Raw genomic sequence first — 143833 nt, forward strand, 5'->3', positions numbered from 1 at the left:
CTCTTTCTAGGATTTTAGCAGTGGGAAGAGTAGTGAGATAGGCTAACAGCATGAGTGAGTGCCAGGGTCAAGAACAATTTCTTTTATAGGAGAGAAGAGGCCTTAGCATGTTCTTAGGCAAATGGAAAGGAACCAGAGGAGAGGGAAAAACTGAAGAGGTTCAAGAGAGGGAGGGTAATTGATGGGGTAAGCTCTGGGAGGAGACAGGCAAGTGCCTATGTAGAGAGATTAGTTTTGGGAAGGAGGGACGTTTGGAAGAGAAAAAGATCTGTGAAGCTGAGGACATTTTGAAGTGTGGAGAGTATAAATGCAAGGAGCGTTTATTCAATGGCCTAGACCTTCTGAGAAAAACCAGAGGAAGGGCAATGTTGTCTGCTGAGATTGAGGGTTGGCGATGAGGCTAGATATTCAAGGAGTAAGGAGATTTGGAATGGAAGCTATGGGGCATGTGATAAATAATGGATGTTAGATAAATAGATTGTGGCGAGCTGGTAAAGGCTTAATAGCATGAATTAGGTTCAGCAACATGAATTTGTAGTTTTAACCTGACACACTCAGGGCTCAGCAGAAAGGAGAAAAGATAGTAGAGGTAGCTCAAGGATGAGGATTACATAAGGGGCCAGGATATTAGAAGATAAAGGGGGCAGCTGGGTGGTTCAGTGGATAGAGAGCCAGGGCTAGAGATGGGAGGTCCTAGATTCAAATCTGATCTCAGATACTTCCTAGCTGAGTGATGCTGGGCAAGTCATTTAACCCCCATTGTTTAGCCCTTACTGTTCTTCTGCCTTGGAATTGAGACTTAGTGTTGATTCAAAGAGAGAGGTAAGAGTTAAAATTTTATTTAAAAAAAGAAGAAGAAAATAAAGGGCAAGAAGGCAGTCTGGTATAGTAGAAATCTAATGCTATCTTAGCTAGCAAAATGACATGTAAAATGCTTTGCAAACCTTAAAGCACAATATAAATACTAGTTTATAGCATCATGATTATTACTGGAAAGAGTCCTAGATTTGGAGTCAGTGTTTGCATTCAAATTCCAGCTTTGCTATTTCCTACTTGCTTGACCTGCTTAAGTCACTCTTGGTACCCCGCTTTCCTCATCTTTAAAATGATGGGAACGAATGCTAAGGTCCTTTCTACCTCTAAATCTGTGATCCTATTTCCCAAGATTAAGGGTGCCCCTTTAGGTAGTTTATAGGAGTAGTAAAACAATGAAATGATTCACCTTGGAATTTAGGCTGGGTATGGAAGTATATGAAACCAGAGTAGATGTGATAGACCAAAAGAAAATGGAAGGATTGGGGCAGGAAGCTGCTGGGGTGGAGCACTGATTGGTGCTTGAGAGAGGACAAAGGTACTGAGACCTGATTCCTTAGACAGTTTTTTAAAGCATCTATTGGAGAAGAAAGAGTTTGGAGGCTGAAAAACTGGTTAGGAGGTTGTCACCATAGTCTGATGAGGGCTACCACTAGGGTGGTATTTGTATCCCTAGCACCTACCAGTGTCTGGTACATAGTAGGAAATTGTTGAATGACTGTCCAAGGTCACAGGTCCAGTAGATGACACAGCAGGAATTCAAATCCAGATCTTGCTTCAAATTCAGTGTTTGTTTTACTATACTATGCCTCTTTAGCACCCACCATCTATGCTGTTCATTTAGAACTGAGCATGAGCACCCAGCCTAGTGTACCAAATTCTCTTCCCATCATGGGATTCTTATCATTTAAGGGAGCCAGAGTCCATGTGTGTTCCCTTTCCTTCTGTCTCTCCTCCCCTTTCCTGTGGGGGGAGCACAAGCCTAGGCACACAGAGACAGCTACTTCTACTCTGTTTTCCTTCCGTTTCTAAGACCCTCAAAAGATAGAACCAGGTCCACTGGGAAGAATCAGACAGGAAACACATTGGTTGGGTCTATGGGATCTTAGTATGGCCATCACTCTCAGTGTCAGTGTTACAAGTCACTGAACTTAAGCTTGGAGCTTTGGGCTGTCAGACCCATATGGTCTTAGACAGGTAACCCCTAGAAAACTGGGAGCTAAAAGAGAGCAACATTTCCCCTCAGGTGTGAACTCCATCCTTTTCTGTCTCCACCCACCATCATTCAACAGATGCCTATACCTGTCAGACCTCATTTCCCCTAAAGAAGGGCTAATATCTCTGCTGGTGCTGCCCAGACTTATACTTAGTCCAGTGGCCTCAAGATTTGCTTCCTCTTCTCCTTTTTTTCAAATCTAGATGAAAGTTACTAGTTTAAACCCACCTTTAACACAAAGGCTGGCTTATTGGTTCCCCTTTCAGAGACAGAAGTAATTTTTTCCCATCTAAATACTTAAATTCCAGGAGGGGAGGAGGGAGGAATTGGAAGCCCTTCTCAATCTGACTGCTGACTGGTCGTTTGACTGCTCCAAAATGGAAACCCCAAGTCTTTGGAGAGTGGGGTCAGGCTATCACCTCTACTTTTGACCCATGGGCACATTCAGAACTGGATCTAGATTTGGATCTGAATGAGGGAGATGGGGTGGTAGGTGTCTGAGAATGTCAGTGGATGGGGGAGTTGGAAGGGGGCAGTTTGGGAGAAGTTAGGGGAAGATCTAAGTGGAAGGGGCCAGGGACAGGTAGGAATCAAGGAGGAAGTGATAAGTGGGATGAGTGGAAGAGGTCAGTATTGTGGTGGGGCCAGTGAAAGGCTAGTGGGGAGGTGGTTCAGTATAGGCTGTCAGTGAAGGGAGGCCCTCTGAGTTTGGGAGAAAGAAGCCAGGAGTCCTTGGGAGTGACATACAAAATTTTATTTATTATTATTATTATTTATTTATTTATTTATTATTTATTTATTTCTCATGTGCACAAAAGGAATCAAACAGAACCGGCGCTGAGGGAGGCTGAAGGAAGGTGGGGAAGATTTGTGGGAGGCTAAGGGTCAGTCCTAGGCTGAGGGTGACTTTCAGAGTCTCCCAGGCTCAGGTCCCTGCCCTGTCAGTCAGTTGTTCCCGCATGGGTCAGGGCAGGGGTCGCCCCGGGGCGCCCACAGTTCAGTAAAACCATTGTGTTTTCTCACTTTTCTCAGCAAATTTCTGGGAGGAAGTTCTGAGACCGGCCTGGTGAGTTAGGCAGGAGGAAGCCTCCCTGGGGCTCGGGTTCCAGACTCTTCCAGTTTAAAAAAAACTTTTTTTCACTTTTTATTGACTTTGTTTCTGTTATTTGGAGTCGTCACTATCCACAGGTGAGGAAACATGCAGGCACAGCCGCTCTTGGGAAGGGACCAGAGGAGAGGAGAGGGGAGAAGTGGAAAGGGGGATGGAGAGAAGAGCAGGGAGGAAAAAAGGGAAAGAATAGAGAGGGAGAAAAGAGACCAGGAGACAATTACTGGCAGGAGGGGCTGCTCAAACCATCGGTTTCCCAGGACAGGAGGGTGCAGATCTGGGGGCGCAGATCTGGGGGCCAGGCAGGACTGAGAGCTCAAGGATGATAAATCAGGCCTGGTAGGAGGAGATGGTGAGGGGGAAGCCAGTATTAGAGGAAAGAGACACAGAGAGAAACAGGGCAGAAGGACTGGACAGAGAGAGATGGCATAGAAGGGAACAACCACAGGAGAGGAGTCCACAGGAGTCATTTTGCATAGTGATTTCTTTTCTTTCAAACCTTTTTTTTTTGCAACATAAAAAAAAATCCCCCCTGCCCCGCGCCCCTCCCCCACGTGCTGTGCTTTATTGGGTATGTATCTTGTGTACCCCTCCCCCCTTCTCCTCCCTCCTCCCCCCTCCCCCCCAAAGTGAGCGGCGACTCTCACAGCACAGACAGCAGGGCTTATCTACAGGCGGGCAGCGGGTGGCTTTAGTCACTACGATACAGGATGGCCCAGGCCGAGAGGGGCATTAGAAGGGTTTATATACACGAGGATTCGCCTTCACACAACACACACCGTCTTTCTATAAAGCAGCAGCCATAGGCTTTTTTTCCTTTTTGCAAATATCATAATATTAAATAATTGTGGAATTTGAGCCCAGTCCTCGCTGATAAGACTAGTGGCGGTCCTGCTGACCTGTCTCAGGCAGCGAGAGCTCAAGACACTGTCCTATGCTGACTCAACTTGGACCCCAAACCCCTTGGTTTGGCTCCCTGGGGGGAGGAGAAGCGGACCGTGCTGGTCCGGGGCTGTTTCACCTGACCAGCCCCAGTCTGAGGGGCTATGTCCAGAATGAGGGCTGGGACCAGCTCTGGGACGGGAGGGCCGGGACCCACTGCTCTAGGGTGACCCAGCCCAACTGAGATCAAACACGGCTGTAAAGGCTGAGATGGATTGGGGAGGCGTCTCAGATGCAGGGTTAGGTGTGTCATAGGGTCCCGGGAAGCCCGTGGGGGCGGGGCGGGAGATAGCTCCAAACAGCCACAGGGGCAGTAGTGATGGTGTGTAGGGTGTGGCGGTTTCGGTGGGAAGAGGAAAGAACTAGACCGAGTCCGGCCAGCTGGAAGGGCCCATCAGCAGAGATGCTGTCTCGCAGGACTCAGGCCCCACAGAGTGCACCGCACTCTCCCTATGTTCTGGGCTGAGGGAGAGAGCCCAGTGCACTAGGGGGTCGGGGGTCGGGTGGCGTGTTCTTTCCTTTAGTTTATAACTTTTTTTGTTCAGGATTTTCTTCCCCGAGCCTTCCCCGCAAAGCGGTTTAACATCGTGTCACTCTTTCTCCTTCTGGTTTCAGGCTGCGGGCCGGGGAGGGGAGGACCAGGGCAGGCTTGCCCAGGTCGGGTTGATGGGGGCCGTGAGTGCTGCCCCCGCGCTTATCGTGTCCAGCCTGCCCGACTTGGCTCGGGCCCAGGCAAGCAGAGCCGTTCGAGGCCAAAAGACCCTATCCCAGCCCGAGGAGGCGCCCCGGGAGGAAAGGGGAGGACGCCAGACCAGGCTAGGGCCCATCCCCGCGCCTCCCTCCCGGCGGACCTGGAGGAGACTGCGGAGGAGGCAGAGGTCGGAGAGGGGCAAAGGGCAGGGTCTGCGGGCTCCTCCAAAGACTCAGCCCGTCCCGTTTCCACGGGTCCCGGATTTAGAGAAAGACTGCGGGGCTTGGGAAGAGGGGAACGGTGAGGACAGGGGCCAACTGGGAGGTGTAGCATCCCGTCCCGTCGCGTGACGTGGCATGGCGTGGATCCTCCCTCCCTCCGTGCGTGGCGGCGGGAGAGAGGCCAGCGGCGGGGGAGAGGCCAGTGGCGAGCAAGCGGGCGGGCAGACGGGTGGCTTCAGACGGGGACAATATGCAGGCCAAAGCTGTCGGCCTGAAGCTTGATGTGGTCTCCGCGGTAACTAGTGGCGGTCATAGGCAGCGGCAGCAGCGGCAGGGGCGGAGCCCCGGGGGGTGGCACTATAATAATAAGGGGAACCTGGAAGTTAACACAGGAGAAGAATGGGCTGGGTGAGAGGACAAACAGGAGAACAAAAAGGAAAAGTAACTCAAACCGAAAACTCCCGGGGCTGTGACCTGGGGGCTAGGAGGACCCAAGTGTCAGGCTTGGGGTGCCTCCGCATGCCGATTCTGGAGCCTCTCTAAGCCTGGGCCCGATTACCCGCCCGGAGCCAAACGGCGGCACCTTGGAAGGAGCGCCTCCTTTGGGACCACCAGACAGACGAGGATCAGCAAGGCCATCACCCATTTGCTGAAACCTCCAGAGCCACCAAGTTACTACTGGTCCCAAGTGCACTTACTTGGGTTTGTCTGCCCTGCCCAGCCCATCTGGGCCTGGAGCAAAAAGAAGGGGGCTGGTCTGGAGGAAGGAGGTGGCTGGTCTGAGCTGGCGTCCTCCCCTCACTCCTCCCCCCAGTTGCTGACCAGAGTGGGGCTACAAATCAGGATGGGGCAGGCGAGCAGACACACAAGACATTCTGGTGGCCGTACTCACTTAGTAAGGCCGGGTTGCTGAATCTCCAGGCCTCATTGTAGGTTGTGTACTGAGGGTGGCTGTAGGGATTGCCTGAAAACTCACTTCCTGCAGGGGAGGGATAGGAGACAGGAAGGGAGTGAGTCCAGGAGATGCAGACACTTTGAAGGACAGCATCATTATCATCACAAGAATGGGCAGTGGAGGCTCCCAAAATCCCACAGCCTCTTCCAGTGATACCCAGCACAGCCCCAGCACAGGATGACTCAGAGACTGGACAAGAGGAGCTTGTTGAAGGGGGTGAGGAAACTGGTTTGGTGTCAGGATGTCAAGAGACTCTAAAAGGATGATGAGGGCATGTCTACTCAGTGAAGCTCTGTTTTGCACCCATCCTTTTGTGAGGGTGATTCCCTCTAGAGAGTGGGAAGCCTGGCACTATCTGCTGTTCTTATTAAAGGGGAGATGGTATTGCCCAGTGGGAATCAGTAGGGGAGGACCAGAGATCCTTGCTGGGCCAACCAAGCCATCCATCGAACCTAGACCAAGAATGGACCACAGGACAAGAGACTTATTTTTTCCAGAGTTGGCACTACTATGAATGGCCTGGCGTCAAGGGGCAGGTAGCAGTGTCCATGCCCATGGGCACAGAAAAAGCCCAGTAACTGCTTCTTATCCATTGTCATGCCCAGAGGAAATCATCACAATGTAAGCAGAGCCTTAGCTCCAGTGGAGCTAAAGTTGGTTCTCAGGGATGACATGGGGCTGGAGTAGAGAGATATCCTAGAGCACTAAGACAGAAAGAAGAGGGCACTGCTTTGGGCTAAGGAGGGAAAGAGGACCAATGTTGGGGCCTCTGGGAGCCCTGAAGAGAGGGGCAAAGGTTAGGGGTGGGCCGATGACAGGAGCTGGCACTGGCTGTCCTCCATGCCGCCTCCCTTCTTCTCTCCTCTCAGAAAGGCCAGGCCTCGGAGTTTTTCTCTCACCCTTTCTCCTGTGTGATGACCCCAGACTGTTTACACTGATCCCGCAGCGCGGGTTAAGTAGAGGAGAAGGAGCCCCTCTCAGAGAGAGAGCTGGGGGGGGGGATGGTGGGGGTGGAGGGGGATGCAGCCACTGGAAAGCCTGTTTATTGACGAGGAGGGAAAGCATGCGTGCAGCGGGATAATGAGCTTCTGAGCTCAACTGTGACCAAGAGGAACTGAGCTATCTCCTTCCCCGATCGCTAATGAAACAAGTGTAATTTCCTCATCAGCACTGGATTCTGTTTAACGACTCCCCTCTTGCCACTGCGGCTCCCCTGCCTCCCACCCCCACCTCCCTTCACCCTCCCTCACTTCCCTCTGGCCCCCCCACCGTGGGCTCCTTTACTCCCTCCCCCTGACTGCCTTCTTTATCCACCCCCTCACCCCTTATCTGCCCATACTCTCTTACTCCTCCTAGGGGGTCCCTTCCCTTCCCACCTTCTACCAGGCTTCTCCTGCTATCCTCGGCCTCATCTCACCTCTCTTCCCCAGAGATTCTCCATCTCCCACTAGTGTCCTATCTTCCTCCACATCCTTCCTTCCCGTGTCTATAGGGCCTGACACTATGGATGTGCCCCCTTAGAATCAGATTACAAATCTCGGGGTTTGTAGGAGAAAGGGAGTCACCGAAGGGCAAAGGTGTGGAAGAGGGCTTAATCCCAGCCTCTTCATTTTGATAAAAAAAGATTTCCATCGAATAGATGGGTTTCACTAACTGGGAAAGCCAACTCATTTCCCAGTCCCCCATCCTGGAGTCATGGGAGAGTGGGAGCAAGGCACTAACCAAGGAAGTCACCTTGCACAGTCCCCTAGTCCCCTGGGAGATGCTACAAGCAAGCCTTGCCTCTCAGACAAAGGGGAGTTAACTGCTGGTTGTAGGGACATAAACATCAGGCGCTACCTCCCATACAGGGCATCTCTAGGATGAAGGAGCTGGTTTTCTTCCTGGCCCCTCTGGCCCAGGCCACATCCTGAATCCTGGCTCTGCCTCTTTGGAGGTTGTCCCTCACCAGATTGAGGGAAAGAAGTGTTTTTCTGCATTGCTTTTCCCAGCCTCCCCACTGGGGGCTGGTGTTAGCCAGGGTGGCTTTGTCTAGGTGACTGACATTTGTCTAGAAATGGTGCTTGACTCCAGGTTTCCATGGAAACCAGGGTAGGCTTTTCAAAGCTACCTCAGCTTGGCCTGTGCTCTTGGTATATAGTCAGGCTTGGGTGGGTGGGGGGCTTTAGGGCACAGATGATGTGACAAGAAGAGAGGTGGTGTGAGGGGTCAGCAACCAGATTTCAGGGATTTTCCTAAGCCTGGACTCTATCCAACCTACTCTGAAGAGAGGAAGAGAAGGAAAACACAGAGAGAGACCACCCCCTAGGGATATGGAGGAAAGAAGTCATATGGTGACTGGGGGAGGTGGAGATTAGGGAAGAGAATCTGTGACTTAGTTTCCCCAGGCATGACTCCCTCCCCTTCTCCCCAGCCCTTAACTGTTGTTTTTATCACCTACCAGGCACCATTCCTGCCAGGGTAGAGGTGGGGTAGCTTCCCTGGCCAGTGGGGGGAACATGGGGGGGATAACCGGGCAGGGTGGTACTCGCCATGTCACGACCTGAAAAGAGACAAGGCATGGGGGTCAGGGGCTGGTGCACAAACCAGTTCACATGGTCATGTATGAATAGCAGGACATTCATATACATGTGTATCCTTGTGTGTTTGGCTACTATGTTTTCTCAGGGGATAGCAGAGATCTCAGGCTACAACTGGCAGTGCGAGGACTTTGATGTCCATATATATATATATATATACATATATATATATACATACACATACATATAATTTAAAATATATACTTATTACCAACTCCTCTATACATACATCCACACATAGATGTATGTGTATATGTGTATGTTGCCTCCCCCATTACAATGTGAGCTTCTTGGGGACAGAGAATGAGTTTGACTTTTTTCTATCCCCATAGTAAGCCCTTAATAGGAAATACCTCGATGTGATTTCCTGGCTCCTCCTCCTGCTTCCCAGTAAAGTAGGCTCTCTGCTAGCTAAAGTCACAACCTTCTCACCACCCTCTTCCCTTGGACCTCCCAATTTCAGCCCCTCATACACCTCCTGGAGTTCTAGTGAACAGAAGCCCCTTTGCCAACCCCATCCTGGTACTGAGCCCTCCCCCATGTCCCTTCCAGAGTCCTGAAGGACGTAACCTCGCTATGGAAATTGCCTGGTTTTTCTATGGCAAGTGCCAAGGGCTGTCAGGTGGGGGCAGACTAGGGAGCTGTTTTGCTTTTAGTTAGTGTCACATTTAAATGAATGAGAGTCATTTCTGATGCTCCTAGGAGCTTTCTCTGCTCCTGATCCCTTGTTACAGGCTTTTAAAACCAGGCAAGCCTAGTTCATACTAGATATATGCTGGCCATCCTTCAGCTCAGACTTTTGGAGCTGCTTCCCCATCTTCTATTATTATTCTATTATTTGTTCCTTTGCACAGGGAACCCTCAAGGTATATCATGCTCACAGTTCCCCAAGGTCTATTCTGCCTGCATCCAAGGGGTATGTTTCTTTGAAAAATTATGTAATCAAATTAGTTACACAAATTGAATGAAGATGAATTATAAACTTAAACATGAAATATGAGTAGGCGACACAGTCCTAACACATCCCCTACATTGGTGACTCTTTGAAGTGGATAACTCCATCTCCCTACTTCATTAAGAAGATGGAAGCCTTCATCTACCCTCATCCTCATCTCCTTTCTCGCTCCTCCAAACCTCAAGGAAAGTTGCATTCCTGCTCTTCTCTAAATCAAATCCTTCTACTTGTGTCCTGGGAAAGACCTGGTCTTTCTGGATCCCATGGTCTTCTAATTTCACCAAGATTTTCTGGATTACTCCTTCTTTGGTATCTTTAACTTGTCCCTTTCTATTGGCATCTTCTCTTTCTCAGTCTACCCTTTCCCTCTGACTCCTGTAATGAGTCTTCTAGGTTTACCACTCCACTGAAAATTTTCCTGAACACCATTAATGATCAAACAATGCTCCCCCCCCCCAATTCCTCATATTCCTCAATCCCTTTGAAGCATTTGGCATTGTTGACTGGGTCAGCAATGTCAAAGGAAGGAACCTTGGAAAAAGCAAGGCCACCTTTCACTTTACAGATGAAGAAATTAAGGCTCAGAGTCAAATGGTTCACCAATGCATATTGATGTTTAAGATGTGATTTGAGCACAGATCTTCCTGCCTTCAATTACAGCACCCTATCCATTATACCACACTGCCTCTCCTCAGAAGATCTGGGTTTAAGTACTACTCCAAACATAGTGATTGTGTGATCCTGAACAAGTCACTTAACCTTTAAACTCAAGTGCCTCCTGACAACTAAGACTAAATTGCAGAGCTGGTAACAAAGCTTCTCCATAGGAAGTAGGAGCTCCTTATACTGAAGAAATCACAGGTCTAGTAAGAAAAAAAGTTAAAAACGTTTTGCTGGTACCTTTAATTCAACATATTTAAAAAGTTAAAACATCTTTCTCTACAAACCAGTTCACCTCCACCCCAACTTTCCTCTGTCAGTGATAACATGTTCCTCCCTTTTTTCTGATTTGAGAGTCTGGGGTTGTCTCTGTCTGTCTACTCATTCTGTTTTCTATCCTGCCTCCCACTTCTAATCACTAAGCTCTGTCAATTCTTCCTTTGATGCTTCTTAAATTAATGCCTTCCTTTTCACTTCCACTGCTCCCATCCAAGTTGACCTTTAGACCACCTGATATTTAGATTATTTCAACAACCTCCCAAATGAACTCTGGAACTCCAAAGACGGCCTCTTCTAAATTATCCTATGTACCCCTACCAGATAAAAAGTCCTTAAGTGCTATTTTCATCAGGTCACCATCCTTCTCAGGACTGGTTCCCTATTTCCCACTATATCAAATCTAAACTCTCACAGTTTGGTCTTGTATTCTATCTCCATGAGTATCCTTCTGTTATTCTCTAGCATACTCCTAGTCTAATCAGGCTGATATCCTCATTGTCCCTAAACATAAATCATGGTTTTTGACACCCCTATACCTTTGTGTTTTTTCCTGTGCCTGGTATAAGTGCTTCCCTCTTTCCCTGACTTCCAAAATCCTATCCATCCTTCAAATCACCGCTCAAGGTTTTGACACTTTCTTGAAGCTTTCCTAGACCTCTCCAGCTGTGATTGATCTCTGTCTCTCTTTTCTGAGCATTGAAAGTCTGCACTACACAATTTCACACTTAATAATTTGGCCTCTTCAAGTAAATTTCAAGATCCCTGAAGGCAGGGACCATGTCTCCTTTTTTCATGTATTCTCCATAGTGATAAGCACATAGCAGGTGCTCAATAAATACCTGTTGATTAATTGCAATGGTAATCAGTACCACACAATTTAACATTTAATTATTCTCTCATTGTTATGCCTGTGTTAGATTTGTAAAGGCCAAAAAAAAGTGGGTAGGAATTTGAGAGGAAAACATTCTCCTTTCCTCCCAAAATTAAATTGTGAATCATGCTTATTTTAGAATAAGGGATAATAGATTTAAGAAAGTATGAATAGTGTTGCACAAAAATCTATAGTTCTTAGAAATACTTTTCTTATTTTAGCTATAATTTAGTTCTTAGAAATAATTTTTTAACTTGGCATAATTTATAAATTATATTTCTAATTTCTAAAATTGGAATTTCTAAAAATACATTTATTACTTCATGGTCTTCAGAAAATTGTTTTGAAAAATATGAAGTAGAAAGATTTGGGGGCAAAGTTGTTTCAGTGTTCAGGCAAATTCCTATAAAAGGAAAAGCAGCAGCCTGGAAAAATGCTATGGATACTCAGTTCCTATCTTTGACTGAAACAGCTCTCTCTGAGGACATCAGAAACTTCATCACTCCATTGGCCTTTTTTAGTCCTCAATCTTCTTGATCTCTTTGACAACCTTTGAAGCTCTTTTTTACAATCCCTTGTTCTAAATGCTCACTCTTCCTTTGATTTCAGGGACATCACTTTCCTTCCCCTTCTCCCACTTCTCTAACTACCACTCCATCTCTATGGAAATATTCTCTAGGCAGCTGAAGATGCAAAAGAGAAGTCAGGGCTGGAGATGTTCATTTGGGAGTCACCTGAACAGACGTGATGATTGAAGCTGTAGAAATGAGATGACCAAGAGAGACAGTGTAGGGAAAGCAAGATTCAGGGGAAAGAGACAGAGAAGAGGTGGTTAGAGAAGTAGGAGAAGAAGGTGAAAGTGATGTCCCTGAAACCAAGGGAAGAGTGAGCTGTTCTTTATTTGCTGCCCACCTGGATTACTGCAATAACCTCCAGACTCATCCTCTTTATGCTTTTTTCTGGTTATGTCACTCTTTTATCCCAAACTATCCATTGGCTACTGTATAAAGTTCTAATTTCTTTTCCCGGGATCCTGGACTTTCCAGTTTCTAGCTTTATTTCTTTTGCCCCTATTCTATGTACTCTACATTTCAGACACCCCAGATTATTTGCTGTCTCGCAAACATAAATGAACGAATGAATGAATGAATGGCCATTTATTAAACATTTACTATAAGCCAGGCACTGGGCTAAGTTATACCAATATGAAAAGCAAGACAGTTCCTGTCCTCAAGGAGCTTATATTCTATTAACCAATAATTAAATATTAAATGCTTTTCAATTTGCCAGGACTTTTGTACATTCTGTACATTTGTTCATATTTTTCCCTTTTGCCCTTTCAGCCTCTCCCTCTATTGAGATGCTGTTTATTTCAGTTCTAACTTTTAAAGCCTCTGATCCTTCCTTCCTCAGATCTCACAAAATATTTTGTTTGCACCTCTCTTATTATTTTGCCTCATATTTACATGTTTTTTTTACACCCTTACCTTCTGTCTTTGAATCAATACCAAATATAGATTCCAAGGCAGAAGAGTGGTAAGAAGCAATTGGGTTAAGTGATTTTCCCAGGTCAAATCTGAACTCAGATTCTCCCATTTCCAGGCCTGGCTCTCTATCCATTGAGTCACCTAGCTGCCCCTAGTTATATGTTTATGTGTCTAAGGCTGTAAGTAATACAAGGGCAGAGACTGTCTTATCTAATTCTGTATCTATCACTTAGATGATTAATATATGTTTATTGCATTAAATTAATTGAATGTATAGTTAACCTACAGAGGACACTAAAATTTTCTCTTAAAAATATAGAAGTATTCAGAACTATTTTTCTAGTAGTTTTCCTTATTCTGAATTTTGACCTAGAGATTAAAGGACTTCCAGTGGTAAGGACAAAATGTTAGGTAGTAGAAAGAGCAACAGCTTTCTCAGTGATGAATCATTTGGCCTCACACAAGTTACAATGCCTCTGAGCCTCCATTTCCTTATTTGTAAAATGAGAAAGCTCCATAGGGTTTCTGTGAGGAAAATGCTTTGTAAACTATAAAGTATGTATACATTTGAACTAGGTATATACAATAGAGTAGTGGATCTGGAGTCAGGTAGATCAGAGTTCCAATCCCAATTTGGACACTGCAAATCACTTAATCTCTCTCAGCCTCAATTTCCTCATATGTAAAATTAAGGAGTTGAATTTGCTCAGGAAATACCTATTGACCAATTAAGAAGTCTTATGCTATGACAGAAGAATACTGGATTTGGCAGCATAGAACCTGGGTTTAAATTCAAACCACCTTAAGGATTGCTCATCAGCCCATTGTATGATAAGTATGACCAAAGTAAGAGAGGGAATGTTGGTTCCTTGACCCCTACCCACACTACTAAAAGTGTCATTTGAAACTAGAGATATTTAGGGGGGGGAAGACACTTAGAAGGTGCCATGTTGGTCTTCAAGTATATGTAAAGCTATCATGTAGAAGAAGGACTAGACATTCCATTTGGCTCCAGAGAGAGAACACTTGAAACAATGAATGGGGAAAAGTTGGAAAGGGGTGGGGTAGGAGTTTGTTTTGTCATATGGGAAAACTTCCTTACAATTAGAGCTATTCAAAAGTAGAGGGAGTGGGCATTCCCTAATTGATGGTTTAAGATCAAAGGTTGGATGGTTGGATTGGAAGATTGGTAGACCTTTCCTTTTTGGGCTCTTCCAGTTTCTGGATTCTATGTCTGTGATTCTATGACTAGACGATCTCTAAAGTCTTTTCCAGCTCTAAATTCTATGATCTTGAACATAGCATCCACTTATTCCATTGGATTCGAGAAACAAGAAGCATATTGTTCTACTTGACTAAAAGGCTCAGGACAGAGGAGTGTAAGGATTGGTTTAAAGATTTCTGAAGTTACATAGAAATTACCCCTCCCAGCCCTGTGATCTTTAGATCTGCAAAGGGGCTGAGAAAAGGCATTCTCTATGATGAAAACAGGTTGTAAGAGTTTAAATTTCTCTGAAGTCCTGTGAAATGATATTTTAACTGCATTAGTGTATTTCTCCAACCTACATAAATTGTAGTGCAATTCTTAGTATCTGTTGTTTTGTGCAACATCATCTACCCAACCTTAGCCATGCTCAGGGCTGGAAAGCTGCTTATAGTTAATACTTGAGGGAAACCATTAATCAACATGTACATGCTGAATGTAGGAAGCCTATTATTTATATTCAAGTTAGTCATAACTACTGTTTTCTCTCTTTTTCCTCTGCAAAATTTCAAGACCAACTTCTAGAATACAGAATCTCTTCCATACTGCAAGTTACTCTGATAGGGACCCCCCCCCCAATCATGACTTGCAAATATTATGCAGTGAAGCAGAAATATCCCTAACTGAGAATCAGGAGAGCTACACTTTGCTCCTGACTATTTCATGAGTTTGCTGTGTGACTTGAAGCAATTTGCTATCCCTCTCTGTGATTCAGCTTCCCATCTGTTAAATGAGAGTTTGGACTAGTTGATTTCTGACTTCTCTTTCCATTTGGAAACTGATTAAATTATAAAATGCATTATCATCAAATGAAAAATGAGTTTCTAAAAGCTTTTAGAAAGGGTAAACATAATCTTATATGCAGATATGTCCTGTGAACCATTAAGCCACTTAAAAAAAAAAAGCCTTGCCTTCCATCATAGAATCTATGCATTGGTTCCAAGGGAGAATAGCAGTAAGAGCTTGGTAATGGAGGTTAAGTGACTTGCCCAGGGTCACAGAGGTAGGAAGTATCTCAGATCATATTTGAATCCAGGACCATCCATTTCTAGGCCTGTCTCTCAATCCACAGAGCCACCTAGCTGCCTTCAAGCTACTCTTTTTTTTAAAACCCTCACCTTCCCTCTTGAAACAAATACTGTGAATTGGTTCCAGGGCAGAAGAGTGGTAAGGGCTAGGCAATGGAGGTTAAGTGACTTGCCCAGAGTCACACAGCTGGAAAGTGTCTGAGACCAGATTTGAATTTAGGACCTCTCATCTCTAGGCCTGGCTCTCAATCCACTGAACCACCCAGCTTCCCCCCAAGATACTCTTCATGGGTGTATGTGAGAAAGACCATGGTACAAAAAGTATAAATCACTTTACTGAGGACTCAGTCTGTTGTGCTGCTCTCTCTAATATTCCAGGACTTTGCACACAGTAACTACACTATAAATATTTGAATACAGGAATAAGTTAATGAATGGGTCTAATCACAAAGGATTGCCCATTCAGTATCTTCAAAACACCATAGACTGCAGGCAGCTGTGTGTCACTGTCAGTGGTCTCATTTCTAGATGATACCAAAAGATCAGAAATACATTGACCCAACTCTTGTCAAAGGAGTCTATTTTCCTGGAACTGTCACTGACAGTAACAGAAAGAGCATCCTGGGAAAAAGTTTGTAAATTACAGGGAATCATCATAGGAATGAGTAATGGACTTTGCCTGGAAGAATAAACACAGTCCTGCTCTTGACAATGCTTATGGCCAGAAGGACAAATGTGATGGGAAAAGGAATCATAAACTCAGTGGTACTCACACCTCAATAGTCAGCGTGTGTGTGTGTGTGTGTGTGTGTGTGTGTGTGTGTGTTAATGAAAGCACTAAAATAAGAACAAAACACTGTATTATAAGGCATGTTAGCAGTAAAATCTATGAAGTCCTTCTAGAGGAAGGAAATGGTGATATGGTACTCTTGCCAATGAAAATTCAGGTAATAACTGGAAAGCCTCATGGGAGTGCATAACAGAGCAATATCCACTTGTTACTTGCAGGACAACAGAGTATGCTTTTAATAAATGTTTGTCGGGTTGAATTTTCAAGCAAGTGAATGTTACTCATAATGGGATTTCAGTCTTCAAGAAAAAGCAAGTAGAATGCAAAGAATAAATTAGTGGCATGGAAACTGGTGTAAAACTCAATGGGGTAGAGTGGTAATGTCCTTTGAGAGTTCTACTGAAAAATAAAGACGGTCTTCAAGAAATACAAACAGTTGAGGATCTTAAAGTACCCAGAAGTGTAAGGAGTGCTGTGCTGGATGAGGATGTCTTCTGAGTTCAAATACAGAACTCCCTGAAGATTTTAAAGACAATTCCTTCAGCAATCACTGCATCCAAATCAGACAGTGCACTTATGTCAGGCACTCCTTACCAAATGGTCCAGATCAAATCAACTGCTGCATATCTCCTGGATCCAAGATTTGAAGGCAAACATGTAAGTGATGAGAGCCCTGATTCTTTATTTGACTGGATTACAAAACAAATCAACATGAAGGCACTGGCTTTAGGGATATCTGTTAGGTCTGTTTAAATATCATAGAAAAGAGGCCACATTTGGATGTTTGGTCCAAGAAAGCTATCTAGGATTCTGCTAAACAAATATCTTCTGCAACATGAATAGAACAGAATAATTCAGGACTAACCAAGTCGGTGAACACTTGGTGGGAATAGTCTCTATTCAGGTTTCAGTTTTCAGAAGCCCCCAAATATGTTATACTTGTAAATTACAGTTATCCATTTATATATCTTATCCCTGGTTTCCCTCTTCCCCAAACACACTGCACTGCAAATTCTATGAAGTCAAGAGGGCAAGAGGGCAGGGTCTGTGTTTTTTCTAAAATTTGTCTCTTCCCGAGCACCTAGAACAAGGTTATAGAATTGAATTGAATATGGAGAAATAAAAGATCAAAAGATGTTATGATAGCATAGAAAAATGTTATATTTAGATAAAGTGCCAGGGGATAAAGTTATATTCAAATAGATTTAAAGGATTTTAATAGTCCTTTTTAATTCAGTTATTTTCTGACAATGAGTAGGTTCTTTATCAGCTTGGCATGATATTATATTGGAAGACCCAAGTCAGAAAAACATCATAATTTTGTTTTACTATAATGTTAATGTTTTCATTTAACTTTTAGCATGTTTCTTATAAACTTCTATCATTGCTTTTTTAAAAACCTCTGGTCTTGTCCTCTAAAGTTCAACAGTTTATAGAGGATTCATTTGTAAATAAACAAATAAATAAGATTATTTCAAAGGCAAATTCAATTAGTAAATGTATACTTAACTGGATAAACCATACTTTAAAATATTACAAACTAAACACATAGTCCTAAAATATTAAAGCTGGCACAGACCTCAAAGCCCATCACTATAGTCAAAGCCCCTCATTATATAAATGAGGAAACTTGAGTGACAATTTTATGACCAGACTAAAATTATCTATATATAATACACGTTTATGTTCTTGGACTAACCAAGTTGATTTACATTTATAAAAGACTCATAAAAAAGTATTGTATATCCTTCCATTTCTCCCCTAAATTCCTATCTCCCTTCTCTCCTTGCTCCCTTCAAATTTTCTAGAAATTCTATACCTCTGGTCTCCTCTCTAATTACATTATAAGCTCCTTGAAGGCTATATATATTTCTACACTATGTCTTATACTACTTCTGTATCTCATCCTCAGTGTCTGGTTCTGTGGTAGACATAACTCTGGGGCTCAATAAAGGCAACACTAGTAGAAAGACCACAGGACTTAGGAGACCTGGCTAGAGTTCCACTTCCTCTTTTAACTCATTGTGAGGCTTTGGAAAAGTCATTAATATCTCTGAGCCTCTGTTTTTGTTTCCTCGTATGTGAAACTCAAATGATCACAGCATTTAGGGCTAGAAAAGACCATGAAGATCATCTAGGCTAAATTCTTATAAACTATCTGCCTCAAGTAGCTGTTGTGAAGATGTCTGTAAAATTTTAAGTTGATAGCGTTATTTATTAGTTGCGAGCTATTATGAAATAGCTGGAGACAGCTTTTTGTGGCCCAATTCTCAGTGAGATGTAGATTAATTGTAGCTGATTCTGTCAGAAGTTGTCACACTATGTGACTTAATTTCTGTGCGTTATATGGGAATGACTCCCTCTGGGTTACATATGGTAAGTTTTTCATGGATTATATGCAGTGGATTTTCTGTGGGTTTCATGTAGCCCATTCCCTGTGGAATTAATAGAGTTGATTCTTGGTAGCACAAATTCCTTCCAAGGCTAATTCTCTTTAGGTTCAGTGGGGCTGGTTCTTTACCAGCATGCAGAGCTGGGAAGAGTTTCCACTAGTCTGAGAAAAGAACTCAGAGACCAGGAAGCTTGGTTTTGGTCTTGAGTAAGCCCAATGGGTGATAAAAGGTTGCTACTCTTCTGATTTTAGAGATGAAGAATTCTAAAAAATCGTTTACCTCTGGATTTACTAGCTTTGCAACCCTGGGCAAATCACAAGCATTTTGGCCTTAGTTTCCTCATCTGAAAAATGAGCTGGAGAAGGAAATGGCAAACCACGCTAGTATCTTTGCCAAGAAAACTCCAAATGTGGTCATGACTGAAACCACTGAAAAATAGCCGCCACCAGCACTGTGAGCCCTGAATTCGACCTTAGTGGCAGGGTTTCTTTAGGCCCAAGTGCTGGGAGGCCCTAGCAAATATTCCTTCTGCTGTAAGCCCTGCCAGGACTAAGACTGAGGCTGGGAAGCAAAGACTAAATGGCTCCCCATCAGGAGGCCCAGCCAGCTCTGGCACTGCTGAAGGTGCCTGCAGCCTGGAGCTGGGCTCAGGGCAGGGGTGGGCACTGGACTATTCCTAAACAGTCTGGAGACCCTCATGCTGGGTGGGCACAGGCTAATCCTGTTTACACAGTCTCCTGATACTCCAGGTTTTCCAGTTCCTCTCGGGCTTTATTTTGTTTTCTGAGAGCACTGAATTGTCAGCTCTAATCCTTCCTAAAGCGGAGTGTTTTTCAGCAGCTCCGTGTAAGTGAAACCCTAATCCCAAGGAAAACGGCCACTTAAGCCGCTGTCGCATTAGGTCCGTCTCTGACCAGCCCCAGGATTTCCTCCCACCCTGCCTGGCGGCCCAGCTGCCAGCCCAGAGGAGAGGAGAGGATTCCAGTTTGAAGGCCCCCAAAGCCCTCTCCCCAGTGACAAAAGCAAAGGGTTTGCCTCCCAAAGCTCAGGCCCAGAGAGTGTTCTCGTTGTCTGGCTGCTCTAATGGACAGAAGCAGCTAGCCTCGGAGGGGGCCGAAAGGCTGGAGCCAAGAACGGTTGTTCCTCTGTTCCCATTGGGGGGGGGGCAGGAAGGACACTTTCCTGTCATCTTAGGAGAGGAGGAGGGGAGGAAGGGGGCTCCTCCTCTCCATCAGGATGGTAGCTATGGAGTCTGGGTGCCTACACTTGTGGAAGCGTTGGCTTCTCCATCTCCCTGAGTAATGGATGGGAGACCCTGCCAAGATGTCTCAGAGCTTCGGAGAGCAGAGCTCCAAAAGATCCATGAAGCATTCATTTGGACCCCACTAATTAGGAAGTTGTGATCATTCAGAAGGCCCAGGCTGACTGGCTTTCCCTTTGCTCAGCAAACCCTTTCTTTATGGAGAGGCCAAATTAATGAGATAAACAAGATCTCAGGGACGACAAGGAGGTCTAAAACGTTTAAAGGAACAAACTTTTCCAGCTGCAGCACTTTAGAAGCCTGTGTTTATATGCAAACAGCTAATATGCTAAGTACAAACCTAGCTATTCATTAAAACATGCTCCCAGAGGCCCTCGACTAGAAAACATGTTGTTAGCCTAGTTTGATGATGAAATCGATTTCTTTCTTTAAAAATACTCTGTGCCTCAGATTTGTCACTAAAGTCACATGCGCCTCACTCCTTTAGACCAGGAGTTCTTAACCTGGTATCCTTTGGACTCCTGTGTATTTGAAAAACATTCTTTTGATAAGGGGACCATAGGTTTCACCATTCTACCAAAGGAGTCTGACACACACAAAAAAATAGGATAAGAACCTCTCCTCTAGGCTGAATCAGTGAAGCTGTGCTGAATGACAAGAGCAGTCTATTTGTAACCTTTTAGAAGGAAGGAGGAGGAAGATTATGAAATAAGTAAAGTAATATGGTCTCCCTTGGTCCCAGAAACAACTTTCACACCTGCCTCTACCTCTACCACTCATTAGGGAGGCCAGCCTGCTGTCAGGTGAAAGGTGTTGGGGTTGACACTGGAGATGAGTTTGAGAGTGTGGGAGGTGGAATTTGAGAAGGAAATGCAAGATAGAAAGAGAAATAAGGCTAGGGATGGGGATGCGGTTGGAAATGAGGTTAGGGAGATCTATCGGGTTGGAGGTCAGGCGGAGGACATAGGCTCAGTCCAGGTCAAACTTGGGCAGACTCTAGGCTTTCCACTGAATTAGCTGCCTCTGTGTCTGACTCCCCTACTCTTTCATCAACAGGTCACTCTCTTGCCTCCTTGGGGAAGTAGAAGATCAGAAAGAGGAAGAGAAGGAGAAATCAAGAGAGGGAGGGAGGCCCAGGGCACAGGTACCATTTGTCAATGTCTCACTGCTATGGAAATGCTCTTTTATTAAATCTGAAGCCTGGGGGCTAGACTCCTCGGGGATGCCCTGAGTCTCCAGTTCTGGACTCCTTAGCCTGACTAAAGAGGACACCATGTTTTGGCTGGGACAGTCCCCTCAGCACAGGAGACATTGACAGGCTAGGCTGAGGAGCTCTAATCTGGTTCAATCTCAATAGAAATGGACTCCTTTCCAAGTTCCTGCAACAATCAGGCTGTCCTTCTCTTCTCAAAGCAGGAGGGGGAACTGGTGATCTCTGTGAAGAAATTCCTTTTCCCTATCAGTGGTTTTAAGGTCGGAGACCCTTCCACTCCTTAGGATCTTTATTGCCCTCTCCTCCCAAAGAAGGGTTTAGGTTGTTTGTTTTATTGGGGGTGGAGGAGAGGGGCACCAGAGAGGAATAGGTAGCAACACTGGAAAGAGAGGAGGTGTTAACAACAGGAAACAAAGCATCTTTGGGATTGAGGCTTTCAGGATTCATTGGGAGGGACTGGAGGTGGGGCATAGAGAATGGGAAAGATTAAGATTGTAGTGGTTGAGTTAGGGGAGAGAGGTCTAGAGTCTGAGGACTTCTAGTCTTCCTGGGTTTGGGGTGAGGGGAAGAATGGGCATTAAAGACACTAAAGTTATTGGCCAGAAGGTGGGAGTGTGGGTAGAAAGAGCCATTGATGGGAGCAGAATGCCCTTACTTTAGCTTGCCCCTGACCTGCCACCGAGCTGTGCTTTTAACTGTCTCAGGAGTATAGGAAGTTCTGTATCTAGGCTTGACTTCCATTGCCTCAGAGGTGGGGAGGAGGTTGCTGAAGTGCCAGTAGATGATTGTCTTTAGGCAGGGCACCTTCACCCTTAACCCTTTGGTCTTAGAACTCAGGTCCCAGAACCTACTGCACAGATGAGGGCCTAAGTGGGGCAGGAAAGGATCTTCCACTGCAAGACAATTGCTGGATCTTTAGTATCTACTGCCTTGGTTCCTTTTACTAACTAGTTCTCTACCTAGGCTTTATGGCTTCCTGGTCACAGGCAGACCATGAGCAAATCACTTTTCCAATCTGAATCTCAGTTTCCATCCTTTGTAAAAAATGAGACACATGGACTAGATGATCTCTGACATTCCTTTGGGCTCTGATATCCATTGAATCTCTGAGTCTTTTCCTTTCCTTTCCTTATTCTTCCTTGGTGCCTTCTGTGCACCTACCTGCCTCCCCCCCACACACACACACACACACATACCCCAGGGACTGAGATGTCCCTGGATAAGTTTCCTTCTTTGTGGGGCTGGTGCAGAAGCTCTCTGGACATCCCACTTTGTGGGAATTCGCTGGGTCCTGAGGGTCCTATTTTGCCTGCTTGCTGGCCTTTCTCTCAACTGTAGGAAGCCTGGTTTAGGGGTGGGGGGCTGGCTTCCCCTCCCAGTCAAGTTTCTCCTCTTACTGGTCCCCTTCTCCTTATCACTTCTTAGACTGGGCTCAGTTCCAGACCAGCAGCCTCAAGCAGTGGGCTGGAGAGAAGAGCCACGGCTGAGCTAGAGCAGCCCAGCGGCGGAAGGGAAAGTGGGTGATAAATTTAAATAACCAGCTCGACTGGGCAGCTTGCTGAGTTGTGATGCAGGGAAATTAAAATCTCGGCAGAACTTTCAAATACCACCCTGAAAAATTGGTCTCTTGGTGCCAGGGGAAAGAGGGAAGTGGAAGGAAGGAAGGCAGCAGGGTGGGGGTGATGGCATGGTCTCTCCTAGTCACTATTAATGGAGACTCTTAATCCAGTATGCCCTAGGCCACCATCCCTCTCCTTCCCCAACACACTCTCACACACTCTCTCTCTCTCTCACATACACACACAACCCAAAGACTTCCCTGTTCTTAACACTGCCCATCAAGTGGCTGGTTAAGTTTGAAATCAATCTCCTCCTTACCAGAATGCAGCAGGAATACCCCACATACCAAGCCCTCTTTACTGGCCTGAGCTTCCTGCTGGGCCATTTTCCTTAAAGCTGGTCCCCAAAGTGTCCCGAGGAACGAAAAGCTTCTGAATGCCCTTATAATGCGTCTAGGCCATGCCCAGGTGGCAGCCCATACCCAGGCTTCCCCATTGCCTTGCTGGCTGGTTCCCTGGGAGGGCCTGCCTGCCCTTTGCCTCCTTCCCTCTCTACTTCCCTCCCCCAAAGCCTTTAACTCACTGCAACAAAGCAAGACTCTCAAGATTCTTTGAGTGGACACTGAGAGCCTCTCCCAGACCTCCTCCTCCTCCTCCTCCCACCTTGGCTGGTGCCCCCTCGGCCCCTTAACCCTAACCTTATTTAACCCTAGAAATACTCAGAGCCCACCTTTCACATCTCCCAACACACTTAAGGAAAAATGGGGCCAGAGAGCAGGGAGGCAGCCTAAGACCACACTCCCAATCTCTAGCACCGCTCTGTAACAACAGACTTCCAAGGAGGCAAAGAATGGTGGGGGAGCAGGCAGGTCAGAGACCCTCGGGCTCGGATGGAGCCCTGAGGTGGCCCACGAAGACCTGAACAGAACCCAGGTTCTCACCTTGACAGCACCTCCAGCAGACTCTGCTTGTCCCCATAATAAACACATCATGAATCATTCATCTTTAATAGATTATGCAAATCAGGAGGACATAAAATCAACAAAGATCAATAACTGCAGCCGTTTAATTGCCAGCAAAAACATTTTAAGAATGAGCGTAATCTGCAGCCCTTTCTCGGGTAATGGCGCCATTAATCCAAACATTGGATCTTGGCCTAAGTGTAGAAAAATCATCCCCCTTCTCGGGGCCCCCTCCTCGTGCCCTCCCCTCCCCCACCCCCCCACTTCTCTCTTTTTGGTAATTTCCAGTTTCGGAGCGAGTTTCCCCGTCATTACCACTGGTGAACAGCTCCGAATGTTAATGGTTCTGCTTTTGTTACTTCTCGCTTGATTGAAATGTCGCATACAGATTGAGATGTTAGTGCTAACTTGCCACCTGGGAATGTCAAGCTGGGTCTGAAATGAACTTTTCTCACACTTGGATCCAGATGGATCAGCCGGAGATGTTCCCAGGCTGAGCTGGGACTGTTCCAGGGCCATTGGGGGGGTGGGGGTGGAGAAGCACTGAAGGTGGGGGCACTTTCTGGAGCAGCCGAGTGCTCCTCCTGCAGGGGTAGCCCCCTGCACCCAGGGCCACATCTCCCACTCAGGCAGTCCCATGGTGGCCGGGTGGCCCAGGCTGGAAAGGGAAGGCCTTCCCGACTTCCCCTCTGCCGTCTCCCCGGGGAATTCTACTTTGGGGGTAGTTTCATGGGCACCTCTCAGTCTGTGCCCAGGCCTGGAGAAAGGCAACCTGGAGTCTGCCAGCTGCTTCCGGCCCATCAGCTCAGATTGGCCACAGGAAGCTCTACTGCCAGGCTCCTAAGTGCTTGACTTGAATAGCTGTTCTCCAAGAGGCTATATTCTATCCTAGGTGACACTGGCATCCCCTCATCCCCCCAAAGCTTGGCCTTTGAAAAGCCGGGTTCTATGAGCCACCCTTGGGTCTAGCGGCTTCTGAGGCTCTGGCCCCCAAACCTCCAGCTCTAGGACTGCCTCTGTGCCCAACAAAATCCTAATCACTCCCTCAAGGAGGACATGGAAAAGCTACGGTTTAGGCTCCCAAGAGAGAAGGCTAAGGGCCAGTCCTGTCCCTCTTATGCTGTGGGGTAAGGACATCCCTCTGTCCCAGGATCACACCATCAGACCACACACACACACACACACACACACACACACACACTCCCCTGTTCCAATATTCTTGGCCAGGATTGGGGGCCTACTCTACCCAGCAGGGGCTCCGATGCCTGCTCCCTGCCGATGCTGCTGGCTGTGACGCAGAGCGCCTGCAGCCCCTCTGCCAGGTCCCCATGCCGCCTCCATTCCTCGCTTGGCGGGTAACGCCTCAGTGTCTCCCAATCCCCACCGCGGCCGTTCTCAATCATCCTGTCTCCCAATGAACGGCACATTGGGTTTAGTGTCTCCAGAATAATTAGGTGAATTTTAATAACACCTCAATGTGTCTCTCTCACACTTGGGCACTTTCCTGGCCCGGAAAGTGTTCTGCAGTGCCAGGCACCTTCTGTGGGGCAACCAGGAGCTTCTGCAGAACTGAGCCTTTCCTTTCAGTGTGCCACACCCCACCCTGCCATGCCCCCAGCTCAGGCCACCCCATCACTGTCCTGTCTAGTTTCTTCTTTGTTAGCTCTCCCACCCCTTCCCAAGAAGGCTTCCCAAGGGTCTGTCCTTGGCTCTCTTCTCTCTGCATGCTGTCCCTTGGCGATTTCATCTACTCCCACAGCTTCAATTCTCACCTCTATGTAAGTGACTTTTATGGCTAGATCTTCACCCTGAATTTTTCCCCAGAGTTCCAGTCTTGTATTTTCAACTGCCTGCTACCTACCTCTAGTGGGACACTTGGACACTCCTGGCCTCAGACTCAACCTGTCCAAAATGGAAGTCCTCAGCTTCCTCTCAAAAATTTGCCCCTTTGGTTTTGGTTTTATAAGATTACTCACTTCCAAAAATGAACAATATGGAAATAGGTTTTGCATGATAATACACGAACAAACTAGCTCGAATTGCCTGCCAACACTGGGAGGGAGAAGGGAAGGGAGGGAGGGAGGGAGATAAGTTTGATCATATAACTTAGGAAAACTTGTATGGAAATTTGTTATTACATGTCAGTTAAAAAAAAGACCAGGAAAAAAAATTTGCCCCTCTCCTTAACCTTTTTCCTAATCCTTTTTTCCCATGAATGACTCTACCACAAAGTTTCAAGACCTGACTCATCTTTGATTTCTTCATATCAAATCATTGACCAATTCTGGTTGATTTTATTTCTGCCATTCTGCCATTCACTTCCACTAGAACTAACCTAGTCTTCTTGCTCAGACCATTTTAATAGCCTTAGGCTGGTCTTCCGGCCCCTGGCCCAAGCACTCTTCCATATATTCAATATTTCCTTCTCATTTCTGCCCAAGGCCTCTTCCTATGCAACATTATGATCATACTACTCTTCTACTCAAAGCCTTTATTTGATTCTTTATTGTCTGCTAAATGTGGCAGCTGAGTGGCACACTAGATAGACCTGGGCCTAAGGTCATATTTCGCTTCAGGGATACTTATGAGCCTCATGACCCTGGGCAAGTCACTTAATTTCTGTTTGCTTCAGTTTCTTCAACTGTAAAATGGGATAATTAAACACACACACACACACACACACACACACACACACATACCCTACTTTCCAGGATTGTTGTGAGGATCAAATGAGATAACATTTGTTAAGCACAGCACAGCACCTGGCTCATAGTAGGCACTATATAAATGCTAGTTATTAAAGTATTAACTCCTCTAATTTGGATACTCCAGGATTTTTTCTATCTGATTCCAACCTATAATTCTAGGTTTTTCTCATATGATCTCTTCCTATACTCTATGCTTTGCCCCAAATTCTCTGCAATGCTTCCTTCCCACCTCCATTTTTGTTCCACCTTCACTCATATCCATCCCATTATTCAAGCCATCTCCTAGGCTTAGAATAGACTTCCCTGCATCACTTTCTGTTGAAGCCCTTCCCTTCTATATTTCATAAAGCTTTCCCTGATGGCACCCTCAGCTAAAAATGAAATGTCTCTTCATACAGTTTTTCCTAGCCCTTTGTCAGAATCTTTTCTTTGCACTCATCTCACACTCTCGTGTATTAGATATTTTTCCCTATCCTCAGAAAACACATTCTGTGTCTTGTCTGTTTTTACATCCCTAATGCCAAGCCTAGTGTCTCATACGTGCAAATAATTAACAAATGTTTGTAGCATTGAATTGATTGCCTACAGGGTAGCAAAGGAACCCATTTGCCCATGCCGATGTCTGGATTGTTTTGTCTACTGCCTGAATGTGATTCAGTCTGACCAATAGCAATGTATTGTATTGTATAGTAATGTATAGTATATGGCTCCAATGTATAGTAATGGCTCCAGGAGAGGAAATGATGACCATCTGACTGCCCTTCTGGGCAGAAGATGGACTGAAAGACTGGTACCTTGCCCTCCCTGTGGAACTTGCCTCCCTAATCAAGCCTCTAAAGTCATAGTCACTCAGATTCCTCTGCCCTGGCTAGGCATCACAATGAGAAGGAGAAAGAGGGAAATTGATTCAACAAAATGTATTAAATACCTAATATTAAGTGTTTGGGAAGCTAATTGGTGCAGGGGGCTTAGAGTCAAGACCTGCGTTCAAATCCAACTTCAGACACTAGCTGTCTGACCTGTTTGCCTCAGTTTACCCATTTGTAAAATGGAGATAATAACAGAACACCTACCTCCCAAGACAATTATAGGATCACATGAAATAATAATTGTAAAGCACTTAGCAATACCTGGCACATAGTAAGCACTATAAAAATGCTAATGTTTATTATTATTACTTACAGAGTACTCTCCTAACACCTAAAACCTGACAGGATGGGTACCAAAGGTCTTTCCATGCCACTCTCCCCAAGCTGAATATACTCACTCATTCCACCCCCACCCACCCCCAAGATCTGCTCTAGACTCAGCCTATGCTCAATTATTACATAAAATGGTAAATGTGAAGGGGAAGCAGAGAGTGAGATGGGTGAACTGGTAATGACAGTGAGCAGCATTGGCTCCCAGTACCAGGCTTAGTTTCAGAATCACAGATCAAAGGAATATTAAAGATCATCTAATCCATTCTCCTCATTTTACTGATGAAGGATTAAAGGCTAAAGAAAGCAAGTGACTTATCCAATGTCACAAAAATAGCAAGTATTTTGAGATACTTCCCTTCCCTTCCCCCCTTTCAGAAGCATTTAGAGACTCCAGAACACAGAAAGGAAATATGTTTCTCTTACTCCTTTTCCTAGCCTCCATCTATTCATCTTGTAACAGCCGTTCCCTCCCCCCTTCAATGGTCACTCGCTGAAGAATTTCTTGGTCTATCCAGAGCCAGACGCTACAGAATAAGAGAACAGGACCCTTGAACCGGACCCAGCCCTCCCTTACTGAGGCAGGTGGCTTACCGGTGACCACTGGGTACGTCTGGGTTCCCGACACGTTGCTCCCCAGGTCGGGGTTTGCAGAGGCAGATAGACTGGATTTGACTTCATCAAGCCCAGGGGTCAGAGCTGGGAGGGAGTACTCATTCCCCTGGGAGGAGAGAGAAAAGAGACAGCTCTCTATTGATGCTGAGGGAGAGAGAGGGAGAGAGAAAGGGACCATTCTGGTGCAGATGGGGAGGAGGAACACGGGAGTCCTCCCAGATGGGGAAGAAGGAGGAGGCCTGGAAAGGGGAAGGTCTCAGAGGAAGATGAAGTGTCCCTACTGTGGAGGAGGGGGAAGACTGCTTCCCCAGGGAGAGGGATGTGCACTGACTGAGTTATTGCTGGAGGAGGAGTGGAGGGGGGGGGGGGTTGCAACTCTGAGTTTTCTCCAAGGAAGTGGTACAAAAGAGCAGGACTAGGAAGGCCCAGGTCATCCCTTACCCATCCCCAACCCGGAGTGTGAGGCAAAGGGTGTCCTTTTGGCTTCCTGGGGTGGAGAGCATCAGGAGCAGACAGAGGAAAGGCACTGGCAGTGTTAGATGTTGGGGGGTGAGGAAGGAGGTTCCTGAGGCCTGCCTGTCTGGCACAGCTTGACTTTCTGAGTGGGTATGGGTTCCCCTTCTTTAAAAACAAACAAAGAGGCCTCAGCGGGCCCCCTTGCTCTCTGCCTGTGCACTGGGGTATGAAATTGGGGAGGGGGAGAGTCCACATGGCTAACAGAAGGGTGGGAGGGGGCCAGTCATTGACTCTGAAAGGGTGTCCTGCCCGAAACACGCGGCTAATTGCCTTTTTATTGCGGCAGCCGCCAAGCCAGACCCCAGAGCTGGGCAAAGGGGGAGCCTGCACAAAGCAGGAAAAGTTGGTCTGATTAATATTACGTTAAATTAAAACTGATTTTCTGCTCTTTCGGGTCCGTTTTTTTCCCTTCCGCTTCCTGGCCCCCCCAGTGGGCCCCCTCCCCTCCCTGGCTGGACGGGATTGCCTCGTCATTTCCAATTCCTCCTCGTATTGATCTTCCTGTAGAAATCAGTTTTGTAATTAGCTGCAAATTAGGCCTTCTACTGGGGGTGAAGCTGCCCCCTGATTTATCACCAGAGTAATTCGCTGTGATCGGAGAGAAATTAAAATGAACTCAATTAGGCTTCGGATTTGCTTTATGGGCCCTGCTCCGAGTTTCAGGGGGAAAAATGACTGTGCTAGTGTTTAATAGTGTAATGAAAGTAAATAAAGGTTATTCATTGTAATACAGCCGGGGACGGGGCGAGCTCACAGAGCCGGCCCAGAGCAGCCTGAGCCTCCTTTGTTGGTTTATGGCTCGGGGCACCTTAAAAAGACTTTTGATTTTTGTTTTATGAAGACAAACAGCTTATGGGATAAAAGGACAGGCTGGGAGGAAGGCGAGTAGCTAGCTGGGAGCTGAAGGAACCTCTCAGCAAAGCAGACTGGGCTCTCCTGTGTGTGGCATGTGTTCTAAATGCGTGCTCTTTCTCTGTATGTATGTGTACATGTCTATAATAGATGCCATCTACACCTGAATTCTATGTACTAGGTGGGTGCGTTTTGTGCTCCGTGTATCTAAGCCCTGCCAAATGACTCTAGCATAGGTGTGTGGGTGGGCTCTGCCTGTGCTGGGTTGGTGTGATTTTCCAGGTGTGTGTGTGTGTACTATACTGGTGAGGGTGAAGCAGCTCCTGGCCTGGCCCTTTGATATGATGGGGAACAACCAAAGGCTTCCTGGCTTCTACTCCAGACAGAGCTCGAGGTCACCTTGGGAAGTCTAGCCCATGGAGCAGGTGACAGTTTAGATGCTGAAGAAACTCTGGGTGAGTTCTCTTTCCAAGTGCTAAGGTCCTCCCCACTGTGGGTCAGGGAGAAAGGGTTTTAGAGCCTGAACAGGTTTCCTGAAGGGCCCCCGGGGGAGAAGGAATCAAAGCCAAGGGAAGGAGAGGTGACCTAGAGAACCCAGAAAGAGGTGGGCTGCTTCCTGCCAGAGCCTATGCACGCACCAAACACACGAGGCCATATGCCACCACATGGCACGCTGGGTATGTCCATGGATGCTCTGGGTCTATATTCTGGTGTGCTTCAGCTTAGGGCTGTCCCCCTTGAAGTCTGGATGCTAGAATGCCCTCACCTGCTCCGATTTGATGTGCTCTGACGTCTGGAAAACATCTGGATAGGAAGGACGCTCAAAGACCCGATCTAAAGCTTCCAGCTGTTGTTGAGTGAAGGTGTCCGCTCTCAAGTGCTTCCGCAAACTGTCCACACCACTCTGGGAGTCTCCATTCGGGACGGAGCCCTCAGACACATCTGGAGGACATAGAGGACACAGGCGTCAGTGCTACACCAAGAATCCAGAGGGGGACAAGTGTGGACAAAGGGAATGCTTGGGTTTGCCCCAGGACTCCAACCACATTGTTGCCATCCCTTGACTCCATTCAGCTCTCAGCTTCTGTGATGGAACGGAGCCAGGAATGACAGAGCCAGGACTTCAATGAGGGTCAAGGAAACCTGAGGGAAGTCTTTGGCCAAATACTTAGAAAGAGTAAGGTGGAAAGAGGAAACAAAACTGGTGGAAGCTTAGGAATGGGAGAAGGATGCTGAGAACAGACCAAAGGAGCTCTCTAGGAATGAGTTCCCCCAGCCCCCTGATTGCCACTCCTGGGGCCTGGGCCTTTTCATTTCCAGAGGCTAGGCCTTCTTGAAGGGAGGGACTGGATTTACAACTCAGGCTGGCAACGTGAGGCCTGTGGAGAATCAAGGTCAGCTCAGAGATGAGTCTAGGTTTCACCAATTCCCAGGGTTGAAAATCACCAAATCTCTGTGACTGAGTGTAATATGATAACTGAGTAAAAAATTAACTCCACTAGGAAGGGAGGAGGAGCTCTGAGAGCAAAGGCTCAGGGAGTCAGGGTGGGGGACGAGGAGAGCGGGTGATCTATGAGCAGGGGATGGGAGCAAAGAGAAGAAGAGACTAGAAACAGGCTTCCCTTGTCAGTCACCCTTCTCTGGAGGGTCAGAGCCCAGCCCATGGCTAGGTACTCCCCAGCTGCCAGGCTCTGCTCGGGCTTAGGTCTTTCTTCAAGACCAACCTCTCAGCTCCCATTTTGGGGAACAGATGAGTGTTTGGCTCTTCAGCCACCTCACTCCCTGTTGGGGCAGCTCAGGTCAGGCCTGCAAAAAAACAAAACAAAACCCTACTCGAAGTAGCCTTGCTCTGATGTTTCTTTCTGATTCCTTATCATGTATCTCTTCTGTCCTGAGTCCCAACCCAACCCCAGGGGTCTCTGACTTTGCTAAACCTAACCCCTTTGGAAGAGCCCTGGGACTAGGACTGGGCCCACAGCCAGGACCACGCCAAAAGCACAGGGGATGTTATATATATCAGTTTATAGGTGATTATATGATATGATATAATCAATATTGCATTATATACAGTAACACCGTACAGTATCATTCGTGAGACCATAGAAAATATTACATATTGATTAACCTCAACCTGCAGTCATTGTGTGTACGAGAGAGAGAGAGAGAGAGAGAGAGAGAGAGAGAGAGAGAGAGAGAGAGAGAGAGAGAGAGAGAGAAGGGGGGAGAGAAGGGGAGAAAGAAAGAAGGAAAGAGAAAGAAAGAGAGGGAGGAAGGGACAGAGGGTGGGAGGGAGGGAAGGAAGGAAGGAAGGAAGGAAGGAAGGAAGGAAGGAAGGAAGGAAGGAAGGAAGGAAGGAAGGAAGGAAGGAAGGAAGGAAGGAAAGAAAAGAAAAAAGAATAAGGGAGAGAGACCAAGTGAGGAGCAAGGAGGTGAGAGAGAGGCAAAAGGAGTCTATAGCATATGTATGCATATAATGAGGAAAAAACAAGAATATATATATGTTTGTGAGAGACAAACAGATATACACATGCATAGGACAGAAATAAATGTATGAAAGAGAAAGGGAAAGAGATAGGAAAGGTAGCTCTAGGACATGGCTGTCCACAATTGAGAGTCTTGACAGTTTGCCTGTCTTGAGCCTTGGAAGCCTTAGAAATATAAAATTGGCCCAGAGACATTCCATCTGCATTGCCGAATGAGTTAGGAACAGGATCCAGAGTATAGTAAACTTGACTGATACAGTATCTCCCTTTTTCCTCTCTCCATGATACATTTGTATATGTTTCCATATGGGTGTTTGTGTATCACTCTGCATCCAGAGTATGTCCAGAGGCATCTGGGTAAGTGTATTTCAGGGTAAGGCCTGGCTGTAAGTGTGTCTGTATGTATGAGAGTGTGCAGACACCCTGGGGTGTGTGTGTGTGTCTGCGTGTGCACACAAGCACACACGCACATGCTTGGGGTTAGGGTTAAGCCCCTACAAGAGAGGGCATCACTGTTTTCTCAATCTGGGCAGCTCTTTTCCTGTCTCATGATGCCCCCACCCTTCACAGAGTCCTTCTGCCTCTCCATGCACCCCCCTGAAAGACCACATGGAGCTGTTGCAGGCTGTGCTGGCAAGGCTGAGGTAATGCCTCTGTGTGTCTGTGTGTGAGTGTGTGGGGCTGCTGAAGGGCCATCAGGGGATTTCCAGGGAATTGGACATGTGCAAGCCTTGGAGGGTGGGTGCAGGTAGCTGTGCATGCCTCTGTGTGTGCATTCTATTGCTTACATGCATGTATGTATGTGGGGGGATGTGCATGGCTGTGGCATGCTCTGTGTGTATGTGCATGTGCTTGTGTAGGGGCTGAACTGCAGCTTTGTCCTCAGGTCACTGGCTGGAGGAGTCTCTCTTCCTTCATTTATTCAGGGGCCCTTCAGATCTTGACAAATCTGTCACTCTAAATTTGCGAGAGATTATGGTGCTCTCTCCCCAGCCCGCAGAGAGGTGATATATGATATCTGCTGCCCCTATTGATTGCCTGATCTGGTGGCAGAGGCCGGCGAAATGAACTTGAAATGAACATCATGCCTCAACTCATTGTGCGTATAATACACTACTTAATCCCACATTTTTCAGCCGCTATGGAATTCAATTGATCAATCATGTTCCACTGATAGTACTGTTTTAGGGGTTATTGCTGCTCCCTTCACGCACTGACCTTTTTATTTATTTATTTTTTTTGTAAACTCAGGCCCTGGTGATGAGACAGGTTACAGAGCCAGCAAAAGGGGGGGGGGGGGAATGAAAGAAAAACAGGAGCAGAAACTGGCTGCAGAGAGGAGGGGGAATGGATGGAGGAAGAAGGGAAGAGGAAGATGAGGAAAAGAATAGGAGAAGAAAGAGGAGGATGAAGGATGGAATTAAGGGTGATGGAGGAAGGAGTCAAAGCAGATAGAAGAAAATTGAACGGAATAAGAATGGGGAAGGAAAGGATGGAGAGAAAGAGGAGAGTGGGACTGTGTCAATATAGGCCATCTGTGGGGAGGGGATTTGCCCAGTCAAGCTGGGCCTGTTGTGTCTGCTTCAGGAGGGCTCAAATTTTTTCTGCTTTCCAGAGGTGGGAAGCAGTATCCATGGGTGCTACAAGGGATGGGGGCAGGGGGGCAGGCTGTAGTTGAGTAGAGAGGCAATTATTGGGCCAGAGAAATGAAAAGGCTACCAGAAAAAGTAGAGGTGATGTTATGGTGGAAGAGTCTAAGAGGGAGGAGGGAGATATGGAGAAAGCAAGCCTGGGAAGGAAGGAGTATGAGCTGGGGAGGGAGGGGGGACATGGAGGAAGGGAGGGAGGAGGGAAGGAAGAGAAGGAGAGAGGGGGAGACAGAAAGGGAAGAAGGAAAGAGAGAAGAAGATGGGAAAGGAAGAGAGGGAGAGAGAAAGAAAGAGAGGAAGAAGAAGAGGGAGAGACAGAAAGAGAATGAGAGAGGGAGGTAGAAGTAAAGGAAGCAGGTTTGAGCTGGGCCTTAATGAAGAAGGAGGGGAGATGGGGGGAGGGGGAGACAAGGAAAGAGAGAGATAGACACAGACAGAAAGACAGAGACAGAGAGACAGAATTATTAGACTAATGAACAGATAACATCAAATTCTACAACCTTTCCCCTTTTGCTGAGGAACTTTCCTAGGGTCTTGGATTTAGGCTGGTACCCAGAGGACCAGCAAGGTTCCAGCTCAATGGGTGAAGAAACTCCAGCTTAGCTCATCATGCTCCTTCTTTCCTGTCTTTCCAAATATCCATTAACTATTCAACTTCTGGCTCTTTTTTCTTTTCTGCCCCAGGGGTTGGCACCAAAGTCCCCCTCAAGATCTTCCCCCAAAGAACTTAGTCTGCCCTGTTAAGGACAGGGAAACATTTCTAGGAGAGAGACAGAACAACAAAAGCCTAGGGTGCCTAGCTCCCAGCCCATTCAATTTCATGCAGAGTCCATCATAGCTAGACACCAGAACCCCACCCCAGTAAGACCCTGGTCACCAGAGAGCAGGTCCAAAGTAAGATGGTTTGTCTGCCTGATTATGGGAAAAACCATGCCAGCATGGTTCCATTACTGAACAAGAAGTCTTTGTATTGGGTGTTCTAACATAGACTTGAGGTCAGGAAAGGGGAGTAAGTGATTTATATGTATGATAGATATCAATAGATAGATATAAATATAGATATATATGGAACAGATTGAAAGACTCCATTCAACAACCAGAGTATATCTGTTCTGAATAACTCAATTGTGGGCACCTCCCTTGCCTTAAGAGAAGGGTAACCAGACAAGGTGCCAAACTCAAAGATTCCAATGCTGCAGTATTGATAACCAACTCTAAAATGATCCCTTCATGGGCATATGGCTGCCAGAAAGAGGTCAAAACATGATACAGGGGATGGTGTCTCAGTTCCATTCCCAAGTCTAGGCCAGCTACTTCTATTCTGTAAAAAGTAGCGCACATGCTGGTAGGAAAAGTGTCATGCCAAACTAAAGTGTCCTGTGGCTAGTAGGAGAGTAACACTACCTTTGAAGACCAGGAAGTCAAGTGACCACTATGGGGACCTAATCCAAATTAAAATCAACATTGGGAAACCAAAGTGGAGAGAGTCACTAATCATATGCCTGTCTCTATTTGAGTCAATAAAATGTATTAAGCACCTACTGTGTATTCTGTGGCATGGTTCTGTAAGTCATAAAAGGGAGATACAATCCTTAAGTAAGACATGATCCCTCCCCTCATGGAGTTTACAGATAATGGCAAATACACAGGCAGTAACTGTAATGCAAAATAAAGCTAGGTAAATGTATTACTAATGGGCAAACACAGTGCTACTCCTCACTCCCCACATACACACACATGAAAGATCAAGAAAGGTTAATGAAGAAGGTGGCATTTAAATTGGATTCTAAAGGAATTCCATAAGTAAAGAGGATGAGGGAGGACCTTGAATGGAAGACAAAAGAATTTAAACTTTACTCAGTAAGCAATAGGGAGCTACTGAAGACTTTTGAGCAGAGACTTGACATGATAGTTCTATGCATAGCAAAGATGTATCTGATAGCAGTACAAAAAATAAATTAGAGGAAGGAGAGAAGGGATATATAAGGACCTTTTAGGTGTCAGGAATCAAGAGGAAGAAATACAATGAAAGAAAAAGATCTGAGGTAGATCAGCAGGACTTGTCAATCAGTTGAATAAGAAAGGTGAGGGGAAGGGAAGAGGTAAAGATAACCAAGATTTCAAACATAGATGACTGTGTTTAATGGTGGCTTTACTGATGAGGGAAGGTAAAGAAAAATGTTTAAACATTTAGATAGTACCTTCTGGGTGCTAGGCCCTGTGCTAATCACTTAACACATATCTCATTTAATCCTCAAAATGATCCTGAAATGTAGGTAATATTGTCTACATTTTACAGACAAGGAAACTGAGTCAAATAGATCAGGTGACTGGCTCAGAGTCACACAACTAAACTAGTGAGTGTTGGAGGCAGAATTTGAACCCAGAATTCCATCCTCTGTACCACCTAATTGTCCCCCCATACTGATTGAAATAATAAAATCTGAAGGAAGACAGGTTTAAGGGAAAAGATAATAGATTCAGTTTGAGAAAGGGTGAATTTGAGGCACTACTGGAACATCACAGTAGAGATGTCCTGAAAGCAACTGGAGATTTAAGTCTGGAACTCAGAAGAGAGGTCAAGGTTGGACATATAAGTATGAGTCATCTGCATAGATTTGACAATACAAGTTATAAGAATGAATGATATTGTCATGGAAGGGGAGTGGAAAGAGAGAAGTACAAGAGCAGAAGGAATCTATCTGAAGGAATTGAGAAGAGAAAGAGAAACCAGGGAAGAAGAATGAAAGGGAGCAGTTAGAGAGGTGGTAGGAGAATCAGGAGATGAGAGGGTTGTAAAAAAGCATCAACTGCTTTAGACAGGTAAAGGAGACTGGAGTCCACTGGATTTGGTATGGTAACCTCTGAGAAGGCAGCTCAATAGCATGGAGGGGACAAGAGCTAGTTTAGTTTAAATGGTTGAGAAGAGAATGGCTGGCAAATAATTGTAGGTAGAGATAGGTATCAATTTTTTCAAGAATTTTGGCAGATAAGGGGAGGAGAGAGAGAGGAGGGAAGCAAAATTGTATAGTAGGGTAAAGGGAAGCTTTTTAACAATTGGGAAGATGCAAATATACTTGTAAGCAGGTGGGAAAGAGGCACAGGAAAAAGGGACATCAAAGATGTATGGAGAAGGGGGTAATAACTGATGGAACAAGGGCAAGTGGGAATGGGGTCAAGGGTGCTGGATGAGAGATTGACCTTGACTCACAGAGGAGGAGGAATTTCTCTTCTTTGGTAATGAGAGGGAAGGAAGAAGAAATAGATGGTGCTATGAAGTCTTGAGGGGTAGAGGGAGTAATTGAGAAAGCTTACATAATATGACTTCAATTTTCTCAGTAAAGCAAGAGGTTGAACCATCTACTATAACTATAGATAGGAAACAGAGATTCAGTTGGAGAGAAGAAAAGGTTTGGGACAGTTAATGTGGGAAATGAGATAGGAAGTCAGAAAGGGCAAAGCAGAAAGATTGTCTTGAGCAACACTGAGGGGCCCAGATGAGATTATAGATGATAAAGTAGAAGCAGGTGAAGTCAACTTAGTTTTGGGACTTCTCCCACTGATGTTCAGGGTTAGAGCTGGTGAATGAATGAATGAACAGATTGAATGAATGAACACAGAATGAAAATGAACAGATTAGTTAAAAAAGCTCTAATTCCCTTTGTCTTCTTGAGTATAAAAAGTACTCATCCTAAATGCTGGGACCCCTGAGATCCAGACTGTGGTTTCATACTGGGATCTTTTCTCTAGAACATCCAGGTATCCTTCCCAAAGATCAGACTCAGAGGAGATTTGGGTGATCTGGCAAGTTTGCTTAGCATATACAGCCTTGTATTCTTTTAGTATATGTGTAAACCTAGTGGTTTATTTATTACCAATACACATCATAGTTTTTTAGCATTTAGGGTGAGGAAAAACTAATAAGTCTGAAAGGGAGGAAGTTTAGAGGTGAGGGGCAGGGAAGAAATCCTAAAATGATTACTGAGTTATAAAATTGGCACTCTGCAAGGAGAGAAAGTATGGTATGGTTGAAAGAGCCTTGCCTATGCTACCCACTATTTTGATGATCTTAATGATGTTACTGAGTTTCCTCAACTATAATATAAGGGGTTTTGACTGGACCTCTAAAGTCCCTTCTAGCATTAAATCTATGATCCTATGATCTTGGGGGATCAGGAAAGGATGAATATGGGTATGTTATCCAACCTTACATACAAGGAGTAGGGACATTTGTGAAAGCTTGAAAGAGGTATTTTCTGGGGAAAATAATAAAAAGAAAGCATATTGCACTCATAGACTAGAAACTCAGTGGAAGAGGAGATATATGCTAAAAATAAAAGAGCCCTCCCAAAACATTTGGCTCTTTCCTAAAGGCTGAGGGAAACTGGGATTGTTGGAGATGGGCCCTGGCTGGGAGGATGGTGTGTGTGTGTGTGGGGGGGGGTGGATATCAGAGTGGGTCCATGGTCTTGATGCCCTTGGTACTAGGGAGAGAGAGCAGTCCATTTCTCAGGCCCGATCTGGCTTCTCCTCCGAGCCTCGTTCTCACCTTTCTATTTCTGCCATGACCCCTTTCCCCCTCTTCTGTGCTCCCCCTTAGGCATCGTCCCTGGATATCCCCAGCCCTCCCCAGCTGCCAGTTGTTGCGGTTTCAAACTCAATTGTTCTCCTCAGTCCTGAGGCAAATGGAGTCATTAATTACCTTCTATCGGCTGGGCCGAGTTCAGAATGCGATCAATATCCCCGCTTGTCATTCAGGGCTGCCTAGCCCCCCACCCCCCAGCATAGGCTCAGCTCCTAGCTCTCAGGGGGGCTGGGTAGCTGGAGTTGAGCTGCCACCCCACCTTCTCGCCCAGCAAAGCTGAGGGTCAGGTTCGGAGGGCGGAGCCTTTCTCGGGCTAATCTAAAAGCGAAAGGAGATTGGGGAGGGGAGAGAAAATGAAACTACCTGGATGATAACAGCCTAGGTCTGTGTTGCTGGGATGGGGTGGGAAGGGCATCCAAAAATGGAAGCCAGAGGAAATGCTGGCTTCCTCGCTTCCAGCAGCCTTGCGTTTGTGTCAGGAAAATGAATCCCCTTCCTATAGCCGAGAGGTGTAGCAGACACAGTCAAATGCCTGCTTCCCAGTCTTCCCACAAGCCAGTCGGCAGCAAATACTATTGAAATCACTGGATCGCCAAGATATCCTAGCAAGGGGACTCAGGAGCTCCCAAAGTGTTCTCAGGAGGAAGGCACTAGAACCATTCTGGAAATCTGGCTCCAAAGAGCAGTTTTATGCAACATCAGGTTCTATTCTGTTGTCTAAACTAGAATCTCAACCTCTGTTCTTGGCAAACACGTCTTATGATCCTATGAATGAATTATCCACACTTCAGTCGGAATAGAGAGGGGAAGGGGCAAAGGGCTCGAAGCCTGCTAAAACTAGGTACCCATGGGGGAGGAGGAGCAAGCCAAGAGGAATCTGAGGAAAATACACCGGGAGGGGTGGAATGCTATATTTGGATGCAGTTAGGACATCCAAGTTCTGGTTACCAGCAGAATTAACAAGTTTCACTAACTCATTTATGGGAACTTCACCAAGGTACTTTCCCCCCAACTTATTCACATGTAAAATGGGAGAGCTATGAGTAAAGTTCAGATTTCTGCTAAAAGAAGTTCTAAGCCTGCTTTTCTGACCATTAGAAGATAAGAAAGAAGTGATGAAGGGACTTAATTCTTAATGCTGGACTTAATGCCAACCAAGAAGAAATTGATTGGTGAAGGAGAAAGGATGTTGAGGGAAAGTAACCGTGTCATTTTGCAGTTCATAATATACAAGGAAAGGAATTCTGGTCACCATGGGCCATGTATCCTAGACATTTGGGGATTTCAGAGAAATCATAAAGAAGATGGCTCTAGAGGAATGGGAAGTGTTCAAAGAAGAAATTATGATAATTGTGAGACATCTCAATGAAATTGCTAAAAGTATTAAAAGGGAGGTCATATAATAAAAAAAGGAAAGCTGTACAACCCAATGTGGCTACATAGGAAGCTCTCAGATTTTTAACTGTCCCATATAATCATATTTGTACAGGGAAAAAAGCATCTAACCAAAGTGATAAGAATTGGGAACCATCAAGTTTGGCTTTAATTCCTCTATCCTTTCTGTTTCCTAACCTGACAATATGTAATTTGTTCATAGTATAATAGTATTATAAAATTTAGAATCAGAAGAACCTGAAGAGATTGTCCAGTCTGAGACTTTCATTTCACCAATTAAGAAATTGAGGCCCAGAGAAATGGAGGAACTTGCCCCAAGTCACCCAGGTATTAAGTAGCAGAGCTGGGATTCAACAGAGAAAAGGCTAGGCTTTTTCTAATGGGAATTTAATAGAAAATTAAGGGGAAAAAAAAACAAAATGGGAAAGCATAAAAATGGCAAGCTTACAGAGTCCTCATCCTATGGTAATTAGAGCCTTACCATGGATTAGATTGGCCGACACTGCTTTCAGGGCACTCTTGCTCTGATTATTCCCTATATCTCTATTTTCAGTGAATGTTAGACCAAGCTGTTCAGGCCCCTCAGGTTCAACATGGTAACATTAACAGATCTATTGGGATCCTCATTTCTATCCAGAACCTACTTCTAAGTCTTCTTTTATAATTTAAAAGGTCATAGGATCATAGCATAAGAGTGGGAAGGGACTTTTAACAATTAAATGCCTACTATGTGTTAGGCACTGGAAATACAAAACCAAAGAGAAAACCATCCTTGTCTTAAATGTGCTTATAGTCTGTTAGAATGTGGAGGTGGGCAACAACTTGTATACATATAAATTCATGCAAAATATGCACACAAAATAAGTGCAAACTAATTTGTGGGTTGGGAGGAAGGGAGTGAAGAGATAGAGCTTAATGAGCTTTCTTTATCTGAAGGATTTTGCAGAATATAAATCTGCTGTATTACCTATATCAGTGATAGTGAACTTATGACATGGGTGCCAAAGATGGCATGCAGAGCACTCTCTGTGGGCATGTGCCCCTCCCTACCAAGTTCATTACTAGAAAGGCAAAGGGACTTGGGAAGAGCTATTTCCTTCCCCCTCTCCACTGTGTCTGACTGCATTTTTTCACATCTCCTGCCCCTCTGCCCAACAGCTCAATGGGAGTGCTTCCTCCCTCCTCTGTCTGGGGTAAGGGTGGAGCAGGGCATGGCACTCAGTCTCTGGTTGGGGGCAGGCAATCTGTCTCTAAAAGATTCACCATCACTGATCTATATCATCATTCTACAGATGAGGGTAGGTTAAAGAAGGGAATATGACTGACTAAAGGTCATGCAGAGAAACTTGAATATAGGTCCTATAGGTCCTATGACTACAAATCCAGCACTTTCTCCATAATACTTTGCTATCTCCCAGGACTCAGAGGTCATCCCTGCTGTTCCTAGGTTAATATGCTTAGACTGTGAGTCCCACCCTGTTTCCTATTCCCCTGGCTGAGGAAGGCATTTCTCTATTTATTCCCAGAGATTCCTCTCCTCTGTATTTTAGGCTATTCTATACAGACCGGGCAGGTCAATTATTAATCACCGACTACATACAAAGCATTGTGTGAGGGTCTGAGCATATAACAATTAAAAACAATATTTTAAAAATATACACAGAGAAGCTTAATTAGAGCCAAAAATGTTGCAGAGATGATAGAAATGTTTAGATAAAATTTCATATTGTCTCGGGGAAGGATACCACCATCCTAGAAGTCTTCTCAATTCTTACTCCTTACATTAGGTCCTTCCAGTGATTCCAACCAAAGACTGCCTTCCTCTTTCTGTTTCCATATCTGATACCTCAGTTTCTTTCTCTTTCCTTCCAAACTGATGGAAAGTTCTAGCTTCCAGGTCACTCATAGAATACATATGCTTAACAGGACTTGGGTTCAAAGACAGAAAGCAAGTTCAGGTCACCAGCCCTACTCATTTCCCTACATTCCCCATGGGGAATGGTTTCCCAGAATTGCATTACTTACTACAGGTTTAAAATGTCAAAATTACTTCAAACATACAGTGAAAAAAATAGCTTGATATTCTTCACTGGGTTAAAATGGCAAGAAGACACATAAAAAACAAACATGTTCAGAGCAAGAAGATCACAAGGCTAAGTCCACTGCTGGGAAAGATGATGAAGAAAGACTGAACTACTCAGCTCTTGTACTCTTTACTTACCATGATTGAACTTCAACCTGAAAAAGGTGGAATAAAAATTATAAGAAGGAAGTTGGAGTCCATGGTGCATTCAAGCCTCTAGGCCAGATGAATTATGTACTGGGGTACTAAAAACAATGCAAATGTGACTGTGAAACTACTGTTATTTTTTTAAGGAATCTAGGAGAAGAATGAGAGAAGTACCACAGGCCTGAGAGATGGGGAATTCTACTGATTTTCAAAGGGGAAACCAGTGAATTCCAGAAAGTATAGACTGGTAAACTTGAAATTGATTTCTAGCAAAACTCCAGGACAAATTTCTAAACATGTGGTTTATAAACATTTAGAAAAGAATGTGGCGATCACTAGGAGCCAGCACAGTTTCACTAAGAAAAAAAGAACCATATCTCAGCTCTGGCACAAACTAGGAGACTTTGACCAAGCCCCTTCTCTGTGTTTTGTCTATAAAATGAAGAGAATTATATCACATAATCTCACATGGTCTCTTCTAGTTAAAAAATTCTATCATTATAGTTTTCTAGTCAAGGATGGTTACAGTCTGTGAATGAATCTGCCCTGGTCAGACCACATCTTCTATAGGTATTTGTTTCTGAGCACCACATTGAAGAAGACTACTCTCTACAATGCATTCATAGGCAAGTAACTAGATTAAAATAGAATGTGCCTTGAGAGGAGGCACAACTTTGTACTCTACAAAGTGACTATAACCAACAGAGTCTCAATAAATAATTTTGAAATGAACAGATGGAACCATGCAATATAAATTAATCTGTCTTCAAATATGTGAAGTTTCATCATATGGAAGAAGGATTAGGCAATCACTTGGGTTTGAACCCTTGAAATCTTTGGCTCTTCCTTCTCTTTTACCCACTTCCATGCTCTCATTCAATCAGTTGCCAAATTCTGTCAATTCTCTCTTTTCAGTGTCTTTTGAATTGGTCTCCACCTTTCCATTCCCACTGCCATCAGTTACCCTAGTTTAAACCCTCATGATCTCTCACCTGGACTATTAAAACAGCTTCCTAATTGTCCTTCCTGTCTTCAGTCTCTCCCTAACTCCAAATCATCCTGCATAGGCTGCCAGATTAATCTTCCTTATGCCCCTTTTCTGATGTCACTCCACACCTCAAAAACCTTCAGTGGCTCCCCAGAGCCTACCAAAAGAAATGAAATGCCTGTCGAATTAAATGGAAAGTCCAAACTCCTTAGCCTGGCATCCAAGGCCCTCTACAGACTGATTCCAGCCTATTTTTACAACCTTATTCTCCTTCATGAACTTTATAGCCTCATCAGATAAGACTACTTACCATTCTTTGATCTTGTCCCTGTCCTCTCTTGTCTCTTAGCCTCTGCTCACAAAATCTTTATCATTCAAATATGCTTTTTCACTGAATCTCATCTCTGCCTGTTAAAATCCATTCCTTTTTTAGGAATGCTCAGAAGCCAATTCATTGATGAAGTCTCCAACTTAGAAGGGATCTCTCCTCTCTCAGATATCTTGTAACACTCAATTTGGACTTCTCCATTGCATTGATCATATTTTATTTCCTATCATAGCTATTTGCATGTATGTGTTACCTCCCTTACTATTAGAGACAGATGGTGTAGCATAAAGAACATTGTGCTTGGAGTCACAATGGGGTTTGTGTTCCAGAGCCACACTTGCTAGCCAGAGATCTGTGGGCAAATCCCTTCAACTTTATGACCCTCAGTTTTCTTATCTGTAAAATGAAGATAATAGCATTTATAGGGATCACCCAAGTATTATGCCTTATTTCATCTTCATTTTCCTACTTCCTAGCACAATATCTTTATTGGCCTTGCCCCATGTAACTTCAGGGGGAAAGAACTAGCATTTGGGAGTAAGAAGTTACCAAATTCATATTAGCAAAAACTCTTAACAATTATAACTATCCAAAAAAGGATATAGGAAGTGAGTTCTCTGTCCCCAAAACTATTTAAGTAGAAGCTATATGCCCACATACGAAGGTAGAGGAAATCCCTATTGTTGAGAGAGAGGGGGGGGGAAGAGGGGAGAGAGAGAGAGAGAGAGAGAGAGAGAGAGAGAGAGAGAGAGAGAGAGAGAGAGAGAGAGAGAGAGAGAGAAGAGAGAGACAGAGACAGAGAGAGCTTGGACTAGATAACTTTGATACTCCCAACTTGGAGTGATTTCATTTCTGTCCAACATACCTCTTCTTCTTAAAAAAGAACCCTTACCTCCGGTCTTAGTAAAAACAGAAAAGACAGAAAGGCAAGGGCTAGGCAATCAGGGTTAAGTACTTTACCCAGGGTTACGAAGCTATGAAGTTCCTGAGGCCAGATTTGATCATAAGGTTTATTGACTCTAAGGCCTGGCACTCTATCCACTGTGCTACCTAGCTATCCCATGTACCCTTTCCTCTTTCTTTTTAAAATTAAAACTTTCACCTTCTATCTTGGAATCAACACTATGTGTTGGTTCCAAGGCAAAAGAGCATTGAGGGCTAGGCAATGGGAATTAATATGACTTGCCCAACAGCTAGAAAGTGTCCGAGGCCAGATTTGGACCCAAGACTTCCCATCTCTAGGCCTGGCACTCAATCCACTGAGCCACCCAGCTGTTCCCTATCTACCCCTTCTTCTTGTTGTCCCCTGTTCATGCCAGACTCAGTTCTACTTTCTTGCTATTGTTCACACTCTTCTCCTCTCCTAGAGTGCCTTTCCCTTCTCTCTGACCAAATCCAACCTAGCTTTCAAGTCCAAATGGATCTCCACATCCTCAAGAGTCTTTCTTGATTCCTCTAACCCAATCCATCCTCCCTCTCCTGAGAGAGCCTATTGTTGTTGCAAGTACAACAGAGTTCAACATTTAATTGTTCCCTGTTTCATGTGTCACATCTCCATGACCAGACCACGAACCCACTGAGGCTAGAACCATATTGTATACTCTGCATCTCTTGTTCCCCTCTGGGAAGCCTTTGTAGGATGATGATAGGAACATAGACGGGTCTGTGTCTACACAGGGACAAAGTTGAACAGATTAGGAGAGGGCTTTCACAGCATCCCACCTGTTCTTCCCTGTCAAAAGCCAGAGATGTTTAACTACTAGAGGGGATTTAAGGGCAGCCTTGTCTGACATCAGAGCCATGGCTGGATGACTCCTCAGGGTCCTTTCATTCGGGAATTCTAAATATACAGGCAGCTGTACTCTCATTTGTGGGCTTCCCAGAAAAGACCTGGGCTTCTAAGGGCTATGTGGTCATCTAGGATTTTTCTAGTCTAGGATGGGGCAAGTGGGCAAAAGTATCCCCAACTATTTGCAGGGCACAAAACAGGAATAGTCAAGGACATTTCCCAGAAAAAAAAGAAAAAAGATTCAAGGCTGGTTTGCATGTGCCTCTGTGAGACTTGGGGTACGAAAAGAAGGAAATGGGAGTACCTAGATGAGAGGGAAGGAAAGAGCCACAGATATGGGGAGGGGAGGTATAAGGGCTAACTAAGGAGCATACAGATGGGGGAGAAGAAGACCCAGGTGAGGAGGAAAGTTCTCTGAGTATAGATGGAATCTACTTGGCCTCATCTCTCTCCCTCCCTGAGCCTAGCAGTGTTCCCTCTTATTGTCATGAAGACAGAAGCTGGCTGGGCCTAACCACCCCCTGGCTGCAGAGGCGAAGGCTGGTCCTCTGTTGCTTAACAGGGAAGAAGATGGGGAGCCCCCTGGCTGGGCCCCAGGGTTTCTCCCTCTTCCCTCCTCAGGCTGTGGTGGGGTTCTTGGCCAGCATGGACCACCAGGCGAGTAGGAGCTAGAGGTGAGATCTGTTAGAAACCCCTCCTGAGCCTGAAAGGAAGGGGGCTTTGTTAGCTCAAAGGACATAGGCAAGGCGAAAAATTACATACCATGCCGCCCTAAGTATGCTTGTTTAGAGAAACTGCTTGCATTTATGAAGTCTTTGGTGCGGAAAGCAGGGTTGCAAATGACTGCATCAGAGCGACAGTAAAGGCCATTAATTTCCTGTTATGTTTTCCTGTGTTGGGGGCTTTATTAATTTAATTTTACACTGTCGAACAACAGCGAGAGCTGACACTGCCACACAGCCAGGGCTGGGGTTTTCTTTCCTTTTGTGTGTGTAGCAAGGCTTTGCTTGACATGCAAATCAGCACCATTACCCGAACCAATAAAGATGTGGGAAGGGAAGGGGAGAGGGAGGAGGGAGGAGGGAAAGGGAGGAGAGAGAGGGAGGAGGGGGCAGAGGAAGAGGGAGGAGGGAGGAAGGGGGGGAGAGAAGGGAAAGAAGAGGGAAAGCCATGCCCCGTCCTTCCCTCTCCTCCCTAGGCCCATCTGTGCCTGGCTGCCCAGACTCCATCTTGTGGAATCAGCAGGTTCTCCTCCAGCATTCGCTCTACTCATCTTGGCCTTTCCTCCTTTAACTTCTCCCTTTCTAGGGACAGGTCCTGTCCTTGGTTTTTGTCCTTCTGTCTAGAGTTCCTGGGCTTGGTGACCACATCTCAATGCAGAGCACTGTTCTTACAGGGACCACTGGAGTCTCTACCACCTGGGGAAGGGAGGGAATGGACGATGGGAACAAAAAGGACTGGCCTCCCCAAATCACTTAATGAGCATGATAGCTGAGGATGATGAAGATAATATTTACATTCGATTTGAAAGTTTGCAAAATGCTTTTCTTACATGATCTTAAGTCTTATAACAGCCCTCTGAGGAAGTTAGTGGGAGTGTTATCATCTCCATCTTATAGATAAAGAAGCTACGGGCTCCAAGAGATCATCTGACTTATCCAAGGTCACCTAGTCAGTAAGAGGCCGATGAGATAGGACTCTTAAGACCCTCATGTTGACTCCACACTCAAGCCATAGCAGAAGTCCTCTGCCAGGAGTCCAATCTTTCCCGTAGATTTTCTTCTCTTTCTAGGTTATTTCCCTATTTTATATGCAAACCTTGGTCTGATATAAAGCCCTACTCCATCTTCACAGCATCTGTGTCTGCGTATACACACATATATACAAAATAGGTACACACACATATATATTCTGTCAGAGAAGGGGCTTCAGAGTCAAATACCCAAAACTCATCCAAGAGTTCTCCAGGAGCTCCTGGTACTCTATATAGAGTTCTATGCCAAGATAAATATTTTGGTACAACAATTACCTCCTAAGAGGTAATAGCATGGCATACTGAATAGAGAGAGTTGGCCTTGAAGCCAGAAGACCCAAGTTCCAACCCCACCTCTGGCATGTACTGGCCATAGGGCCCTAGGCAAGTCACTTAATTTTCAATGCTCTAAGCAACTCTTTAAGCTTATAAAGTTGAGGTGAAGGTGCTGACCTTCATTGGCAGAAATTTTCTCTCCTGGGCATTCTCTATGCCAGTAAAATCACAGGTCCAGTCTCTTATTCCTAGTTACCTCCTAAAAGATTACATTTACTGAGCCCCCAACCTGTTGCCTTCTGCTTCCCAAGTGACCAGAGCAAAGACGATTTCCATCATCTGAAGACAAAACAACTTTCTAGGAAAGAAAGGATCACCACGTGGACCCTCTGCCCTAGCTGAGGGCTGTCCACAATGATCTCACTGAAGTTATTCATACCACTTGGCCACCAAGATTTACATGGCCTGCCTGAATCAGCCCATTCAGAAGGGAAGGAGAGAGGGATTGGGGTTCCTGTAGTCAACCTTTCTAAACACTATCATAACACCTTTGCTGGTGTCCCTTGCCTGCCAGAATCTGCAGATTTGCATAAGAGCCAGAGAAAAAAAAGAGCCAGGGGCACAGCCAGAGAGCCAGAGAGAGCCAGAGACAGAGGAAGAGTCAGAGAGAGGGGTGGAGAAGGGAGAGAGGGATAGAGACAGAGAGACAGAAAGGGAGACAGAGACAGAGAGGAAAGGAAGGAGCCAGGAGAGAGACAGAGACAGAGGTGGGAGGAAGAGATAGAGAGAGGAAGGAAGAGAGACAGAGACAGAGATGGGGGTACAGAGGGAGATGGGAAAGAAGAAGAAAGAGACAGACAGAGAGAGAAGGAGAGGGAGAGTCAAGGAGGAAGGGAAGGAGGATGGGAGGGAGGGAGGGAAGGAGGAGGGAGAGAGAGAGAGTGTATGTATATGCATTTCTCCCTCCCTCCCTGGCTGGCTGGCTTGCTGGCTTGCATGCCCACACTTTCTGCTTCAGGAGCTGTTTGGCAGGCACCGAGAGGCCTGTTGGATGAGATCCAGTGCTCCCTGAGAGAAGCATAAACTTCATAAACTGCATTGACTTTAATGCAGGTTCCTGGGGCTGCCATCCTTCAAGCCCGCCAGCCATCCCCTTGTCCTCTGTCTCCCTCACATTTTCTCCCTCCTTGCCCTTCCACAGCCCTGTCCTTCTCCCCCAAAGCTCCCATTGCCCTTAAGTCTGCAAGGCCCACACCCACACCACCCAGGCCAGCCAGGTGGGAGAGAAGGCCTGTCTGCAGCTGGAGCTCCCTGCCCTTCTGCACAGAGAGACAATTGGTGCTTAGAGGGCACTGAGGGAGGATGCAAGTGCAGCCTCCAGCCGGGGACCACAAGGAGACCCTCAAAACACCTCTGTGCATTGCCCAGAGACAACAATGGGTGCTTTGAGGGAGGCCCCTTCCCTGGGTGAGCAGTTGCTGACATTCCAGGGGAAGCCTCAGCGGAGGCTCAGGGACAGCTGAATAAGGAGGCACCTGGAGGCCTGGGGCTATGGGCTGGGGAGAAGGGAGGGTAGGAAGTGGAGCCGGGAGCTGGAAGTGGGCTCTGCGGAGGTCTCCTCACAGGTTGGGGTTTCTGAGGCCTCCCTTGTCTAGTGCTGTCAAGGTCAGCAGGTTCGGGTTCACCGAAGGGTCAGGATGGTTTGAATTACTGGCTCGGCAGCGGCTCTGCTGCTTGCGATCCATCTCCCGGCCGTTGAGCTGGGCCGGTCCCTCCCCTCCCCTCTCCTCCCTTCTCTTCTCCTCCCTTCAGCATCCCGGACTTGGCTAGCCTGGGGGCTCTCCCCAAACCTCTGGAACCCGGGAGGCTCCTCGGAGGGACTCCCCCTCCTCTCTACGAGAGGTGCCGAGACCCTCGACGCGCCCCTCCCCGTGGGGGCGGTCCTTTCCCCTTCTCGTGCCCACCTTCTCCCAAAAGCCCGGGCATGGCTAAAGAGCGTGCTGGCCAGTCAGCCTGCCCGCACGCTGGCCCTGGCCGACCGGTCTGAGGGTGAGGGGTTAGACAAAGGGGAGATCTCGCCTCTCCCCGCAGCGCAGCGCAGCGCAGCAATGCCTAGGGGACAGCCTCGGCTCCCTGGGCTCCTCCCTCCTCCAGTCCAGAGACGCATGGGGGAGAAAGGGCAGAGCTGAGGCAGCAGATTTCCAGATCGTGCCCTTGCAGGGTGGGGGAAGGGGATCAGATGCCTATCTGCAAGGCTGGAAGGGAGCTTCTAGGTAAGGGGAGCCAGGATGAGGTATGTGTGCGGAGGCGTGAGTGTGCAAGACGGTGTGTCAGGCAGGAACCCATACCTGACAGCCTCTGCCGAGAAAGTTGAAACCTGCCTCCTCCCAGGCACGCATCCGTGTGGATGGGAGCTTTGAGTATGTCCTTGTCATGCAAATGGCACACCTATTAGGCCTGGGAATTTTTCACATTTCATGCTCTTTGTTCGAGATCTCAAAATCTCAAAATGCTTCTTTCTCAAGTCAGTCTCACGTTTTTCTTTACCCTTTCCAAACAGACCAGCTGAGGCATAGAGGTGCTTAGTACTTTGTAGGAGGTCCTTGAAAGAGGAAGGCTGGCCTCCCAGAATACTACCTACATTCCATGGATCAAGGCATAGCCCTAGTTGTCATATGTGTATGGGTAATGAAAAGAAGGGGGGGGGGGGGAGAAAGAGACAGACAGACAGACAGACAGACAGAGACAGAGAAACAGAGAGACAGAGACAGAGAGAGAGAGAGAGAGACAGAGACAGAGAGAGAGAGAGAGAGACAGAGAGACAGAGAGAGAGAGAGAGAGAGAGAGAGAGAGAGAGAGAGAGAGAGAGGAGAGACAGAGAGAGGGACAGAGAGGGACAGAGAGAGAGAGACAGAGAGAAAGAGGAGAGAGAGAGGGACAGAGAGAGGGACAGAGAGGGACAGAGAGGGACAGAGAGAGAGAGACAGAGGAAAAGAAGAAGAGAGGAAAGAAAAAGAAAAGGAAGGGAGGAACAAAGGAAGGAAGGAAAGAAACAAGCATTTCTTAAACACTTACTATATGCCAGATACTGGATTAAGTACTTTATAACTATTACTTCACTTACTCCTCACAACTCTGGAAGATAGATGCTATTATTAGCCCCATTTTACAGTTGAAGAATCGAAGGCAAACAAGTTAAGTGACTTTCCCAGGGTCACACAGTTAGTAAATATCTGAATAGGTAGCACAGTAGACAGAGAGATAGGCCTGGAGTCTGTAGAATTTGGGTTCAAATTCAGCCTCATGCATTTTCTGTCACTTAACCCTGTTTGCCTAGTGCTGCCATTCTATCTTACTAAGAAGATAGGGGTTTAAGAAAAGAAAAGAAAGGGGGCAGCTGGGTGGCTCAGTGGATTGAGAGCCAGGCCTAGAGATGGGAGGTCCCAGGATCAAATCTGGCCTCAGACACTTCCCAGCTGTGTGACCCTGGGCAAGTCACTTGACCCCCATTGCCTAGCCCTTACCACTCTTCTGCCTTGGAGCCAATACATAGTATTGACTCCAAGACAGAAGGTAAGGGTTTTAAGGAAAAGATTGAACAGTAGTCAGTTAAAAGGCTAGATTTGAACTCAGGTCTTCCTCACTTCAGATTTTATCCACTGTGCCACTTAAATGTCATGGCTATTGGTGTCCAAATAAATTGATGTCCACTTGTGCTCTTTGTCCACTGAGGCCTCTATAAATGTCCCTTGTTAGGATGATAAAGTACAAGCATACATTCATTACAACTTATTTATATGTGTGCGTATATAGCATTGTATAGTAAAAAGAAGCTTGGATTTTTAATTGAAGTGTCCAAGTTGGAATTCCAACCTTTGCTACTTATTACCTATGTATTCTGAGACAAGTCATATCCCTTTCTCTGGGCCTCAATTTCTTCAGCTATAAGATGAAAGAACTCATAGGATGACAGTAATAGTGTTACAAGGGCTCTAAAACATCAACTCTCTATTTTACAGATTAAGAAACTGAGGCATAGTGACTCATCAAAAAACACACAGGTACTAGCAGAGCTGATATTTCAAACCCAGGCCCTCTAACTCCAAATTCAACACTCTTTCCACAATACCACTATGATTCTATTGTGGTTAATGTTTAACAGTAGGCTAATGTTGAACCATTCGCAAAGAAGTCAACTAATATACAATATGTAATTTAAGTTAAGGCACGGGAAAATTCTCCATCCTACCTCCTTTGAGTATGAACAGTTTAATGTAATGCATCACATAGGAAATGTGGAATTAGGAAATTGAGGTTTGGTTCATACCTTGAGGGAGTATGGATAGAATGCTGTACTTGGAAGTCAGGTAGACCTAGATTCAAATCCTGCCCTTATACTTCCTAGCTGTAGAATTCACTTCAATCCTTTTTGGGGGCCTCAGTTTCCTTATCTGTAAAATGAAGGCACAAGCTCCCTTCCATTTCCAAATCTGTGATTCTAGAGAAGTTTTCCTTTTTCTTAACTGGCACTATCTAATAAACATTAACTCAATCCTCAGGTCCAAGTTGGATATTAGCCAAGTATTGAGCCTGAGTGGTCCAAAGACATAATTCCGTGAGCTATGCCTGTGTACTTAGGGGTAAAGACTCATTCCTATCATTTTAGTTTCTGGATGATCTTCTGAAGAACATTACATATTCTACATACTAGGTAGTTCAAGAGGTTAGAGAGGATGGAATTCCAATAGTGATCAGCAGAACTTTTTCTTAGAAATGTTCCAAACAAGAAAGTCCTACTCCCATATTCCAGATGTGGATTATATTTCTCTGGGCCAGATCCACAAAAGCAACCTTCATACAGTGCTTATGAATAGTTGGGAGGAAGCTTCATGCAATGGGAGGTTTTCAGGTCCTGGAATATAAAGGACACAAATCCTCAGCTTTACTTCCCTGAAGAGGTCAGAGAACTACTCCCCCCAGGACAGTTCTGCATTTCTCTTCAGATTTGCTGGAAAAGAGAAGCAGACCCCTGGATATGTAGGCATGTAAAGATTGGACAATAGGGGCAGCTAGATAGAACAATGGATAGTTGGGAGGACCTGGGTTCAAATTTGACCTCAGATACTTTCTAGCTGTGTCCCTGAGCAAATCATTTCACCCCTTTTGTTTAGTGCTTGCCCTTTTGCCTTGGAGTTGTTATTAAAACAGAAGGTAAGGATTTAAAAAATAAATAAATGACTCTGGCAGTAGCCAGCCTGACTTTAGTCAATCCTATATGCTGGCTGGATAACCAGTGCAAGCTTGTTTTGCTTATCCAATGTAGTGCTTTATATACAATGTCCAAGGCATTGGCATCCTGGTACTTCTCCATCCTTGCTCCTCAAGGGAACTGACCCATGAGGAAACCTTGCATAGTATAGTGGAGAAAGAGTTGGAATTGAAGTCCCAAGATGGAACCCCTGCTTCCCTAATTACTAACTCTGACTTGGAGCAAAGGATTTCACCTCTGTGGGCATTAACTTCCTTATCTGTAAAATGAGGAAACTGGACCAGGTGATTTCTGAAGCCCCTGCCAGCTTGAAATCCTGTGAGTTTAGCAGGATTTTCCAATATGGGGAAAGATTCTGAAATGCCTCTGAATTATCTGGGCTTGTCAGAATGGGGCTAGTGTAGAACACAGGGGCTGTCTATAGGGAGCAGTAGATTTATGTAATTCCAGTTCACTCACATGGGTTGATGTATTAAATTTGATCCACCATCACAATGACTCCTGTCTACCCTCAAAAACACATACTAATTAACCTAACCTAGTCATGGACACTGACAAGCCAAGTGGTCCCAGGTCACTGGGTCTGGTCAAGCCTTTCCTCATCCCTCCTACTCAACAAGCTGTTGTGCCTCACCCTCCAAAGGAAGATGCTTCTAAGATCTCAACTTCTACCCAGAGTCCCCAAATAGATTTCCCTCAGCAGTCCAACTTCAAGATGGCAGACCATTCATTGTTCTTGGTCCCAGGACCCAAGAGGGTTTCACCTGGGACCTTTCCCCATCCCTCTAGGTTATGGAGGTCCCCTCTTTTTTTCTTCTGACTTCTCCCTCCCTCCATTAGCAAGAGAGGAGAGGTGGGGGCAGGTCAATGGCCAGGGCTGGCTTCCTTTAATGAGCTACATGGAGTCTAGTCCAGCCACAGAGTCAGCCTACAAAAGGAGGTGTGAGCTGGCGAGCAGAGCCTAGCGGAGCCTCTCAGGTAATTGGTTTATCTATCTGGAAGCAGGGGGAGCAATCTCAGCACAGACAGACTAGCAGTAAAGTCTCTTCCTTAAGGCTATTTCCTTTGTCTTTTCAATTGCTTGCACATCCATGTGAGAGAGAGAGAGAGGAGAAAGAGAGAGAGAGAGTGGAGAGAGAGGGAGAGAGTGTTAAAGAGAGAGGGAGAGGGAGAAATGTTAATTTGTGAATTAATGGCTTTTCTCAGCGGAATTGTAAATTCAAATGTCACCTCACACGGTGACACCACCACCACCACGCCGCCGGTCTGCTGAAGAAGCAATGATAAGATCCCCCACCTCCCCCAGCGCCCCTCCCTCCCCAAAGATAGCTGTGGAGTGGAACATGCTACTTTTAATTTGCAATAACAACACAACAGAGGTATGCAGTAATGACTGCCTTTTCCCAACCCTCCTCCCGGCTTCCCGGCTCCCCCCTCCCAGGTCAGTTGGCTCTCCCATTCCCCCCCCCAGCTCCCCTCATCGCAGTTCCCAAACATATAGCCCATGGTTTAGGCCAGAACAGTACTAGGCTGTCCCCCACCCCCACTCCAGCAGGGCTTGACCACATTTGGGGTGAGGGGAAGCTCTTCGGAACTGAAGATGCTCCAACCCTCTCTTCTCCTTCAATAATCAGGGAATTAATGACCCTGAAGTTAAAGTGAGGCTGATAGTCAGGCCCTGCCCAGCTTTGGGGAAAAGGCTTCATTGTTTTCAAGCAGGAGGCGGGCAGCAGTGAGGGAGATTCATGGATGGAGATTGAATATGCAATTTTCTTTCACCTTGCCAAGAGCTGCCCCTGGGCTGTGCCTGGCCTAAATTTTTCCTTTTACCATCTCTGCCTTATCCGGCCCTCCCACCTCCCTTCCATTCTTTCCAGAAAATTACCTTCAAAATTGATTTCCACTTTTACAAACAAATATAATGGGAACACGGGAAAAAACTTGGGCCGTGATGAATTAGAGCTGTCAGGGGCTTCCAAGTCTCCTTTGCTTTTGTTTTACGGCCCGATCTGCTCTTTGTTTTTCCAAAGGCTGGCAGAAGTGCCCCCGCCACCACCTTCACTGGCAGACCTGATAGTGGGCAGCACCCTGTTCTCTTCGACCAGCCCACTACAGCGCTTCGAGATCACCCCTTCCCCTCCCCACCTCACCTCACCAACGATGACCCGTGGGCTCCAGACCCTGCCAAGTTCCTGCTAGTCTGAGGGAGGCCTGGTTCTCCTCCTCCCTGGCCACTCGGATGGTCTCCTAACTGCCCAAAGGATGTTCCCCTGTTCCCCAAGACCGTGTTGCGCCAACCCCCATACCTCTTAAAGTCCAGACCAGATGCAAACCTCCACCTCCTCTAATGTGGGCAGGATCAGTGTATACTTTGACTAGAGCAAATGAGAGACAGACAGACAGACAGACACTGAGAGATCCTGAAAGGCAGGCAGGCAGGCAGACAGACAAATCTAGTAAGATAGGCTGAGATCCAGAAAGCACAAACTTGGGGCTTGAATTTGGGAACTGAAGGGGAGGCAGGGAATCCCAATGGTGGTTTCCACAGTTCTGTCCCATTGCACATAGCAAGTGCTTAATAAATGCTCTTCCATTCATTCGTTCAATCTCAGAACACACTCATGCCCCCATGATACGTCTTCAACTAATCCACACCCCTATATCCAGGACCAAGTCTTCTCCTGATCCTCGTTTCCCCTACTAAACTCAGACACACTTTGAAAAGACCCTGTCTCATTGACAGGGCCCTGGGTTGACCTGGTCACAGCAGCTGGTCTTGCCAGGGCTCACAAATTAAGATACCAAGTTGTGTCCAGAGCCTCCTTTGAGCCCTAGCTTTCCTGCCACCTCAAAGCTGATATATTTTGCTCCGTCTCTTCAGCTCTCTGACCCTTGGTCCTACATCTTTCCCCAACAACTACTGCTACTGTTCTGATACTTTCTGGCCCTAAACTGATCTCTTTTCTCTTACTAGATAGATTGAGATTTAAACAAGGACTTACTTATTTACAGGGACAAGAATAAATTAGTAGATAATACAGAGGGTAGAAGAAGTGATCATGAAAAAAAAAGCTGACTAGCGAATAACTGGATGGTTCTAATAACTTGAAAGTAATTATAAGCTAGCCTCATCAGAGATTCCAGCTTAGCTAGCTAGTCCCTTGGCTTTCCGCCTCTGCCATAGCCTTCTAACTTGAAGCTGGAGTTATTGCTTCTCTATTCTTCCTCTCTTCATCTCTGACCATTCCTTCTTCCTGGTACCCTCCATCTTAGACTGGGGCTCTGCCCAGCTTCTACAGGGCTCATCATCCGATTAGCAAGTGAAAAATCCATGCCCCTCTCCCTGCCAATCAGCAAGTCAGAGCTACCTACCTGGTCCCTGATGCTCCACCTACACATTCCCACGTGATCATTAACTGTGTTAGTAACTATGCCACTGCCCCCTCCCTCAGCTAAAGAGTTTTCCTGAGCCATGTATACAATGATATACACAGAACAAATCCCCACATTCACAAGACCATCTCCTTTCTTCACGATCTCACAACTCAAAAATATTTCCAGACACATACTATTCAGAGAAATGAATTTCTGCCCAATCTAGAGCTGATGTTTCTGCAGTCTTCTTATTCCAAAGATTTAAACACACACATATTCTCTGTCTCTTTCAAAATTATATATAGACCTCTAGATATAAACACACATTCCCCCAGTTAATATAGACCTCAATATGTGTGAGCTTTCGTGCATATGGAGGAAGGCAAGGAGAGGCAAAGACATCTTCAATCCAAAAGCATTTATTAAGTGCTTACTATGTGCAAAGTACCAGGCTAAATTCTGGGGTTACAAAGATAAAACAAAGGCCAGTCCTTGCCCTCGAGGAGTTTATAGTCTAGTGGTGGATGATATGGATATAACCAACCCTAATACAAGGCAGAAGGTGCCAGGTGCAGCAGAGAGTTGAGAATATTGAGATCAGAGTAATCTCTACCAGCCAGAGGAGGCTTCATGGAGGAGATTGCAGCAGATTTGCTCTAATGGAAAGGAGAAGATTTAAAGAAGGAGATGGGATGGGGAGGGGAGCCTATTCCAAGCATGAGAAATGGTTTGAACAAAGATGCAGAGACAAGAGGGGACAGGATATGAACGGGGTTGGGTAAAAACAATGGAGAATCTATTTTGGCTGGGACATAAAGTATGTGAAGAAGGAAAATGTGGGAATTGAAAGGTTGGTTGAAATCAGATCATAGAGGGTTTTGAATATCAGTGTAAGAAGCTAATAGGTAGGGAGCCTGGAGTCAGGAAGACTTGAGTTCTGAATCTTGCCTGGAATGTATTATTAGCTGTGTGACCCTGAGCAAGTCACTGAGCCTTGTTGTGCCTTGGTTTCCCCATCTGTAAAGTGGGGATCATAATAGCACCTATCTCCCAGGGTTGTGAGGATCCGATGAGTTAAAATATGCAACACACTTTATAAACATTCACTCTTACTGCTGTTGTTATTGTTTATATCTCATTTGTAGGCCACTGGGAACTGCTAAAGATCTTTGACTGGATAAATAATAGGAGGAATGGGCACATTAAGATTATTTGGGAAGATTAAAGATTGGAAAGGGCAGAGCTTGGAACAAAAAAAAGTTGGGAAAAAAACAGTTAGAAGGCTATATAATGGGGATGGGGAAAGAAGGGAACAAACATTTATATATTGCCTACTGTGTGCCAGGCACTGCTAACATAATAATTACTATAAACTTACAATACACAATTGCAATAGTTAAAATAATTTCTAAAAATGAGGTGATGAGGCTTTGAGTTAGGTAGTTGCCATGGGAAAGGAACAGAAAGAAAACAGAGACTTGATAAGAGTTGGCAACTCATTAGAAATGTAGGGATGTGGAGAGCTAAGGGGCTCAGTGGTTTGAGAGATGGGAAGTCCTAGGTTCAAATCTGACCTCAGATACCTCCTAGCTATGTGATCTGGGCAAATCACTTGACCCCCATTACTTAGCTCTTATCACTCTTCTGCCTGGGAATCAAAATGCAGTATTGATTCTAAGATGGAAGATAAGGTTTTTTAAAAGGAAAAGAAAAGCAATGTAGTAAAGAGGAGGGCAGGAAACAAACATTTATTTAGCACTTAAGTGGCAGGCACTGAGCTAAACACTTTTTGAACATTATATGTAGCATAAATTTACAAATCAATGTAGAGAGACCACTAAAAGATGACTTGGAGATTTTGAGCCTGGGCCAACAGAACAACAATGGTCCCTCAACAGAAGTGGGGAAGTCAGAAGTTGGAGAAGGCTTCGGGAAGGAAGATAATCAGTTTTGTTCTATATGTGTTAAATTTGGAATGCCAGCAGAGCAGCTGGAAACATGGGCTGGATCTTAGAGGAGAGGCTGCAGCTAGCAATAGAGATTTGGGAGTCATCCACATCCCATAGATGTGTTAATTAACTCCACAGGAGTGGCTGAGAACACTAAAGAGAAGATTGTAAAGAGAGGAAAAAGAGGACTGAGGACAGACTTTGTGGGACACCTGAGTTTAAAGGATAAAAGAAATGGAGGAGGCAGTAAAGGAGACAAGAGCAGAAAGGGTCAGAAAGACAGGAAGACTACCTGGAGAATATAGTGTCATGGAAGCCACAAGGATAGAGGGTATCAAGAAGAAGGGGCAAAAAAAAAAAAAAAGAAGGAGCAGATGTGGGGGTGAATTCTTATATGTAATCTTTGCTACTGGGACATTGTAAGCTGAGATAGGGCCAAAGGCTGTGGCTTTCTACACAAGTTGGGCATCAGTGGCCCTGGGCTTCATTTGCCATCAGGCTGCCAAAAGAGGGGAGAACCGACCCAAGTCAGAAACAGACTTAAATAGGTTAATTAAAAAAAAAAAAGTTTAACTTCTGTCTTAGAATCGTACTATGTATTGCTTCCAAAGCAGAAGAGCAGTAAAGTCTGGGCAATAGGGGTTAAATGAATTGTCCAGGGTCACACAGCTAGGCAGTATCTGAAGCCAAATTTGAACCCAGGACTTCCCATATCTAGGCCTGGCTCTCAATCCACTGAGCTACCTATGTTAAATTTTCTCTGATCATCATTCATTCTGTGAGTGGCTACTGTGCTTCTAGCCTGAGTGAGATAGGGTGAGATCCATTCTCAAAGAGAGGATGAAAGAGAACTACTTAGACAGAGAGAGACAGAAAGAGGTAGAGTCAAAGAGAGACAGGGAGAAACAGAAACAGAGACAGAGACAGAGAAAGAGAGAGGAGAATCATCAAACACTGAAGAGAGATTAGGGATGATGAGGACTGAAAAAAGTCCTTTTGATTTGTTGATAGGCAAGAGGTCATCAATGACTGGAGAAGCCATTTTGGTAGAGTAATGGAATGGAAGCCAGTCTGCCAGGAGCTGAGGAGTGAAAGAATGGAAAGGAAATGGGTATAGCAAATATGATCTTCTCTTTCTAGAAGTTTAAAGGTAAAGAGGAGAAGAATGATAGAGAGGTAGTTTGAGGAGGATTTCAGGGTCCAGGGAATGTTTTCTTCATAGGATAAGGGAAGTATGAGCATGTTTGTAGGTCAAAGGGAAAGAACCAGTAGAAGAGATCTTGATAGATCAAGATCAAAGAAACATAGGAACATAGAATTTGTAAAAATGGAGATTTGAACCCCAGACTTCAATCCCCAGAAGTCCTTGGCAGTTCCCAGAATTCCCTAAAATCTCACCTGAGTGCTCACCTGGGCAGAGAACACAATTTGTATTTAAACTGACCTTCTTATTTTGTATTTCTTTATCCTTGGTTTCTAATAATCTTTAATAAACTTCTAAAAATATAATACTTTTAGTAGAGAAACTCAAATTAATTTTTACAAATTTGAGGGAGAAGGATGAGATTCAGAGAAATCACTTTGCTCCAACCCTTCCATTTTATGCATGAGGAAATGGAAGTCCAGTGAAATGAAGTGATTGGATGCATAGAGGAGGATGCCTAGAGAGTAAATAGCAGAGTTGGAATCTGAACTCAGATCATTTAGTGCCAAATTCATCCGTCTTTCTACAACACCATACTCTACTAGTTCTGGAGAAGATGAGAGGGGTGTCAGATCAAGAATAAGGTGTAAGGTTTGGCCTTGGCATGGCTGAAACTCTCCTGAGACTATAAGAATGGTAAAGACAGATGAGTGGGAAGGAAGATTTAGAAAATGGAACTGGGAAGTTTGAATCGGATGGCTTTGGTCGTGCCAGGAATGGGTTTTGTTTATCTGTTGGAGATCATAGATTGTAAATAGAAGGGAAGGAATACTCTCTAATTCAATCCACTCATTTTGCCCAGATAAGATGACTGAAGCCAGAAAAGTTGAATTACTTGCTGCACAAGTAGTAAGCAGTCAGAGACAGGATCTGAATACTGGGCCTCTGACTCCAGAGCCAGGCTTCTTTACTTATCTATTTATTTACACCTAAAAATGTTTCTAGAATACCATGGCCCATTCAAACATTTATTAGCAGATAGAGGTGGACAAAAACCTTCCAAATATCCTGTGCCTTTACCAACATGGTACTGACCACCACAAACCTGTTCCAACAAAAAGCCTGCAAGCAGAATAGCTGTGTGAGCTATATTCAAGGAGGCTCCAGTCTAACCTGACCTGGCTTTCCCTCTTTTCCACAGTTCTGCCCATTATGCCTTTGAAATTCATGGCCTCTCTTCACAGGCCTACTCCCAGGTACATTCATAACCACTTGCCAATAAAAAAGCCTGCACAGGCCTCCAGCCACTTTCAGGAACTACTGGGCTCTAGGGACAGGGAGGGAGACTGGCCCAAGCCTTTTGGCCCCTATTGATCCCCCAGCTCTATTTTGCAGCCCTCCCTTCCCCCCTTATCTAGGAAGCCTTTTTTTCTCCCCCTGCCCCTGGCAGAAACCTCAGGAGTAACCCTTGTCCACATCCTAATCTCCTTGCTTGCTCTAAGTCAGACGTGCAACATCCAGAGGGACTTCTCAGTGAAAAGCTTGCTGAGAAAATAAACGACTTTTTCAAGCTACAGCTTCATCCAAATCAGAAGGGAGATATTAAAGAAACTGATAGGAATCTGCCATTTGCAGCCACACTACCCACCAAGCATAACTGTACTTGCTGGACACCACAATTCACTGAGTGTCTAATTAATTCAATGCAAACTTCTGGCCTCTGGCAGCCTCACACCTGGAAAGATCACACACACACATGCACATGCACATTCTTGCCCCTCAGCCCCCCCCCCCCATTCCCACAGCAACAGATACTTGACTTCATTATGTTCTTTTAGCAGAATTGCCATCTCTAATCTGTGACTCACTTTCCCTCTCTCAAGCTGCAGGCATAACATTTAATGTACAACACTGTTTTTTGGTTTTAAACCCTTTCCTTCTGTCTCAGAATCAATACTGAGTATTGGCTCCAAGGCAGAAGAGCAGTAAGGGCTAGGCAAAGGGGGTTAAGTGATTTGCCCAGGGTCACCCAGCCAGAAAGTGTCTGGGGTCAGATTTGAACCCTGGATCTCCCATTTCTGGGCCTGGCTCTCAATCTGTTTTGCAACCTAGCTGTCCCAAATAATGATGTTTTGAAACCCAGAAGAAAGTAACTGGATAAAGATATAAAAGAAGAATGTAAAAGGCCAGGGTGGGCCCATTTATCTTTTGCAATAATAAAACATACATTCTTATATCTCTATTGCTATGATAAAAAAATTCCAACAGCATGTTTTCCGTCTACTGCCACTGAATGCCCCAGGAAGCCCCCCACCCATCCAACCAAACCACTACTAATTGGATGCTTAAAGATGAATGTTTCAGGGGAGTAAATCGGGCACACTGCCTTCTCTGAGGCATGGATGGACACATAGGCATGCTCTAACTGACCCATTGCTTTACCACCACCCCAGGCTTGCACTGGGCCATACCAGAGTAGCCCCATTTAGGAGTGAATTTTCCCCATGGATCTGCCATCCTGCTCTTAGATTCCCAAACTCTACCCTGACAATTTCCCCCACCCCACCCCATCCCACCCCACCCCACCCCATCCCACCCCATCCCACCCCACCCCACCCCACCCCACCCCATCCCACCCCATCCCACCCCACCCCACCCCCATCCCACCCCATCCCACCCCACCCCACCCCACCCCACCCCATCCCACCCCATCCCACCCCATCCCACCCCATCCCACTCCATTCCATCCCATCCAAAATCTGGTCAAGAGGCTTCTGACTCGTGCTATATCTCCACTTCTCTCCCACAGAGACCAAGATGATAGATCCTATACTAATAACCCCACAGCTATGATTGCTGCAGATTCTAATAACACTGTCCATATTATGAGTGCCAATGCCAATAATGTTCTGGGTATTATCACTGTGAACACCAATAACTCCTGCTGAGATTGTCTCCAATAATGCCAGCACATACTGCAGCGATTGTCCTCGCTAATGCCCACCCCTGTGACATTGTTAGAGCTGAAGAATGGGCCTTACTGTACTGAAAGGCAGGGCTAAAAGGGAAAATTGGCCTCCTTTCGACCAAGAGGAAGCTCCTTGAGGCTTACCCCCAGGGGCTGTGACTCCTGATCTCAGTAATTTCCCATGGGCCTAATAGGCCTGCTCTGGACCCAGATTAACCCCTCATGGAAAATGCCAACCATACCCAGTGCCAAAAGGAGACCAACGTGATCAAAGCAGACCTACTCTCCTGGGGAGCCCGTAGGATGGAGATGTGATACTTGAGTTCTTCTATCCCTAGCCCCCTATATTTCTGCCAGAGTCTGGTGCCCTTCTTGTCTCTGTTCTCCATCCTGTCAGACCCAGTAGAGAAAGCACCCAGATATACCTGTGCATCTGAGTAACCTCTCCCTTGGCCCCCCTTGCACAGCCTGGCTGCAGGCAGCTTTTGCTAACTTTGCCTGGCTGGAGAGTTGGGCTACATCATCTTGACACATAATTATCTGTACTCTTCTTAATCATCTGTGTTGCTACCTAACACAGGCTAGAACTGGTCATATGCTATAGGCCCCAAATGAGGGTTGGGAGAGAACAGCCCCCACTTTTCCTCTCTAGCCCTAGAGTTGGGAGACACAGCCTCCCCCATGGAAGCTCTTTCCTCCACCTTCAGAGGGAAACTATCTGATTATGACCTGTCTTTGCCCTTCTAGGAGGAAGTAGAAAATTCTGCCTAGAACGTGGGTTCTTCAAGTTTTGTTTTTCTTCTTGGAATCCTTGGGCCATCTGTCAAAGCCTATGGACTCCTCAGAATAATGTTTGTTGTCTATTTTCATGATTGAAAGAAATACCAAACTTCAGTTAGGGAGAGTAAACATAAAGATGTAAATTTTTTTTTCATCCAAGTTCACAGTCTTCCCTGAAACTGATCTACCATGAGAGAGAGAGAGAGAGAGAGAGAGAGAGAGAGAGAGAGAGAGAGAGAGAGAAGGAGGGAGAGAGAGAGAGAGAGAGAGAGAGAGAGAGAGAGAGAGAGAGAGAGAGAAGGAGGGAGAGAGAGAGAGAGAGAGAGAGAGAGAGAGAGAGAGAGAGAGAGAAGGAGGAGAGAGAGAGAGAGAGAGAGAGAGAGAGAAGGAGGGAGAAAGGGAAGATGGGGGGGAAGAGGGAGGGAGACAGAGAAAGAGTTAGAAAGAGAGACAGAGACAGAGAGAGTCAGAGAGAGAAACTTCTGACCTCCCTTCCCACTCATCAGGGGCCAGGCTCAAGGGTTCCTTGGTTGCAAGGAAGTTAAAAACCATAGGAAACAAACAGGATCTTCTCAAGGGAAGAGAGTAGCCAGGTCTAACACACAATGATTATACTCTCCTGCCTTTTCCATAATCTGCTGCAAATTGGCTCAGCCTATCCCAGCTGAAGAGCAGAGGGAAGACCCATTTGAAATCCATTCCAGCAGTGTAATGAGTAAGAAAAGAAGATGGTTCCATGACTTGCCTCTATCCTTTTTCATACCCCCCACTGCCCCCATCAAATAACCTAGGGCTAAATATACAGAGGATGTAGAGGAGGGAGAGGAGATGCTTTTCTGGATCCCTAGAGGTGGAAGTGATGGGAGGGGCAGGACAGCCTACAGATCATTTTGAGTATTTGAAATAGACTTCAGAATCCCTCAGCCTGCCTCCATACCAGGGATTGGAAGGGAATGAGAATCCCGGAGGTCTATGAAGGCAACAGATTCACATTCCTTTTCTTCTCTGGAACCACCCCTCCCCCATCATAACTCGGCCCGGTAGATTTGGGGGTGGGAACCTTTTTCTCACCACCTCTAACCCTAATGCAGTACTGCAGCGGCCAAAACAACCAAAATGAAATTTAGTGAGTGGTGTAGCCCGTGGCAGCCAAATGGGTTTGGATATTTCAGAAGAAGGCGAAATAGAGCCAGACAAGCTGTTTCCCTGTGAAACGAGGCCATTAGGGCTCCTGGAAGGAATCCAGCACCAGGTCATCACTATCTTGCCAGGCCTGGGGCTCTCACATACTGTCCCCTCAGCCTGGGGTCCTCAAACACGCTGTCCCCTCAGCCTGAGGTCTGGGGGCCTCATCCATACTGTCCCTTCAGCCTGGGGGCCTCCCATACACTGTCCCCTCAGCCTGGGGCCTTTAAACACGGTGTTCCTCACAGTTATACACAGAGTGCCCTCACACACTTTGGACCCTTAGCTTGGAGCCTGGGGCCCTCTTACATACATACTGTTCCCCCTTAGAATAGGGCCTGGGGCCCCCACACACTCTGTCCCTTCAGCTTGAGGGCCTTAGACTCACTGTCCCTTCAGCCCCGGGGCTATCATACACACTGTGCTCATCATAGCTTAAGGCCCTCTCTCTCACACACACACACACACACACACACACACACACACACACACACACACACACTGTCCCCTCAGCTTGGGGTCTGGAATCTTCGAACTCATTGTTCCATCAGCCATGGGCCCTCATGCATACTGCCCTCATCTCCTGAGGCCCTCAGATAAACTGTCCCCCAGCCTGAGTCAGGGGGCCCTCTCCTCAGCCTGGAAGCCTCACACAGGCCTGTCTCCGATCAAGGTTTTCACATACATTGTCCCCTCAGGTTTGGGGCACTTACATGCCCTCAGTCTGGAGTCCAGAGCTGTCCTCCACATTGCCTCTTGACCAGGAGGTTATGGATCTATGGGAGTGTATAGAAGGGGCTTTGGGGAATGGGTAGTTCCAGGGCTTAGGGCTTTACCAAGGATGGGCCCTGTAAGACCAACATCCAAGCAGACCCAGAAAACCCAAAGAATCCTCAAAGAATCCACAATTTTCTGGTTTTTAAAGGAGTAAGTAGCTTTGTCAAAGGTCACTAATGCAGGAAAGGGAGAAGTTCTGAGAAAGAATTGAAATGTCCTTCTGTTTTACTTTCTTTATTATTTCTTTCTCCCTGCTACCTAGACTCTGGGTTGAAATATTTCAAGCAAATGGAGGAAGTAACCCATTCATATTCAGCTAAGAAAGACCCCTTTCCCTAGATTGTTTAAATAGGACACTTTTCCAGGTGTCACAGTGAAAGAAAACCAGGACCTGTTGTGGGTAGCATCTTCTCCCACCTTGACCAGTTTGGGGTCAGATAACAGGAATAGAAGGAAACAGGATGAACTCTGGTCCTAACTCCTTGGCTTTCTGTATCTTCTGCCCTCCTAAACCTTCTCAAGGCAAATGGGTTCCTGTTCCACAGAGAATCAAATGGGGATAGGGTGAGTCCCAATGGTAAGTGAGCAGATGGCGGAGCTGATGGCTGAGCCTATACCCTACCTCTGTCTGGGAGCCAGCAGGGCAGTGGGGGGACCAGACTTCATGACTAAAACTGATCTCACCAAAGAGCAGCTGCAAGGCCAGGCCAGAAACCGGAGCCCTGTGCCCAGGGACAAAGCACGCAAAGAGGAGGCCAAGCCTTTCTCCTCCTCCCTACCTTCATCACGTTTCCTCTTCTCGCCATTGGAGCGAGGAATCCCCAGGATCCCATTGATGGAGTACGAGCCCACAGGATCATTGGAGGCGCTGGAAACAGGAGGGGAGGCCGTGCTGGGAACTAGACAAGGCAAAGTGGAAAGGCTGTCAGGAGAGCAGCCTTAGTCTCAGGCCAGAATCCCAAGTCAGGGTGGGAAGCATTCAGAGGGAGCCCCTGATCTCTTTCTCTTTCTTGAGCTTGATACAGGCCACTTCTGTTGCTACATTTCAACCCTATTTAATTCTCCCTCATCTCTGCTACCTACTCTGTGGTAATGATGGCCTGAACCCAGACCTTCCTTACAATACAGAAACAAGACATTCCTCAGGATATTACAGAATTGCAAGGGGGATAAAAGATATGTCAAGATAAATTCAACAAAAGAGATAAAGTTTATCGAAGTCTATTCCACAGATATATCCACATATATCCTGGTCATATTTTCCTAGACCTGATGAAACCATCTTTTTCCCTAGTTCTTACCCTTCTAGACTGAACTCTTCACAATGGACTTCAGATAAAGAGAAAAGAGGGGGGTGAGGGAGAAACTGAAAACACACAGAAAATAAGACAGATATAGAGAACTAGAAAGAGAGAGAGAAGAAGAGAGAGACAGAGACAGAGAGAGAAATGGGGAAAGACAAATAAGGAGGGGAAAATGGGGAAGAAGAAATCCCCAAAGGGAAAGAAAAAGGAAGTAAATGAGACAGGAATAAGGAGAGGATAAGTGAAGATGAGACAGAAAGTAAAGAGAGAATATTAGATGGAGAAGAAAAAAGGAAGAAGAAAGAAAAGGAAAGAAAATTATAAGAAAAAAGAAAAAGAAAAATGAGGAGGGAGTGAAAAAAAAAAGAATAGGAAGAGGATCATTTGAGTTTCTCAAAGGAGAGAGGCTGTACTACTTGGTGCTCTCTGAGAAGAGCACTGGAGTTAGGTCATTTCCATGAAGGTCTGGTACATCTTTCCCTCTGCTGCTAGGTGTGTGGCTCACAGGTATTTCTCTCATTAAATTCCATTGGGGTTCTCTCATGCTCTAGGATCTGTCTCTCCATCCCCTGAGTCCTGTCTTTCCATTCCTCAAATCCTGTCTTGTCATCTCCTGAGTCCTCTTATCTTCTTACCTATGGTATGGCCAGGAGCTGTCACTCCTGTCCCCGTCCCATCTGGGGTTGGGTGGAAAGGCTGCTGAACTTTGGTCCGGATGATCCTGTAACAAACAGTGGGTCAAGTCAGAATCTTGGTTGACCCCAGCCCAGCCCAGCCCAGGCACTGGTGTTGATTTCTTCTGTCCTTCCTAGCTCCTTAGTTCCCCTTTCATCCATCTGCTCCCAGTTGCCCATCCCTGACTGCTGCAAGGAGCAAGTTTTCCCTCCCGTTGGCTCTGCCAATCCAATCTACTGTAACTCAGTGAGGAAGCAATCTGCATTCTGTCCTACCCCTGGGCATCATCCAAATTGCAGCTTCATTTCAGCAGCAAGGATAGAAAAGGCAGACCAGGCAATGGCCCTGCACAGCACAGCGTGGCACAGTAGCTAGCATTTCCCATTCTGAGAGGTTGGAGGAGGGAGACTTGTAGTCTCTGAAGTGGAGTCCCATTCTCCCAGCCTTTTAAGTAAACAAGGCATGTGGGAATTGAAGAGGGGAGATGCCAGAGACAATAAAGCTTCTTCCCCAGGAGTACTCTGATACATGGAGGGGTAGAGGAAACAGAAGTGAAGGCACCCTGGGAAGGGTTGGTAGTAGAAAGTAAGAAGAGGGCAAAAGATGGTTCACGGATGGGAACCATCTTCTTAGCCCTTAGTCTCACAGACAAAAAATTACATATAGTTCCATTAACAGGAGGAGGTTGTTCCTACCTACTGGCCCCTGACAGACCAGGGCCAAACCGATGAGAGATCAACCTCTACTTGGGGATTCTTCTCCCAAATAGCCATTCAGATCAGTTTGCTCAGCTGAATGATCTCTGTGTCTATTTGCAAATCATTAAAATAGGCAATATCCAAATTGAATGTCTACCTCCCTTCTAGTCTTAAATCCCACAGTTCCATCAGTTCAGTTAAATTCTATCAAATAAGTGCCTACTATGTGTAAAGCTTTGATCGAATCTCTGTGAATTAAATCAGAGTTAATGAGCAATTAGTTATTAAACACCTACTATGTGCAAGTCTTAGAATGAATATTAATTGAGCACCTGAAATTTGTTGAACACTGTGCTAGGTGATGGGGAGAAACAAGTATGAGAACATTTTCCTCAAGGGACTCACAATCTACTCTGGTAAATATGACAAAAAGATAAGTCAAAACACAAAACAGTTTATGATAAGGGCTAAATGAATGGAATAGAGAATAAATGCTATAGTAGTTTATTGAAGAGGAAGACCATTGATACTTCTGGGCAATGTCTGAAAAAGGAGGAGTGAAAATTAAGCTGGGTCTGGAATGCAATGACTTAGATAAGAGACTTAAACATGACTTAGATAAGGGGTTATTCAGGTATGGTAGAAAATGCATTGAAGGCCAATCATGGTGGCACACATCTGTATCCTTGGCTGTTGGGGGAGTCTGAGACTTTGGGAGGTCTAAGCTGCATTCAGTAGGGTTAAAATCTATTTGAGGTTTCTATGCTGTCTAGCATTAAAATGGAAAGCCTCCAGAATGGAGTGCCACCAGGCTGTCTAAAGAGGTATCAATTGGTCTGGGTCTGTATGGATAGGTATTGGGATTGGGCCTTTGAGTGACTGCTGTATTTCCAGTCTGAAGGAGATAGGAAGAAGAAAGGAAAAAAGAAAAAGAGAGAGAAGGACAGAGATAGAGAAAGGAAGGAAGGAAGGAAGGAAGGAAGGAAGGAAGGAAGGAAGGAAGGAAGGAAGGAAGGAAGGAAGGAAGGAAGGAAGGAAGGAAGGAAGGAAGGAAGGAAGGAAGAGAGAGGGAGGGAGAGAGAGAAAATGAAAGAAAGAAAGAAAGAAAGAAAGAAAGAAAGAAAGAAAGAAAGAAAGAAAGAAAGAAAGAAAGAAAGAAAGAAAGAAAGAAAGAAAGAAAGAAAGAAAGAAAGAAAGAAAGAAAGAAAGAAAGAAAGAAAGAAAGAAAGAAAGAAAGAAAGAAAGAAAGAAGGAAAGAAGGAAAGAAAGAAAGGAGGGAGGGAGGGAGGGAGGGAGGGAGGGAGGGAGGGAGTAAATTTCACTGAAGGGCAGCTAGGTAGCATGGTAGAGAACCAGGCCTGAAATCAGGAGGACTTGGGTTCAAATTTGGCCTCCGGCATTTCCTAGCTGTGTGACCCTGGGCCTGTCACTTAAAACCATTTTCCTAGCCCTTGCTCATCTGTCTTAGAGTTCTAACTAAGACAAAGTAAAGGTTTGAAAGGAAAGAAAATTTCACTAAACTGGGAATAGGGGTCTTGGGTTTTAATGTCTGCTGTGCCATTAATTGACTATGTGACCAGTTATTAATTTTTGGTTACCAGTTTCTTTATCTATAAAATAAGGGATTATAGAATATCAAAAGTAACTTCCTACTTTAAAAGTACACATTTCTTTGGTTCTAAAATGAGAAAGGAAGAGGGGAAGAAAATACAAGTAGAGGGAATGGCATATGCATAGACATATAGGCAGGAATATGTACGGGATGTTTTTCTTGTATGACCTAAATCAATTGCTCTCTTGGAGAAACAGAATGTTGGTGTTACCCTTCAATTTGTGGGGCTGTCAGTGAAGAGCCTTTGATTTGGGGGGGGGCGGTAAAGGGAATATGAGCAAATCAGTGCTTTAGAAATAAGAATCTATTGACCAAGTATAGAATCAATTGGGGTAAAGAGAGACCAGAAGCAAAGAGACTAGTTAGGAGGCTATTATAATAGTAAAGACAAGAGGTGATGAGGGTCTGGATTGAGGTGGTGGCAATGGGCATAGAAAGAAAAGGACAAATTGGAGAAACATTGCAAAGGAAGGATCAAAATAAAGAATCCACAGGACTTGCTTGACCACTGATTAGATGTGCGGAGGGGAGAGGAAAAATCAGAGATAATTCTGAGGTTTCAAGCCTGGGTGACTAGGAGATTAGTGGTACTATTGACAGAAAGAAGGAAATCAAGAAGAGGGAAAGATGATGAGTTTGATTTTTAAGCATTTTCTGTTTGAGGTTGGGGAGAATATTGAGGTGATTTTCAGTGGTCCATTAGTATCTGGTTCTGGACCTTTGGAAGAGAGAGAAGAGCTAGAAATGTAGCTTTAGGGGTCATTTATATTCAAGTGAGAGGCTCAGACTACCCAGTGGTGGAGAGAGGGGGGGCCTTGGAATCTTGAAGATGTAATGCCACATCATGCCACTGACACATCATATTCACTGTGTGACCCAGCACCAGTCACAACCTCTCAGTGAACCAGACCAGAAGTGTCATATATGGCCTCTAAGCTGTACTCCATCTGAAACACTCTGAGGATAACCCAGATTAAAATGTGATCAGGAAATATTTTTAAAATAAATAAGAATACGATGAAACTTATATAATATTGTATCTTAAAACCAAGTCAATATTTGGCCCTCAGGGATCCTTATGTACAGATTAGTGGTCTCATTTCTAATTGAGTTTGACAACATTGCTCTAAGTAACTATCTAAGCCTATAAGCTGTATTGGTAGAAGGAATTTCTTCTTTCACAGATCTGAGCTCTATTGCTCTTCCTATCCTTGCATTTCTTAAAATGAGAGCTGAAACCATCGGAATGGATGAAATCTCAGAAGGAGAGAGTATAGCTAGAAGAGTGGAGGGCCAATATCTGAACCTTGGGAATATACATATTAAATGAGTGGGAAGAGGAGCCAATGAGAGACAGGTAAAGGAGAACCAAGGTAGTATAGTATCATGGAAGTCAAGGGAGTATCAAGAAAGAGGAAGTGGGAGGCAGCTGGGTAGCTCAGTGGATTGAGAACCAGGCCTAGAGACGGGAGGTCCTAGGTTCAAATCTGGCCTCAGCCACTTCCTAGCTGTGTGACCCTGGGCAAGTCACTTGACCCCCATTGCCTAGCCCTTACCACTCTTCTGCCTTGGAGCCAATACACAGTATTGACTCCAAGATGGAAGGTAAGGGTTTAATAAAAAAAAAAAAAGAAAGAGGAAGTGGTCTACAATATTAAATACAACAACCAAGAAGGAGAGGGATTGGGAAAAGGCCTGGGATTTAGATCATTGATGACCTTGGGCACAATAGTTCCAGTAGCTCTGTGGGAGAAGAAGGTACAAGAGTTGGATTGCAAGGGATTAAGAAGTATATGGGAAGTGAGGTGGTAGAGAGAGATGTAGATTATCCTTTTGAAAAGTAGCAAAAGGAAAGAGATTTGGTTCTAGCACAAGGGAGCAGAAGGATAGAAGGAAAGAGAATGGCTGTTTTTTTTGTTTTTAGATTAAGAGAGGTATAGGCATGTTTGTTGGGAGAATGGGGAGAGCCAAGGGAGAGAAGGAATGCTTGATGATGCAAGAGAAGAAATCTGTGATAGGATAAGGCCTCAGAGATGGTGGAAGGGGAGGGCATCAAAATCATCATGCAAGGGTTTCCATGATTGGGAGAAAGGGAACATTTTCCTCAGAGTGGAGGACTGGTAAAAACAAATATTTCTAAATGCAAGGAGGCTAAATGAGGAAGCTCAAATGACCTTTCTCTAAAAGAGGAAGCAGCTAGGTGGTACAGTGGACAGAGTGCTGGGCCTGAAGTCAGGAAGACTCATCTCTCTGAGTTCAAAGTTGGCTTCAGACACTAGCTGTGTGGCCCTAGGCAAGTCACTTAATCCTGTTTGCCTCAGTTTCCTATCTGCAACATGAACTGGAGAAGGAAATGGCATCCAGTATCTTTGCCAAGAAAACCTCAAAGAGGGTCATGAAGAGTTGAGTGTGACTAAATGAGGAGGCAAGGTCATCTGATGAGAAAGGAGTTGGACGTAGACTTGGGAGCCTAAAGAAGATAGAAAAAGGGTGGAGAAATATCTCATGGAGTCAACATGAGCTGAATAAAATTATTGCCTAACAGTGAAGGCAAGTTGTTCCTAACTCAGAATCGGAAGGCTCTGGAGCCTGACAATAGGTGGCCCTGAGGTCTCTGGGTTTGGAATACAGACTCTGGCTGATGGGCTATGAGCCAAGGGTAAGAAGAAATGCTGAGACTGAGATAGCTGCAAAGCTTAGCACCGATAGGGTTCTCCTTGCTGGGCTGCTTGTCTTTGTTACCCAAAGCCTCTGACCCCCAGGGCACAAGTGCAGATTTAGCTGAGTCAGAAAGTGATGGAAAATCACTATTCTCCGACAGCAGTTTGGTGGTGCATGGTAAAGGAGGTGGTTGGGGTTCCTGCTGTCAGGTTACTAATAGTCTTGGTGTCTATGCCACCAACCCAGTGGGCACTCAGTTCCTAGAGTTAATCTCAGGATACTTAAGAATTGGTGATGTTGGGGAAAACAAAACCACCATTCTCCTAAAGGCCAAGCATTTCCTTCTTGGATCTAGGAGAAGAATCCAACCACCAAGAGCAATGTAAGGGATAAGTGCAGGTCATAGGATGGTGGACTTAGGCCTGAAAAGGGATTTAGGGGTCAGCTAGTCCAACCTACTCATTTTACCAATGACAAAACTCAAGGAGATTAAATAACTTGCTCAAGTTAATAAAGATAGGAAAAAGCAGTTAGGATTAGAATCCAGGACTTCTGACTCCAAACCAAGTGTTCTTTCCACTGCAGGAACTTTCCATTCCTTTGAAGGAATACAATATAGCTGATTAGTCTGCTACTGCATGCTTAGCCGATTACAAAAACCATTAAGACTTGATTCCTCAGTTGCCTCATTTGTAAGATTGAAGGAATTGAGTTGGATGATCTCTAAGATCCTTCCCAGCTTGAAATGCTACAAAATTTATGAGATGGCCTCCAACCCAGTTCACACATGTGTTTATATACACAGATACACATACTAATTGATGCCCTCAAAAAGACTAGATTCCTAGCTATCCCTCTACTCCCACCTAGCAGGCCAAACCATAGATCTTAGAGCCTGGACTACTCTTGTTGAGCAGTTACTTTGCTCCCTCCCTCCCCCTGTACCCCATCAGTGGAGGGTACAGATAAGGGGTTCTGGAGACTCATTGTTCTCTCTGACTCCATTAAGGGAGGCTTGAGCTAGCCTTTCCTTCTCCACCAGTCTGTCTGTCCTTCCTTCCCCCTCTAGGTACACAGCTCCACAGAATCACTGTGTTCTTTCTCTCCATTCCCTGCACCTTCACTTCAGATCTTCTCCCCAAGAAGGCTCTGGAACTCTGCTCTGGGTCCCAACTCAGGGAGGACTGCCAGCCATGGGTCTCAATATTCCACATACCCAAATCCCTTTTGTAGACAGCTCCAGGATGGGTGGACAAACATAGCTCATACAGGGAGCTTCTCTTCCCCTAGTCATGGGCTACATCACATGGCAGACCCTATTGAAAGCCCTGACAGAGAAGGATGTGATACCTGGAGACAGATTCTATACAAGGGATTTATGGAACCCAGACCATGACACAGGAGAGTGGAGGGCTGAGAAGGAGAGGATAGGCAGGATGGCCTGGGCCTCCCCTGCTGGGTCCCACCCTAAGGAGAAGACCTTTTGAGATCGAGTTGACTCTGACCCCAAGCCTCCCTTCAGGGGCAGCTGGCACTCCCTTTGAGGCCTGGATGGCAGATGCTGCAGCTCTCTCTGAAGAGATTGAGTATTCAGAAAGGGCACTAAAATCCTCATATTCAAGGATGTCTAAATGTTTGGATAGGTCAATCCCCTTCCTATCCAAGTCTCCAGATGCCAAAGAGTTCTCATGGGTTAAGAATACAGATCCATAATTCTTTGGTATCATCAATGAGCATTAACGGAATAGAATATGTCTCATAATAAGTTTTTTAAACTAATACTGAAGATAAAAACCTTAAATTTCTAAGAATATGCCTAGGATATAATCTGGTCCCTCTTTCATATTTGTTTGCTCTCGCTCTTTCTGTTTCTCTCTATCTCCCCTGTTCTCCACTCCTCTCTCTTTCTATCTTTTTCTCCCTTTCCCTCTCTCTCTTACTCTTTTCCCCTCTCTATCTCTTTCCTCTCTCTCCCTCTCTCCCTTTCTCTCAATCTGTTTCTGTTTCTCTGTCTCTCTCTCCCTTTTTCTTTTTCCCTTTCTCCCCTCCTCTCTCTTGCTCTCTATCTCTCTCTCCCTTCTCCTCTCTCTATTACTCTCTCTCCCTCCCTCCCTCTCCTTCTCTCCCTTTCCCCCTCCTGCTTTCCCCTCCTTCTACCCTTTCCCTTTCTCCCTATCCCCCCTCTCCTCTTTTCCCTTCCTGTCTTTCTTCTGTCTCTCATATGTAATATATTTTATATGTAATCTAGAATCCTATCCCATTCCCTTTACTTTCTATCCTAGCTTCTCTTCCTATTTTTATTTTTGGTCTGTCTGTCCATTTGTCTCTGCTCTCTGTCTGTCTCTCTGTCTCTTGGCTTGCACCCTGAAGTACCAATGTGGCTATGTGAGTGTATTGATTCCCCGGAGCCGGGGGAAAGCAGGAGGTAGAGCTGGGGTGCAGGCACAGGGATGGAAATAGAAGGCTATAAATTATTTGTGACAGGAAAGCAATAGTGCCAGAGTGCTGAGCACAAGTCCTGTGTCACTATTAGATTCCTTTTAGCCTGATGACACTGTAAAAAAGGTTAAGTGTCTGCTGGAATCGTACACCTGGGGGGCCGGGGCAGCCTGGGAGCAGAACAAGCCACCGAGAGCAGGTATATCAATTCTCCAGGCCAATAATATTCCTCTCATTGATCGCCACGCAAAGTTCAAAAATCTCATTACAGCCAGGCAGACCAGGAACTTTTTTCAAATCAATAGAGTGATATAATGTATGTATACTTAGTACAAATGTATCTATTCATCTATCCATCCATCCACAGGCCGCCTCAGGGTTTCCAAGTTAACCTACCCATCATATTATGTTATGTTATGTATGATATTATATTGTATGATGTTATATTATAATAAATGGCTTGTGAAAACTTTCCCTGAGGAGGGGACAGGAAGAGGTCCTGTTAGCATTGAAGTGACATCAGACATGGGTGGCATCCAGTAGCATCGTTTCTAGACCTAGGTCTATCAGGGCTTTTAGGAGCAATGGATCATGGAAGAACAGAACATCTGCCCAGATTCTCCTTCTACTCTGTCAATGACTGCTACATTCCAAGTCATTCCAAGGATCATTTATCCTGAGCTAGAAGGGACCTCAGAGACGATCCGAGTTGTTCCTGGATATGAAATGGGGACACCACCACCAACTGGAACCAGGTGGTGCTGGTAAGAGCATAGAATGAGGACTCTGCCAGTCTTGGTCATGGAAGCTTGACCAGTTAGACAAAACAGGCCATCCTCTTCCCATGAAAACTAGCTTTCAAGTGCTGGCTTGCTTAAGCCCTGAAGCACAGAGGCAACTGGCACAGAGCACAAACTAGGAGTGGGCAAAGGGGTGTCAGAAGAGCATGGTAGATGCTCTGTATCTCTAATCAACATCAGTAGCTATTATAGCTATATCTATACATGCCTGAATAGATGAGAAAGAGAGAGAGAGAGAGAGGGGGGGGGGGGAAGGAGGGAGGGAGAGAGAGGAGGATGGGAGAGAAAGAAAGAGGAGACAGAGGAGAGGAGAGGGTGAATGGAGAGAAGAAAAGAAAGAGAAGGGGAGAGAAAGGTGGGGAGGGAAGGAGAGACAGAGACAGAGAGGGCCATTATGACTTGGCAAGTCCAAGGGCCTACCAAGTACACTATTTCTGACCAGCTGGCCCCCTTTGCTTTCTAAGCCTGACGTGGGATTGCCTCAAGTAAGTGGCCCATTGGGTTTTTACACAGTGAATCCATACTCTGGAAATACTTAGTGGAGATCATCCCAGTCAACCTAACCCTGTGATTTATGAAGCCAAAGGGATTTTGCCCAACTAATCCATGTTAACTGCCTCCATTCTACTTAGGTCCACAGATGCCTTTCCTAAACAGACCACTCTAGCCAAGTGCCCCTAAGGCAAATCAGCTACAAAAACACGGAGGCTTTTCCCAACAGGGTTTCAAACATGAACTAAAGAAGATTTTTTTTAAAAAGATTCACTTCTACTGACATCTACTTTTATGCCCCTCAGAATCCCTGTAATGCTCATCCCACACTGCCAACCTCAAGAACCCCAAGGTCACACCATTCAATCAGTGTCCCCCACCAAGGTCACAAAAGTATCATTTCTACCACATTGTTCCCTCAGAAGTCTAAGGTCCAATATCCATCATCCCACACTATCCTCCAGAACCGTAAGGTACACCATCCAATCTTCATTGGTCTACCACACCCTCATCATCTCTCCCCCCGGTCCAAGTTCTAAACGTTAAAACTACATTAGGTAGGGGCAGCTAGGTGATTCAATGGATAAAGAGTCAGGTCAGAAGTCGGGAAGTTCTGGGTTCAAATTCTGACCTCAAACACTTTCTAGCTAGGTGGCCCCGGGGAAGTCACTTAACCCCAATCGCCTAGCCCTTACCAATCTTCTGCCTTGGAACCAACATTCAATATCAATTCAAGGAAAGAAGCTAAGGATTAACAATTTTAAAAAGACTATATATAGGTATGTAGTGTAAGAGAGAGAAATGTGGAAACTTTGGGAATAAGCCTGGAAGAGCTACAAGAATCCTGCAAGCAGAGAAGGAGAGATGGGCAAAAAGGAACTTGAAACCTTGGAGGGAGAGAAAAAGCTGATCCAGGCAGTTGAAACAGACTCCTGGTGGAGAGTTCTTGGGCAGAGGTTTGTTGGTTGGCTCTGACTGAATCTAAAAGTCAGTGATCTTCTTTCCCTCAATTCCTGATCCCAGATCCTCCCAAACCCCAGCCATTGGACAAGGACTTTGAGAGACAAGCAGTCCACAAAGAAGATCTATACAATTCCTTTTGAACCTTGAACTTGGGGACACTTGCTGTGCCCACCAAGAAACCAGGGTTTCTCTACTCTGAACCCCTCAGGAGTTCAGGTTATCAGACCTGAACTATCTAACTTTGGGGAGGAAGGATGTTAAATAAATAAGGACCCCCTCTCCCTCCTTCCCTCTTGAATCTCAATCCTTACCATTCATCAGCCCTGTCCCTTTCCTGCTTCCCTTGAACAAACTCAGTCATTAGGACCCAGAACTGGCTCCAGCTTTATTAGAAGACAGCCTGAATTGAGGGGGGAAGAGAAGGGTTTTCTCTCTCCCCAAAAGGAAGAGGCTCCATTTCCATTCTCCCCTCTCCCCATTATATTACAGTAGCCATAGTCTAGTGGAAAGGGCATTGGACTTAGGATCAGAAAAACTATGTTTGACTTCTGGCTCTATAACATTATCTGTGTGGTGTTAAGCCAATCATTTGATCTTTCTTATCCTTTGCATTCTCCACTGTAACTTAGGGCTAATAATATTTGCATTATCAGCTTATTAGCTTCACAGGGCTATTGTGAGAATCAAAGTGCTTTTCAAAATTAAGTGAGTCTTCTCTGCTAAAATTCTACTCCAGTGCCTCACTTTGGCATGGAGATGAAGACAAGAACCCTTACAAATCCTGCTACACTAGACAGATTTCAAATATGAACCTCGAAACAGATTGGTATACTAGGGCAGCCTCTCTGTATTCCTAAAGTTTCATCACCGGAAGACTGGCCACCATATGGTGAATTTTTTGGGGGGGAGGGGTGTTATATGAATATACAAAAGCAGGCTCTTCCTGTCAGGTTATTTGGAGGGGTGACACCCTATGTAGATAGGATGAGGACTCGTATCAACAAAATCACAGATCTTTTGAAGTATTATTATGAAAATAAGAACCTTGTTTTCATGAGACCTCCAATCATAAGAAGAGCCTCACCTTGAAACCCTAAGGAGTTTAGTTTCATTTTTTCCCCACAGTGCTCTCATACTCTCTCTTTTCCCCAAGGATTCAGTCATTATCTCTATTCAGATGACTTCAAATCTATATATCCCATCTTAGTCTCTCTCCTGAGCTCAACATCTTATATTACCAACTTTCTGTTGGACATTTCCATTTGGATGTCCATGGACATCTAGACTCAACATGTCCCAAACAGAATTCATTATCTTTCCCCTGACAAAACCATTCTTCTTCCTTATTTTCTTGACTTTCCCTAGGTCTGATCATATCATTCTACTGTTCAAAAAGCTCTTTATCCTCTGGGATAAAATACAAAGCCCCCTGGCTACCACAAAAAGTCTTTCATGGCCAATCTCCAGCATATCATCTAGCATTCCCCTTCACAAACTTTGTGGTCTTCCCAAATAAGCCAACTTGCTGTCATTTACACATGACAGTCGCCTTTATGTCTTTGCCAGGCCAACCCCCATGCCTATAATACACTCTCTTCTCACCTATACTTCTTAGTATTTTAACTTCTGTCAAAGTTCACCTCAAGTATCACCTCTAATGTATGGCCCTTTCTGGATATTTCCAGCTGCTAAGGCTTTTCTAATCACCCTTACCCATTCACCTGAGGAATTCATGTTGTGTGTTTACAACTATATACATATGGTATTTTATGAACAGCAAGAGAGAGGTTGGTACCCATCTTCACATCTACTACCCATAGCCCTAATCATACCCATATCCATACATAGAGAATCATAGCTCTAAAGCTAGGAGAACCCTTGGAAGCCCTCTGACCTCCTCATTTAAAATGGGGAAACAAAAGTCCAAGGAAGTTAAATTCTTGACTACCTGAGGTCACAGGTAAGTGTCAGAGGCAGGATCTGAACCCAAATCTTCTGACCTATAAATGAGAACATTTTGAGAACTTCCATCCCTTTTGAACCACCAAACTAGTCAATTTCTGTAGCGACATGAATAGGGTTTTTCACCAGGAAAGCAGAGAGTTTTGACCATTTGTAAAACAGATCAAGTGATATGGTAAAACCAATTTCCTGGGATACAGTCAAGAAGATGAGTTTTAAAAAGGAAGGACAGAGTGGTTCAGTGGATAAAGAGCCAAACCTGGAGATGAGATATCCTAGATTCAAATCTGACCTCAGATACATTCTAGCTATGTGACCCTGGGCATGTCACTTAACCTCAATAGCCTAGCCCTTACTTCTCTTCTGTCTTGGAATCGATTCTCAGTATTGATTCTAAGTCAGAAGATATGAGTTCAAAAAAATAAAAAGGAAGACAAGTTTGTAAGCTAAAGGAAAGGAGGGAAGGGAAAGTTAGTAAGAGTCTTAAGCTTTGGCCTCAGTACAATTTAAAATAGCGAATCATAATTAGCAAAGTTGCTATGTGATCCTTGACAAGTCACTTAACCTCCATTGCCTAGCCCTTACCTCTCTTCTGCCCTAGAACCAATACACAGTATTGATGCTATAATGGAAGTGAGAGATTTAGAAAATAATTAGTAAAGTTTGCCTTTATAAAAAAAAATTTCTATTGATAGTATCCCACTGGCAGTATTTAGTCAAATATCATTATCCTAGAATCAAAAGAGAAAGTTTTTGTTCTGACATAATAAGCAAAATCGAAAATCTGACAGTTCTGAATACACTATGAACTTCCTGTTTCACAATTTGGTTTATGTCTTTCCCTATCCCTTCTCCAGGGATGTCTATCTCCTTTTTTTTTTTTCTGAACGGAATCCTCTCCATCCTTCAAGCACCAGTTTAATCCCTCATCTTTGAAATCTCCAGACTGCTCCATCCCACAGTGATCTCTCCTTGATCTGAACTGCAATAACACTTGGTGTTTGTGTCACTCATTTGAGAATTAATGTCTTGTCCTATCACATCTCATGTTGTATTGAACCGTTCTTTGTCTCTTGTGTTCCTTTTTTTTTTAGCTTTTCAAATGTTATTAAGTAGTTTCCACAATTAGAAGGTAAGCTTCATAAGGGAGGGCAGGAACCCTGTCAGCCTGGATAAATATTTTGTTAATTGTTCAAGTCCTTGAGAAAGTTGGGAACATATGTCTGGAGAGGGGCCAGGCAAAGGCTACCCCTTTAATGTGTTTATATTGCCCACAGTCAAACAAAAATCATTCAGTCACTTTGGAACCCTGACAGACTTTCTGGTAGCTTCCTTTGGCCTAAAATCACCACAGTTTAGTCAATTTAGGATATGAAGGAATACCTCACTGGAAATCTCTAGACACTGATTAAAATATACCTTCTTATCCATAGTTCCCATTTTCTCCCATCATGTGTTTGGCCTTCTAGTAAAACTAACCTTCTGTCCCTTGATTTTATCTTGAATTTTCAGACCTCTGTACATCATCCCACATTTCCTCTATGTCCCTGCTTCTGGGAATCTTCCCCTATTGTCAGAACTCATCTCCAATGACAAATCTTCAACGAAGCCTCTCTTGAGCTCTCAGCTAAATTGGATCCATCTCCACTTCAAATTTTCTTGGGACCCTGTGGAGCTCTCCTTTGCCCATATTAGAGCCAACCTTGTATAATACTCATTTATTTGTTTGTTTTTTAATAAAAACCCTCACTTTCCATCTCAGAATCAATATTGCATATTGGTTCCAAGGCAGAAGAGTGGGTAAGGGCTAAGCAAGGTTAAGTGACTTGCCTCTAGGGTCATATAGCTAGTAAGTGTCTGAGGCCAGATTTGAACCCAAGACATCCCATCCCTAAGCCCAGCTCTCAATTCACTGAGCCACCTAGCTGCCCCCTATAATACTCATTTGTTCATATTTTCTATACCCCCTCTTAGATTGTTTCTTTTCAACTCAATGAACATTTACTAAATGCCTACTTTTTAGGGGCTGGAGATAAATATGAAGGCTACATTCCATGTTTTCCAGGAATTTATAATCTGTGAAGCAACATATATACAAAAGAGTATAATAATTCATAGTACAGTGAGAGATCTAGACAGTTCTTTTAAGGAGGTAAATATACCCCTTCCCATCTCTCCATGATTTGGTTTCATTGTATCACACCCAGAGCCTACCCTAAAGCTTTGCATAGAGTAGGCACCCAGCAAATGTTTACTGTTGAAATCTCAGCCCTGTAGAAGTTTACTGAGAGATGAAAGCCAAAGGACTTGGCCAAGCATACAGTATACTTCAAGTTAATGGGCTAAGTAAGGATGCAGAAGCTGAAACAAGATCCTTAGTGGGGTAGTTGTTCTGGGGTTTCCTTCAGGAGCTCTGCGGAAGATTGCAAGCAGTTAGCCAACCAGTGTTTCATTAATCCTGGGGACGTCTTGGATCTCTCCAGTCCCATCTTTGAAGTGGCCCACTATTGCCACATACCCAACTTAGAAAGGATGAGAAGTACCCTGCCACCCCCCACCCCCCCACTTTGAAAAAACACCCCCTGCCCAGGGAACTGGAGGCTACAGACATAAATAACTCCAGAAGCATTTCTGATCTGTTCCTGGGTGATAGATCCTAATGGATTGCCGAGGAAGCTTTTGGGGTATATCCCTGGCCTTCTAAGACCGACATCAAGGAGAAGAGCCAGGCGGTCCCTCAATATGTCCCTTGGTGCCCCTGGCAGAAACAGAATTCTAGGCTGGGTGAATCATGGGGCTGACAGAGTGGGAAGAGTTCAGATGGGATTGTAAGAATGAATTGAAAGCATATGGATTAATTTGACTTTAAGATATGCATAGGTTTAAAAATTAAGAGGAAATGTGTTTGACAAACCATTTGGAACCCAGTCTGAGGAGCTTGCCAAACCCAGAGCGTGACCAGATTAGTCCCGCTCTCCATTGAGCCCGTTCTCAGATTCTGTCAGGGCACTCCAGGTTAGAGCCAGGGTCTGTCCATGGGCTAGAAGGAGACTTCCTGCCTAGCTCAGCACCCTTTCTTGAAAGATATTGAAAGATATCTAGCTCCAGAGGCTAGAGAAGGCCTAGGGATCTGGGTTACTCGTTATTTTTGTGCCAAACCTCCCTTCTCTTGAAGTGGTAAGGTCACACTACAGCTTAGAATCAGGGGATCCCAGCATCTTAGAATTGAAAAAGGGATCTGAGGAGGCCATCTGGAATGATCTCTACCTGAAACTATGTCCTATCCACACTCTAGAGGAAAAAAATGGATCCTGTTCTTCTTTTTCATCTTCTTTTAAATTACTCTTTCTGCATGGAAAAAAGACCCTTGTAGAGAACCAAACTCTGTGGCAGGAAAGATGTGGAGCCTCCTGAGGCCTCCCCAATTTCAGGCTCTCCTCTTTTCAACCTAGCCAGCATATTTCTGATAAAGAGAAAGAATTCTAAATCCCATCTCTGACACTGATGCACTCTGTAATCGTATATATCATTTAATCTCTCTTGGACTTATTTTCTTCATTCATAACACGGGGATAGTAATAACTGTAGTGTCTACACAGGGTTATTGAGGGAAACAACTCAATGTTTGCAAGTAAAAGTTAAACATATAAATGAACATCTATTTAGCATAAATGGCAGTGATTATAGTTATTACTCCCCTCCTCAAAAACTCCAATGGTTTCTTATTCATTTTCTACCAGGTCTTGTTCAAATTCTGCATCCCAGCATTCAAGGTTCTCCAAAGTACAGTCCTAAACCATCTTTGCATAATATTATTTCCATAATATAATAAAGAAACAATTCCAGACAGAGAGGAGATCAGCACTCCATGCCAGACTCTAGAACCACTCCTTCCTGGAAAAATGCTTTGCTATCCTCTCAAATGGGTCTAAGTCCAGGAGCAGAAGAGTAAAAACGATATTATTATGTACCATAGTTTGGAGGTTGTTTTTGGAGAAGGTGGGGTCAGCTGCAAGGGTTGCCCTTTTCCTGGGTTTATAATGGTTTTGGGGTGTATGAATTTGCCTCTTGATGTTCATATAGCTTGATATGGTCATAGTTGAGCCATTGGAACAGGGAACCTGAGCAAATTTATGGGTAGGCAGTTTGGCCAGATAAATAGAAATATCCGTTTGTAAAGTATTCACTTTCCCAATTAGATAACAGTAAGTTTAGGCGCAGCCAGGTGGAACAATGGATAGTGCCCCTCATCTGGAGTCAAGAAGACCTGAATTCAAAAATGGCCTCAGACACTTACTAGCCATGTGACCCTGGGCAAGTCATTTAATCCTAGTGGCCTCAGTTTCCTCATCTATAAAATGAGCTGGAGAAGGAAATGGAAAACCACTCCAGTATCTAGACCAAGAAAACCCCAAAGAGTCAGACATGACTGAACAACAACAAAAGTTTTGGTGTTTTTCATGTGTGTAGGTAATTTTTTTCTCAGAATGTGCCTATGCATGTGTCTTTTGTACCGAGGAATTATCTGTGTAGGCTTACTATATTTTTTACATAGAGATATGTACATACATGTAAGTGTGCATACGAATACAGACCTATCATTGCTTACTTACCAGTGTGCTTAGAGATATCTATTGTTTGTCTGTTTGCCCACACATCAGTGCTGATGTGTATGTTTGTGTAGGTGGGCATCACTATCTATGTCCAGGCCAGGGGAATGGGGAAATGAGAGAATTATTAAACACCAAGCAAATATGCAATAAATTCCATTGATTTTACAAACTCCAACTTGTCTTCAGTCTCCTTCTGTTCTTTTATCCTGGGGGCATTGCAACAAAACCCTATTTTAAATACCTTTGCTTCCCCTCCCCTCCCCCCAAAAGTGTCAATATTTTATTTGGATTTTTAACTTCGCTCCATAACAGTTGTTTGACCTCCTGACTCGTGTGAGTCACATAAATTCTGGGACTTTATTCAGGAGCCATGTTCCCGCTATTGAATAAGCAATTTGGGAGGGTGAATTAATGACTTGTGCTGTTGCTGGGAGTCCCTGAAGAAATATTAAAATTGCTTGCAGACTGAATCAATACTCAGCGAACACCCAGCAAGAGGACTTCAGCTCTAGAAGGGCCACAAGCTATAGCTTGGGGGAGGAAGGAGATTCCTGCACCCAGCTCGGCGAGCCCCTCCTGCCTTCTCCCTTCCTTCCCCCGGAGCTCTGTCATTTCCAGTTATAGCAAAGCCTTGTTACGGCCCCAAATAGGGAGGAGCTGATCTGCCCTGTCTTGGTAAACCAGGGCTCAGGGGACAGTTTATTTTCCTAGTAATGAGAAGTTGAAGGCCTGATTGGAGGTGAAGCCTCAAGTCCATCTTAGAGACCCTGCTGGAGACCCCACCATGGCAGTTGCCACATTGAGATTTGGGAAGCCCAGATGGGGAGGGGTCTATGCTGGTCTACACTTGTGTCCCTGCCTGCTGTCTAGGCATAGGAAGGCTTTGCACAGCTGGTCGCTAATGAGAGAGTATTGTCGGTGTGTTCCTGACTCCATCTGGGGGTTTGACCAATGTTTGCTCTTGCTGTGGAGGTCCTGTGTTCACTGCCTGAATTTCCCTCTTTGTGTGAACATGGGTGTGACTGTCGGTTTGGAGTTTGTGTCGTATTGTATTGTGCTTGTATTGTACTGTGCAGGTGCATTCCAGTAGCTGGCTCAGAGTTTGTTACTTTGGGCTTTGTGACATTATAAGGAGGAAGGGGGAAATGGGCGCACTTTGTATAGCACTGAGTTGGAGGAATTTGAGTATTGTTTGGAGGTAATGTCTATGTTGCTGTTTTGATTTGTGGCATGCTCCTTGATCATATCTCTCTTTCTCTCTCTCTCTCTCTCTCTCTCTCTCTCTCTCTCTCTCTCTCTCTCTCTCTCTCTCTCCCTCTCTTTCTCTCTCCCTCTCTCTCTCTCTTCCTCCTCTCTCTCTCTTTCCCTCTCTTTCTCCCTCCCTCTCTTTCTCTTTCTTCCCCTCTTTTTTGATAATATGTGTCTCAAAGGTTAGGTTAACGCATGTCTCCTTGGTGATGCAGTGAATTATGTGGGACTTGAACACCCCTTTTACCACTAATTCACCTTTCATATTCCAGAAGGAAGGCCCCAGGACAATATCTCTTCTCAAAAACCTTCAAACTATTAGGCAAAAGCCAATCCAGAATCCTCCAGGGAGGGAAGGAAGAGACATATTCCCTGATGAATAGCCCTGATATGTACCATTCCCCCAACTAGCTGGAGTGAGAAAACCAACAACAGGAGTCTTCATTCTATCCCTAAGAATCCCTATGATTTTGCCCATAACTCTCTCCTTCACAGCTGTCACACCTGACCCACTGAGGACCATATGACTCAGCAATGATCTGACACAGAGAAAGTTCCTGGATCCTAAGGGAAGATGACCCCTTGGGCACCCTTGTCTGAAAGTGCTGCAAACATCTAGGACCAGGGCAGAAAGTAAAGGCAGATAGGGTGGGCTGTAGCCTCTGGACATGGACCACGGAGTATATACACCATGAATGGGGCTGCCTATGGACGTATTTCACATGTGTGGAATAGGCCATGAGTCTCTACATATGGCATGGTGTTCCGTACACTAAGCTTGTAGGTAAGTGTACGAACTCACAGCTGTGCATGAAAATAAAGAACATATGGTAGGATGGGGGGGAGGAGAGGAGGAGTATGTATGTCAGCACTTCCCTTGGTTCACATGTGTAAGTATGAACATAACAGCTTCTTAAGTCTAGACCCAAGAAGTACGAGGGTGTATGTCTGTGTATAGACTTACCTAATGTCAACAAAGTATGTGCATATTTTACAAGTAGAAAAAATGAAGAAGCTGTGGTGAAAGAAGGTCATGAGTGTTCCTTGGGCTTCTGGTCTAGACAAGTCAGGGGGGCCTGAAAGGCTGGAGGGCTAGAGCTCTCTCTCTCTCTCTCTCTCTCTCTCTCTCTCTCTCTCTCTCTCTCTCTCTCTCTCATTCTGCCTCTCTCATTCTCTCTGTCTTTGCCTCTCTGTTTCTTTCATTCTCTCTGTCTCCCTACTATCTCTCCCTCTCTCATTCTTTGTCTCTCTCTGCCTCTCTTTGTTTCTCATTCTCTTTCTCTGCCTCTCTCTGTTTTCCTCATTCTCTCTGTCTCTGTCTCTCTCTCCCTCTTCCTCTTTCCCCTCCCTCCCTTCCTTCCTGACTCTCTCTTATTCTCTCTTTCATTCTCTCTTGTTTTCTTTCTTTCATTCTCTCACATGTTCTCTCTCTCTCTCTCTCTCTCTCTCTCTCTCTCTCTCTCACACACACACACACACACACACACACACACACACACACACATAACACATTTTTTACTGGCACAATATATTCCTTCTCTGACTCTGGGCTATCTTTCATGTCTGGAATGCTTTCTTTTCTTGTCTCCACCTCTTGGCTTCCTTCAGATCCCAACTAAAATCTCATCTTCTCCAGAGGGTCTTTCCCTTTCACTTTTAATTCTGGTGTCTCCTCTCTGTGGCTTATCTCCAATTTATCCTTTTTCTATCTTGTGGCATATCATTGTTTGCCTGTTGTCTATCCCATTAACCTTCCTTGAGGGCAAGGACTGTCTCTTGTGCATCTTCACATCCCCAGTACTTAGTAGAATAGCCTGGCATATAGCAGGCGCTTAATAAATGCTTACTGATTATTGATTATATTGTTTCAAATTAAAGGAAAATTAACTGAGTTTCCAGATCTCAAACTTAGTTACTCAGTGGATTTAATTTTTATTTCCTACTTATTAAAAAGCCAGTTCTTCAGATAATCAATAGATAGGCATTAGCTTGACCTTCCTACATTAGAAAAAGTGTATATAAATTCAGGTACGTACGTTGTGAGAAGCAAGAATTTGAGAAGTTAAGTGATTAATATGTGCTGTCTAAGTCTACTAAGTTAAACTTTTCAGGGTGCTTTCCAACAAGTAAATGTCAAGATATACTCAACTAATCTGATGAAGAAGAATGAGAACTCTAAGGTAAGGACAGAATAGTGACTCAGCCACCTTCTAAGAATTTGCCAAAGTTTTCAGACCTGAAAATAAAGTTTTCTCCACATAATTGAAATGCAAGGTTGCCTAGTGGATAGGGTATTATACTTGGAGGCAGGAAGATTTTAGTTTGAATTCAATCTCTATCACTTACTAGCTATATTGGGCAACCTCCCAAAGTCTTAGTTTTTTATCTATAAAATGGAGACAATGAAAGCAAAGACCTTTAAGACTAATGTGAGAATCAAATGGGAATTATTTATATGCCTGTGTGTATGTGTGTGTGTGTGTGTAAAGGCCAATAATGAAGAGAAGTTAGGGTAGTAAGTAAGCAGAGGAGGTGAAGAAAGATGGAGGGCAAAGGAGAAGGGGAAAGGGGAGGAGAAAAGACGGGTTTGTAAACTTTGTAAACACTAACTTATATAAAACCTATATAGATATCAGCTATTGTGGTTATTTAACTGCTTTGAAAAATCAGTTTCATTTTCATTGAGGTGGGCATAGAGTGAAAGGAAAAGACAATTATCCATTAAATTGAGAAACTTACACCATTGAATCACACATTTCAGACCCCAAAGTGGGATTTTAAAATCTGAGTTATCTGGTAAAAAACATTTTTGCCACCTATGCCCTGAAAGAAGTTTTGAATCCAATTAATTTTGATTTTGACTTTGTCCACATGAGCAAAACTGTGTGTAAGAACAGAAGCCAGAAACAAACTCTTTCCCATCTCACTCACATCCCATTTAAATTACTGAAAGACTTGAATAAATTGAACAAAAGTGACTATGGTTTGAATTTAAAAGATAACTGCCTTTGCTTTGGAAGTACCTAAATGATGGAGACCAAGAAGCCAGAACATTATAAAGTGTGGTCAAAGCCTCCTATGACCTAAGCAGGTAAAGGATGTTCCTTTTGGGCAGTGGGGTTAAGGTCACAGATGCTCTGGGCTTTCCAGGTTTCCAATAGATTTTGGCATCTCTTATGAAAGGGACCCAGAAAGAACCCAAGCACTCTTAATAAGAATGAGGATAAAGGCAGAGAATGGAGAACACTCATTTTCACTCTCATTCCCCAGTAATTTATATGTTTTCTTTGCTTTAACGTTCCCTCATCTATATTTCTCCATCTCTCATCTCCTCTCTTTTCCCCTTCTTTTCTTCTCCATCCTTTCTTCTTTTTCTCTTCTCTCAAGTTTCTATACTTTCCTTCCCATCTCTTCTCTTCTCATCTCCTTTTCCTATCTTTTTTTCATACCATAATTTATAAGGATCCCAGGAATACCAAAGCCATATGCCAAGAGTTTTTGCTGTACAATTGCTTTTATATTAGAAAATACACCATCAAATATAAAGTACCACAATATCAGGAATCCAGAAAATGCCAGTCTTGAGAATTTCACTCCTGGGCACTCCCCCAAGGTTATACATTCTCTTTTAAAGACAGGCTACAGGTACAAAGTGAAATGGACAGCTGAGTCATATGGCTTAATCAAAGGGCAAAGAAAATCAGTTTTCCTTGAAATCTTCAAGTAATTGAGGCAAAGAATTGTGGTTCTTTCAATATATGGAAAATTCCCTTAGTTATCTACTTAACTTGTATAGGAACAGTCACACGAGCATCTCATTCCCCTGAAAGTCCTGGATCTGCTTTCCAAAAGGGACCACTGGAGGTCAGACAGCTCAATAACTTCCCTTTTAAAATCTCATCTTCATTATTTTCATATTCCTTCAACTTATTTATGAGAAAACTTTCATAGATCTAGAGGTGGAAGGGAACCCCCTCATTTTACAGATGAGGAAACTGAGGAAATAGAGAAGTGACTGACAGTATTAGAGGTGGGATTTGAACTATGGTCCTTGGAGTCCAGAGTGCTTTCTTTTTTGTAACATACCAATTCCCTATGCACTTCATTATTTGCACACTTATATATGTCATGTCACATCTATATACTTCTTGACATTCTTATTTAATAACATGACAAAGGAGAACATTCCTTTTTTTTAAACACCCAAGGTTATTGCCTACTTAATTACTGTTCTAGCTTCTGAGGATGAAACAATATACCCTCTAAGCCACAAAAAAAGTTTCTATTAGTTGCTGCTCTTCTCATAAGGCTAGCCAAATTCTTCCATTCCCAATGAAGCCTCTCTAACATGGCTTTCTGGTCAACCCCAGCCTCCTTTTAGGTCAGACAGCTAGGCAAGGGAGTATCTGTAACGTTTGCTAGTTGTTCACAAGGCTTTCTTTCCTGACTGTCAAAGGAACATATGAGTTTTGTTGTAGGAAGATGGCTTCTCTTTGGCTAGGTCTATAAATGGAAAACAATATAAAAAAACTAAGAAATTCAATTAGCTTACTCAATCCCCCTCAGTAAAAAAAAAGAAAGAAAACTCTCTCTCTCCACTCCTGCCCCTTGGCTTGGTGTTCAATGGCAAAAGAAAGAAAGAAAGAAAGAAGGAAAGAAAGAAAGAAAGAAAGAAAGAAAGAAAGAAAGAAAGAAAGAAAGAAAGAAAGAAAGAAAGAAAGAAAGAAAGAAAGAAAGAAAGAAAGAAAGAAAGAAAGAAAGAAAGAAAGAAAGAAAGAAAGAAAGAAAGAAAGGAAGGAAGGAAGGAAGGAAGGAAGGAAGGAAGGAAGGAAGGAAGGAAGGAAGGAAGGAAGGAAGGAAGGAAGGAAGGAAGGAAGGAAGGAAGGAAGGAAGGAAGGAAGGAAAAGGAAGGAAGGAAGGAAGGAAGGAAGGAAGGAATTAGGTGAATGTTTCAAAAAATCTAGCTATTTAGCGTAACATAGACAAAACTTATAGATGACTATTTTTTCAAGGTTTTTTTTTTAACCAAAATGTTTGGCATGCTATAGACATTGTCTTTATCAATGTTTACAGATTCTCAAAAGCTATAGGTCCTTTTACATGTTTGTAGATCAGTTACTCTGAGGGGGACTGGAGATAACCTAGAATAATATAAACTACAGAGGCCAAAAACAGGAATTCATGGTCAGTTAGTCAAGTAGACAGTTCCAGAAGAAGTTTAATAAACTAGAGATGCATTAGAACATGGAACCAGGGGCAGCTGGGTGGCTCAGTAGATTGAGAGCCAGGGCTAGAGACAGGATGTCCTGGGTTCAAATTTGGCCTCAGACACTTCTTAGCTGTGTGACCTTGAACAAATTAATTAACCCTCATTGACTGCTCTTCGGCCTTAGAACCAATACACAGTACTGATTCTAAGAAGGAAGGTAAGGGTTTTATACAAAAAAAGATTAAGTCTAGAAAAGTTTATTTCAAATCCAGCCTTAGACACTTATTAGCTATGTAACCTGGGCAAGTCATTTAACCTTTGTCTGCTTCAGTTTCCTCAACTGTAAAATGAGACTAACATTCAGGATTGTCATGAGGATCAAATGAGATGATATTTATAAAGTGCTTGCCACAGTATCTAGCATATAGTAAGTACTCAATAAAGGCTTATTCCTTTTCCTTTGTTTCTCAGATGTTAATGACAACTCCATGTAATGTCTCCAAAAGAAACTTTTGCACTTTTTACTGACACTGACAAAGGGAATTCCTTTCTTCTCTAGGCTGCATGGTTTTATGAAAAAGAAGGAAGAAGAAGAAGAAGAAGAAGAAGAAGAAGAAGAAGAAGAAGAAGAAGAAGAAGAAGAAGAAGAAGAAGAAGAAGAAGAAGAAGAAGAAGAAGAAGAAGAAGAAGAAGAAGAAGAAGAAGAAGAAGAAGAAGAAGAAGAAGAAGAAGAAAAGACATCTTTATATACAGAGTACAATATGGATTAGTAGAGGACAAGCCTTGGAGTCTAGGTTCAAATTCTGCCTCTGACACATGTTAACTATGTAAACATGGGCAAGTCATTTGTTCTTTCTCTTAACAAATCAGACAAATCCCTAATATTATTCATGAGAGTGTTGAAATGTACCAATAAAGAAAATACACAAGAACCAAAAAAAAATGCAACTTTATATCACTCCATTCAAAAACACTTAGTATTATAAATTTTCTTTTCTTTTTTTTTAAATCCTTACTTTCTGTCCAAGACAAAAAGACCAAGGGCCAGGCAAACAGGGTTAGGTGACTTGCCCAGGGTCATAGAGCTAAGTGTCTGAGGCCAAATTTCAGTCCAATTCCTCCTGACTCCAGGCTGCTGCTCTATCTCCTATACCCAGTATGACACATTTTCAAATGACCAAGTAGCCTGCTGGTCAACCTGCTGGTTTCTGAGAAGAGTATCAAAGGAGCTTCCATCCAGTGGATATAAATATTTATTCCTAGGTAAAGTCAACTGTTCCTATATGGGTCTGCAAAGTCTTTTTTGGCTTGTATCTAGGTGCTTAATTGCCCTGTCAATATAGCTTTGTATTGGCAGACATATCTTAGTGGAGAAGACAATAGCCCTCAACATCTAGAAACCATTTCTGGATCTAATTCCCTCCAAAAATGAATGCTATCTTCCAGAGCAGGAGCATAGAGAAAACTCCCAAAGAACTGATCTCCAAATCCTCTCTGCTTTGCCCACTCCCACAACTAATAACAATAACAGCATTCCTGGGAATGAAAGGGGGCTAACAAGCCCTTCCTTCTATATTCTTTGATGCTCTGGTGCTTCTTCCCCCTCGATTCATCACTGACTTTTTAATGTCCCTCCCAATAAACAAGAAAAATCTGTATTTGACCTTGAACCTAGTAAGGTAACCCTGGGTTCTTCCTTCTCATGATAGCCTGGACTCCAAGGGTGGCAACACCCCAGATGGAAGCAGTCACCTGTTCTGCTGGTCCCTGGAGGCTGGTAGTCAGCCAGAGGGACCAACCTAACACTCCAGTCATGAAAATAAATCCCATTGTATTTGCATTTTAATTTTCCACATAAACAAAGGCCCAGAGTACATGGCTCCAGCAGCATCACTGGACTGAATTTAATTAGAAATGAAAAGTTTATAGGGCCCTCTTTAATGCGATTAATGCTCAGTTAACATTTATCACATACATATGCTGGAATCGCCTTTTCTAAGCAGCCACAGGCCATGAAATGAATTTCTTCCTACTTTTCTGTGCCTGCCTCAGGGCTGTCTCTTGGGGAGGCTCCTGGGTTCACCAAGGTGCCTTCCTGGAGAATAAGATCTACTTAGACTTGAGAAAATAGTTCAAGGTATATGGAAGGAAAGGAGAGAGGGCGCCTGGTTGGGAGGAAGGACTTACCTCTTGGAAACAGCTAAGTACTGAGTCACTGAAGAGGCTTAAAGGCTTCAGAGTTTAACCCCTGAAATCCCTTTACTCTCTTGCCATCCTCCATTCTGAGGGCTACTCTTCAGGTTTGGGGAGTGAGAGGAGAAGCTTAATGCCAAGAATCCCTCTGTATCTCACTGTTAGCCTCTCCCCCCCAATCTTCTCCTTTCTTTATCCTCTTTAGTCTAAAAGACAGTTCTTTCTCATTCAAGACTCTTGGAAGGCTTAAAAATATTCCCTATATTTCTAGAGTGATTAGGGAAAGATAAGGGAGAAAAAAGCAATACTCAGTTCCTTCCCTCTGTCTGTCTGTTCTCTATCCCTGGCATAGACAACCTGGGCTAGGAAAGTGGCCTATGTCTGGCCCTCCCCTCCCCAGTGTTAGCTTGTTAGGGAAACAGCAGGGGAGTAGGGGGAACATGAAACCTCTATTGGTCCCTAGAGGAAGGATGGCCCTTCCTTATCTTATCAAATTCTCTTCGCTCTTCAATTATGGTCTATTGAGATTGGCCTCTTAACCCAAACACGATAACTTGATTAAGGAGGAGTAGAAGGCAAAGGAGGACCAGAGCTCAAGGAGATGGAAGGGGAGAGGGTTCAAGATATAGAACTCTGCTGATGACAGAAGGGGAGAAATATTCAAAAGGGGAGAAATCCTCTTAAGCACTTCAGAGAGAATGAACTAAACAATTCTTTCTAAAACACACTGGACCATCTATACTCTTATCTGAACAGTCATGAAAAAATCATCTTTATCTAACATGAACACACTGAGACATAAAACTTAAATAATGCCAGGACATATATATGTACATATATATATATATATATATATAATATATATTCATGTGCTCATACTTCCTGTGACACATCATAATGCTTTACTTAGATGACATGATTGACATACATAAAGGACTCATGAAAACCCCTGCCTCTTGTTCATCAGATATATATGGATGTGGTTAAACATTCAAAAAATGTGGTAACAAAGAACATTCTAAGCCGAGAATGGACATTTGTACAGGAACCTTCCTGACATCTCTATACAATACCAGGGCTGTGGGATTGGCACACAAACTTGTTTCCTGACTGACCAATATTAAACTCCAAAAGTTTGAGGGACTTACACTCCTTACAGTATTATTAGAACATAAGTAGGAGGCTGTCATCCAAGTGACCCTCTTTGCTGTTCTCCATCCTCCAGTCTGCCCATGGCAACCCAGGAAGAGCAATGCAGACTAGTGAGGAAAGAGCCTGTGGATGTCATCAGACTACAAGGCTCCTTTCCTTTCCATAATTCTGTCTACCTGACTGCTGCTTGAGCCCTGAAACTTCTCTTATTTTTCTGGCTCCCTCTAAGAAGGTTGGTCAAGTGTGATAATACCCCCCTTTCTTCTTTGCTTGCCTCCTTTTCTCTCATAAGAGGTCTCTCCTGAATCCCCTAACCATGTACCATGCCATTTTATCCAACCTGATCAGAGCAAAACCAAGTCACACCAAAGAGATGACTATACGAAATATATATACACTATATATATATATATGTATATATATATATATATGCCTATGTAGAAATAGCAAAGACAAGCCTCTTCACTAACCAACTGCATTCTCTCTCACCCTAAGGTTCTCTATTTTGGTCTCATGCTTCCTCTTCTTCTCTGTCCCAATGTTCTCCATTCTTTTCCCAATGTTCCCCCACTTCTTTCCCTTTTCCCTATTCTATTTCCAGGCCTTCTGTTCTCTTATACAATCTTTCTTTCACCTCAAGAATTGACATCTCTTTTTTTGTCCCTAAAATCAATGTAGAGAGTGGTTAATTCAGTGATGTTCAGGCCAGGCTGAGGGCAGCCTGAGGAGAAAGAGGGAGTCCTCCCCAGGGTGACCATTGGCTTCCAGAACAAGTAGACCATCTGAGATGGAAGCCAAAAGAAATAGGGGTCATGGGTTCTCCTTTCCCCTCTATGTCTAGGATAGGGTGGGGGTAACTGCATTGCAGGTAACCAGACTGCTGGTCACTGAGAAAACAGTCTGTTCTGCCACTGGGGACCACCTCCTCCCATTGCAGGTACGCTGCTTGGCTGCCTGGCTGCCTGGCTGTTGGACCATCAATGTCCATCGCATGGCCACCATGCCTGGCACCACATGCTCTCCTGGATCTGCTCCCAGAACCTCACAGTTTCCCTGGATTTCTTCCACCTCCTGCTCTCAGGTCACTTCTTGAAAACTTCTTCACCTCTTTCCTCTTAGAGACACAAATTTTTCTTTCTTCTTTCTCCCTCCAGTCTCTTTTGAGGCTCTAAGCAATCTAAACCAGGCAGTTTCCCCAGTCCCTGAGATGTTCCATAACCTCCCAATGTTCTGGGTGCCTCCCAAAGACAACTGACCCCACACAGGGTTTGCCTTTTGTAGACAACAGATGACCCAAGATGCTTTTAGCTTAAATGAGCTTGTCTTGCCCCTTTGCCTAGCCTCCACAATCCCCATGCAGTTCCCCTCCCTCATCTTCTATCACTTGCTGCATTTACATATAAACCTTCAAAGAACTGGATCAAACACAGGAAGGAGCTCTCTGGCCCTTTCTACCTAACTTCCCTCTTTCTTTTTCAGCCTTCAGATTCCAGATCTTAGGATGGCCTCCTCCCTTTCTATTTCTCTTAGCTAGCTCATTTTTAAAAATCTCTAATCTCTTGTGTTAGGTCTTCCCAGTCAAAAGGAGTCCTTTTAAAAATTATGTCTAATCCTAAGGACCCTTAATATTAAGTTTCAGTCCTCTCCAGGGGGGATTCCCTCAACCTCCTGTTTATGGCTACTCTCATAAAATGATGGATTTATAGCTGGAAGGTACCTTAGAGGTTAACTAGTTTGACTCTGTAATTTTACAGAGGAGTGTGAAGGGGTTAAATTGGGGGGGGGGACTAAGACCAAGAGAAATGAAGTGACTTGCCCAAGATCACACAGCTCATACATATAAGAGGCGGAGTTTGAACCTGATTCCCCTAAATTCAGTGCTCCCTTTTCTTCTCTTTTGTTGTCTCAAACCTAGTGAATTTTCCATCTAATGTTTCTTCAGATGCAAACTCAAGCACATTGTAGGGGAAACATAAATGCTTGCTTTGATGAAAGAATTGCAGTTTTTGGTATGGTTGGTTCATTTCTCAACCGTCTTTTGACCTTGTACTGGGATAAGGGTTTCTTTTGAGCTCCCTGTCTTTTTACCCCCTTTTTTTAAACCCTAACTTTCTGTCTTAGAGTCAGTTCTAAGACAGAATTACAGTAAAGTTTAGGCAATTGGGGTTAAGTGACTTGCCCAGGGTCACACAGCCAAGAAGTATTTGAGGTCAGATTTGAACCTAGGCTTCCTGACTCCAGGTTTGGCACTCTATCCACTGTGCCACCTAATTGCCCCTCCTGATTTGCTTTCTGTCCCAAGTCTCTTCTGGTTTCCCTTATAATTATTGGCAGCTGGCTGGTACAGAGGACTGAGTGCTTGATCGGCAGTTAAGAAGACCTAAGTTCAAATCTAGCCTGAGATATCTCTTAGTTATGTCAACCTGGTCAAGTCACTTAGTCTTTCTCGAGCTCAGTTTCCTTATCTGTAATATGGAATAATAGCAGCACCTAAAACCCCTATCTCCCAGGGTTATTGTGGGGATAAGATTAGAAATACTTATAAGATGCTCTGTAAACTTTAAAGTGCTTTATAAATGCTAGCTATTGCTATCATGGTCATTGCTGTAATAACCTCCTCCCCTGCCTCAAGGTTGTTGTGGTTTTACTTCCTTCCCTGTCCTCATCATACCCTGCTTGACCTCTAGAATCCATCCAAATTCCAACCGAGCATTTTCTTCCAACCCTTCCTGGTTTCCCTGGCATCTTGGCTCTCTGGGGGAAGATTCTGCTGCAGGCTCTAGAGCCTGTCCCTTGGGAGAGCTCTGCCAATGAGCATGCTCGAGTCGGTGATGAGGTGATGGCTCCATCACCCCCACCCTGTGTCTGGGCAGGCTGCCACACTGAGGTAGCTCTGGCTGTGGCTGGCTAGCTCTGGCTGTGGTTGTGGCTCTGGCTGTGGGAGGAAAGAGAGAACTGCAATAGAGCTTCTCTGAATTGGTAAAGCTGGTTACTAACCAATACTGTGACCCAGCTTAGTGTTTTCACGTCCTTACAAAAATGGGGAATTTTGCATCCCTTTGCTGTCATCACTGAAGAGAAAACCAATCCTCTGATCTGAGATAGATTGACTCTTGGATTTCTATCAAATAAAATGATAGGACAATTTAGCTTATTTACAAAAAAGGAGATTTCTTTTTGTATTCTTCTGAATGAGAAAGCCCCCAACTTCATCCCATCCCTGTTCTGTTATGGAGGCACCGGATGATTCTCAATCATACTTGGAAAAACCCTGTATGGGCTGCTCTCTGTTTTGCAATCCATCCTCTCTTTTATTTCCTGCCCTCAGACCTCTCCTTTTTCCCAAAGTGAGACCCAAAAGGTCCCTGCACAAGAAATACACACACGTAAGTATACAGAACCACAATCACACAGAAGTGTGCCCACAAATATACCTCTCAAGCATATTCACATAGACACAGGCATGCTCACATGAGCTTGCTGTATGAAGAATCTTAGCCTAAAGTAAGGCATTCACAGTTTCCAGACCTTTCTCTGTGGTTAAGGACAATATTTTATATCTGAAGCTCTGAATTCTACTTTTCCAAGGCTGAAATCTCCAGATCTGAATGTAGTCTTCAGAGATGCTCACATCTCCATGTATCCCTACATCTTTCTCATACCACATTTGAACTATATTGAGTTTGTAAAAGGATATTCATTTGCCAGAAGCTAGGTGCCACAGTAGATGGAATGCTGGACCTGGAGTCAGGAAGACCTGAATTCAAATCTGACCTCAGACATGTACTAACTGTGTGATCCTGAGCAAGTCATTTTAACTCTTTTTGTTTCAGTGTCCTCCTCTATAAAATGAGCTGGAGAAAGAAATGATAAAACTACTCCAGCATCTTGCCAAGAAAACTCCAAAAGGGGTCACAAAGAGTCAGACATGACTGAAAACAACTAAACAACAAGATTCATGTACCAAGGAAAGTAATAGAAATTATAAAATAAATACAAGAAACTCCCATTAGAAATAATAACTACATGATAATATATGTATAACCCAGTGGAACTGCTTGTCAGCTCTGGAAGGGGGGAGGGAAGGGGGGGAGAGGCAACAAAAATCATGTAACAATGGGGAGGGGGGAACAATTACTACAATTACAAAAGAACTAGAACCCAAAAGAAAATGATCCATCCCAGACTAGATGGTTCCCAAATTTATAAATTGTAAATTATGAGAAACTCTTGTTATAAATAATCACTACAACTACAAAAGAAACTAGAACCCAAAAGAAATGGTTCATCCCAGACTAGATTGTTCCCACATTTACTAAATTCTCCTAAACTAATTAAAAATTCCAGAAATTATCTGCCCCATGAATAAATCTGGAAGCCCTAAAACTAAAATTAGACTCAATTCTGCCCCAACATGCAAACCTATTTTTTATATTTCTATAATATATACATAAAAACTAGAAAGTGAAAACATGATTTAAAGCTTGTAGCATCAGAGGAAAGCTAGGAGAACAATTATGACTGTTGGAATCAAGAATCCACGGATGGAGGCAGCTGAGTGGTTTAGTGGATAGCTTCAGAGCTAGAGACAAGAGGTCTTGGGTTCAAATTTGACCTCAAATACTTCCTAGCTATATGACCCTGGGCAAGTCACTTAACCCCAACTGCCTGTCCCTGATGGTTCTTCTCCTTTGGAACTGAAACTCAATGTGAATTCTAGGACAGAAGGTAAGGGGTTTTTTTTGTTGTTGGTGGTGGGTTTTTTTTTTCATCTGTAGATGGTAGCAAAGACTGAAGAAGGGGGAGCTAATTAAGGACGGGGTGGAGCTGATTTCTGAGCTCCCAGAGCCAAGAAAACAGTTCAAGAAGGTGGGGAGTTCTATGTCTCCACCCAGGGGATTAGAGATAAGCAAGGTATAAAATATAATAAAAGAGAAAGCCCTGAGCCAAGAGGAAGGGTCTCCTGGACTCCTTCCAAGAAGAAAGCCATGGCCCTGGAAGCTTCCAAGGTCAATAAGGCCTATGCCCTAGGGCAGATCTATTACACTGCGCACACAAACCTCCATTCACACATACATATGCGAACAAGCCTAGCTGGAGCTGATATGAAGGCTAGAACACTAGCACAGGTGTGCTCAAGTTGTATTCACTACATCAAAACGAGGAGTCAGGTCACTCCAAAAAAAACCCAAAACTTTTAAAATTCGTGGATCTAGTTAGTTATCTGGTGTTGGTTAGCCAAATTCAAATTAAATTTTTTAACCTTTCATTATATTGTTTTGGCATTGGTTGGAGAAATATGGCCTCCATTCCCTACTACTTAGATAAGGCAGGCATGTGGAGCCTCTCTAGACCCTTCCATTGCCCCCCCCCAGGAGGTTTGCTGCTTCTTCTGCCAACACCCTGCCTAGGATCCTGAACTTGGCACTTGGGACTGCTGGGGGTTGGGGGTAGGAATGTAGCAGGGAAACACCTTGCTTTTTGACTTACATACTACCTTTCCCTGAGTTCTGAGGTCCTAATCATGCGATTTAAAGCTAAGAGGTCTTATGGGATATTCCAGTCCAACCATTCATTATGGGAAACAAAGCAACTGATCAGAGACCACTTGGACAACACTGAAGTCACAATTCAAACCCTTGTTCCCTGATTCTAATTCTAATGTTTCTTCTTCTATACCATGCTGCCTTTCAATTTTTTTAAATGTTAAAATATTTTTCCAAAAATTATTTTCCATGGTTATGATTCATGTTGCCTCCTTCCCCTCTTCCCTCCCCACTCCTGGACATGTTGCCTTTTTAAAAACAGGATTTTTTCCCATTTTCTCCAAACTTGGTGTTTCATTTCCCACCTCTCTATCTGTGCAGAGGCTATCTCTCACCCCTAGAATGCACTCCCTCTTCACCTGGCTTCTTGGGCTGCTTAGCTTCCTTCAAGGCTCAAAGAAGATGGCACCTCCTACAGGAAATCTTTTGTGATCCTCCTGATTGTTATTGTTCTTGGGTTCCTCAAAGTATTTAGTATTTATTTATCTGGGCACATAGTATATCTCTGGGGAGAATATAAGCTCCTTGAGGTCCTTTTCATTTTGTTATATACTCAAGAATTGCTTGTTCAGATGAATTGAATTGAATGTCCTGGCATATGTGTGTTTGGCACTTATCTTAATGGAAGAGCTGGTACAGAAGGAAACGAGTTAAGAGAAGACCTCTGAACAGTAAGGAATGTAGGGAAAATATTTGGTGGGTACTGGGATCAGGAGATCTCAAGGGAAGACAGTAATGCTCTTTCTCTGGGGGAAGGGAAAAGGAGAAGCTCTCCTTTACATTAAAAAGCCCCACTGAGAAACCTGGGAAGCATAAACCACTAAGGATTGAACTAAAGCCTTCCTTTCTGAGCACAGACTTGGAAGATTGCACCTTGGGGAACTCACCAAGGGATAACAAGATCAAGATCCATTTCCCTGGAGAGCCTGCTGCCCCTAGTCCCTGTGGCATAGCAGAAAACCCACTGTGTTCAAAAATTTAAAAAAAAACCCTAGATTTAAATCCTGTCACTCACCATGATAGGCAACTCACTTAACTTTTTCGGGCCTCAGTTCCCTCATCTGTAAAATGAAAGCATTGGACTAATCTCTAACATCCCTTCTAATCCCAAATCTCATGGTTCTAGTTCAATCCCACACAGATGCATGCCACCTATACTAACAGGAATGCTCCCATTTGGTCTCTCTTTGTCTCTGTCTCTCTTTGTCTCTGTCTCTCTCTTTCTCTCTCTCTCTCTCTCTCTCTCTCTCTCTCTCTCTCTCTCTCTCTCTCTCTCTCTCACACACACACACACACACACACACACACTTTGTATCTTCTATTCCCCCACCTTCCATTTCTATTTTCTTTCCTCTCTCTCATGCTTATGTACAAGAACTCCCTTTTGTGTGCTCATATGCTCACACACACATGTACATACACACAGATGTAAATATGCTTCTTTCTCCTGGCACATAAAAACATCAACACAAATCCCCTAGTCCTCATATCTCCTTTCCTCCCTCTGGGGGCTATCTCCTGCCTGGCCCTGTCTCTACTTGGCTAATTCCCCCTGTGGCCCCTGTATTGAACTGTTGTGTTGTCCATTTCCCAGTGACAAGGGCTCTGGTTACAGAGTTATTGATTGGTTTTCATGCAGACAGATGGGCCCGTCCCAGTCTCCCATCGAAATCCCCGGCTGTATGGGCTGATTGTTGCCACTCCTGGTGTAGGATTGCACCAGAGACCACCCTCCACGCAGTCTCCTTCACCCAGGCTGCGGACGGTAATAAATGGAGCCAGCCTGAGCGATAATAAAAGCAATTGAGTGGGTTACCTGTGCAGACGTGAGATTTATACCTCCTCATATTTGATGTGATTGTTTTATTGAGTTCTCTGAGCAGTTAGGACACAATTTATTTATTTATTTAGGGGTTTTTCCTCTCTTTTTCTTTGTAGTTCTCTTGGGAGCCCACCTGGTGCTTTCACTGGGGACAACCCCTCCCACCTTCCCTGTCTGTGGAGTCAGATGGCTATATCCTGCCAGGCTGGTCACCATGCTCCCCCTCCCCATCTTTTTGAGCACCAATCTTCACAATGTAGAGGTTTTCTCCTTACTCAGAGGCTCTGTGTACTAACATGAGACTTTACACAAGGCCAGAAGACAGATGAACAGAAGAAGAACAGAAGAACAGAAGAACAGTGAGAAGGAAGCTTATAGTAGCAAACAGTTTCTAGAACCACTGAGAAAATTGAAAAAAGGGGACTCATGGAAAGGCAGATTTAGCCTCTTCTAAACAATAAGAAAAACCAGCTTTCTTCTCTACTTCTCAATAGGGTTCTTGGAGTCATGGTCCCTGTAGTAAGGGGGTTTTCTACCAAAAACCAAGGACTGTGGACCACTGCACCCTAGTTTACAGCAAAATAATATATTCTGCTAGATATGGTCTTGTCTACTATTTCAAGGTCAGAGAAGAGCAAATGTTAACCTCAAAATTTCTCTATACATGCATACATTTCTATTTTTTGAGGGACACTCTTGGACCCTCCAGTAGGCTAAACAATCAGACTTGGGAAGTCCTGTGATGCTGCCAGGAGCCCTTCCACCAAATAGTTACAAGGGCATGATGACTTCAGGCCATTCTACTATCACTCAGTGGGGCAGAGTATCCAATGAAAGTCAAGTTCCTTTCCAAGGCTAACCTTTAAGCACTGAGTATCAAAAGAAAAACCACAATAACTAACTCTAGGGACCTGTCTAGGGATACCTAATCACCTAGAAAGTCCATGCCCCTGGCTGGCTAGTGGCAATCAATTGGTTTGGGAAAGTCTTTGACTGGGCAGCTTTTGACCAACATATTTCTCTGATGCCAGAGCTCTGCAGAAGACCCCCAAGAATCTGTCTATTAAGATATCCTGGATGCTGATGAATTTCCCCAACTATAACAATTCCAGTTTCAGCCTGGGGAGCAGCTATCACTCAGAGCCCTAACCCAGTTCATTTACAGCTAATACAGTGGAAGAAGGATGTTGAATTCACCTTGGATGGGTGACAGAGGAAAATCCTCACTCAGAAAGACTGAGAAAACTGAACTCTGTGACCTGAAGTGTGAATGGACCTGGGAGGAAAGGAGAAGAATGGTCTTAGCCAGTGCCAGGTCAATCAGAAATGGAAACTGAGGGATATGCACCTCCTTCCTCCTCACAAGGAGTCTGATAAAATCTGAACTCTTCTCTCTGGTTTGTTCCCATTCCAGGAAGAAGCAGCATCTCCCCCCCCCTTCCCCTCCACCAAAGCAAGAGTCAATTTCCAATCATTAACATTTAATTTGGAAAATCTTTTCCTTCCTAGTCAACTGCCCCATAAAGTAGTAGAGGAGTTTTCCTCCTTTCTGTAGCATAGATCTCACCTTCCTGTTTCCCATTCCAGATTATTTGCAACACCAGGTCCTCATCTAAAGTCACCAAGCTTACAAACTCACACTCCACAAAAAAACATTTAGAACAATTCAGACAAATTCCATGTGCCATGCAAATAATAAAATGTTCCTGATTTCCTAGCACTGGCAATAGCCATCCCAACAAACCCTCTAGGAATCTGCCATGCTCTCAATAAACTTCCTTAGACATTTATAAAAGGATGTGCTACAGGAAACTGTAGGGTGGGTGGCACAAGTCTTCATGGCAACAGGATCAGAGATTGCCGAGACTGAAGAGCCAATTTTTAAAGCATGAAAAGCAATTTGGTTTATAAGCGCAACAGCATATTTCAAGTGCAGCGACAGCATCTGTTTTGGGGAGGGGAAGATAAAATCCATGCAGTGTGGATCAGGTGGGTGAGCAATTGTGTAGTCTCTCTCCTTGCCAAAACTATGCAGACACACGCGCATACAGAGACACACACAAACAGTACAAAGCACTGGCACAAATTGTCACCAAAGGAGCAGTAACCACTGAGCTCCAGTGCTACTTATTGCCTATGTACCCCTTCTTTTTCTCTAGCTTCCTTCTGCACTGTGGATTGACTTTGCAACTCAGGACAGAAGGAAGGACAATGGCCCTCAGCACAATCCATAGGATTGTAGGATTTGGCCCTGGATAGACCTTGGAGAGATCATTTAGTCCAACCGTATCATTTTCTAGAAGAGGAAAGTGAGTCCTGAAGAGGATAAGTGACTTGTCTAAAGTCACACAGTTAGGAAAGAACAGACCACTTCTCAAATAAAAAAACCTCTGACTCCAAATGCATTGCTCTTTTCATTACACCAAACTGTCTCTACAATTGAACCCTCATACCAAGTTTGACCAATGCCTAGGAAGTCTCTTGCTTTCATGGGGCTTTAGAGAGAATAGACTCATATCTGAAAAAAAGAAATTTTTCTTTATTGAAGCAAAGCAACCAAAGACTGCCTTGACCAAAAGGAACAGGGCCTGTGGTGCTATAACCAGAGACTGCCCAGCAGCCAATTAGCCCTGGGCCACCAGCAGAGCCTTTTCTGAAATATGAAACAGAAAGCAGTGTCTGCCCTATTGTGAGAAATAGGAACATTCTGGCCTCTCCTTATTTAAAAAGAAACAGTGCCAACCTGTTCCCACCTGAGTGTTGGACCCAGAGGATCTTTTTCTCCTATTCTGCCATTGGCATCCCCATTCTTTCCCTCCCACTGACTTTCTATCTCAAGCAACAAAATTCCCCACTTCTAACACTGCCACACCCCAAAGGAAGGTTCCACACCTACGCATTGGGCACAGAGCCTCATCTAGAGCTGCTCCCACCACTGCATACATGAGTTTTCTTTCTCCCACTCACTCTTTTCTCATTTCACCTGCCTAGGTGCTTCCCCACTCCACATTTCCAGCAGCTAATAGGTATATTCCAAGGGCTCTGGCCCTTGTCTGGAATCCCCAGCTCCCTTACCTGTGCCTTCTCATGACAGAGTTGTCCAGAACACTAAGCCTCAGTTGTTGTTTTTTTCCTTAAAAATAGCTTAGTCCAGCAATGAACAAAGCTGGTTACTTTACTCCTAGGTCCCAGCAAAAGAATCAAACCTTGTTCCATTAAAAACCCCTCTAATGTCCCCACAGACACCACTGTCCAGTCCTGGCAGTCTATCTCCACAGCAGGGCTTGTCCCCAGCTGCTCTCTCCCAATGCCCAGTCCCTCCCTCCCTTGAAAAGCCCTCAGCCCAGACCCACACTCAGGAGGAACAGCCAGCAGAGGGAGGTTACAACTCCGATTGGCTTTGAAAGCAAGGCCTCTTTCCCCAGGGCCTTAGCCGTCCTTCTCCTGGACTGAGAGATACGACAGTCTTATCCCTTTCAGGAACACCCCTGTGCCTTCCACAGCTCCTTCCTAGGGTGTCTGAATGTCAAACAGCTATGCTTTCAATACCTGGCTGAGCTAGACCCAGGGAGCTGGAGGGGTTTAGGAGGGTGTATAATTAGCTGATCAGTATTATGTTACCCTGTTCATAACCGAATAACCATTTTAATACAGATGGCACACGCTGGGATAATTTCCGGGGTCGCCTTGCAGTACGTTACAGCCCGAGAGTGGCAGAGGGAATCTTCTTTAGCCAAGGTACATTCTACCAGCTAATTCTACCTGCTGTTTTCAAGATGATTTGGGATAATTCCATATCGTTTGCAAAATATTAAAAACCCTTGATATGTGGTGCCAGATTCAGAAATCAACACCATCTGAATTATTAGCATTATTCTGATAATAGTCTGATGAAGAATGCACAGGAAAATAAGAGAGGGTCTCAGTCTCTCTCTCTCTCTCTCTCTCTCTCTCTCTCTCTCTCTCACACACACACACACACACACACACACACACACACACACACACACACACACACACGCCATTACCCCTCTTCATCTTTCATGAAAAGGTTTGGGTTTTTTATTTCTGTTTGTTTAGCTTTTTAAAATTTTGGCTAACTCTATCATGGGCTTCCCTCTAACTGCATATGCGTATACTTATATATTTTATTTGTGATCACCTCAGGCCCAAGCAGACCCAGTTTCAGGGCTATATTTGTGGTCCACATAATGGTACAGCACCAGATAAGGCAAGGCTTTACCTAGCAGGTGCACATGATCCGATGTACATGCGTTTTCCCAATGGGATCCCTTTAGCAGTGGGGAGTGGATGGGGTGGCATAGAGGGGAGAACCTCTGTACTCTGCATGAGTGGGAAAATAAGTGTCTCAATACAGGGTTGCAATTGTAGGCATGTGTTAATGAGGTGCATCTCCTTGGGACACATGGGAACAATAGGGCTGGTGAAAAACATGTGCAAAACAGAGTATGAGCTTATCTAAACTTAGGGCCATGGCAATGCCCAGCTACAAGTTGTTGGAAAGGGTCTATGGTTGGGAAGGACTGTGGGTGTTTCCTTGATGATGGCTTTTAAAACTCTCAATAGGAAGATTAAAATAGTAGGAGATATCCTGGGAAGTCAACAAGGGAAACCTGGCCTTCTCCTTCCCCATGAAGGGGTGGTTTGTCCTGGGCTTGGGGGTGAAGCAGACTGTGAGTTGGTGATTTCTTTCTTCCAGCCATTGTGGAGGAAGAATGTTTTCTCGACCTAGCTAGCAAGGCTAAAAAGCTTTTGGAAGCAGTTCTGATGGGGCTGGGATGAGGGAGAAGGGAGGAGGGAGCCAGAGCTAGGGCTGGGCAGAGTAGGGGGGCCGATGCCCCTGGGGAAAGCGAACTCTCCTTTAGAAAGAGAAGTCTGTTTGGAGGCGATGAATAGACACTGGTCATTCTAACGGCTGGAGCTACGGGTTGTGATTGTCTCTAGATAGTGAGGCGAGTAATCTTGGAGTCTTAATTACCACAAACACTTGGATTCATTTCCAGGACAGCGAGAAAGGCCGGGCAGGGACGCTGGGGCCAGAAAGCTGGAGAGAAACCTTGTCCCTCTCCCAATCTGTCACCACCACAGTGGCCTCTCTCCTACCCTTGGCACCACCTGGCCAGAGTCCCACCTAGCTGAAGGAGTCCCAACTTGGACGTAGTTGGAGGATGGGGCAGAGCAGATTGGTCTAGTCCCAGAAAGGAACTAGAAGGTGCCCTAGGTACTCCTGGTCCTGACCCTGGCCCCTAAGAAAGAACCTTAGTGACTTGGGACCCTGGATCCGCCAGCCGGGGGCGCTCTCTCACCTGTTGATAGAAGAGACGCTGGGCACTGTGTCGTTGTCGCAGATGCCCTCGGCCAGCAGTCGGTCGCGTATCTCCCAGGCGAACATGGTCGGATTCTGCCGCTTGTATTCAGCGATCTTGTCCACTACTTTGGGTGTAGCCACCTTGGGCTTGGAGCCGCCGATCACCCCGGGCTTGATGCTGCCCGTTTCGTAGTACCTGTGGACGAGAAGTCCAGCAGGCTCAGGAAGCAGTGGGGAGTTTCCAAAGCCCAGAAACCACAGGGTCAGAGCTCCAAGCTTCTCCGCCGGTCCCCATCGCGGACCCCCCAACCCCAATCCCATGGTGCACCCTAGTGCACTGCAGTCAGAAAGATTCCTGTCAGAGGAATCAAGTCAAAAAGCATTTTTATTCACCGGAATAGCATGAGTGCCCTAGAGTGGAGGAGGGAGGGAGAATTTTGGAAAGCTCCTAGGCAAGGCCTGTTTGGTCGGGAAGAGGGACCGGCAAACGCTGTACCAGGGGATAATAGAAGCTGACCTCCACGCCCTTTCTCCGGAGAAAGAGCTAAAGGCAGAGAGATGAGGGAAGAGGCCAGAATATCTGCGCTCAGCCAAGGGGGAAACTGCGCATTGATTCCTCTGAATTAAAAGCGTTAAACTAGAAGGCGCCAGCCTTCAACTCATCCGGTACTCTCCCCGATCCCCCGCAACCAATGCTTCGGCCAGGTCCCTCCTCCGGACTTTGGGGCTTTTTGTCCCTTCGGGGACCCGATTTTTCTCCCCTCCCTCTGTTCTTCTAAACCGTTAGCTACGGGCGGCACTCACTCAGGAGAAGGTCCTCCATTTTTTGGAGCCTTGGAGTCTGACGGTAGAGTCCCTGAAGTGCAAACAAGGGCTCATCCCACTCATTCAGCTCTCTCTTCTCTTCCCCTTTCCTACACTTTCCGGGCATGGAACGAGAGAGTCGAGGCCCCTAGGGCTACTTTCATAGAGTACCTTTTTCTGAGTGGAGCCTGTCCCGGGGCAGGATGGAAGGGTCACCCACTTCAAGACCCCGTTTCTCTGCTTTTGGAGGAGGGGGGATTCTGGCCGGAAAAGTCGGTCTAAAGGCAATGAAGTGAAAGCGAGGGACCTCCAAAAGATCGCTTGGAGCAGCTCGGGGCTCAGGGTAGCCCTTACCTGCCCAGGATCTTGCTGACACAGCCGTGGCTGACCCGCAGCTGCCGAGAGATGTCACAAGGCCGGACTCCCTGGTGGGCAAGCTCCACAATACGCTGCCGCACCACATCTGGCAGGGGCCGTCCGTTCACAAACACCCCCCCGAGCTGGTTGACACCCCCGTGCCCTGCTGGGGAGAGAGAAGAAAAAACACAACGCCCCACACACAGCAGAGACAGGCCGTTAGTCAGGGACAGCGGGCAGGCCAGACCCGACGGTGGGAGCGGGAAGACTAGGGTTGTTGGGAGCTAGAGCGAGACTGGAGGGACTTGGTTCTGAACCCGGACTGAGAGAAAAGACTGAGGAACCGGGAAAGGGGGCGGACAGAACTGAGAAAGGGATGAGGAGATATAGAAGGAAATGAACGAAAAGCGAATGAGAGACGAAGTATAAGACAAAAGGTAAATAGGGAAGGAGAAAGAAAAAATAGAGAGGGCAAAGACATACAGAGGGAAATGTGATTCCAAGGAAGGTAGGACAAGAAAGGAAGAGAAGAGGAAGGAAAGAAAGAGCATAAGAGAAAGAAGATATGAAAAGAAAAAAGAGGAGGTAGAAAGAAAAGAATGAGAGGGGGAAATAAAATAAATGTGAGAGAAGAGAAACAATTAAAAAAGCTGAAAGAGTAAAATGAGAAAAGGAGAAGGAAAGCAGTGAAAGGAGAAAGCAAGAAGGAGCACAGGAAGGAAAGGGGAAGCAGAAGAGAAGATGGGAAGCAAAAACAAGGGAGAGGAAGGAAGGGAAAGGACAGAATAGGACGATGATGCTAGGACATCGAGAGGAGGACCAGCACAGGAGAGAGAAAGGAAGTGAACAGGAATAGGGAGAGGAACAGAGGGAGGAAATAGACCGGGTAGAGAGACAAGAGAAAGGTAGGAAGGGGTAAGGAGGCAGAGATGGATGTATTCAGGATCACAGCCTGGGACAACAAGGAAAAGGCTAATTTCTTCTTTGGTAAGAAGATAAGTTTTGGAGGGGTTTTGGCTGGGGTGGGGAGCTAATATTTCTGAGATCAGAGCCCCAGACATTAGGGAACAGGGGTCTGTGTAATCCAAGGCTACTTAGGTTTGTGTATGGTACAGGCAGGAAAATGCAGTGTTTCGGTAGTCTCTGACCGAACCTAACACCTTCTCCCTGCTATGTGGCTCCTATCCTTTCCTCTTTATTCATTTCTCTGATTTTTCTTCCAGTTGTTTTGCTTTTCTTTTTTCTCTCTTGCTTTATTTCTTTTATTAATTTTCCCCCCATTTCATGTTTCTTTGTCCTCTCTGTTTTAAAGGGAGATGAAGTGCAAGAAATCCAGGGAAGAAAAATCAAAACAAAACAAAATAAGGAAGAGGGGATGTGGGCAGGGGCTGGGGGCTGTTAAACTCTGTCCTGTCTATCCCACAGAGTAGCTTAGTCTTACTCTTGCACCCCAGGAAAAAAATACTATCTCCCCAGGAGATACTTCTCCTGAAATAACACAGTCTGGTCTGGGAAAGGGCAAAGGATCAGAGAAAACGCCCTGCGCCCTACGAGGCCTGGCTCACAAGTCATTTAACTCAAACAGAAAGAGGAGAGAGGCCACACTGGTCGGTGGTGCGGAATTAATAACGAAGGGACTGTCCCTCCCTGGAAAGGGAGGAAAGGTGGAATTTCAATCCCGGTTACCTACAGACATATTCAAACAGCAGCGGCCGGTACCTGACCCAGCCTGGAGGTTGGGGGAGGGGAGAAGGTGGATATAGAGGGCACTGAGCCCTCCAGTTCCAAGCCCCTTCCCTGTCCTGCATCTCCTCCTGGAAATAAACAAATCAGAGCTAGAAGCCTATAGTGGCCTTGACTCATGCTTCTTACAGTGGCAGCCCTAGACAGTGGGACCAGAGATGGCTGACAACTTGAAGAACTCACGACCCTAGGATAGAGAAGTTTTTTGGAGAAAGAAGGAATATCTCTGCCTCCCAGTCTCTTCCCCTCCCTCTCTCCCCCAGTCCTCCAACTACTCTGGTACTGTCCCATCTACCTGTCTGGATGAGCAAAGAGGGGCAGGAACCCGGGCTTCTCCCTGGAGAGAGAAGGCCGCTGGCTCCTATCTCCCTAGAATGGCATGGAGAGGAAGTGAGGCTTTCCCCTTTCCGAACCCTCTCCATCTGCAAGGGTCCAGCTCCGGTTCAGGCCCACACACACACATACACACACCTACTCCAACCTAGAACATCAATAATTCAGACCTGAAGAGAACTCGCGTTACCGGCTTGAAAAGGCAGCAGCTGCGGGCAGATTAAAGATGAATAATTCAACCTGCCCGGGCTTTGGGCCCGCCTGGCCCGGCCCCTTTGGTCCAATCTGAGGGGTGATAGGGTGTGGGAAAGGGGCGAAGGGGAGACCGGTGCTAGCTGGCTGCGACCTAGGCTAGCGGTGAGCTTGGGGAGCCCGACAGGAGAAGAGCGGGGCGGCGGGCCGCGCTTGAGCCCGAGCCCCAACCCGAGTCCGAGCCTGAGCCCCAGCCCGAGTCCGAGCCCGAGCCTGCAGCCCGCTTCTGCATGAAGGCTCCAGCCCCGACTGTGGCCGGCAAACCCGATGCTGTTCTCTGCTCTTGCTTTTCCTGCACTCCCCCTAACCCACCTCGATCCCCATTCCCTGAATCCTTCCGTTTTCAAAGCCGAGTCGGTGGCCCCTGCTTGTCCCTGCGGGAGTAAGCCGCGGAACTCTAGAAATCGCAGCCTCCGGGGCGAGTGGGAGAGCAGGAGAGCAGCCAGTCGGAGAGGGTTAAGGGGCTAGACTTCTAGGAGCTTTTCAAAGGGGCACAATTTTACCACCTGGGCTCAGGGAGAGCTGGGGTTGTCCTCAGACTCAGAGCTCCCGGCTTCGTTTGATTTGTAATTATTGGAAGGGAGGCAAGAAAATCTATTTTATTTCGGAGGCTTTGTAGAAATCTCCTTAAATTCTAAATGTCTGTTTAGAGAAACCTGCTATCCCTTCTGTTCAATTATCCTTGGTACAGGACCAAACCAGGTCCAAAAAGTTCCCTGTGAAAACTTGCAAATTATCCTTAATTATTAAGCTCCTGGGGCGATGAGTTTCTTATATGAAATATTGCTTCTTTTAAAACATTCACTTACAAAAATCTTTCTATTGTTTTTCAAACTGAAGACGAATAAAGAATTTGGGTTTCATTAAATTAATTTTGTTCCTTCTTTTCTCTCCTAATTTCTTTATTTTCTGCCCATTTCCTGGTCTTTTTTTCCCCATCCCTCTTCTGTAATTTTTTCGTTTCCTCACATGTGTTCACAATTTCTTTCTTTCATTTGTCATTTGCTCTCCTTTTGTTCTTTCTCCACAGTTTTCCTTCTTTCCCCCTTTCCTTCTCCCACTCTCTACTTTACCCAAAGACTGTAGGAAGACTCGGTCAGAACTGCCCAGGTACCAGAGCTCTCGGCTCTGGCCCTTATGCTTCCTGGCCCGGAGAGGGCTCTGTTCTTTCTAGAGCCGATCCACAATTTCCCTCAGAAACCCCCCTTTGTTTTTAGAGCAGCTCCCAGGGGGATTAACAAGAGATTTTACCACCACCACCACCCCTCCAAAATCCAAATGGACGGGACAGGAGAAAGGACGGGAAGAGACAGTGGAGGGAGGGGAGAAAGGAAGGAAGGAAGAAGAGAAAGAAAAGAACGAGAAGGAAGGAGAGAGGAAAGGAAAACAAAACGAGGGCAAGAAAGAGAAAGGAAAGAAAGAGTAAGACGGAAAATAAAGGGAAGGGGGATGTTTAAAACAAATAAGCAAGAAAAGCTTAGACTAGGGTTGGCGAGCCCTGAGCTGGTGGGAGCAATGATGGGAAGGGGTCACCCGCAGGCGGATTCACCTCGGATTGGGGCACTGCCCTTCCACTGTTGCTCTCTGCGCCAGGGGTCCCTCTGGAGTCTCCCTGATGTCCGGGACTCCACAGAGAGAAAGAAAGAAACGGAAGGATGCCCTGCCCCAGTTCCCCTCCCTAGGCTACCGGAGCAGAAAGGGGTCGCTGAGGGAGTGGTAACGACAAAAAAAAAAAGCCAGCATAGATAAGGAAGAGAGGGCTGGGACAGACCTGTCCGCCTGCGAATGGAGCAGGTGGAAGGGGGTGAGGTGAAGGTGTAAGGGAGCGCAGGGGATGGGAGGATGAAAAGAAGTGGGAAAAGGTTAAAGGAGAGACAGGAGGACAGATGGAGAGAAGGCATAGGGAAGACAAAAAAGAAAGGGAGAAAGCGGCAAATGGACAAGGAAAAGGGACCACGGCCATAGAGGAAAGGGGGGGGAGGTAAAGGGAGCTGGTGGGGGTGGGGTGGGGTGAGGGTGGGGGCGGGGAAGAGCCCGAGCCGCGGGGAGTGTGAAGAGGTGAGCAGGAGCTGGGCGCCGGTACTCACGGTGCATCGCGGAGAAGGGGTCTGCTTTGCAGTGCATATCCATGGGGAGGCAGAGGAGCGGGAGCAGCGCGGCCGCCGCCGCCGTGTCGCCTCGCAAACTCAACTTCAGGACTTGAGGAAAAAAGGGAGGGACGGTGGAGGGGCGAGAACTGGCCGATCTGCCGCGGGTCAGCCAAGCGAGGGGTGGGGGGGACAGCTGGGGGCGGGGGCTGGGATGAGGGAGGGGGACTAGGGGCTGCTACAATCGTCAGGGAGGACGCTTCTGCCCCGACCTGCAGCAGTCACCGCCGCAGCACTCGCCACAACTTTCCGCCTCTGCGCGGGCCGTCGGGGCAGGAGATTGACCGGTCAGCAGAGTGCCCCCAGGGCAATGACGCCGGCCGGGGGGCACAGGGGTCTCATGGCCAGCCTGGAGGCGGCGATTGAGGCAGTTGGGGAGGGAGGGCAGGCTGTGCTCAGATCCCTCGAAACCCAGTCATTGGAGAGGCGGCTGTCGTAGAGGGCTCGGGGTGGGGGAGGCCAGGTGGCCCGAGTGCGCGGGCCGGGGAGTAAGGCCGCTTCAAGTCCCGGGAGTTGGCGAAGTTGGCAGAGAAGTAGCAATCCCCGGGATGTCCGAGCGCCTGAGGGAAGGGAGGGAGGGAGAGCCGGGCCCCCGCCCCCAGAAAAAAAAAAGCAGGCGCACGCTCGTAGCTGCTAGAAGCAAAGCTGGAGCTGGAGCTGGAGCCAGAGCCGATGTCCGCAGCCCTGTCCCCAGGTGGGATGCGGCTGCGAAGAGGCTTGGCCCAAGTCTGGAGCCTCGGCTCCCGGTGTGTGTCTCTCTAAAAGCTGCAAAGCCCCCTCCAGATCCCCCTCCCCCTCCCCACGCCGGGAGATGGATGACTTGTCAGACAAAGGCAATAGATTCCACCACTCTGTGATTCGCCAGCGCCGGAGCCCCGAGCCTGGGCGAGGAGGGCCCCGCGCCTGTCACTCCGGCAGCGGCGGCGGCGGCGGTGAGGGGAGGCGAGGGGAGGGGAGGGGAGGGCAGAGAGAGCGGGAGGGAGGAAGGAGGGAGGGAAGAAGGGAGGGAGGGGTGCGGGGCGTGGGGGGGTAGTGGTGAGAACTGGGGGAGCAGAAGATTAAAACTACAGAGAGAAATGGAACTCGCCGATAAGATAAACGTTAGATAAGGATAAAGAGGAGACACGGCTAATGAATATTCAGGCAACAGCAGAGGGGTTGTGGAGCGCACTGCGCTCGGCTCTTCCGGACCTACGTTCCCTACTCATCGGGTCCGGAGTCCCGGCCTCTCCAACAGGCAGTGAGTGTTGTTAATGCGGCTGCTAGCTACTTTTCCCTTAGGCTACAGCACCGCCACCCCCTTCCCCACTTTCCTGTCTTCCTTCCTCTCTTCCTTTTCTCTCCACGTTTCTCTCTCTCTCTGCCTTGTTTTCCACCCTCTTCAACTTGCTTTCACAAGCTCCAGATTAGAAAGCCCAATTGATGAAGCCCTGGCAATTTGCGGAGACTCGTTCTGTCCCTTATCTCTTTGCTTCCAGGGCTGCCAACCCCCCAGAGCAGCGATCGGTTCTAGGACCAACTACTACAGCTGTTCTAGGGCTGCTCCCACGCTAGGTATTTCTGCTCCCGCCCCTATGATCACTTCTCCCCATTTCTGCCAGTCCAAAGACTCAAATCTTAGCTGGACTGACCGTCTGGAGCAAACTGCCTCAATGTGACTCAAATCAAAGACAGGAAAACACTAAGAGTTTCTCTCGGCTCCGTTTGCATTTCTATTTCTAAAGGAGCGGGTTTCGGAAGACTGTGGGAGGCTGTGTAGAGCTGGCAGCCGAGGAAGCCGAGGATAACTAATTCTCTCCCCCGGTGGAGTGAAGAGTCTGCCCGCGAAGCAGGGCAAGCAGCGCTCTGTGCAGTCTATTTGGCGGAGCTCGGGATCTGCCACTGCAGCAAAGCCGAGTACACTGGAAGAGAAACAGCACATCCCCGGCTTACCAGCAGTCTCTCCCCAGCCTCGTCTGCTCGGAACTATTTCACCGGCGCTGGGCAGCAGAGGCCCCTTTGTCTCCTAACTGGTTAAGTGCAGAATATCTGAGAGATCTTTATGAAATATTTTCCCTCGTCTCATAAATCATCTTGGCACTTCAGCTGATGTTTTAACTCTCTCTCTTTCCCTCCCTCCCTCCCCCCCCCAACCAGTTAGGTCTCATAAAGGGCAGGTTCTGCAGAGGTCCACTGTAGGCTCTCCCTCTGTCTCTGAATGAGGCTACAGGGTCGGACTGTCATTCCTACCTCCTCTGCCTAAGAATAACCTGACAGAGAAAGTTCTGGGCATTGGGGCAGTCACCCAGAAGACCCCATGCCATTTCTCCAGTGGGTACTGCAGTGGGTGGCAACTCCCATCTGAGAGGTGGAGATTGAACCTATTGGGGTCATAGGCCTGCTTTTTTGCTTCCCAAGGAGACTCCCAGTATTTTCCTCTCTCTGGTTCTCTTACAAGGCTTGATCCTCATTGCTTCTTCTAGTTAGCCCTCTCCAACCTCTGGGAAAGTTCTAAAATGAAATTATCTGTCCTCTCCAACACCTACCCAACTCCGGCCACCTCCTAAAGAAGCCAAGGCTACCTTGGGCCTGAGGTTTCAGGGGCAGGGTCCAGGGTCAGTCTCTTCCACAGAAATCCTGCAGATGGCGCTCCTGGGTTTGCTTTGGCCTCACAACCCCACCAAAACGCACCAGATTGCGGGTATAGGAAAGCAGTAAAGAAAACAGAGTTTAGGGGAACACTGTAAGTGTTCTGCCCCTCCCACCCTACGGTGGGAACTAGCCTTGGTGTCGGTTACAGGGAAGGAGGATTCTGAATTACTATTTAACTTGGAGAGAGAAGGTAGACAACAATCCCCTCTCCAGTCATTCTGAATCTCTTCCCTATCAAATTACTGGACTGATGCCGTTAAAGGGCAGTGTTTTGGTCTACAGCCTGTGTGTATGAATGTGCAGACCCAGCTTTAGGTCTAAAATGCATTCACATCTCTTTCATGCTTATGCAGAAACTGAAGTTCTTGGAAGGTGTGTGCAGAACCATCGGGATTCTCCCCAGAGCCACCTTCACACATGCTTCCAGGCCACCAAATAAACAAACATGTCCACGTGTAAACACATTCACACAATGAGAATGTGCACCCATGATGCAAGTTTGGACATATACCGACAAGTATTCACACAACATATGTGCAAAGGCTACTAACTTTAACAAATAGGTGCTGAATCTGCTATAAAACCTTAAAGAAGTACCCAGAGACAAGCAGGTACACACACATACCTGCTGCCCCAGGGCCCTTTCCCTTCTTCAACTGTTCTTTGCAAGCCCTCTTTACACATCCTCCTCAACTTTCTTAAAAAAAAAAAAGGTTCTGTCTCCATCTCTCTTGTTCTCAGGAAGCCTAGAAAAGACCACTGAAAAAACTTCAGAATGGTCAATTAATACAGGACAAACTGGACTTCCAAGTGGGTTTTCCTCACCTAATCCAGAATCCTATCATGAAAGACCCTACTGGAAAAGTTTCTTTTTAGCTCTCCTCATTTATTCTTTCTTTCTCTCCCTTTTCTCCTGGTTGAGATGAATGGGGTAAAGCAAAAATAATAATAATAAAAGAAGGAAGAACACTAGAGAATAAAGACAAAGGGAAGAAAGAAAGCAGAAAAAGAAAGGAAGGAAATGGGAAAGGAAAAAGGAAGGGAGAGAGAAAAAAGAAAGGAAGGGAGAAAAAGAAAGGAAGGAAATTATAAAAGGAAAAAAGAAGGCAGAAAGAGAAAGGAAGGAAGAGAGAAAGGAAAGAAAGGAAAAGAAAAGAAGAAAAAACACTCCAACCCCAAACACCACCAGGGCTCCAACCTGTCAGGGTTGGTTGCTTTTCCCCTCCGCCTCTAAATGAACCTTTTCTCTCTGGTGTTTTCAAAGCGGCCCCTCCACCCCCCAACCTAGGGGCATTTACACTTCAAACAAGGCGCCCGCCTCCCTGCGGAAATTTAAAGGAAAATAAACTTTTGGGGAGTTGCTCTGATACCGATCTCGGGATTTGCTTCATTAGCCGCCTCTCTGCATCTGATCTGTCCAATAAATCTTTCTTGTGGATCTCAGCTCCTTCTCTTTCCCCTCTCCTCGCTCCTTAGATGCTCCTGACTTCTCCCGCCCTTTCAGACCAGGCAGTTTGTCTAGATACGATCCAGGCCCCCTCCAACCTGCTCTTCTCCAATCCCCTCTCTTCATCAGGAATACAGAGGCCTCAGGGGCTGGAGCCCAAGGGTTCCTTTGACTTATATGGAATACTCTGTATGTCTGCTCTCTATTTTATCGTTGGGATTTGGACTACAAGAGCTGTTGCTTGGCTTTGGATGTCAGTAGTACCACAGGAAGTGCTACTGAAAGGTTGTCTAGGTGTGCACGGGTGGACAGACGTGCAGAAACGAGCCATAATATAAGTGTGACTTGCATGACCACAAATTCCAGACCAATATACCTGCTACATATGCACATGCATCACAGTCTTACACACTTTATGCATCTCTCTTCTCCTTTCCTTTTGCATGTGTCTCAGAGGGTGCCTGGGGAAGAACTTCAGAAGAGTCTAAGAGTATCCCATTCTTTTTTGTGACTAGTGCTCCAGGGCTCTTCACCCATCAGCGGGGTTCTTTACTTTCCCCTCTTGCCCACTTTCAGAATTCCATGCTGGGACTTTGATGGGGGGAGAGAGATGAGAGCCAGTGCCTTTGGAAAGAGGATTGGGAGCTGAAGGCTTCCCCTTATTTCCTGGGATCTTACCACAGTGCACTGGCCTAAGGGTCGGGGGTTGTGTCCCGGGAGGCTGAGAGTGTCCGGATCCCTCTGCTGTAGCCCCTGCATAATGCAAGAGAATCTCACCCTCGCCCCTCCCCCCGCAGTGGCCTGCCGCCTCCTGCCTCCCTCCTTCCTTCCCTCCCTCCACCTCCCGGGGTGCAGCAAGGGGAGCTGGGGCTGGGGCTCTGAGGGAGGGGATTAGAAATTCCGAAATTAAATGTATCTCCCCAGGAAATGCTCCCCACAGCGCGGACCAAATTAAACGCATTAAAGTTCAGAAAAAGCTGTTTAGAACCAAGGGGGGAAAAACTAGTCCAAGGGGAAGAAAAAGAGAACGAAGAGGAGGAGGGAAAGGGAGGGGAAATGAGAGGAGGAGGAGAAGGAGGAAAGAGAGAGAGAGAGAGAGAGAGAGAGAGAGAGAGAGAGAGAGAGAGAGAGAGAGAGAGAGAGAGAGAGAGAGAGCGCTTTTGCTCAATGGTGGATCCCCTTCTTTTTCTAGTTAAAGCTGATTGGGAATGGGGCTTCCAAAGTTAGTATAAAAGAGCAAATACATTACACAAACACAGACATTTGCACATGGAGACACACGAGGGCACAAGCTCACAAGTCCTCAGATATTCAAACACAGATTCAGGCACAGTTGCTGCCACAGTAGCCCTTCCCTATCTCAGCCCAGCCCAGCCCAGCCCCACTCTTCCTCCTTTTCTCCCCCTGCCCCTCCCCCTCCCCCTTCCCAGCCCTCTGGTCACGTTGGAGGATGGGTTTTTTTGGAAGAGCTTCTGGTACAATATGGAGCACCATGGGCTGCAATTTCACACTCCACAGCACATTTCCCCTAAAGCTACTTTCTTTTTTTTTCATCTAAGACCCCCTAATTTCTGCTTCTCTCGCTCTCTCGCTCTCTCCCTCCCTCCCGTTCTCTCTCTCCTTTCTGCTTTTGTCCCTAATATTTGGGCTCCTTGTTGGAGGCCCAGAAGGCTGACCTTCCCCCCTCTTTTCTTTCCACTTCTCCCCTCCGCCCCCCCACTGCTTCAAGCATTTCTCAGCCTGGTCTGTTTGTCCTGCTGAGCCCTGCGCACGTGCTTGGCTCTTTATCCTAACCGCCCCCCTTTAACCCTGAGCTCCTTTTTCACTACCAGCCTCTGCCCAACGGTGTGACCTGTCCGGCCCTTCTCAGCCCCATGGAGGGGGTAGCAACAATTTGAGACATATGGCCACCAAAGCAGTCTCTCTGAGGCTGGACTGAAAGGCTGAAGCCACTATATGCCGCTCTCCGGGGTGACTTGTGATGTGGTTCAAAGTGAGCTGAGCCAAGAGTGCAGGCTGATAGTGACAACACCGGGGTAAGTGAGCAGCGCCAGTAGTGGCCAGGACCGGCTGGGCTGAGGATGGCCCTTAAAGCCTTTCATTCAGTGAATAATCAATTCCAGAAGAGGTTAGATGTCCTTCTGGCAGAGCGAAGATGGATCAAGCAAAGTGCCTTGGAATAAATAAATAAACACATGATGCCCACAATTCATGTACACACAAGCAGACAAACATGAGTGCCCAGGTGGAAGTGGTCCATAGATCCCAAATGTTTGGGAAGTTGCGGCAGACGTTGGACACACAGGGTCTCTGCCTCCCGATTTAACCTGAAGAACGTCTGGGCAGAATCATTTTTCCTTTGCCTCCCTCTTGCCCCAAGGGCAGAGGATGGAAAGGCAGGAGCTGTGGCCATGCCCGTGGGGCTGAAGGTTTTCATTAGGGCTGCCACATTCTCAGGGCTTCTAGGTTCCTTCCTACATCTTTTGCTTGCAATTTCTCCTTTAGTTTTTTTTTCTTCTTTCCCGCTAACTACTTCCTAATGCTCTTCAGGTTTGAATTTTCTTTTCCTGAGTCTTCACTGTTCCTCCCTCCTTCTCTGGCTTTCAGCATGGGTTTCCCTCACAACAACACAGCTGCTAGAAGAGCAGTCAATTCCTCAGTACCCCGCCTCTGCCCTTTCCCTCCCCAGCATCAGGGTTAATTATGGCCTTTGGCGTTGTCCCCGACCTGGGCCAGTTGTATAAGACTGCCTGGAGAGCTAGCCCGTGGTGGTGAGGGGTTGGGGGTGGGGGTGGGGGTTAGAACTAGAGAACTTTTTCCTCCCGTCCTGTTACCTTCCTTCTCCGAACAAAATCAAAGAGAGGCACAAAACCCCGAGCCAACCAAGAGTTTGGATGAAGTGTTTCTAGGGATAGGCTCCTGAGAAACTAACTGGCCAGAAGGGAGGCTGGGGAGGTGAGGGAGAGGGGAAGCTATCACAGGAAAGTATTAAGAGGAAAAGGTATTGGGTGTGAACTAGGGCAGCCCAGAGTATGGGAAAGGCACCTGTCTCTTTGGAAGGACTGAAGAGGTTGTTTTGGGTAGGAAAGAGCTTCCCAACCAGGCAGTTGGACCATCACTCAGGGAGAAAGCAGCCGACCGAGGCGCTGGGACTAGGGATGTTGGTGGAGATATAATGATTAACCATCCCCCTCCCCAGTCAGCTTTGAGCCCTCAGTCCAACTGAGTGGTAGCTGGGGTGTAGAGGGGGGGAGAGTGGTGATAGAAGCAGAAGCGGGGACATCTCCGACTCTGACTGCTGCTCTTGGCCACCTCAGAGATCAGAGGGGCGAGAGGGAGGGAGTGCTAAGCAAAAGGGGAACACAGCCCTAGGAAGGGGAGGGGCTGAAGTGGGGGGGGATGCAACAACAGATGCAGAGTAGAAAAGAGTGAGGGAAATAGTGAGAGCCGGATTTACAGGCGAGGGAAGAAGAAGAAAGGAGACAAAAAGAGGGAGAGGAAGAGGGAGAGGAAAAGAGGGAGAGGCACACACCGAGGTGGAATTCCTAAGAAAGAAGACGGATGGTTGGAAAAGAGAACAGAGGCAGGACAGGAACTGAGTTTTCTTAGTTATGATGAGGTACCAAATCTCTCCATCAACCAGCCTCCTCCCCTTTTCCTTTCTAAGGGCTCTAAAGGAAGCAGGGGGATGAGAAAGTCTGAGAGACTGTAAGATTAGGATCAGGGTAGTAAGAGAGAGGGGGCAGAGATATTGGCAGAAACGAAGTGAAGCTGAGATAGCAACAGAGACGGGGACCAAATCAAAAAGATTAAGAGAAAAAGAAAGAGACTCAAGGTACAAAAATGAGGAGGAGGAAGAAATAAAGGTGGGATGTATAGAGGCAGAGGAATAGTAAAGAGAAAAGTGAGAAACATCAGGAAGAAAGGGAATCTCTGTTGACCTGAAGAGATCTGTATATCTTTCCTCCTTCCCTTCTTCCTTCTTCGCCTCTTTCCCCCTCCCTGAGATTGGAAAACAAACGTCTTTAGCCCCAGCTGAGAGTGCCTGTTTATGTTGCTGGCTCTCCTGATGCTTTGTATGGTGTTTACCCATGATGGTGAGTGTATGGCGCAGAGGTGTATTTGTGCTAGTGAGTTATATGTGTATTGGGGGTGAGATGAGAAAGGATGGAGCAACATATGTGAAATCTAGGAGAGAGAGTTCTGGTCTGGGAGGTTCTTAAGGGTCTTTAAATTGAATTGTCCTTTCTCAGTTCAAATTCTGCCATCAAGTTCAAATCTTGCTCCCTAATATGAACTTGAAACAAAAGGAGTAAAACAAATCCATGCAGACATAGGTCAAGATCACTTAATATCCAATATGGTAAGCGTAAAAAAAATTTAACCATTCTTCAAGAATCATCCTCCAATTTCTAACTTTGTTGCTCCTAGAAAAGAGAAGGTAGAAAGTAAATGTAGAAGTAGTTTCCACTGTTTCCAAACGAGGCAACTTCTGTCTTCCCTCATCCCTGTCATCTATGGGAATAATATTACTGAAAACTAACTACTAAAAACATTATGTCCCACTGGCCATTTCTGATTCAACTAGATTGAACTTTCTATGAATTTCAATATATATTTCTGTGGGGTGTTTTTTTGGAGGTGGAGGCGGGGTGATGAGAAGCTAGGCGTGTTTGTCCAGCTCCGACATTAGCCACAAGAGGAAAAAAAGTAAAAGACTCAGAGCAAACAGTGCTTACTAAATTCTCCCTTTGCCCTCTGACTTTTATAGGAAAGCTAACCACACAAGGCAGGGAGGAAAGAGACTGAGGAAGTGTCTCTTCCAGCAATGATGCCAATCAATCCTTTTTGTCAGTATAGCAATTATACTCTATAGCAAACCAAACTCCCGTGGCACAGAGGCCTTAGGGGACCAGGAAGGTGGTGTCAGGCTGAATCTCAGTGTCCTTGGCCAGAGAGTCCGATCTTCCCAACTCTTTCTCCATAGAGCAGGGGAAAGAAGATGGTCTAGGAGAGGATGAGAGTTGAGAAAGGGAGAGGGATGGATATAGGGGAAGTGGGAGAGTGCCAGGAAGGGAGTCGAGGAAAAAAAGTGTGAAGAAAAGGGAAAAGGCAGGAAAAGGAGTGGGAAACGGACACGTGAGAGGGAAGTCGAGGGAAAAGAGTGGGAGGGGCAACAGGATAAAAGTGGAGGGAGACAGAGGCAAAATTTTCAGATTAATATTTTAATATTTAATTATTATGTGAAAATAAGCGGCGAGCCAGAGAATGCAACCGGCAAAAACGAAAACCTCTTTTTCGCCACCTCCCATCCCACATCCATCCACTCCCTCGTTTATTACAGTTTGCTTTCAGAAGGAACAGGCTCAGTGAAACTCAAATAAAACCCGTATCCTTCGGAAACCCGGCTTGAACAGCAGCGCTCGGGCTCCTCAGGGTTGGTTCCCGTGTGTTTTTTATCATATTGAACTAACAGGACATGGAGGGGCACAAACGATCTGGAACTGTGGAAAGCGGGGTCCAATTGGAGGAATGCCAGCGGCCCCCTCACCCTGGAGTGGCTCTGTGGCTGGTCCTACTACGCTGTGGGAGCAAAGGAAAGAGGAAAAGTGTGTGTAGGGGCGGGGACGGGCGAGAAAGAAAAGGAGGGAATGAGGAAGAAAGAGAAAGAGAGGAGAGGAAATCCGAATGGTTCTCCCCTGCAGCCGGGAGGGGAGTAGGTTTCTTCTTTATAACCCGGGCCCTCCCTCTCTCCCTCTTCTGCTCCCACTCCCGCCTCTGTCCCTCCCCCCTCCCCCGAAGCCACAGGGCGGCCGAGAGCGCAGAGCGCCAAGTAGAGGGAGGGAAGGAGGGAGGAAGGGGCTCGGGCCCCCGGCTTTCGGCCCAGCTGCCTTGGTGCCTGCATTCCCATCTCCTCCAACTAGCCCCGAGGAGCAGGGAGCCGGCTGGCAGAGCTGGGGCAGGTGCAGGTAGGCACGGGCACTGGAGGGTGGAGGGGGAGGATATCTATGCCCCTGGGAAGGCCGGGACAAATCCCTGACTCTTTATCCAATCCTGTTGGTGTCTGTCTAGCCAGACCGTCTATTTTTCCAACCTGGGAAGCAGGAGGTGGTGTCCTAAAACTTTATGAGGATTAGGGGAACTAGAAGGAGCTGCCTGGCTCCCGCCAAACCAGCAGGGCAGCCTCCTCTGCTCCTGCTGGTTTCCCGATTATTTTTCCATCCCCACAAAATCCCGCAAGCTCCTAGAAGCCGCGGAGGAATGGGGGCTGTTTATCTTGAGGGAAAGTTGAAGCAACGTGAAGCAAGGTCTGTGCATCATATCCAGAAAGAAGAGCGGGATCTATGTTGATGGGCCTGAGACGAAATAGGCTGCACAGTACAGGAGAGGGGGAAAGGGAGAAAGCCAGCTAGGAAGAATTCCGGAGGAAAGAGGAGGCGGAGGGGGGAAAGGGGAGACAGGGAGACAGGGACAGAGCCCAAGTCTTATACACCGAGAGAAAAGGGAGACGTTCCCAGGAAGGCTGAGCCATTAGCTCTGTCCTTGGGCTGCATATTTATACGGTCGAGGGGGTGCACAGATGGACTCTCAATTGAATTCCATCTTCAACACCATCAGAGATTGATTTTCTACTCGCTTTTAATTTTGCCATAATTAATTAGATCATTACAACTGTTTGCTATTGATCTCCCTACTTAAACCTTCGGTGCGGAGGGGTTTCTCTGAGTTCGGAAAACCCCGGGGGAGGCCAGAGAAGCACAAGTACGGCAACTCTGCCTCTGAGGAGGAGGCCTAGATCTAAAGCTGGGCAGGCTGAGAGAAGGGGGCCTGTGGAGCCAAGAGGTCGAAAGGCAAGCTAGGTTTATCCGCTGGCTTAACCTTTTTCGTTGTCAAAAGAAAAGTGGTCTGAGCTAGCCTTTCGAAGTAGTGACTTGGGAAGGGAGGCTGGCAGAAAGGGAACAACATAAGAATAAAAAGGAAAACTAACAGGAGCTGGGATGGGTGGGAAGAGAAGACGTGTGTTGGATCCTAGCCTAATTAAGAAGGAGGCACGAAACCCATTGCTTTGGGGAAGAGTCAGAAGCCTTCACCCTCCAAATCCTAACTTAGCTTTCTAACCCCACCATCAGCCCCTTCTCCCATCTCTAGTCAGAGCGACCTGAATAGCTGGGATGGGGCGGCTTAAAGATTTTAACCACAAACTCAAAATGAGTCTAAAATCTGTGTTCCTGGGCGGAGTGGAGTTTCGGGGCCCGGGGGAAGAGGGAAGGGAGTGGGAAAGGGAAACCACTCTACTAACTGACCCACTCAAGCAGCAGAGGACTCTTGACCCCTCTCATTAGCACTCCGGGTTCCTCGGGACCCCCTTCACTCTGCCCGAGGTTGGACAACCTCCCAAGGAGGTTAGTCCCCTGAATAGGGCAATCACTTCCGTGCCAGTGGTGTCAAACTTCTCAGGGAGGGGTGTACCTCCAATGGCTTCTCAAACACACTTGCACAGACGCCCCCACCTCCAGCCCCAGGCACCAATGCACCGCTATGCCCAAACTTTTAGCAAGTTAAGAGGCATTTTTATAAGAGAAGTGAATTAGTAAAAGGGAGAGAGCAAATGGGGAAAAGGCAAACAAAGGAGAAAAGGAGCTGAAGAGTATTTTTGTTGTAAGACCAAGGAGAATTTTGAAAACTCACTTTTTTTCGGAGAAAAGTTTTTGGTGGTGGATTTAACAAACGCAAGGGCACAAGACTGGAGGCGACCCAAATAGTTGGGAAAGGGCAAGCCCCGGAGTCCCTGTTCCTATGCTCCAAGGCCTCCATACACCTCCCCTCCCCTTCCCCTGCTCCTCATTGGGCGACCCTTAGAGACTGAGGGCACCGAAACTCGGGCGAGCTTCTCCCACCGACTGAAGTAGTTGCCCCTCCCCCCCTCCTCCAAGACTCAAGAGAGATCCGCCCTCAGACGATGGCCCGCCCGCCTGCAGTCCGGCTCTCCAAGCCAACCACCCCTCTACCTTTACTCCCCCATCTTTAGCTTCCTCTCTCAAAATAGCCCCCACCTGGGTGAGCATTCGGGGCAGCCTGAAGGCGAGGAAGGGGAGGGGCAGATGCGGGGAGAGCAGGCTTCGATGGAGGCCCGAATTTCACTCCCTTTCCAGGGCCAGGCTCCCCTTGTCTGCTTTAGGGTCTCATGCTGGGGCCCCCACCCAACCCCGGCCCTTACCTGTACGCCCCGCGCCCTGAGCCATTCTCCGAGTCTCCTCGTCAGTGTGGCCGCAACGGTGCAGTCTGGCCTCCTGAGCTCCCAGCCTTCCCCACTGCCGCTTCCCTGAGATCGGGCGCAGCCACCCAAAACTGACCGGCTCAGATAACCTAGCTAACTCTCCTCTCGCGCTGGCGCTCTCGCTCTCGCTCTCACACACAGCCACACTCCGAGGAGCCACACACTCGGAACTCCAGGCAGTCACACAAACTAAGCCTCCAGGACACAAGCTTACCGTTGCTCACCTAGATTCCTCCCCCACCCCCACCCCCACCACACACTCAAAAGACAGTCGGACCCAGATCCAGCATTATTCACTAGCCTCATTCACACACTTCCCAGCACATTCACCCAGTCACATTCCCCTACCCCCTCACACACACTCTGGCATACTCAATCACACACTCCACATTGCACACTCCCAGCATACTCACACACATCCTCAGTCACATACTCCATGGATATACTCACAGTCACACACTCCCTCACATCCTTAGTCACACACTCCATTAATACTCACAGTCACACTCCCGGACATACACAATCACACACTCCCTGACACACACAGCCACACACTCCCCCACATCTTCACAAGTCACACACTCCCTGACACTTAGTCACACACTGACAACCTTAATCACACTCCCTGAAATACAATCACACATTCCCAGAGATCTCAGTAGTCACACACTCCTCCATATTCTCACACTCATTCACTCACAACTCAACCTTCTTACATATGCCTAGACATCCTAACAGTCCTAAATGGACTTCCAACTCTATTGCACTCATTAAAGAAGGTATATGGACTCTCGCACTTGGAGCTAAGGGTCTGTAAGCTTTCAACCAAAATAAAAATCATTTTAAAAAAAGGAGGATCCTGTGGGAAACACACAATTTGGGGCCTAAAGGAAGAGAGATGAAAGCTGAACCAGGGCCCACTCCCCTCCAGCCACACAGCCATTGGATGCCAGGCCTCTCTTATCTCTCTGAGTCACTTTTGGGAAAGGATGCTACTGGTTTGGGGTTGAGAAGTGTGAGAGTGAGGCTCTCACATGCATATGTACCCTTCCCGAACACACAAGCACTATTACTGAGATGCATCCTTTCAATCACTCACATCCTAACACTGATCTCACCCCTTCTTTCCCATACTCATAAACTTTCTCATATCTACCTACAAACTTACAATCATTCTGTTACACCTCCACAATCTTGTACACCCTTTTCCAGACCCATATACCAGACAAAAATCACTCACACCCACACACCACACAACTCTACAACCTTGCATTTCCCATTTTGGAAAGCTTGAGGCTTGATGGAAGATGCCCTGCCTAGGTTTCAGACTCCATTACCCCTCGGTCTAGTTTGCCTCCACAAGAATCAGTCCACCCTAATAGTAGGGCCCTTCACTTCTCTCTATGTCCATTATTTGTGAAAGGATGCTTGAAGGGGATAATTCTCAAATTCCTGTTTACAAATTTTTAATTCTACATTTTTCTAAATGAGGATTAAAATTATACTCTTGGGGCCAAAATTAGGTGCCTGAGTCACTCATAAAACTCTGAGTGAGGCTTTCTGTTTTTATCAATGACAGAAACACTCAGAGTGAAAACTACACATACTTGTATGATCCAGCCAGGGAGAACCCGCTCCACCCTGCTCTAGCCTCCAGTTTGACTTCTCCAGGGTCCTTCCATGGTTGGAGAAAGAAAAGCCTGCATATAGAGAAAGAGATAGCTTCAGGGACACACACACACACACATATCTTCTCATAATAACTAAACCCTCCATCAGTCTGACAGTGACACTTTCACAGGCACACACAAATTCAAGGGTTTCTCACTTTACAAATTCACAGTTGCACAAAACCACACCTTTTTAGAGCCTCCCCTCACAAACAGACACCTTGTACTTTTATAGTCACTACAGAATTACATGATCTAAAATATATACTCAAGAATCTTTCAGGAAGCTTCAGTCACACACAATGATCTTCAAGCACAAATAAGCACCTGGAACTGAGAGTCATTCAGATGGAGATGCTTATTCCCTGGCCTACTTCTGGCTCTGTAGGTCTCCTTGATGGAGAGTTACATGGGCAAAGGGGACATGGTGCTCAAAATAGTATGTGTTGGGGTTCCTAAGAGAAGAGGAATGCAGTCTAGATAGAACCCCAGCTGAAGACCAGAGTCACAGAGTGTTGCTTCTAAGGGAGTCTGGCAAACCCCTTCTGTATTCCTAGCAATAGACCAGGACTTTAGGAAAACATTTAGTATAAGAAGAAAAAGTAGTCTCAGGAAAAGGACTAAGACCTAGTGAGTTTCTGATTCTTTGTCTCCAGATGCCTAGACCCTCAACCCAATTCTTTCTCTTGGACCTCTTTGCACCCTCCCCCACTGATTGAAAGTCTTTCTCGGATCCTCCAAGGAGTCCCAGGAAAAATGATCCACCATCCTATTGATTCTTCATTAGGATTACATTTTCACATTTACTAAATTGGTTTTAAGAGCTTCCCCTCCCACCCTCGTTGTTATTGCCTTGTCAGATCCTGTGGTCTGAGGATATAACAGAGTTCTTGGGAAACCTCCCCCAACGTTGTGATACTGTGATTACAGTCCTCTTATCCCCCACCTCCACCCTCAGGGGTATTATAGGCATCATGATGGCTAAGATTATGTTTGGGTGTCTTCTTTAGGAAAAGAAGAAAGTGCCTAGAATCTAGGCACTGAATAGAAGTGGAAAAGGGGATGTGAGAAAGGCTCAGCTGGCATGAACCCTCATCTGGCAGCTCCATCCATTTCTCTTAGAGATTCCAAAGAAGACACCTTATTTCCCTTTTACCCCCAACCTAGCCCTTTAGGGCTCCTTTACTGAATTTTGGAGCAACAGAAAAGAAAGTTTTAAAGATCATTTTTATTTGTCCATGCCAATTCCCCATAAGAATAAAAGGGAAATAGGAAAAGTAGGACTCCACCAACTTCTCCACCCCCTTTCTTCATCTTAAAACAAAACAAATCCCTCCCACCCCCCACAACTCCAGCTATTTGTACTAGGTGCCTGGCCTAGAGGGAGAGCAGTCTGCTTTGTACTAGCAGCAGAAGCCCCAACACTACACACAAGCCCTGGTAATCATTAACCATTCACTGCAGAGAGAGGAAGGAATTCAGCTTAAAGGGAGGTGAGGGATGGAGAGAAAGAAAGACAGTGAGAGGGACAGAGAGAAGGAGAAAGTCACAGAGGGAAGGAAAAAGAATAAGAGAGAAAGAAAAAGGCAGAGACACAGAGAAAAAGAGAGTCAGGGAGAAGCTGAGAAAATGACAGAGAAAAAGGGAGGGAGAAAGTGGAGACAAGAAACCTCTGACCTCAACTGTGACCACTCCTAGGCCTGTAGGTTGTGGGAGGGATGGGTGGTTCGAGAAGGTGGTAATGGGCAGATGTGAAGAAAGGCAGGGGCAGCTGAATGTGTCTCCCTGATGTGTTTATCCCCTAATCAGTTCATTAGTTATAAACAACATGACATTAGAAGTTAGGAGGCAGTTGATATTAATTTTTATTTAACTAGTTGATGTTTAATCCGTCACGCCAGGCTGGGGAGCAGCGAGAAAGATCTTCCTGACAGAAAACCAGTTAGAACTTCATAAGGCGCAATCAGTGTCCGGGCTTTGGAACAAACGAGAGAGACAGAGACAGAGAGATACAGCTAGAGACAGAGAGACAGGGACAAAGAGGCACTCAAGCAGGAAGGGAGCAATCGTTTGGAAGGCAGAAGGATGGGCTGGTTTTGGTTTTTGTGGTTGTTTTAAAGAAACGAGAAGACAGATCAAGGGCAGAGGAGAACGGGCCAGGAATTTAAAACCCCTCCCCACCTCCACCCTAGAGGCTAGAACAAAAGAAGGAGAAAATCCGAGATGGGCAGAAGAGGTGAGGGCAGTAATGCCACCGCCTGGGGCTCCAAGCTTTGCTAGAGAATTCCCCACCAGGTCACCGCCCAGGCCCAACAGGGCAGTGACGGACGGGGAAGTCCTGCCGAGAAGCTCTGAGGCTGGACCAAGTATGGAGAACCAGTTGCCTGGGATTACTTGTGGAGAAAGGGAGAGCATCTTCCTCTGTCTTCTTGAGAAAATGTCCATCGTAATAAATGGGCCTGGGGTTGATTGGGAATAAGCGTGGGAGAGGGCAAGAACCCGCTGTGGGGAAAGTCCCTGCCTCTTCTGGGCTTTAGGGAGGGAAAAGAACTTTGGGTTGGGCTGGACTGGAGAAATTGTGGCTGAGGCTTGAATTTGGTAAATAACAGTAAATGGCTTTAGTTTGAGAAAGTTTGGAGCGTGCCTACCTCGAGGTAGTGCCTGAAAATACATGCGTCTGAAAATGGCATTTGTGTGCTTATCCCTAGGTGGGTGTGGGTGCGTGCACACACGGATTCAGCACACACAAGCACGTGCAGTCGGCTTTTTCCACATACAATTGTAAGCCGCCCCGGTTTCGTCACGGTTTTCTGAGCTGGGCGCGGGGGCGGGAGGGAGAGAGTAAAAGAGGGAGGGAGGAAGGGGGCTGTAGTTTTCCTACACCAAGGGCCGGTTTGTTAGTGCAGGGGGATCCTTGTAGTTTCGGGGACAGATCCAGAGAATCTCATTATTTTCATGTTAATCTGCCTCCGCCGCGCAAAGGAAATCGTTTAAATTCCGAAGAAAATTGCCTCTTGCCAACGGTTAATAGTTAACTCGGACGGAAAAGTTCCCAGGGAAAAAGAAAGAAAAAAGAAAGAAAGAAAGAAAGAAAAAAACCCGAGTAAAGGGCGAAGCGATGGCCGGCGGGCACTGCGACCCCGAGAGGGTATGCTTCAGATCACCCCTCCTCACGGCACTCAGCTCGGTTCCATTTTCTTCCGGGCGCCCGGGCCTCGGGCTGGCGGCCGAGCGCCCACAGCCCGTCATTAGGGTAATTTAGTTCACCAAACCCTTTCTTTGGGAAATCTGTCTCCTTGTTTAGGGGCTCAGTTCAGCACCTGACTCCTGTTGGGGAAGGAAACGATCCCAAGGGGAGCGTTTAAATGAGACAGAGAGCAGAAGGGAAGAAAAAGTCTGAATGGCGCTGGGAGACCAGTACAAAGAAACAAACAGACAGACAGACAGACAATTTTAGTAGAGATACACACATCAGGGAAGAAACCTTAGCAAAATAACAGAAGGCGGGGAAAGGACAGATGAGAAGCCAAAGATAGAGGCAAAGAAAAGACAGAGGGGAGGGAGGAAAAAAGAAAGAAGATGGTGAAGGGGAAAAGGAAGGAGAAAGAAAGAAAAAGGAGAAGGAAAAATCCAGGAATGGCTTTTGTTTTTAAGCATTAGCGCCCCAAGGGACTTTGGCAGGAACGCAAGCGCGCCCCGCAGTGGCTGGGCCTCATGGACGCATCATAGTTAAAGCTGGGGTTACTTAGGTCCTGGCTGCTGGAGACCTCCGCTTCGGGTTTGGACCAGGTGTTTGAAATGGGGATTTCCGGTTCAGAATTCACTTGAGAGTAAGAGCCGCACTTTCGGTGGCGGGGTTGGGGGATAGTGGAAATAAGTCCCAGGACTGCCCACTCGAGATTGAAGGAAGGGAAGGTACTGAGGTCAACTTGATTGAGACCTGAGGACTTGAGGTAAAGGACGAGTCCCAATTCCTCATCAATCACTTTCCCTTGGGTGCACCGCATGAACTAGAGACTTTTAGCAAGATCAGATGGAAACCGGGGAGTTCTGGTACAGAACCGGACAGAAGCTGATTACCCAGTTTGAGGAGGATTAAATCAGAGCTTCCCTGAAGCTCTGCCTCCCACCTAGTCCATACTGTTGTCCTTTGGGCTGGTTTCCATTCCACTATCCGACACCCAGCGGTTCAGAATGTTGGTTTCAGGGAAGCAGTGTCGGGAGCAAACTGTATCCATTGGCCAGAGGAGGGCGCATTTCCTAAGCAGCCTCTCTTCTGAAGGGGCAGAAAGAAGTACCTATATCGCAGAATCCTCCCTATTCGGAGCTAATGGGAGAAGGAACACGGGAAGAAAGAAGAGGGGGAGAGAGAGAGAAAGAGAAGGGGGGAGGGGGGAGAGAGATTCATTCTTTTTCTTTGATGGACTTTCCTGGTCGTCTTCTCAAGCCACATCAAGATTCAGAGCTTGAAAAGTCTTGCTTAATAGAAAAGGAAAGTGATCAAGCAGCGGAGCTAATAAACGTAGGAGGTGGGGCTAAGTGCTAGAACCTCATTTTCTGACCCCAAAGTCGAGGCATGTGGCATGTCACTATCTTCTTCCTGATCTAATAAGTTTTCCTGCGACCATCAAAATGGCTTCATCCGAGAACCCCTGAACTAAACTCCATGCTCTGCTCCTTCTCCCACATTTATCTCTAGATTGGCTTTATATCCTACCCTTTCCAGGAACTGCAAGTTTGGACCTCCTACACTGTGCATAAAAAAAGACCATAGAAGAATGCTGTATGTATATGTGTAAAGAAAGAGGTGGGTGGAGGTATGCTTTGCCACTGAGCCTACCAGAGCTCTCTTTAAGAATTCGCTCCACTCTTTTTAGGCTTAGAGTTTGCATCTAATAAATGATCAGCCAGATATGAGGGGTCATTCTGATTGCACCCAAGTTTTCTAGTCACCAAACTAAGCAATCTCCTCCTGTGGGATCCACTAAGGTTATCCCAACTAGCATTCTGCCCAAGCTTTGATGAGCAAGGGAACTGTAGGGCACAGCAGGAAAGATCTGACCTCTTGAAACTACACTGTATCTGCTTGGAGAAAATACAGATGAGAGCTTTTCTTGAATTCCTTATCACCTTCTGCCCTTACCTCCCTCCAACCCCTTCTCTCTTCCCCCTGCTGGGCTTAGTATGTGTGTAGCAAAGAAGATAGCCCAGCCTTGGGGCTGTCATGCCACCTGCACTCCCCAGTCAGTCAGCTATGTGGAACAACCAACTCTGCAGAACTACTTATAGTTATAGGCTTTATAAATTAAGGAATTTTAAAGATTTTCTAGTACAGATTCCTCTTTCTACAAATTAGTAAACTGAGACTCAGTTTAAATAACATACCCAAGGTCACATAGGTCAGAGTTTTGCAGATCTTTATAACTAACCTTAAATCAATCATTCATTAGTTATTGAATCTCTGAATGTATAAAGTTAAGTATAAAGAAAGTACAAAACTCCCTCCTAGGTTCCTGGCAGATAGAGAAGCCGGCATATCCTTTCCCTTAGGGAGCTAAACAGTTTAATTCAATTGAATTCAATTCAGCAAACATTTATTAAACACCAAGTATGTACACAGCATGAAAAACCAACAAAAAGCAGGTAATGCATGGTGGCTAAGGAAGCAATAATCAGACAGTAATGTAGAAGTCCTCAAGTGGGGAGAGGAAGAGACAGCGATAGAGTGGGGGGAGAGAGGGGAAGATCAGAGCAGGCTATGGTAGTCCAAGAAAGCTTCAGGAGGAAATGGATCTTTGGCTTGGCTTTCAAAAGTGGATTGGGATTTGGAGAAGAGGAAGAGCCACCCTTGTGATAGCCCTTGGACTATTTGATAAGGATTTCATGACCGGTCCCTGGAAAGCTGAGATTGGAGTCCTGAGCTGAGTTTCAGATGTTTGTGGATTAGAAAGAAGAAAGTTAAATCAACCAGCTAACTGGGGGCTTCCTCACATAGGGAGTTTTTCGTTTCATTTTGATCTAATTCAGTGGAACTGAAAAGTCCTCCAGAGGGTCTTGAGTTCTCATAACTTGTTCATCCTTTTCTTTTCCAGACCTAACTTCGACCCTCTCTGCTGATCCACTTTCCTCTGATTTCTGCTTTAACCATCTTGAGTTTCCTCTTGTTGCTCTGAGAGGAGGTCAGAGCCCACTCAGATAGGGATGGGGGTTTGATCTCTATTGGAACCTGTGGGAAAGCTGCTTCCCCATTCCTGCATGCTCACCCTTACAGGAGCACTAGTAGTGTGCATGTGTGTGTGTGTGTGTGTGTGTGTGTGTGTGTGTGTGTGTGTGTGTGTTATAAGAGATTCTTGGGTCCATTTAGTTGCTTCTTTGAACTAATCATAGATTTAATCCAAAATCCAAAGACCCTCACTCTTACTCTTTTGCACCTTATTCCAGTGAGCCATGACTGACTTCTTACTTCTTCCTACCCAGGCCTACTACTTGCCTTTGGGGCCTCCTATCTGATGGGACTGGTCTTTGTTAGGTTGTTCAGGAGTTCTGCCTCTGTCCTGACAGCTATGGGCCATCCTCAGAATAGGGACCAACCAGCTTCCGGAAATGATCAAACACTGATGACTCCTCAGTACTAACCATGCCTGTCAGCCAACCTGATTCTGCCCCCAGGCTTCCCTGAGCTGGCAAGAGGCAGATGCTACATACAAAGAGCAGCCTAAAAAAGAAATGGCCCTTTATAAGGAAAGAGATTTTTTAACAAGGAAAAGAAACATCACCAAGACACCATTCCCAGGCTGGTTATTAGAGGGGATGTTCTCTTCATATATATCTCTGTATGGCTGCATAGAATCAAAGAACTAGATACCTATTTAAAGCTCACCTAGTTGGACCCCCTCCCCTTTTAACAAATGAGAAAATAGAGGCTCAGAAAAATTCTGCATCTGTCTGCATCTGCATATTTACCTCCGTCTGTATACTATGTGTATGCATTTGTGCATGTTTATATACTGTGTTTGTGTATGTCTTCCTCTGTGTGTGTATCTGTATCTGTGTGTATGCCTGTATGTCTGGGTATGATTGTGGCTTTATATATGTATGTGTCTAATGTAATAAGATGGCAGTTTAACCAACAGACCCAAACTCATGTACCCATATGAACACAGCAGCCCATTGTAACCACTTGTTCCAACAAGGCTTCTACTGTAGGGACTGTTGTAGGAATTCACTCTTGTTTGGGAATTGTCTTTGGAAAGCTCCTTACATACTTCTGAATATCCTTCATGACAGAACATCCCTGGTAGACTTGATTTTCAAAAATTGTCCAAAGGGCTCCAAGAGACCAGTGTGAGGTGTGAGTCCAGAAATGGGTTTGGGCATCTTCTTTGGCCCCAAAACCAGAGACCCCCAAGGATTTCCTGCTCTGGGTCCCAGCACAGTGCTAAAAGATGAGTTAGTTCCAGGAAATGCCCTGAGAAAACTCAGTCTTGTAGGGATTTGTGAGCAGCTTCCTAAAAGGGGATGCCTTTGAAAGGAATAGCCCTGTTTTGGAAAAAGAAGTTCTAATTAAAAAAAAAAAAGTCTCACCACTTGAAAGCCACTCCCTTGTGTATCAACATATTTTTGTGTGAGTGGATATAAGGGAATGCATGAGGAAATGAGTGCCCCTGTATAACCTGGAGGGAAATGTGGTGAGTTTAGTGAGTTGCATCTGCCAATGTGGTTCTCCTCAGCTTACCCCTCCCTCCAGTCTCCCCATTCCCCAGCTAGGCCTAAGGTGGAAGAAGAGTAGGAAGCTGCCAGATGAAAATTGGGGGAGGGAGCAACTCCTGAGAACAGTCCCTCTCCCCTACTTCCCCCCACCCTGTTCCCCCTAAACTAGATAATTACCCCACTAGTTCTTGGGAAACAACGCTTTCGCAACAATGATCAATTTTATGGTAGGGAGTAGAGGTTGGAACATTCCTGAAGCTTCAGAGAAAAGTAAGCAAGCCTTCAGAAAGCCGGCTCCACGGCCCCACTCCAGGACAATCCTCCGGATCTTTCTGGTTCCCAGAGCCGAGAGGTAGGCAACGTTCCCCGTCTCCCTGCCCAGTCCCCCGTCGCTCCTGGAGAGCTCACGGGCTCTATTAATAATCATAAACCCCCGTTCACCCTCCTCTTAAAATTAATAACTCTGTAATTAGAGTCATTTCACAAGTCTCCCGAGCTGCCGGAGAGGCCGCGGCCAGAGCGGGGCAGCGGTTCTCCCCAACCCTGCGCTACCGGGAGACAGCGTTATTAGCAGACATCTGCAGGTAGGGAATTAAAATTAAAATCGCTCTCAACAATCCAATACACTTTTTATCAGCCATCTCTCTGAGAGCCGGGCCCATTCATCATCGGAGGCATTCTCCCTGAAAACAGGACCCATTCAGATTTTATACAAATTATCATATTTATCATCGTCTCCAACTCCGGAGTCACATCTCCGCAAAGTGTCTGCCGTCTCCCTGGGGAGCCCAGCCCGCCGAGCTCCGGAGGCGCAGCAATTCTCCTGGCTCTCTCTCTCTCTCTCTCTCTCTCTCTCTCTCTCTCTCTCTCTCTCTCTCTCTCTCTCTCTCACCATCTCAGTCTGTCTGTCTCCATCCATCTCAGTCTCTAGATTCATCTTTGTCTCTCTGTGTACATGTCTCCTTTTCCCAGTTGTTTCTCTTCATCCTTTTCTCTCTGTCTCTTTGTTTCTCTCTACTCTGTCCCTGTGTTCTCTGTCTCTCTATTTATCTTTATCTCTGTCACTTTCCAGTCTCTCCCATCTTTGTTTCTTCCCCTTTCTCCATTTCTGTTATTCTCTTGCTGTTTCCTCCTTCCTTGGGGTTTTTTCTCTTCCTTTCTCCTCAGGACTCTTCATTTTTGTCTCCTATATATTTTTGTCTGGTCTTCTTTTTCTCTCCTTCCATTTCTGCTCATTTTTTCCTTTTTGGCTCTGGCTCTATGTGTCCCTTTGCCTTTCTCTCTGGTCCTAGTCCACAGTGAAACAGGCCTACCCAAAGATCAAAAGACTACATGTGACAGAAAGAAGGAATCCTGTCCTTCTAGGCCGAAGTTACCACAAAATTTCACCTTGCCTTGGCTCTCTGTGACTCTGGAGATACAATCTGCCCCTCAGTCCCAAGATCTCTCTTTAGTGGTGCAACAGCTATTCTGTGAGTAATTGAATGGAAACTGGGCATCTAGGCAGGGTGAACACACACAGAAAGAGACAGCCAAGTGTACAAATGTAGTAAGCATGCAAATACCCACAAATACACTTGGACACTTTCAGATTTGCACAAAGAATTGCTGAAACACAGTAGAATAAATAAATGGTCCAGGCCAATTTGGCTACAGCATCTAGAGCTCCTCTACTTTCCCTTTCTCCTAGGACCCCTCCTATACACTGGGCTCTTCCAGGGTCCCTAGAAGATAGGGTCACTTACCTGTTCCTGACTTATTAATTGAGGACTGTTACCATTCTTTGCCTCTCCTCAACATTCTAGCTCCCCCTCCCTTCTCCCTCCCAATTTTCTCCCTGCTCTGCTCTTCTGCAGCATGGTTTGGAATTTCTCTAGATGACATTTTACTCACAAGGGAATGGAAATCACACCAGCCTGGGCAAGCACATGGCACAGACACTGAAGGACTGAAGGGGAATCATTATAGAATCTGGACTTTTAACCCAGCCTTCATTAACATCCAGCATCTTGGCAATGTGAAATTGACCCTAGTCTTTTCTCTTTCCCTTCTCTGAAATCAGAGCCTGACCAAGCACTCTGTGCTCTTGGTTCCCTTGGTCTTTGATAATTCCCTTTCCCAATAAGCTAATTCCAAGGGACTCCATCAAAATCCATTCATTGCCAAATGGGTGTGGCTGTCCATGAGGGCTGGAGGGAAGTTCCAAGGCAAAGTCCTATCTCAAACCTCCTAAACTTAATATTTATTTTATCAGAAATATGTGGCAAATGATTCCTGGCCCTAAGATAGAAGGGTGAGAGGCCCAGGAGGAGATGTGTTCTTCCTGCCAGCTGTGGTCCATTCTCTGTATACTTCTTCACACTTAGATGCACTAGACTTAGACTTATATAAGCAAACAGAAAAAAAGATTCACAGATTTCTACAGACTGACATATTTGGTCAAGCATATCATACACACATTTATAAATTCCTCTGTCCACATAAGTATCAGTATTTATCAAAAGGCAAAACAAACATGCATGCACCTTCTAATCTCTTTCCCTTCCAAAGAAAGAAAAGAGAATATTATGTCAATCAGAGATAGTATGCATACTGTACTTATTCCTGTGGTCTCTGATGCTCAGGGAATAAAATATCTATGGTTCTATGGTACCTTCTGGGTCCCTACCATGGGAAGTATGTCAAGAGCATCCATGTACACAAGACAATTCACTATGCATTTATTAAGCACCTACTATTGCATGAGCCTATGCTAGGAATTTCAACAAGATAAAGTTCCTGTCCTTAAGGGGTTTGTATTCCCTGGGTTTTAAAATGTATATCTATGTATCTTAATGAACAGTTCTGTTTCTAGAAGAATGACAAAGGTATTTATTAAGAGAAACACCAGTAATGAGGACACTGACTTTCTATATCAGTCCTGGTGGAAAGGAGTGAATGGCCACCTGTCAATTTATCTTTTCATCTCTATTAGTCACCCTCCCTTCCAAAAGATAGATTTACCCTGTCCCACAAGAGCTCTAAAAACATAATTTAGGATCATGATACCATTATTGAGACTTGTAGGGACCTTAGAGGTCATTAGTTCTAACTCCTTTATCTCCCTACCTTATCTCCCAGGTGAGAAAATAGAAGCCCAGAGAGGGTAAGTAATTTGTGCAAGGTCACATAATTGCAGAGTTGTTATTTTAATCCAGGCTCTCTGATTCCAAACCCAGTACATTTCTGTTGTACAAAATTAAATTTGAATGCTTGGAAGAAGCAACAACAATAATAAAAAACAACATTAATGGTACTTTACATATGTATAGAACTTTAGGGGTTCAGGGAAATTTCCCATCTATTTTCTGATTTGTTTACCAGAAAAATTCTCTGAGGTAAATAGGGGAGAATTATTGTTCTCATTTTTCAGAGAAGGAAGTTAAAAGGTTAAATGGTTCAATAGACCATGAGCCTCATAAGGTCAAGGACCAAATCTTATAAAAACTTTGTATTTTCTAAAGCATTTAGTGGAGTTCTCTGCATACAGTAGGTGCTTAATAAATATTTATTTAAATTGTCCAAAGTCACACAGTGGCAGAGTCAGCACTAGAAATTCAGACTCATAGTCCAGGGCTTATTTACCAGACAATATGTTTCTAAATACAGGCCCTACTCCCACAATTGCACTAGTATCCATCAGATAGTCATTTTTTTCCTTTCCCCCACCAAATCCTACAGTTGCTCAGAAAGCATAACTGGAGGAGGGGCTTGCCAACCCAAAAAGAGGGAGGCAAAGGCAGAAATAAAACAATTCCCTGACCTTTCAGCAAGAATTCCATCTTTGATGATATAGGGGAGGTGAGATGTAACCCAAGAATTATGTTACCAAATCCTTTACTCCATCTCATAACCATCTCCTTCCCTCAAGGTCTGCTCCATCTTTAGTTCTAGGCAGGAAAAAGCCACTGTCTCCTTAATTAACAGGGATGGCAGAGGTAATAATTAGGAAAACTACAGAGACATGTAGGGATATCCCCCTACCCCCAACAATCTGTGATCATATTGGTGTTAGCAAAACTAAGATTTGGCTCTTCTCCCAGATACTAGCTAAGACACTATCTAGCTGAGAAGCCTTTAGCCAACACTTGGAATTGACTCACTTAACTAAGGGCAAGCCAATAGAATATAAGCTCTTTGACAACAAGATTTCTTCTTTTTCTCTGTATCTCCAGTACCTACCTCAGTGCCCAGAATATAGTAGATGCTTAATAAATATTGCATTGGCTAGAGTGGAAGTACCAACCTCAAAAAATGTCAATGAATGGAGGCCTGCCAGGTATGTGTCCAAAGATACACACAAGCCCATAAACTCATACACATACATACTTCAAGCACACACATATTTTTTGAGCACACACAAATACAAGGATCCAACCTTTTCTGTGTCACTCTTTTCTTCTCCATTTCAGATTTTTAATTTACAGTTCAGGTCATCAACATCATTATGGTATAATCATCCCTCCTCAAGTGTTTTATCATCCACTCTCAAATGTATAGCCTACTTCATGCAAGTAATAAAGTGTTTTCATATCCACTGACTTCATTTTCCCCAAGAGGGAAGGCAAGGATTGCTTACCCCTATTTTACAGATGGGGAAACTGAGGCTCAGAGAAGGTCATTTGTCAGAGTCATGAGACTTGCCTGCGGTGTTAGGGTGTTAGATGAGTCGGGAGGCCGATTCATCTCGATTTACTCCACCCAGTCTGGCCCGAAGTAGGGGGGACTGATCAGCCTTAGGGCCAGTACAGGTACCTCAGCCCGGACGGGTATATCTCAGCCCTTGCAGAAAAGTAGTTCCAATACCATGTTTGTTAACTAGGTTATCTAGGCTGTGGAAGATTTTAATGTTGAATTTTATAGCTTTACCACGCTCTGCCGTCCTTGTGAATATTGTAATATTGCATTTTTTACAAGTTACTCTTCTGTTAATGTTCCAGCTAGTAACTTTTATAATCCTCCTCAATGAAATTTTTTTGTATTCTTCCGCACCGTTAACCCCGATGGCGGCGCCTCGGCCCCTGGCAGGAGGCAGAGACGAGATGAATTCCTCTTTAATCAGAAATAATAATAATAAAAACACACGCGGCTCCGCTGCCTTGCTCTCAAGCTCCTTTTCGAAGCCCGCAGGAGCCCCTAGGCAGAGGGGTTGGGGTCAGGAGGCCTGGGACCCAAGCTGGGGAGGAGGAATCCGAAGTTCAGGGGGCGGGGCTCGGGGCCTGGAGGCTGAGAACCCGGGGTGAAGCGTGGCTTGTCCAGATTCTGTTTTGGAGGTGGGGTCAGAAATCCAGAGGGTGGGACCTGGAGTAGTGCGGATAGTCCGAGTAGGGAGTGCTAGGGGCAGGGTCTGGAGGGAGTGGATTCAAGGTCTAGATAAGGATCCAGAGATCTGATGTTCAGAAGTTAAGTCGGGAACAGATTGCATGGTTCTGGGGTTTTGGAGGAAGGAGATGAGCCTGAGGTGCCTTACAGTTTCCAGCTCTGTTTCTTCTTTCACATCTTTACCTTCCTGCTCCCCCACCGTCCTTGGGAGCCCAACCAGAGGGTGTAAATACTTTCACGCTCCCAAAAGCTGTCTTCCTTGCTGCCCATCCAGTCTTTGTGATTCTGTTTCTATTTCTTTCTTCCTTCTTTTCCTTCTGGGCTCCCTCACACTTTTTGTTTCTGCTCCCTCTGAATCCTCCCTAATCACATCTTTCCCTGCCCTCTTTTCATTAGAAAAATTGAGGCAATTGAAAGAGCTAGATGTGTTTGGGGGGAGTGAGATGGGACTGGTGGAAGAGGAAAATAAGGAAGAATGGGGGACATTTCTTTACACTGAGAGAAATCCGTGTGAATGACTGTATGTCTGTGCCTTGTGTATGTCTCTGTTTATGATGAGTATCTCTGTACCTTGTTTGTTTCTCTGGCTAGATGTGATTTTCTCATTACTCTAATGTGTGTGTGTGTGTGTGTGTGTGTGTGTGTGTGTGTGTGAGTGAGTGAGTGTGTTGGGGCCAGACGTACTGCGGGAGTAGGTATTGCTTCTTAGATTCTGTCTCATAACCTCATGGGAGGGCATTGTGGGTCTAAGTAGAAAATTATAAGAACCCAGAGCCGAATCTGGAGTTAGGAAGGTCTGAGTTCAAATACAGCCTTAGACATTTACTAACTGTGATCCTAGGCAAATCACAATCTTGTTTGCCTCCATTTCCCTATCTGTAAAATGAGCTGGAGAAGGAAATGGCAAACCATTACAATATATTTGCCTAGAAAACCCCAAATGGGATCACGAAGAATCGAACATGATTGAACAACAAAGCCCAATCCCTTAGGGTGCTGTGACTGAAAAAAGAGTCATCCTTTACTCTAAAAAAGGAAGAAAAGGGTTGTTTCCTAGATCAAAATTTCCCCTCTGGTAATTGGCACAGAGGAAGTGCCAAAGCAGCTTGAGATGAGGGTGTGTGCAATTTAATAAGGAAGGCTATCATCAAGGTTTATAAAACCCTAAGTAGTGACCCCTTCCCCCAGTTTGGGGGATGCTACCAGAGAAGACAGGGAGATAGACTAAAGGAGACAGTTTCTTTAGGTGTTGGGAAAAAAGAATTTCTGTCACTGTTTTATTGACTGAAAGACTGAGGTGCACAGACTGTTTTGTGTGCAAGGAGGCTGAAGGAGTTCTCCAGGCTGACTGACCCTTCTCACTCCAAGCTCCGTGAGTCCTCTCGGGCATAAGAGGCACTGGCAGACTCGAGGTAGCTGTGGCGCCCACCATCTGGGACTCGGAGCAGTGAGTGCTGGTGAACATCTGGAGAGCTGATGACTGCGGAGCCTGGGGGTTCGGCTCAGCGTAGGGTCGGGAAGTTCACTCAGCAGCGCCCTCCTTGGTCTAGGCAGACCAAGAGAGAGACTCTCTGTCAGGCAGAAATTTGGAGAGGAGTGGAGAGTAGGCCAGAATGGGAATCCAGACTGAGATGTCCCTTCTCCGCTGTGGGACTGGGAAGAAGCACCAGAAAATGGTTAAATTTCTCCTCTTTGCTTGTGCCCCCAAACCAGGTAGTTTCTAGTGACTTCATGTTCCCACTCCGGGTGGAGGAGGGTACAGGGGGGAGGAAGCTGGAGTCTAGGGAAAAGAGAGAGAAAAGAGAAGGGGAGAGATATTGGAGAAAAGGAGCCAGGGTAAAGGGTAGACTGTAAAGGCTTGGAGAAGGTGGAGAGGAAGGGGGGTGAATTGGACGGGGTGATGAGGGTCTGGAGGAAAGGAGGAGGAGTTGGGGAGGGGGCCTGGGGGTTCTGGGAGTAACGGTGGGAAGCACGGAGGCCGGGAGCGCTGGAGACAGTAAAACATCTGTAATGCGCAATTCGCTGTTGCTCGCTGATTGCTCCTGGATTAAAGATTAAAATCTAGGCTTTGGCAGATGGGGAGAGAGAGGAAACTCTTAGGAGCACGTTTTGCATCTGCATTTCATTCTGCTACTTCCCATGTTCCCAGCTTCTGGAACCAGTTTAGCCCCTCCCAGCCCCACACCCCCAGCTTTGTTCCCCTAGCGGACTTTCCTCACCTCAGCCTGGTCTCCCCTCCCTTACTCTATTTCCCACATGCCCCCAGGCCCATTCCAGCCTCCCCACTGTCCCCCTGCCAGAACTTGGCCTCCCTTCAGTTTGCTCCCCATATACTTCCTCAGCACTCCATCCCAACAGCAGCTTCCTTACTGTGTATGGGGATGGGAGTGAGAGGGTCCAGGTTCCAGGTTCCAGGTTCCAGGTTCCAGCACAGTTATCTTTTTCTGCCATTCTCTCTGCTTTGCTTAGTCTGCAAAGTCAGGAAGGGGGAATAGCCAGCCCCTCCCAGCCCCTTAATATCCATTTTTTATCCATGGAGAAATGTTTCCCATTCTCCTCCTATCCTCACCAGAGAGTCAAATACACTCCACCTCTTCCAGTGGCCCCAGTTCTGAGGAGAAAAAGAAAACTATGGAAGGGTATGATGAGGAAGGAGAGGGATCCAGAGGGAGAAGATACAGAAAGGGTGAGAGAAGGAGATCAAATCTAGGGTTCTGGAAGGGCCTAATTGTCCCCCCTTTTGCACTCTTCCATAATCAGAAGACAGAGAGTGAGAGGGATAGGAAATGGACAGGGAATCCATCAAAACAAACCATCACCAGATCAGAATTGAATCGGTGGCCAAAGGTCACTGTACCTACTACCTGAGGGAAGAGTTGGTGGGTGTTGTTAGTCTTGGTGGGCCCAAGTGATCCTGGGAGTTCCTAGTCCCACAAGGTGTGTTCCTAATGCCAGGTTTCTAGGGAAGGAGGTATTCAGCTTCGCCAAATCATCTGGGGCTGAGTACAGACAAGCACTGGAATTTGGGGGGCCCCAAGATGAAGATCTTAAGTGACTCTGGGTGGGAGGCAGAGGTCAGGGTAAGTAAAATGGCAATCTATCTGTGTGATCCCCTTGGCATCAGACCTACCTCTCTCAAGGTTCTTACAAGAATCTCTGGACTTGAGACCCACAGATGGAAGTGGTGGCTATAGGGCTTTCGCCTGGAAACAGCCTAACCCAAGAAAGTGCTAAAGAGAGAGAAGCTGGTGGGGGAAGACAGAACAGTGATAGGGGGAGTCAGTCCTAGAGAGGGTCTTCCTGCCTTAGGACAGTGGGAGGGCCCCCTAGGGCCCCCTATCTTTTCAAGCCTAAGGAGGCCTTGGTAGAAAAGGGAAGAAAAGCAGAAGAAGGATCAATGGGAGGAGGGGTAGTGTGGCAGATGTAATTAATTACTGCATATTAAAATGTTTGTTTACAGAAATGAACAGCGACCGGAGGTCTGATGGTAATTAATTCTGAGCATTTCCCAGCCCTGTTTGGAGGAGAACACCTCAGAGGGGGTTGCCTGTTGGGGGGAAGGGGGAGTTGAAAGATTTTGACTGCCTCAGGGAAACTGGAGGATAGAATGGGGTGCTTAACCTCCCTCTGCATTTTCCCTCCACCTACCCCAGGTCCTGGAGATCACAATAGAGTAAGCCAGACCCCACTTCATGATATATAAGTCTTGGTGGAACAGACTGCCTTTGCTTCTAGAGAGGACCTTTCTACACCCAGCCCCTGGCTAAGGAGGGGAGATGGGAGAAGAAGATGGAAAGTTAGGAAATGAGGCCACAGAGGAGCTTGGCTCTCATGCCCTGTTGGGGCACAGCCATTCCCACATCCCAGGGGGACCCAGGAGAAATGACAGGCAAATGTTTGCTTTTTGCCACCAACTGCTCCAGAGAGCTGAGAGAGGCCTGGTTGCCTTTTCAGTGGAAGTACAGCTGGGAAGGGACATTTGCCTACACACTATTCAAAGAACACTCCTTTCCCTCCTTCCACATTCACCACCTACATACAAACATGTACAGAACATTAGATGGAGCTGGAAATCATTAGAAGATCTTTTGGTCCCCCCCCCCCAATCTTTTTTAGCTGAGGAAACTGAGGCTTTTTTAGAGAAGTAAAGCCAGAATTAGAGCCTCGGCACAGATGACTTCAAATCCAGTAACTCATCCACACTGTGTCTTCCTCTCTTAATCCATCCTGCCTTTTTGGAACTTGGGTGGTTGGTCTCAGCCTTTCTATTCCAAGATAGGGAAAAGGTCCAACTCCTGCCAGCTGGGAGCTTAGAGCCTGCCTGATGGAAGAAAGGAAGGAAACTTGGGGTGTGACAACTAACAAAATCCTGTTCAAGCTGAGTCCTGGATGGCATCTTGCAGGCAGTTGGCATTGAGGAAGTTCAGATCAAGGGGAGTTTGGTGTGGTTGTCCATGAGCAGGGAAGACTTCATGGGAAAGGTGAGATGAGCTGAATACTTAGGGACGGACAGAACATGAATAGACAGAGAATGAAATGAGAATGCTTCCCTCTTCACTATATTTTTTGAGGGAGAGGAAGGGAAAGAGAAGGAAAGTAGCATTTATCTAGCTCCAGGCACTGGACTAAGCATTTTACAAATACTATTTCATTGATCCTCACAGAAACTTTGGACAGTTGCTGTTATTGTCCTTATTTTACCAACAGAGGCAAACAGAGGTTAAGTGATTTGCCCAAGATCAAACAGTTAATAAGTGTCTGAGGGCACATTTGAGTTCAGATCTTCCTGATTCCACCAAGTTGCCTCAACTTAATCATCTAAATGATTGGTAAGTATCTCTCACCTGCACCTTCAGGACTTCTGGCTTTGTGCTTTGCTTTTCTCTATTAATTTGCCAATGATATAATGTTGTCTATCTGCCCTCCTCTGGTGCTAAATTGGGGAGTAGGGGGGAGAAAACAAGATTAGAGAGGAGCAAAACCTTTGGGAATGAGCATATCATTTGTTCAGAGAGAGAGAACTGATTAATTAGGAGTAGGGACAGCATGTTAGCTCAGTAAAGATCCAGACCTGGAGATGGGAAATTCTGAATTCAAAACTGGCCTCGGACACTTCCTAGCTGTGTGACCCTGGGCAAGTCCCTTAACCCCAATTGCCTAGCCCTTACCGCTTCTTCTGACTTGGAACCGATGCTCAGTATCCATCCTAAGACAAAAGATAAGGGTAAAAAAAGCTAGAAAGAATAAGAAACTATACTCATCCCTGTGTTGTGAGAGTGAGCAACCCTTCTGCTTTTGATGGCAATTTTCTCTTGTCACTGTATGTGTGAGTAGTATAAGGGGTTGGTGGGTATAACAGAAACCTTTTGAGACTGGATTCTAGAAAACTAGCTCTCTGGTGACACATCCAAGAGATACTAGAACCCGTAACCTGAACTAGGGAAGGTCTGCCTCATCCTGTTCATAACCTGTTCCTCATCTCTGAATAGGTAACACATTGAGAGCTAAAAGCATCTCTCAGAACACAAGAACTAGCAGATTTGATGAATTGCCATTACCCCCCATTCCAAGTTTTGAAACAGGAAAAGAGGACAGACTTTTGATGGTTGTTGGTAGGAGCTATTATAATAAAACCAGGTTCCAGGGAAGATCACATAATTAAGGTTCTCGATTAAGAGTTGATCAAGAATAAGAGACTTTATAAGAAGTCATTTAGGCCAATTCCCTCATTTTATAAATGAAGAAGGTGGAGCGCAAACAATTAAGAATCAAGATTTGAACCCTGGGCTCTCTTGCTAAAATTGTCCCTTTTCATTGCCCCACACCTGGCTTTAGATGGGTACTTAGAACTATCAGCAAAAAAAGATTATTGAATCAAAGGGAAGAGCCAGCCTGAACAACAGGTTGGTATATGTGCCTTGAGTAAAGATAGACGTTCAAGGTCTCTCAGGTCTTCCAGGGTCCAGAGTTAGAAAGACCTATAGGAGAATAAAGGAGGTGACTACCAGCTCTTGGGACAGAAGACCTGAGGTTTGGGGCCACATAAGAAAAAGTGCCCTTTGAAGCAGCTAGATGGTACAGTGGATAGAGTGCTTGAACCCAAGTTCAAATCTAGTCTCAGATCTTTACTAGAAGTATGACCCTGGGCAAGTCACTTATACCTATTTGCCTCAGTTTCTTCATCTGTCAATGAGATGGTGAAGGAAATAGTAAACTATTCCAGTATCCTTGCCAAGAAAACTCCAAAATGGGGTCATATAGAATTGGATATGACTGAGAACAACTGATCAACAACAAGGTAGAAGTGTCTTTCTTCCTCCAA

The 143833-nt window shown here is 45.6% G+C and overlaps 1 protein-coding gene across 6 annotated transcripts; it reads right to left on the bottom strand.

The window, feature by feature from the left end:
- Positions 1 to 2768: 2768 nt before the first annotated feature.
- PAX2 (paired box 2) lies at positions 2769 to 111918 on the bottom strand. Of its 6 annotated transcripts, none has more exons than XM_056805431.1 (11): positions 110355 to 110481; positions 105937 to 106105; positions 104777 to 104974; positions 66000 to 66085; positions 64840 to 64959; positions 54189 to 54257; positions 29904 to 30079; positions 27749 to 27875; positions 8387 to 8488; positions 5884 to 5970; positions 2769 to 5348 (listed from the first exon to the last, which is right to left on the bottom strand). In XM_056805431.1, exons 1-11 carry the CDS (start codon positions 110395 to 110397, stop codon positions 5227 to 5229), a joined length of 1299 nt encoding a protein of 432 aa, XP_056661409.1. In that variant the 5' UTR covers positions 110398 to 110481; the 3' UTR covers positions 2769 to 5226. The 6 variants fall into 6 exon arrangements, with proteins under 6 accessions (XP_056661409.1, XP_056661413.1, XP_056661402.1 ...); XM_056805435.1 differs by having other exon boundaries at positions 2769 to 5367; XM_056805424.1 differs by lacking the exon at positions 54189 to 54257 and having other exon boundaries at positions 2769 to 5367; positions 105937 to 106102; positions 110355 to 111918.
- Between the last annotated feature and the right edge of the window lie 31915 nt (positions 111919 to 143833).

This window comes from Monodelphis domestica, chromosome 1 (assembly GCF_027887165.1).
Source record: "Monodelphis domestica isolate mMonDom1 chromosome 1, mMonDom1.pri, whole genome shotgun sequence".
Lineage (NCBI taxonomy): Eukaryota > Metazoa > Chordata > Mammalia > Didelphimorphia > Didelphidae > Monodelphis > Monodelphis domestica.

Excerpts from the sequence above, each read along its gene's own strand:
- PAX2 (XM_056805431.1), bottom strand. The coding sequence starts at position 110,397 with ATGGATATGCACTGCAAAGCAGACCCCTTCTCCGCGATGCACC. Across the intron at positions 106,106-110,354 it reads CCCCTTCTCCGCGATGCACC|CAGGGCACGGGGGTGTCAAC; the intron begins GTGAGTACCGGC and ends CTCTCTCCCCAG. Across the intron at positions 64,960-65,999 it reads AGCTCCTGGCCATACCATAG|TTCCCAGCACGGCCTCCCCT; the intron begins GTAAGAAGATAA and ends TGCCTTGTCTAG.